At 37.4% G+C, this 144179-nt stretch overlaps 4 protein-coding genes across 5 annotated transcripts; all 4 read right to left on the bottom strand.

Annotated features, from left to right (window-relative positions):
* Positions 1–8922: 8922 nt before the first annotated feature.
* Positions 8923–30965, bottom strand: btf3l4 (basic transcription factor 3-like 4). Its single transcript, XM_028811454.2, has 6 exons — positions 30794–30965; positions 29425–29488; positions 22576–22689; positions 18184–18385; positions 17874–17933; positions 8923–9325 (listed from the first exon to the last, which is right to left on the bottom strand). Exons 2-6 carry the CDS (start codon positions 29476–29478, stop codon positions 9279–9281), a joined length of 477 nt encoding a protein of 158 aa, XP_028667287.1. The 5' UTR covers positions 29479–29488; positions 30794–30965; the 3' UTR covers positions 8923–9278.
* A 14297-nt stretch (positions 30966–45262) lies between these two features.
* dr1 (down-regulator of transcription 1) lies at positions 45263–61342 on the bottom strand. 2 transcript variants are annotated; one of them, XM_028811453.2, is made up of 4 exons: positions 61103–61342; positions 60713–60955; positions 55687–55850; positions 45263–47189 (listed from the first exon to the last, which is right to left on the bottom strand). In XM_028811453.2, exons 2-4 carry the CDS (start codon positions 60930–60932, stop codon positions 47043–47045), a joined length of 531 nt encoding a protein of 176 aa, XP_028667286.1. In that variant the 5' UTR covers positions 60933–60955; positions 61103–61342; the 3' UTR covers positions 45263–47042. The 2 variants fall into 2 exon arrangements, with proteins under 2 accessions (XP_028667286.1, XP_051788768.1); XM_051932808.1 differs by lacking the exon at positions 61103–61342 and having other exon boundaries at positions 60713–60968.
* Positions 61343–67272: 5930 nt separating this feature from the next.
* On the bottom strand, positions 67273–84760 carry zgc:109982 (uncharacterized protein LOC553564 homolog). Its single transcript, XM_028811452.2, has 6 exons — positions 84559–84760; positions 74002–74163; positions 72404–72583; positions 69315–69408; positions 68093–68276; positions 67273–67919 (listed from the first exon to the last, which is right to left on the bottom strand). The coding sequence occupies exons 1-6, from the start codon at positions 84743–84745 to the stop codon at positions 67698–67700; spliced, it is 1029 nt and encodes a 342-aa protein (XP_028667285.1). The 5' UTR covers positions 84746–84760; the 3' UTR covers positions 67273–67697.
* Positions 84761–85299: 539 nt separating this feature from the next.
* On the bottom strand, positions 85300–126578 carry LOC114659160 (scinderin-like). The gene is made up of 17 exons (XM_028811451.2): positions 126432–126578; positions 112511–112694; positions 110461–110615; positions 106183–106344; positions 105135–105284; positions 104964–105053; positions 104669–104801; positions 103895–103983; positions 103057–103272; positions 102477–102610; positions 99865–99955; positions 97971–98141; positions 96545–96719; positions 95480–95595; positions 95305–95382; positions 93891–93951; positions 85300–86191 (listed from the first exon to the last, which is right to left on the bottom strand). Exons 2-17 carry the CDS (start codon positions 112689–112691, stop codon positions 86031–86033), a joined length of 2163 nt encoding a protein of 720 aa, XP_028667284.2. The 5' UTR covers positions 112692–112694; positions 126432–126578; the 3' UTR covers positions 85300–86030.
* Between the last annotated feature and the right edge of the window lie 17601 nt (positions 126579–144179).

The following is a 144179-nucleotide window of genomic DNA, read 5'->3' as shown; positions in this document are numbered from 1 at the left end:
TTTATTACCCTAACCTGCTGCACATTTTCCCAGCTCGGTCCCACTGTCTTGCCAATCGGACAAGGTCCTTTTCTCCCTCCTTAGAGTCCAACCTCTTCTACAACTTATCATATGCTTTTTCTTTAACCTTCGCCACCTCTCTTCATCTTGCACCTAATCTCCTTGTACTCTTGTCTACTTTCTGCATCTCTCTGACTATCCCACTTCTTCTTTGCCATCCTCTTCCTCTGTATACTCTCCAGTACTTCTCCATTCCATCCTTCTCCTTTTCCCCCTTCCTCTGTCCAGTTGTCACGTCAAGCACCCTTCTTGCTGTCACCCTTACTACATCTGCGGTAATTTCCCAACTGTCTGGTAATTCTTCACTACCACCCAGTGCCTGTCTCACCTTCTCCCTAAACTCAACCTTGCAGTCTTCCTTTTTCAACTTCTACCATTTGATCCTTGGCTCTGCCCTCACTCGCTTCCTCTCCTTGATCTCCAATGTCATCCTACAGACCACCATCCTATGCTGCTTAACTACACTTTCCCCTGCCACTACTTTGCAGTCTTCAATCTCCTTCAGATTAACTCTTCTGCATAGGATGTAATCTACCTGTGTGCATCGTCCTCCACTCTTGTACGTCACCCTTTGTTCCTCCCTCTTCTTAAAATATGTATTCACCACAGCCATGTCCATCCTTTTGGCAAAATCCACTATCCTCTGACATTCTTCTTTCCTCTCCTTGACACCATACCTACCCATCACCTCCTCATCTCCTCTGTTCCCTTCACCAACATGTCCAGTGAAATCTGCTCCAATCACCACTTTCTGTCCCTTGGTTACACTGTTCATCACTCCATCCAACTTACTCCAAAAATCTTCTTTCTCATCCATTGCACACCCAACTTGCAGGGCATATGCACTAACAACATTCATCATCACACCTCCAATTTCCAGCTTCATAATCATTACTTTGTCTGACACTTTTTTCACCTCCAGGACACTCTTGACATACTGTGCCTTCATAATAACTCCTACTCCATTTCTCCTCCTTTCCACACCATGATAGAACAATTTGAATCTACCTCCAATCCACCTGGTCTTACACCCCTTCCATTTAGTCTCTTGCACGCACAATATATCAACCTTCCTTCTCTCCATCATATCGGCTAACTCTCTCCCCTTACCAGTCCTACTGCCAACATTCAAAGTTCCTACCCTCCGTTCCACTCTCTTTACCTTCCTCCTCTCCTCCTGCCTCCGGACATGTCTCCCCCCTCTTCTTCTCCTTCTGCCAACAGTAGCCCAATTTCTGCCAGCACCCTGTTGACTAACAGTATTGGTGGCGGTCATTGTTAACCCGGGGCTTGCCCGATCCGGTATGGATATTTGTATTGTCCACATATTGATTTGGCAAAATTTTACACCGGATGCCCTTCCTGACGTAATCTTCCCCATTTATCCATTTAAGCACCAGATAATATCAGTATATACTGTACATAGTTAATATAATAACTATGTATCATATCAACTGATATTATCTGGTGCTTAAATGCTAAAGACAAAGTTACAGATTCTGTCTGAAAACACTTATAATAAAGGTATGCCAATCCTGAGAAGCTTAGCTGGATATCTGCATTTGACCTGCTTAGACACTGAGCTTTTGTTTTGTCACTGTTTTTAATGACTAACTAATGCTTCTATTTAATATGTAGGAAAATTTGCCTTGATTTTTCCTGATTATTCAAAAATATTAATAATGGAATCATTTTTACTCTCTTAATTCAATAGAAATGCAGTTGTGAGATGGCTGTGTGAGCTCCATTCCAAGCGAAAGGCAGAGACAACTGGCAGTTAGGTGTCGGGTCCCCATGCGAGGATGGCCTGGGACTGCATGCGTGCTCAATTACAGCAATCCTCACCAAAGACACAAAAGAGACCACCAAATTAGCAGAAGTACTATCTGATAGGATTGGTGGTGCAGAACACACAAGTTCCAAGTGTCTTATACTGCATATGCAGTTAGCCATCTAAAGTCTATGTAAAGAGATAGGTAATGACAGATTATTCAAGACCGGAGGAATCATTTGAAATTCCTTTTGTGCAATAGTATACTCCGGCACAAAGGTAAAAATTTCATGGACTGTAAATTACATCTGTTTGTGTATTCAGTTTTAAATTAAATATAATTTGTTTTGTTTATGTGTCATCTGGGTGTGTATTGGTTTCATTGGACACAATCAGACAGCTCAGGGCCTGGTAAGTGTTTAGATTTCAATGAATAAAACTTTATTGGCAGAAAACGAAGCTGGCAGGATATTGTTCTGCTATCACATAAAACAGACAGCACTATATAGATGTCTCCTGCAATTTCCTTGCACCCAGTGCTGCTGGCTGAGTTTCACTATGCAGGTTTAAGATTTATTTTTTGTTTATTATGTTTTCTTTGAGATGGCAAAATTGTGCTCAACAATGTCGCAAAAAACTGTGATATTTTAAGTCATTAAAATAAACAAGGAAAATCTGACATATGGCAATCTTCTTACATTGTGGTTGTCAAGTAAGATGTACATTAGCTGTTTGCTCGCTGTGATGTGTGTTTAAAAGTTTCAGCAAGTAGTACTCATAAGTCAGGAAGCACCGGTTTAATGTGTCATTCATACATCATTATCAAAGGACAGACAAAGCGGACACTCACACACACAAAAGTGACTAGCGACCTTAAAAAAAAAATCAACTAACCAAAAAATGTGAGAATTTTTGAAGTCAGGATATTTGACCATGTGATATAGCATCTGGCAAAGGTTTTATTTAATCTACACTGCTCTTGGCTGACACAGTAGCTGGAGATGACCGATTTAACATCAGTACAATATTGTCACCCCCGTGATCCTGTGTTAGGATATAGCAGGTTGGACAATGACTGACAATACTGTATTGTCATATCCTTCAACAATATCATGAAATGTGATTGAGATGGACCAGAACTTAATAGCAGCAATGGTGGGTGCAGTCACACATATCATTCAGTAATATGGGTGCATTGTGACAACCAACATTTGAATGACGAGTTGTCAAAAAACCTCACATTTTTAAGAGTTCTATGAATTGATATTCTGCTCTCTAACTGCAGGGCAATATACAGTCACTGCCCAGCAGGATTTCACAAAGCTTCTCTCACGTGCCTTCACTACTGCACTGGTGAAAAAGGCACTTAAGGTCGCTCAAGGACTGGCAAATAAATAGGTCAGCAGAAAAATCTACCAATACTTATTTCTCTCATGAATATGTATGTTGTGGCAAGAAATTTTGTATATAAGTTGATAATATGTTGTGAGCTGATGTCAGTCAAAGCAAGTGTAGTGTTAAGTGTTTCAGGATTTCGTTGATGAGAACAGCAATGCTTTCGTGTCCAAATAACCAGCCCCTCCAAGTCTTTAGGACTGACTCAAGATGTCAATTTTATGGCAGGGTTGGGGGGAAATGCCTAAAACCAGTTTGGCAAGTGATTCTCTGCAGGACATACTCTCAACCAACCCCTGAAAGGAGACCAAACTACTTGGCTGGAAAGCTTCACCTCAACAAATGGTCTAGGGTGTGGAAAGGCAACGTGAGGGCTAAAGCATCAGACCAGCTTGGCAAGAGTGACTGTGTTTGGACTTCTAAGAGCCTATAAGCCAGTAAATGGGGGATGAGCTGTACTGGAATTCTATTGGTTTAAAGCTGGCTGGTTGGGATTTATTTTGAATCAGAGGCCATTCTGCACCACAAAGCCATATTAGTGTAAGGATTTGAACATAGAATCTATAAATTTGGTCACTTTATCCCTCTTTCTCACACCATGGCCATGAACAGAACACAAGCAGAAATCATAACTTGGCTGCCATATTGAAAAAGGCATTTGGCCTGTCCTAAAGAAAGCAGACTTGAAATGACTTAACTGGAAACATTTAAGTAACTACAAGTCTGTGTGCCGCCTGAAACTGCACATCTAGCATTTATCAGGTTGCCAATATTCATATGTACTTTGCTTACTGTTATTATTTTATGAATATTATCAATAATACATTATTTAAAGTTGTAATTTAACTCCTACTTGTCTTTTTACTCTACCTAATTGCCTGAGGTTATAGATGTAGATGGAAAAGTGGGGAGAAGTTATAAAATACAATATCTTATAAACAGTGGTAAGTCTATGGAATTTGAGGCATTCTGATAAAGTCTACACAATAAAGAATACAGAAGGGTAGAGTAGTATAGAAATCCACCAATACAGAACAATGCACCACTGGACACAACTTATTAACAGTGGGACAATACATTTACTGTGCAGGCTGGAGCAGGCGGGACTGAAGTTGGTTATGTGTGGGACTGGTAAGAAAACTTTTATAAATATGGCAGGAAAATTTTTAACAATTAAGTTCTAAGCAGGCCTCTAGCCCATATACAGTGCAAGATCACAAAAACATTATACAGCAGCCACAAATAACAATATATTACACATTATACAATGCAGAAAACTGTATGGTAATTTTTAGAATTGCACTTCTTTCTCATGTTGTTTAAGATGTAGTAAATAAGGATTCATGATGTTGTATGAGGGATTGGGGGATTCTGGGGATGACAATAGTAAATCAAAAATTTATATCTGACCAGGGTGACTGGTCAAAGGAACTATTGACAACCATTTCTTGTTGAGGGACATGTGTTTATTTTTGTAATATTAAGTAAAACAGAGATTATCCTAATAAGCATGGTGTTTCATCATATTGTTTGCTTGTTCACTGTCCTAAGGAGTATGTGGATTGTGTACAGACTGTCAGTTTCTGCTGTCAGAACACCTTTGTTTACAGTATATTCTGAATAAGATATTGCACTGCCAAAAAGGACTGTCATAGTGTAAGTAAGAATGCTTTCAATGACTGTCCTAGAAACCTGTACCAGCATTGATTAGGACAAATCAATTTATTAGTTGACAGAAGAAAGACATTTGTTATTGAGCTTCTTTATATGTCATGGTTTCATTGCAGACTAGACTGTAAGTAATAGTCATGCCTAGGAATTTCAATGATTCCATCCATTGACAACATGCACTGCAATGTAAAGGGATGTGTCTTCTAAAAACAACAAACATTTTGAACAATTTTATACTATTCAACTGCAGTTTGGCAAAGGACGCATTAACTGGCAGCCAATCTGTCTCACATCTGTCTATGGTCACACCAATGGGAGTGTTACTACCAGCAAATTTCAGCAATTTTACAGATGATTGGGCTGTCACGGAGGTAGAGAGAAACAAGACTGGAGACAGAATGATACCTCAAGGAGAACCTGTGCTAAGTACTGGTCAGATGCAAAAGCTGACATTAATTTCTCAGGAATTCATACACTTAAAGATATACAGTCAGGTCCACAAGTATTTGGACAGTGACACAATTTTCATAATTTTGGCTTTGTACACTACCACAATGGATTTGAAATAAAGCAATCATCATTTAATTGAAGACTAGACTTTCAACTTAATTTAAGGGGTTTACCAAAAATGTTGTACGAGCCATTTAGAAATGACAGACATTTTTATATAACCCCAATTCTAAAAAAGTTAGGATGCTATGTAAAAATGTAAACAAAAACAGAATGTAACGGTTTGTGAATCTCATAAACTCATTTTATTTATAATACAACATAGAAAACGTACTAACTGTTGAAAGTGAAACATTTTACTATTTCATGAATAATATTAATTTCTCAAAAAAAGTTGAGATGGGGACAGGAAATGGCTGAAAAAGTGGTACTAAAAAGAAACCGCTGGAGGAACATTTTGCAACTAATTAGATTAATTGGCCACAGGTCAGTAATATGATTGGGTATAAAAAGAGCATTTTAGAGAGTCAGAGTCTTGCAGAACTAAAGATGGGAAGAGGTTCACCTTTCTGCAAAAACCTGCGTATTCTAACTGTGGAACAATTTCACGATAAATGTTCCTCAAAGTACAAAGACTTTGAATATCTCATCATTTATAGTAATATCAAAAGATTGAGAATCTGAAGAAATTTCTGTGTGCAAGTGACAAGGCCAAAAATCAAGGCTGTGATCTTCAGGCGGCACTGCATTAAAAGCAAGCCCAATTCTGTCATGGAATAAACTGCATGGGCTCAGGGAACATTTCCAGAAATCATCATATGTGAAAACAGTTATCTGTGCCATCTACAAATGAAGGTTAAAGCTCTATCATACAAAGAAGCCGCCATATGTGAACATGATCCAAAAATGCCACTGCCTTGTCTGGGCCAAAGCTCATTTAAACTGTTCTGTGGTCAGACTAATCGAAAAATGAAATTCATTCTGGAAAACATGGACGCCACATCTTCCAGACTAAAGAGGAGACCATCCGACTTCTTATCAGCATTCAATTGAAAGCTTGCTTCTCTAATGGTATAGGGGTGCATGACCGCCTATGGAACTGGCAGCTTGCACATCTGGAAAGGCACCATCAATGCTGAAAGGTTTGTACAGGTTTTAGAGCAACATATGCTCCTATCCAGAAAATGCCTTTATCAGGGAAAGCCTTGCATATTTCAGCAAGACAAAGCTAAACCTCATACTGCATCTATTAAAACAGTATGGCTTCGTAGTAGAAGGGTCTGCATGTATGCAGTTCAGATCTTTCACCAATTGAAAACATTTGGCAGATCATGAAAAAAAAAATTGGACAAAGACGACCCCAGGACTGTTGAGTAGCTAGAATCCTATATCAGACAAGAATTGGATGACATTCCTCTCCTAAAACTCCAGCAACTGGTCTGCTCAGTTCCCAGATGTTTACAGAATGTTATTAAAAGAAATGGGGACGGTACACAGTGGTAAACCTTTTTGAGCCTTGTTGCTTCCATTAAATTCAAATTGCCCTTATTCTTTTCTTTAAAATTGCACATTTTATCAGTTTAAACATTGATCTTTTCTGTGTTCTATTGGGAATAAAATATGGGTTTATGAGATTTGCAAATCACTGCATTCTGTTTTTATTTATACTTCACACAATTTCCCAACTTTTTTTGGAATTAGGATTGTACGTGGTCCCCTTAGTTTCAGGGCTCTAAAGTACTGGGACATTTGACTGACAAGCTGTTCCATATCCAGGTGGGAGCAGTTCCCTCATTCTTTCATTAACAATTAAGCAGACAAAAGGTTAGGAATTGATTCCAAGTGTGGAATTTGCATTTGGAAGCTGTCATATTGAACTCTCAATACAAGGTCCATCATTAAGCTGTGAAAACAAAACAAACTCATCTCACAGACAGCAGAAACATGAGAAGTGGTCAAATCAACCATTTCGTACATTCTTAAGAAGGAGCACACTGGTGAATTCAACAACTCCAGATGGCCAGAACAATCATGGAAGACAACTGTATAGGATGATTGCTGAATTCTCTCATTGGTGAAGAAAACCCCTTCACAACATTCAGCCAAACCAAGAACACTCTTTGGGAGGTAGACCTATTATTGCCAAAGCCAACATTCAAGAGAAAACTTGATGAAAGTAAATATAGAGGGTTTACCAGATAATTGTCTTTGGACAAAGCAAACTAAGATCAATAAATGCCAGAATCCTGGAAAGAGAATAGTACGGAGAAGAGAAAAAAAAATGGATCACGATCCAATGAATACCATATCATCTGTGAAACAGTGTGACAGTAGTGTTATGGCATGATCATGCCTGACTGCCAATGAAGTCAGTCGCTAGCGTTTATTGATGATATGACTGGTGGCAGAAGGAGCAGAATGAATTCTAAAGTGTACAAGGCTGTACAATCTGCTGCGATTCAGCCAAATGCTGCAAAACTGAGAGGATGCCGCCTCACAGTACAGATGGACATTGCTTCTCTGAACACACTCGGTGTTGGGCCCATGCTATCCTGTAGTCTCTCCATAGCCTCATTAGTCCGCTTGCACACTGTATTAGTCTAGCAAAAGTGGTCCTGTACCTTTCAATAATGAAAAGGGACTAAAGATAGTAGTTGAGAACAGTCATAAATGAAAAGAGTAATTCTACATTGACCCTTCCTAAATCGTTGACAGTTACTGAAGCTGACTGATAGCTACCCCTTTGTTTAGATACAACAATGAGGGGGAAAAATACAAACTTACCCAGTATGACATAATAGAAAAGAAATCATGCCTGATAGTTACTACAGAGCAGAATCAGAATGTGAATATGCTACACAGAATTACAGTCTGGGTAGTTTAAAAAGTTGTTGTAATTGTGTTTTTCTTTTTCAAACCAATCAGCTCCACATACCCACATACACTAGAAACAAATGTTAAGAGGTCAAAGATGATTTTCTTGGGAAAATTTAACTAACCTCTCTCCTGCAAGCTGTAATATTTATACCTGAAGAATACAACAAACTCCTGCATTCGTGAGTAAAAACCAACTAAAAAGTTCCAAACTATGCATAGCAAAAATGTATCACGAGTTATTCTATTTGTTGGCATCTCGGAGATGCTTATGTTAGGCATATGAAGCACTGGATTAACTGTGTATGAATTACATACAGTAGTGTTACTTCCCTTTGACATTCTGCTGTCAATTAAGTAATAGTATAAAATAGCTGTCAGAATTTAATTACCTAAAAGCGAGCATCCTAAGAATCAGAATTTTATTATAACTACATTTTGTGCAAGGACACATTTTACATTAATGGTAGAGTGATGGCCGTTGCTGAATATAGGCTTGGTAGCTTCAGTTTCACTGCTGCAACTGTTACAATTAGCCAACAGATCAGGTATGACATACCCTGTACATATTAAGTAATGGTAGGATGCATCTTAAATCAAAAAAAGGTAAGTGTAAGAATGTTCGAGGAGATCTGCAAGAAAAATGTTTTGAATTAGACACAAGACAGTGTTAATGATGGAACACTAAAAAGTAACCAAAATATAATGTAACAAAAAGTTATTCAGTTTTATTTTTGTAATTCACAAGGGATTTTGTTTATTTTTTTTTTTTAAATATTTAAATAAGACCGACTTCCTTACTGTAACCACGGCCAAGATCAAGACTGCAAAGGACGTTATATGCCATATATTTCGTTCTCAACATCTTATTTTTGTAAGTGCACAAATCTATCCAAATGGAAGATGCTGATTACACAAGCCTGTTAAAATACAAAAAGTCTCTTCAATGTTGAAATAAATGATCTCCATGTTGCATTTTTCTAAAAGTTAAAACATCTGAACAAGCCACTCCTTCAACTGCAATCTTCATCACTCCTCCTCCGTACCATATGGCATTTTAGTTTGCTTCATTTTTTGATGCCTCATCAAAGTTCTCTACGAGGTCTGTGAAAAGACAGATTAAGAAAAAAAAAAAAAAAAATCAGACATATGAATAAGTACTCCACATACAGTACTATATATAAAAAACAGGTTTTAGAGTCAAAAATTAAGTTGTTTTGATTGATACTGGAATTTCAAGCTCTGCGACATAAAATATGCAAGTATTTTGCCATTAACATGGCTGACTGATAAACATGAATAAGAATTTCTAATATACAAAAAATTGAATTTTGGTTAAAAAACAATTACAAATATTGCAAACCTATAGTAAATATTACCCCCTTAGATGGCTACAATGAGCAATTCATTACACTGAGGCACAGTGAAACTGCGAACTACATAGTTTTTCAACAAGTCAGTTAGTTACTATCATATTGTATATTAGTGAATGTAATGCAGTCTCAGTTATGATTAATTGACTACAGGTAACCTCTGTAATTCTGGATTTGCACACATGCTAAGCAATAAAGACTGATCAGTCATGTGACACTTTTAGGCTTCATTCCAGCAACAGATCAGCTTTTATCAACATCTTCACACCTTGCTCAATCAATCCCTTTGTCTGTGAGTCCCTTTAAAACTCCAGCTTTTAAGCATTTCTGATCATCTTGGAATTACTTCTTGACCAAGACCAGTCTGTTTGTAGACCACATACACTGGTCTGATCACCAAGCAACAGCACCTCCTCCTCCTACCACCACCACTACTACTACTACTACTACAATCCCAGAGGGATTTTGTCTAGACGACAGCAATCCTCCTGTATAACACAAGGTTCCCAGTTGTAATAAAAAGTTGAAATACTATTACATTTCTCCTCAATTACAAATTCAGAAATAAAATGAAGATGGTGATTAAAACTATATGCTTACCATTCAAAATGAACTTAGAAAACTGAAAACCAGTGTGCAAGTATACTGTATGTTCTGCTTAATAGTGGACATGAGACAAAATCTTTGGACTGAATTTATGGATTTATGATTTTTATCTGCAAGTTATTATTCACAACTAGCTGTGTAAGCCCGTGCTGTAAAAAGCCCGGGGTCCTAGAAACTATTGAAATCGTCAGGAAAAAAAATTGAAATGTAGAGATGTCAGGTAATTGAAAGGGACTACTCTGGGCATCTCTCTCCTAGGAGGTTGTGTAGCTGACGTGCTCCCATCACTGGTGTATTAGCAGCTAAGCGACTTTTTCTTTGGAGGTTTCGTTTTGCCGACATGCTCCCCTCGCTTGTGTATTAGCGGCGGGAGGAAAAGTAAAAGATATTTTGTAGCTGTGCTTGCTTCTTTTCTGTATTAACGGTTAAGTAAGTGACTTTCTCCGAGGTTTCGTTTTGCCAACGTGCAGGCCTCATTTGCATATCCTCAGAGGTGGAGCCCTTACCCCGACTCCACCTTTCACATCCGGGCAGGACAGACACACACACACTTCCACGCGTAGACATTTATATACAAGATAGTGATCTACTACAGTACGTTTCTAATTCTTTCCTGAGCTAGGGTGTGGTTCAAAACATTTCCTAAACCAACCATGTGCACACTGATTTGAATTCCAAATGAAAACAGCATGCAACTAAAATAGAAGTCACATGCACTGTATGACGTGAGGCAACATAGGGGTGGCACCCAGAAAAGTGCAACAAATGGCAGTGATAGTGAAATGCATGGATGACTCAAATACTGCTTCAGAATAATTCTTTCAATAAATAATCATGAGACATTTATAGAGAGAGAGATAGAGATAGACAGAGATTGATAGATAGTAGGGTAGCATTTTCAATTATATATATATATATATATATATATATAAAAAAAAAAAAAAAAAAAACAAGTGCGTACCTAAAGAATTACACACAAATCCAGTACCACATTTATATACTGCCCTTTTCATTTAAAGATTTAACATTTTGTATTATGCGGTTCACAATGATACACCACATGACAATAAATAGCACTGGTGTTCATTTTCTTCATATATACAAACTGACATAGGTGCAGAAGGTAAAATTACTCGTCCCCCCCCCCCCCCAGTTTCAGATCAAATCAGTGTCATAAGTACTAAAGTTATCTTTGAGTGGCACTAAAACCAAAACATGTCTCTAGTACCTCTGTATTTAACTCGCCAGTTTGCAGTGCTGACTGTCCCAATTATAATGGCAAAATTCAATGAAAGTGTAATGATTACCCCAACCCATGATTCAAGTATATAGTACAGTATTTTTTGGACCATAAGGCGCACTTAAAATCCTTTAATTTTATCAAAAAATCGACAGTTCGCCTTATAATCCGGTGCGCCTTATGTATTAATTCTGGTTGTGCTTACTGACCTCGAACTGATTTTCTGTGGTACACAGTGCTCAAAAATCTGTCAAAATGTTTTAGAATGACTTTGGCAAGCTACAAAGCCGCACCGCTTGATGGATTGTTGGAGCATTACGGCTACCGTAGTCAGGGGCCTCGCGGAGTAATACGTACTGTACTTCAACATATGGTAATATTACGGTGTGTTTATTAGTACCCCCAAATGGCACCTGTTAAGAGACATGCTTACGAAGCGGATTTCAAACTCAAGGCTATCAGGCACGCAGTAGAACATGGGAATAGAGCAGCTGCGAGAGAATTCAACATTAATGAATCAATGGTGCGGAAGTGGAGGAAGCAAGAAGATGACCTGCGCCAAGTAAAGATGACCAAACAGAGTTTCCGAGGGAACAAAGCGAGATGGCCACAGTTAGAGGACAAACTTGAACAGTGGGTTATTGAACAGAGAACAGCAGGTAGAACTGTCTCTACAGTCTCTATTCGACTCAAGGCAACAGCGGTAGCACGTGACATGAAGATCACTGACTTTTGAGGAGGTCCTTCTTGGTGCTTCTGTTTTATGAAAAGACGTAATCTCTCCATCCACACAAGAACTACCATCACGCAGCAACTGCCAAATGATTACGAAGAAAAGCTGGCCATTTTCCGCACTTACTGCAAGAACAAGATCACTGAAAAGAAGATCCGGCCAGAACACATCACCAACATGGACAAGGTCCCTCTTACCTTTGACATCCCCGTGAACCGTACTGTCAAGAAAACAGGAACCAGTATGGTATCTATACACACCACAGGGAACGAGAAGTCATCCTTCACTGTAGTTCTCGGTTGCCAGGCTAATGGCCAGAAACTACCACCCATGGTCATTTTCAAGAGGAAGACTTTGCCAAAATAAAAGTTTCTGGCCGGCGTCATCATCAAAGCTAACCCAAAGGGCTGGATGGATGAGGAGAAGATGAGTGAGTGGCTGAGAGAAGTTTACGTCAGGAGACCAGATGGCTTTTTCCACAAATCTCCGTCTCTATTGATATGCAACTCCATGCGCACCCATCTCACCGATACTGTCAAAATCCAAGTGAAGCAAACTAATTCGGAGCTTGCCATCATTCCGGGTGGATTAACCAAAGAACTCCAACCGTTAGATATCGGCGTCAACAGGTCGTTCAAAGTTAAATTGCGAGCTGCGTGGGAGCATTGGATGACAGAAGGCGAACACACATTCACCAAGACAGGAAGGCAATGCCGGGCGAGTTACGCCTCTATCTGCCAATGGATCGTGGATGCCTGGGCTAAGGTATCAGTCTCAAGTATCGTCTCAGCTTTCACGAAGGGCGGAATCATCACTAAACAGCTAAGTAACAGCAATGAGACTGACTCGGATAATGACGAGAGAGATCCGGGCATGCTTGATGCTGAAATCGCCCAACTATTTACCTCACACACCGAGGATGAAGAATTTGATGGATTTGTGGAAGAGAAATGAACTGAAAAAGTGAGTGTATTGTTTTGTATTTTATGTTACAACTGAACAATGTTGAGTTATTGTGAATGACTTGAATAAAGTTTGACTTATCTGACTGCTTTGTTTCGCTGAATGCGCTTTATAATCCGATGCACCTTATGTATGAAAGTAGACTCATTCACTGATATTGTGCTTTATAATCCGGTGAGCCTTATGGTCCGAAAAATACTGTATCTTCGGTAATTTATGCAAAGAACAAAACATAACCATCCAAGTAATGTATGGTATCAGTTTTTAAGCGAGATACCAGCTACTGAGATTCTTTTAGCGTGCCATGAGTACAAGTGTAGTTAAAGCAGTGTTTTCCAATATTTTTTCTGTGGTGACACTTTTTGTTAACCCTAAAAAAATCCCAAAGTATACCACAATTCTACCAACCACAAAAGCATTTAATCTTTAAACGTGCTAAACTGTCCTAATGAGTGGGGGTGGATGATGTGCTAAGGGGTCTCTGGGAGGAGATATTGCAGACACATGCATTTTGGATGCGTTTCCCAGCTGCTTTGTGCCTTTGCCCACTTGTACAGGCAGTCCTCTCTCTGCCTCACTTAACAGACATGGGGTTAGAGGCAACTCATACACCCACTGTCCCTCTGCTGTGTGACAGTCTCTGGCAAAGCAAACATGCACCCAGGTAGATGGACCCCTGACATACCTCTTGGTCGCTAAAGTGCTCTCTAAGTGCTGTGGCTATAAAACGGTGATCATGGAGCTGTTGAGCCTGTAGTGTTCTGGATAACAGACTACCCCAGGGGTAGCGAACTCTAGGTCTCGAGTGTCGCAGTGGCTTCAGGTTTTCATTCTTACCATCTTCTTAATTAGTGACCAGTTTTTGCTGCTGATTACTTCTTTTAATTAACTTGACTCAGGCCCCATAGTTGTTTCTTTTTCTTTAATTAGCAGCCAAACAATAATGAGACACAAAACAAGCCACCACATGACCAGCTCCCCTGTGCCCATTACACAATATCTGAAATTAAAGAGAAGTGATGGTCTTGGTAAGGTTGATCTCTCAGGTCACCAAAACATTTTGACAGTGCTCTTAGAAAGAACAGAAAAACAACAGTTTTCGAATGAGAGCAGCAACAAGCCATGGAATTAAATAACGGGTTTAATTAACAGCAAGTATTGGCTTCTCATTAAGAAAGTGATTGGAGTGAAAATTGGTTGGAGTTTGAAGCCCCAGTTTAGCTGGTCATCTGTTAGCTCGTTTCACATCTCATTTCTGCTTGGCTGTCATTTAATGAAGAAAGGAATCAATTCAGAGGGCTGAACTCCTCTAACAGGGCTATTAAAGTGATGGGGAAAAAGTGAATTAGCAGTGAAAACTGGTCACTGATTAGGAAAAGGGTTAGAATGAAAACCTGTAACCACTGCGGCACTCTAGGCCTGGAGTTCACCACCCCTGGACTACCCTGTCAGGCAGACTGCAGTAACAGACTCAAAGACAACTGCATTTCTGATACAGATGTGAGCAACACTGGACCACCAGAAACAACAGTCCTGTCTCCTTTTCTCTTCATATTATTGACCTCCTACCATCAACAGAACACCAGGTTATGTCACTTGCAGAAATTGTCAGAAGATTCTGCGCTTTAGGGATGTACTGATTGGGTTTGGGGGTGTGGAGAGAGGGCACATGAGACAACAGCATAGGAGTCAGGTGGAGAACTTTTCTCGGTGTAAAGAGAACAATATTAACATCAGCAAAACAAGGTGACTTTTGCTGCACCAAAGAGCCTCCATGTCCGATCACTATTTACAGAGTGGATGCTTAGGTTGTGCACATCAACGACAGCAGGTTGGACCAGTCTCAGAACACAGTGGAACTATAGTATATAAGAAAGGGGGGGAGCAGGCTCTTTTTCCTTAAGAGACTGTGTTCTTTGAATGTGGGAAGTGACATCCTTCATATCATCTACAGCTCTGTGATGGCCAGTGCAATTTTCTACGCAGTGGTGTGCTGGTCCAGTAACATCACTTTGACAGAGGCCCACCACATTAACAAGCTGATTAAAAGGGGCAGGTCAGTTATGAGACACACTCTGGACCCCCTGGAGGTAGTAGCACACGAGAATTAAAACAACACTGAGTGGCATTATGAACAATGCTGGAATCCTCTCTCTGACACCCTAACACGGAGTACTATAAGGCAACAAATTATTCAGTAGAAGTCTGTCAGGAAGCACAACTAGGATTTCATTATAACCAAGAGCAAATTGCCTGCATAATACCTCAGTGTGACTGCCAAGTCAGAAGTTTTTTAATTTTCTTCCTTTTGTCATTCTGGTGTGTGCATACATATTTCTTTAAGAAAACCAGTAAAACACAAAATCTTCCCCTGGTGACAAAAACTATCAAACATCTAAACATTCCTGCAATAGATCAATTTCTTCTTTTCCTAGTGATGTAGCGTTGTTGATGGACATTGCAAAACAATTTTACAAGAAAATAATCCTTCAAAATCCTTTTGAATTGAAATGGGTAATCGGTAAAAATAATAAATACCATATATATTATTTTCACAGATTTGTACATCGTTTTTCATTACTTGTATGTTCAAACTTGTATTTTTGTTCCACAGCCATAGAAAGAAAGTGCTAACACTGAATCTGAATATTACAATGGAGTAGCTTGTGGTGGACCCATTTGTGGTGCAGTGGGTCCACAGCTCAAGTCAAAAAGGCCACTTTTTAAATAAATAATTGCCGCCTTCGCGGCTTAGAGAGGGGGTGTGGTGGTGTGGCAGGAGTGGTTCCCGGGTGAAATTGTGATGCGGGCGGTCCACGCTTAAGTGCACAGGTGAGGAGTCATCCGCATCCGTAATTAATGCCGGGAGCTGCAAATTGCCACACCTGATCCACGTCCCCATGATAAATAGAAGTGCAAGGCAGCTAGGGGAGAGGACAGAAAACAAACAGAAGGAAAAAAGACAAACGGAGGTTAATGGAAAAGGAAGCAAGAAGGAGAAAGCTGGTGCAGGAGAGCGAGAGCAGGCTCACGTTGATTGCAGGCAGCGGGGAGAGGCGAGCCCGAGTGGGGTGTTTGGCCAGCACCTGAGGACCGACGGTAGTGGTCGCTCCTGCTGAACACTTGTTTGGAGCAGGTGTGACTGGGAGAAGGTTGGCTCGCCACAGCGAAGGCAGCGGGAGTCAGGACTTGGGAAATTAACCCCCCCCCAGCGTGAGCATCCTGGTCGCTGGGGAGCCCAAGTCACGGTCTGGTGAAGCCAACCGGAGCCAGGGATCGGAAAGGCGAACAGACCAGCAGTAGAAGGCACAAAAAAAGGGCAGCTGCAGGTAGCTTGGCTACCCTGCTGCATAGCCTGGACGGGAGAAGCAGGGGAGTCATCAGTAGAAAGTAGGCACCAGGCTTTGTTTTTAAAAGGACGGCTTCCAGCCATTATTTTAACCTCGGGTTTTTAAAGGATTTTTTTCAATTTTGTTTTTAACCTCCACTGTTCACTCATTTTTATTGGATTTATTTATGGAACTTTGATGCACTGCACTATTTATTTGAACACTGTTTTGATTTTGTTGACTTAAAATAAAAGCACTTTTACACTTTTTGCACCATCCCCTTGCTACATGGTTGTGCCTCACTGTCCAGCTCATCGGTGACATTACCGACAGTGTCAGGTTCAGAGCACCCAGAAGCAAGATGGGAGCTTGGAGCTGAACCTGCATCGTCACACCATTTTATTTAAACTTACATCATCTGTCCTTGTCTTGGATTGGTGGAGGCCACTTCTGTTCCTTCTCTCTCTCACCCCCCAAAGAAGCAACACCATAACTCACAAACACAACACCTGAACTGGAGGGTTATAGCCACTGATCTTCACACCCTCCTTAAGCTTCACCAAACTCTTTCCATTTCACACCTCACTGTACACAGCAAACAATCATGTCGTTTTTTTTGTCCAGGACACTGCCTATTCTCCAAACATTCATCCACCCTACTGTTCAGTTGCATCCTTTATTTGTACGTTGCACTTAAAGCATGGAGCATGCATTTATTAGAATCATTTTTATTAAACAGATAAAAAAAGGCTAATTTTCTTTTTTCTATAAAATCACCAAATTTCAATCAAATCAGTCAAAGCATTTCAGATTTTAGGGTATTTAGTTTTTATATTTTAAGGAGGGAGTTTAATCCCTAAAGAATATATCAAAAAGACCTTTTAGTTGATGCCTACTGCAGTACATGTACAATTCTGTCAAATTTCAAGTTTTTAACTAAATGGAGAATAGTATTTTGTTGATTAGCGAGTTAACTTTACATATGCACCATCTACTGTAATGTGTTTTGTAATGCATGTAGTAACAAAATGCATAGCAGGTTACTCCAACAATTGGCTCACCACAAGCATCTGTCATAACATGTGCTGCCCCTTTCCTTTAGTGCCCCAAGCACATACTTATTTTGCCTAATAGTTAATACAGGGCTACCTTACTGTTATCATCATAGAGTGTGAAAAGTATCTGTATGCAAACAAATCACATCATAGTTTATTATCTGTTGGCAGCATACATTATTATTTCCATTTCCTAATTTTCACATCTTGCATCACATTATCTTTACCTGCTCAGTTATTTAACATTTGTAAAATGTATGCGAGCATTCTACAGAAAGTGCTCTGATACAGTGGTAACATTTCAAGTTTAAAAAATCAATAAAATTTTTGGGGAAAAAAAAAAGCTTAGTTACCTGGAACATCATCATCTTCTTCATCAATGTCCTGTGCTTTGGGCGCTTTGTTATCCAGGACTATAATAAAAAATATATTTCAATTAATCCACCCACTATTATGTCAGTGTTCATATGCTTTAGTTAAAAAGGTTTTACTAAAAGCTCTGATTTTTAATTGTGACAAAAGTTATCTATTCTTGTAAAGAAAATCATTTTGTTCTTTCTTCATGCACTTTGTACTGAATAATTCCCAGAGTGGAAAAATTGTAGAAATGGGACATTCAGAAAAACATTAAAAAAAAAAAAAAAAATTTGAAGACATCCAAACCTTGTCTAGGGAACTGTTCTGCGAGTTTACGGAGGCTTGTCAAGCTGTCAGCTCCTAGCTGGCTTAGAATGCCTGGGAGCATCTCTGTAAGTTGTTTAGTCTCTGCATGACCAGTGATTGCAAACGTGTTGGCAGACAAGGACGCTTGCACTTTGGGATTATTGAAGTGAATCACTGTTCCATCATCCTTTATCATGTTCACCTATAACAAAAAAGCCAGACTTGTGTAAATTAAAACATTTCAAACAAATCTTATTTAAATAAATAATACCTCTCTCTAGATTTCCAACACCAGTACCTAAATGGCCAAGGTATAAAATGTGATCATGTCCACAATGATAACAGGACGAGTAAAAGTGGCCTAGAGCCAATGAAATTATTATTGTTCGGCAATAGGCTAGAAAAGAATGTACGTTAACTATGGCTATATGTAATAGCTAGGTAAGAATGTAAAGCAGTATGATGGCCAGTTATGTCTGTTAGCTAAGTTTTGTTCAAGAAAATAACCACAGAAAATAAAATGAAGTCAGCTTGAGAACGCCTGAGCCCCTTTCACGTTTTGTTAATCACACAAACACACACCCCTACCTCAAACAACTTAGGAAATTTTTATCTGTTATTATTGATTTACGCCTTAGTTTTGGGCTTTATGTATACCTTTCTTACTTTGTGATATATTATGTTTGTATTTATTTGCTTTTGAGTTTCAGAAAATATGTTTTCTTTAAAACCCAGATCATAATATGGCACTTAAATGCACTAAAAGGTTTACTTTTGACAAATAATTTTATTGCACGCAATTTAAGAAATAAAAATTTAGGTTTTTCTAAAAAGGAAATCAAGTAGCTGTTAATTTTGAGAGATGTCTTATTTTCTTTTTTGTACAGTAATCCCTCCTCCATCGCGGGGGTTGCATTCCAGAGCCACCCGCGAAATAAGAAAATCCGCGAAGTAGAAACCATGTTTATATGGTTATTTTTATATTGTCATGCTTGGGTCACAGATTTGCGCAGAAACACAGGAGGTTGTAGAGCCGGGGTACACAATAGGCGGACTCCGGTCCGCATCCGGACCCAAATACGGTTAAATCTGGACCGACGCCAAAACAAACATGCAAATTTAATCATAATCCAAATGAGTTCTCAATGAAGTGCGCAATTGTGATTCCGCGCGATATATCTTTGAGGTTTCTACTCGGTTTGGTTGCTTCATCTATGTCCAATCACACCAGTTGTAACAGTTTCGTTCCCACTACTCCCCGCCTCCCCCCCAATACTCGCTCGCTCGCTCATTCACGGCAGCCAGATTTATGTACCGGTCACGTGCTCTGGGTCAGGCCGGTGAACAGGCAGTCTCATCACTCGCAGGCAGTGCAAATTTCGATAACTGAATTTTTTTTTGCTGACTGAAAGTGAAGATGGCTAGCTCAAGACAGTACATTGGTAAGAAAAGAAAAGTTGATTTTGAAAACCGCGAATTTAAGAGTGAGTGGATAGAAAAATATGCGTCCGTGCTCCCCGTGGGAAGCAGAAAACCAATGTGTTTAATCTGCAACGAGACGGTAGCAATAATCAAAAGTGGTAATGTGAAACGCCATTATGAAACCAAGCATGCACATTTCGAACAAAATTACCCTCAGAACTCAGAGGTAAGGACCATAAAAATAAACCAGCTGAAATCATCATATGAAGCTACAAGCAGTGTAATAGTTAGATCAGCCACACAACAGGAGCGGGCAACAGAAGCCTCACTTAGAGTAGCATGGGTCCTGGGAAAAAACAAGAAACCCTTCTCTGATGCTGAAGTAGTCAAAGAGTGTATGAGTGAAGTGGTGACTGCTCTGTTTGAAGGGACTCAAAAGGAAGAAATAATCCAGAAAATAAACCAAATACCCTGTTCTGATTCCACTGCTGCAAGACGAGCTGAAATACTCGCTGATGATTTGCTTGAACAACTTAGTTCTGCTATAAAAAAAAGCCAAATTCATTTCATTGGCTGTGGATGAATCCACAGATATCACGGACAATGCACAACTCATGGTCTTTGTCAGATTTTTTGATGAAGAAAAGGGAGAATTTCATGAAGATGTTTTGGGTCTCACAAACCTCCATGGACACACAAGGGGGGATGATATCTATGAAGCAGTGACACAGATGCTTAGAGACAGAGCGATAGACCTGAAGCATGTTGTTTCCATTGCTACTGATGGCGCACCATGTATGATTGGAAAGAGAGGGGATTAGTGTCACGCTTGAGAACTCACCACCCTGACCTCATGGCATACCACTGCATAATTCACCAGATGGTTTTGTGTGCCAGCCTTGGAGAAAGGTACTCAGAAGTCATGACAACAGTCATGAAACTAGTCAATTATCTGAGAGCATCCTCTGCTTTGCAACATCGTTTATTGCGCTCATTTCTAATAGAGGTGAATGCAACATTTGATGATTTGCTCCTTCACAACAATGTCCGGTGGCTTAGTAAAGGCAAGGTACTGGAGCGTTTTTGGGCACTGCGGAAAGAGCTGGAGACATTTCTGTTGGATCAGAAGAGTGCAAAAGCCAAACCGTTTGTGGATTTCATGAAGAATGACGAGAAAATGGAAATTGTTGCTTTCTAACGGACATTACTTCCCATCTTAATGACCTTAATATGAAGCTCCAAGGCAAAAACAGCACAGTGTGTGACCTCATGTTAGCTGTCCGTGCTTTCCAGAGGAAGCTGGAGGTGTTCAAATGTGACTTACAGCAGGACCTGCTTCACTTCCCAAGACTTTTGGATCAGACTGCAGGAAAACATCACCATCACAATTATGCTGAATTCCTGGACAAGCTGATTAAAAATTTCCAAACTCGCTTTGAAGATTTCCCTTTGGGAAAACAAGTCTTGCTGTGCATCGAAAATCCATTTCTTGTCAAAAATATTGCAGAATTCTCAAATGAAGCCACAAAAGTCTTCCAATGGGCCAGTGCTGCTTCTCTGCAAACAGAGTTAATTGAGCTACAAGAAAACCTAGCACTGCAGGAATCTCACTGTGACCTTGTCACCTTCTGGACAAAGATGGTTACTGCGGCAGGTGTTCCTCTCCTGCAGAAGATGGCCCTTCAAATTCTTACAATGTTTTCCTCAACGTACTGCTGTGAATCTGCCTTTTCCACTATGAACATGGTGAAAAACACATACCGCAACACCCTCACCAATGAACATTTACATCAGTGCCTCCGCCTTGCCCTCACACCTTTTATGCCCAAGTTCAAACAACTGATGGCACAAAGAAGGTGTCACCTTTCACACTAAAAGGCCTACCATGTCATTTTTTTGTGTATAGTTCTAAAGTTTGGGGATTGCCTTTTTTTGGAGTTCTCTATTTGGAATTTGACCGTCACTTTTCCGGACCTCAGACTGAATGGAAATTTAGTAAGTGGACCTTTCAAATTTATATTTGAGTAGCCCTGTTGTAGAGAGACAGGAATGTTATTCAAACACTGCAAACAAACATTTGTCTCTTTTTCAAAAGTTTAAACTGTGCTCCATGACAAGACAGAGATGACAGTTCCGTCTCACAATTAAAAGAATGCAAACATATCTTCTTTTTCAAAGGAGTGCGTGTCAGGAGCACAGAATGTCACATAGATAGAGAAAACAATCTCTGGCAAACAAATCAATAGGGCTGTTTGGCTTAAGTATGTGAAGCACCGCGGCACAAAGCAGTTGCAATGAAGGCAGCAGCTCACACCCCCTCCGTCAGGAGCAGACAAAGAGAGAGAGAGAGAGAGAGATAGAGAGAGACAGAGTTTGTTTGTCAAGCTAAAATCAATACGTGCCCTTCGAGCTTTTAAGTATGCGAAGCACCGTGCAGCTGCACAAAAGATAGCAACGTGAAGATAATCTTTCAGCATTTTTAGACGAGCGTCCATATTGTCTAGGTGTGCGAACAGTCCCCCTGCTCAATCCCCCTACGTCAGGATCACAGAAAGTCAGCGCAAGAGAAACAGAAAAGTAAGCTGGGTAGCTTCTCAGCCATCTGCCAATAGCGTCCCTTGTATGAAATCAACTGGGCAAACCAACTGAGGAAGCATGTACCAGAAATTAAAAGACCCATTGTCCGCAGAAACCCGCGAAGCAGCGAAAAATCCGCGATATATATTTAAATATGCTTACATATAAAATCCCGCGATGGAGTGAAGCCGCGAAAGGCGAAGCGCGATATAGTGAGGGGATTACTGTATATTCATTATTGCTTTTAAATGAAGTAAAATATTTCCAAACTTATTATTTGATTAATCGATTTAAATGATCGATTGCTGCAGCCCTAATGCTACTACACTTAAATGCACTAGATCACTAAACATTTAATTACTACTGTAAGTTCACCTGTCATACGTTACCCACCTCTTCAATACCAGCAATATTGTTAACAGCAAGTTTCTTTAAGGAACTCTGAAGTTTCTTGTCATCGGCTGTTGCGGTTCTATGTACAACCTTCTTCTTTCTCCGAGCTGAACCCTAAGGATGAAAGAATTGTTTAGTTGCATAAAAGTCTGGAATTCGATAATTTAAAAAGCAAAGCAAAACATGGGTGGAAATACCTGTGTCAGAATTAAAAGTCAAAATAAATAAGCTCAATGGCTTAATATACAAAAATGGGTAAATACATCAAAATTATATCTTGCCAATAAATAGAAGTAATTACCTAGAATAACTTGCATTTCCTTCTTTATGTAACTTTTTTTTCTTGACAGTATGTAAATGCATACAATGCACCAACACGCAAAAGACTCATTTCCTTATTTTTTTAAAACCTAAAAAATGCAAGTACATTTACTAGGACAACAGTTAAATTCCTGCCTATGACTGATGGTTCAAGCCTAAACAAGTCACTTAAATGCACTGCTATGCTAGTTTTAACAAGTACCAGTAAAAAGTTGACTTATATGGCTACAAAAAATGGATCATAATTACACAAAACACACAGACACAAAGATGAGAATAACCATGACTTGGGGATCAGTCCACTACAGACCATACTGTTCCACATACCCACAATGAAACTGCCAGGAAACTTAACCAGCACAGCTTTGAAGATGTAAGAGAAATACTGATGTACTCAGAAGAAACTAGCAGTAGGATTAAAACACAGAATGCTGAACGTGTGAGATGCCAGCACTATTCTCTCCGCCTACCCTTACTGTTTTAAAAATTTGCTTTCCAGGATTTTTCCATAGGGATAAGTATAGCACAGTACATTCAAGTCAGATCAAGTCCAACAGCTCAACATTACTGCTTTAGAAGGGAACAATGATAACAAACTAAGGGCATCCAGACAACATAAAAAAACACACACAATACAAAACAGCAGGACATAGTAGCACCTTGGCATTCCCGTTTTACAAAAATGGAAGACTCAACAAGCTAACAGCATACATTCCAGGGTGGGTGGTTGGGGAGGGAGAGAGAACACCCATTTATTTTCTCTCCCTGACTTTTGATGTTCGCAGGTCATCAAAAATACTGCTTCAATACTACTCAAAATTAAACTTTCCAGCAACACATTTCTTTCACTACCTCCAAATCAGAAACTTTGCTAAACAAAACCTGCCCAATTTTCCTCTCCTCCCACCTACTTCTATTCCGGGAAAAAAACTGATCAGTCTTGAGGACTCAAACAGCATTTCTGTAATACATAAAAACATTTTAAAGTCCCTCCCTTTCAAAGATCCCAGAGTACAGTGGGAAGAGGATCTCTCACTGCACATTTCAGAAAAGTAGGGAAAGTAGCAATGCACAGAATTCACTTGAGCTCCATATGTGCAAAGCATACAATTATTCAACTTAAAATCAACTATAGAGCACATCTGTCTCGTTTAAAAACTGTCCAAAATAGTTCCAGGGAAAGATCCAACTGCGAACATTGCATTCAATTTCCAGCCTCATTGGGTCATATGTTTTGGGCGTGCATCAAATTAACATCATTTTGGGCCAAACTCTTTAAATACCATTCAGACAGTCTTGGTGTCACAATCTGTCCTAATACACTAACAGCTGTGTTTGGTGCACTTCCAGATGGGCTTAAATTGGAGAAGAACAAACTTCAACTTTACTTCACTATTGGCACGTAGACTTAGCTTGCTCAACTGGAAGAATCCTAACTGACCTCTTAAGTCAGTGGGTAACTGATGTTATATATTATTTGAAATTGGGAAAAAATCAAATTCTCGCTTAGAGGATCTGTACAAAACTTTTTAAAAACCTGGCAGGGTCTAATCAACAACATTTTAGCATAAGCAATTAAATTGAGGAAGAGGATTCTCTCCCCTTCTATTTATTTAATAGTAGAAAAAAAAAAAAGTAAATAATAAAGTTTTGCTCTATTGGCCTAGCTCTTTTTCTCATGGGTGGGAGTTGCTTTGACTCACACCTAGTTTTGTAAAATTTGACTTGCTTGTATGGAATGTTACTTGATTTTTAAAAATTCAATAAAATGTAAAAAATAAAATACTGCTTCAGAGAGGTCTCAAACTTTCAAATACCCTAAGTTCTTGTCTATAAGCCGGACTCATGTATTAGCCGGAGACCAAAAATCATACGAATTTTTAAAATAAAATCGTATCATAGATAAGCCGGACTCATGGATAAGCCGAACGTACTATAACCTATAACTAATAGAAGGGAGGGAGGTCAGTGGTCTCACTCGCGCCCATTTAATTTCTTTAAGTGGGGAGAGAGTGTGAGATATTGGTGTCTCTCTCACTCCCTGCATGGCGCGGTTAATTGGAGCGGCCGGAGCGCGTTCTTTCTGCTCTGGGCGTCAACACGCGCGCGCAGCGGTCATTTAAATTGTGATTTTGTTAAATTTGTTAAAATGGATAATGTAAAGAAGACTCGAAAATCTTATCCCAGTCATCGAAAACTTGAAGCGGTGAGCTATGCCGAAAAGTATGGCAATGCGGCGGCAGCTAAAGAGTTCAGAACAGACGAGTCAAACATCCGGTGATGGAAAAAACAAAAGCCTGTTATAAAAGCAATGCATCCGAAGAAGCGCTGCCGTCGGTCCCGAAAAGAGTTTTGGCCGGAATTGGAGTCACAATTGAAGACATGGATTATCTCCAGACGCAATGAAAATAGAAGAGTGTCGACCACTGGAATTCGTTTGAAAGCGAAAGAATTGGCAAAACATTTAAAAATCAATGACTTCAAAGGCAAGCAAATGTTGGTGTGTTTTCTGTTCATGAAAAAGACACAACTTATCTGTAAGAGCCATTACATCTATTGGACAGAAGTTACCACAGGATTGGGAAGAGAAAATTGCTGTCTTTGGGGTTTTTGTCAAAAATGCGATCAATGGAGTCAATTTCGAACACATCGGGAATATGGATGAGGTCTCCATCAGTTTCGATATGCCCAGTGGTTTCACAGTTGAGACAAAGGGATCAACTCATGTCAGAATCACTACCACTGGCAATGAAAAGTGCAATTTTACTGTTGTCTTGTGTGCTACAGCCGATGGTGGAAAATGCAAACCTTTAGTGATTTTCAAACGAAAAACTATTCCTAAAGATGTCTTCCCTAAAGGTGTTGTTGTCACAGCAAATGAAAAGGGATGGGTTGACGCGGATATGGTCAGCTATTGGTTAGAAAACATTTGGCGTAAACGCAAGAATTCATTTTTTTTGCCAGAAATCAGTTTTAATATACGATTCGGCTCGACCTCACATCACAGAAGAAGTCAAAGAAAAAGGGTGAAAAAGTATTCACAATTGGCTGTTATTCCTGGAGGACTGACATCTAAATTACAGCCACTGGATCTAAGCGTTAATAAATCTTTTAAAATCAAAATGCGTGAGAAATGGGAGGACTGGATGGTCAATGGTTACCATTCATTCACTAAGTCTGGATCAATGAAAAGGGCCTCTTATGCTGAAGTATGTCAATGGATCGACGAATGTTGGAGTGATGTAACCGCGGATTGCATTAAAAAATGGATTTAAAGCCGCGAATATCTGCGAATATCCAACCGAAGTGCTAACAGCTGTGATATCTCGTGCCACTGATAGTGAAGAAGAATCTGAAGAATCCGAAGATCAAATCGAATCTGAAATTCCAGAATCTTTTAACGAGCTGTTTGATCTCTTTAATACTGAATCTGATGAAGAATTTGATGGCTTTGATTAATAAAAATTAATTTTTAAAAATGTATAACTGTTTTTAATAAATTGATTTTGTGTACGCGCTTCGCCTTTTGCGGATTTTATATGTAAGCATATTTAAATATATATAGCGGATTTTTGCGGACAATGGGTCTTTTAATTTCTGGTACATGCTTCCTCAGTTGGTTTGCCCAGTTGATTTCATACAAGGGACACTATTGGCAGATGGCTGAGAAGCTAGATTGCTTACTTTTCTCTCTCTGTTGCGCTGCCTATCTGTGATCCTGACGTATGGGAATTGAGCAGGGGGTCTCTCTCTCTCTCTCCTGACGGAGGGGGTGTGAGCTGCCGCCTTCAACAGCTTTGTGCCGCGGTGCTTTGCATACTTAGAAGCCAAACAGCACCATTGAATTGTTTGCTCCTTTGAAGAGGAAGATATGTTTGCATTCTTTTAATTGTGAGACGGAACTGTCATCTCTGTCTTGTCATGGAGCACAGTTTAAACTTTTGAAAAAGAGACAAATGTTTGTTTGCAGTGTTTGAATAACGTTCCTGTCTCTCTACAACCTCCTGTGTTTCTGCGCAAATCTGTGACCCAAGCATGACAATATAAAAATAACCATATAAACATATGGTTTCTACTTCGCGGATATTCTTATTTCGTGGGTGGCTCTGGAACGCAACCCCCGCGATGGATGTATAAGCCGGACTTATGTATAAGCCGATATTCTATTTTTTCATTTTCACAACTTTTTTCCTTAGATAAGCCGCGGCTTATTGACAAGAACTTAGGGTACAAAGAATTATCCCCTCTCACTTCTTCCCAGATTCCAGCCAGACCACTTGTGGCTAAACAAAAGACTTTTAGTCTTGCTGTAAAGATAGCAAAAGAAGCTAGACAAACTTTCAGTCTACATTAGGTACTGTATCTCTTAAATTCCAGGTTTATTATTGAAATCAACAAGTACTGCCATACTGTCAAGATTTTCAGTTCTTAGACATGTTTCATGCTCTGTACGGTGCCACTTATTCTGGTCTAGTCACTCGGATCCTATTAAGAAATAGTTTGAAGTAATACTTCCATAATTTGTATAAGATTTTCTTGTTAGACTTACTTTTCCATGCTATTTTTAGTTCTCATTTATAAAATAGATGTTAATGTATATAGCTTTTATGAGAAGTTGTTTTAACATTTTCATGTTGTGCCTGAATTCATTGGTGGTATATTAATCTAATAACCAACCAGTGCAATACATGTGGACAGTCACTGCAAAGGTTTAAGCACATGAACATGTGAATACCAGTATCACTTTTTTTATAATAAAAAAAAAGAAAAAAAGGAGATGCATGTTAGGGTGAAAAATGTGATAAATTTTACTCTCTTGATTTTATGAAGGGGCCATGATGATGCTAGGCCAAACAATGCGAATCAGTAATTGAGTATCAATGATATTCAACATTTATACCTCACTGCATGGCACCGAAGAGTGATGACATGTTGGTTGGACATGCAAGCAAGAATCACTGTACCCTGCACATATGACAATATTAATAGTACAACCACTATAGCATTATATATTACAGAAAATAATTCCTCTGCAAGTGGCCATCGTTTTCATGATGTTTAAATAATGGTTTCTGTATCAGAATATATACATGAGTTAAGGAACCTTATTACCAGAGTAAATTTTTATATGAACCATCAATACATATTCATTGACTTGCAATGACATGGAGCTAGTTCCAGCAGCAACAATAATGAAGATATGGATGGGATACTAGTCCATCACTGGACAGGCATACTTACATGGGTCAATTTAGATTTGCCAAAGAAGCACATCCTTGGTATGTGGAAGGAAACTGTCGTACCTGGTAAAAATCCTTGCAGAACAGAGACAATGTTCATCCTCCACAAAGACTGGGCTGGGCTGAGAATCAACCCCAAGTCTTTTAAGAAATAAGGCTCAAGTACTAATCACAGCCACCCTTTATATGAACCTGACAATGCAAATAATTCTGTGTAACCATATTCCTACCTTCTTAATTTACAGAAAAAAAATTCTTTTTTAAGTACAGGGGAATTTCTGCAAAACAAAGAAAGCTGTATTTTGGCTCAAAATATACTTGTTTGCAATGTAACAGTTAGAATGTACAGTGATGTGAAAAAGTAATCCCCATGTTGAATCTTTCAACATGCAGTATTTGAACAGGCAAACAATTCTTTATGCATACAGTGCCTACAGATAAAGGTGATAACACTGAACAAACAAAACATAAAACTGACATGGTACTTTCATTCTCATAATCTAAAAAAAAAAATAAAAATGAAGATTTGTCCCGTGAACAAAGCAAGGACAGTTCTACATGTATCACTACTTCAAATCCATAAAATTAGAATAAGAAGCTCCAGATAAGGTGCCAATGATTTGAACCTTGTTAGAAAGTATGCAGGTTGAACCCAATTTTTTTAAATATTTTTTTTTATCTAGGGTCTGGTGTGAAAATGTTATGGTTTGGGTTGCTTTGCTGCCTCAGCGCTTAAGCAGCTTGCACTCAGCATCAGCTATGAATTCTGCAACAAATTAAATTTGTAAAATATAAGGTCACCTGTCCAAAAGTTGAAGTTGAATTGAAAATGGACCTGGAAACTCTTACATCTGAAGAAATACTGCATGGAGGAGTAGTCACAAAATTTCACCAAGATGACAACTGAGACTGGTGGGCAGTTATGCAAAATGCCTACAAGTAGTATTTTCTCCTGAAGCGAGCAATTGCAGCTTCTAAGGCTATGGGTGAATACTTTTCCCCATTAAACCTATTGATATTTTGTTGAATAAGTAATTGAAAAGGAAATTTTCCACATGTTTTTATTCAAGTATATCATCTGTAGGCATGGTTTGTATAAAGATCTATTGTTTGCCTTTTCAAATATGCTGAAAAAGTCAATTTCCATCACGTTTACTTTTTCCATAATTGTGCATGTTATATGAGAATAAAACAGACTTCCCAAGTTACAAATACGTTAAAAATATGAACAAGAACACACATTAAATTCTGCCATAATTTACCCCTCAAGGCTTATAAAACATCATACCTTTCCACCTATTCGGACCTGTGCTTGAAGCTTTGCTAGCTTTTCTTGATTCATGCTGAAGTGTCTGGAAAAAAAACGACAATTCATACAAATTAGTATTTTGCTTAGTTTTCTTTCATTATGTGTAAAAAATCGTATCAACAGAATAATTAATATGCAAATAATCACAAATATTCCATGCACTAAGAGACAGCAGTTTTGTCAACACGACTGCTCAGTAGATCCAAGGAGATACTGTATATCTACATGGGCCCTTCACAATGTTCCCATTTTAGTGTGAATTTTTCTCCAGCTGATTTAGTTTTGTCCCAAAACCGAAAGACATGCTGGTCGGGGTCTCAGTTTAGCACAGAGATGAGCTGGAGTTTTATGCACGGTTGCTTCCAGCTGCCACCAACTGCTACTGCAGGACGTTCCAGCTATCCTGTGGCTCTAAAACATGAAATATGAAGGGTATTAAAATGGCTAAATAATTTTTCTAGTTAACGATTTTGAAATCTTCATAATTATCAGCTTGATCTTACAGCAGTCACCTTGTTTCGAGTCCTCCCTCCTGCCTTCAAAGCTACAGTCAGGCTTGATAAACTAATGAACTTCTAGCACTGTGTTAAATGTACAAAATCAGCTTCCACCGATTTTCACACAGAACGATGTGCGATTAAAAGGCGACGTGGTTAAACTAGTCTACGCTCAAAACGTAATTTCAAGTTTCTCCAAAGCGTTGTGTATTAGACAGTGCATTAACAATAGGCATATGCATTTGAAAGTACGTCACCTTATATGGCTAAATATGAGTGCAGCAGTGATTCGTATTATCAAATATGTTACCATGTTTCCCTACAATCACCTTAGTTAATATACACCGTTGTAATCATTAACACACCTAAGTGTGCTTATCAGGAAGAACCGAAGACTTGCCAAGACAGAATCAATGGGTAACTTTTTAAGAGTACGAACTAGTACTGGAACAGGCGGTGCAGTCAAATGTCAGATAATAAAGCTGTTCCAATTTCCCTCATGTTCGGCATTCAGTACAAGTTCAGGCTGCCTAATCCCCCCCCCCCCCCCATTTAGCACAAGGCAGGCCTGTGCTGATCAGCACTATCACCATCAGTTTCAATTCAAAACTTAAATTAACTAACACTCTTGCTTTGTCATGCTACAAACCAAAATTCTCAAGTAATCCAAAAACAATTCTAGCGCGTCTGGATAATGAGCTGCATTCAATGACACAGTTCTCTGGACGAATGTCTCGTCCTTTAACCCAAATGTTACATTTATAAGGCCCATTTACAGGCGTTTACACATAAACAGCACCACATAATTTGTGCTTTTACACAAACTAAACCTCGTCTCCGTTGTCGCATACCTGATATTTTCTAAAGTCGCAGTCTTCTGGCGCAGGACTACACAGCTGTTGCTCGAATAATACAACGAGATAGAGAAGAAAACTCGTGCAACCTCACGCACAGACTCTCCCACAGCACTTCAGCACGCGGCGAGTAAAGATGGCGGGCCTGGGAGAGAACAAACGTCACACGTCACGTGACCCCCGACGTTCGTTTAGGGCTGCATTCTTACCAAGTCTGGGCGGGCTGGCGAGAAGCAAACGGAATTCCCTCCTGTCCAAACACAAGCGCAGCGTTGTGGTGATTGGGCTATTTTTGTGCCTTTGCCGCGGGAAACAAATGCGTCTACACATCCCTCCCGTCCTTCGTGTTGCAACTGAACAGGAAAGGTCAGAAGGGAACTGGTTGCTTTTACACTGCTAAATGTTTAGATTCTTTGTGCACTAGTGTACTGTACTTGGGTTTATGTACATGTCGTTTCTGTGAGGAATACGCCTGTGCCGTTTGGTTTAGATAAAATAAGACTACCTGTATATAGAGATGTGATTCGGAAATAAAAAAAATAACATGGATCTCTGTTGATTTTTTTTGCATTTGACGGCGCATGAAGTTGATCAGCACAACACGTTATTGGATGAGACAGCAGACGAAAACTCGATTGTCACCTTTGGACCTAATCCGCGGGATAGATACAGTATACTTTGCTGAAATGGATCGACATTATTTTATTTTTTTGCTGTGGTATCCAACTTGTTTTATATTTTGCTAGTAATCCAGAGTGTTTACTTGCCACGTTTTCAAAGTGCAATCTTGTGTTGATTCATCGTGGATGCACCGCCCAACTTCGGCCTCTGGTAGTACTGTTAGTCCATGACTGCCGATTATAAATTCACGTTTTATTGTAAATGATTCGGGAATTTATTGTGCTGCAGACTCCTGGCGCAGCAGTCGATCACCTGATAGGAAAATACCACAACAGTTAAAACTATGTTCGCGGTATTACCCAGCATATATAAAGGCATAGAAATCGGTAACTCATTTTCTATTTTGTATTCATTTTATTTACCTGTGGTTCTCACGCTTCAAATATTTTAACTGCATACCAAATTATAATGGCAAAAACACAAGAGAATGTAATTTTTTATGTGAGATACAGTAGTATTGTGTAAAATTCTATTAATATTATTGACCAATTATAGACAAATTTGTTATGTAAGAAAAATTCTTCGCCATTCTTTGATTAACTAAAGAGTAGAAAATATAATGAGAGTGTAATAGATATCTCGCCAGCTCCTGCTCCTATTTCCAACCCAAAGACCAAATTCAACTTTCTGGTAAGTGCTAAAAATAAATCTCTAAAAGTAGGCTGGCCAGTGTCTAAGATGACCTTATTTAATAGGCAGTACTGTAGTGATAAAACACTGCACATAATAAATAATCACTCTAAGGAAATAATCCTTCACTTTTTGGAAACATACAATGCTTTTACTCATAAAATTAAATAAACAGTAATGAGTTGACGGTGAAACTAATTAGTTAAGTGTTCTTTATAATGAATGCAATAAATTGATAATGGATTAAATCCAAAAGTTCTTCTATACATGGTTATTAACTGAAGATTATATCATGGAAAATTACAGAATTTAACAGTAAACAACTAAACTTAACTTTAAATATGTTCTTATTTTAAGAAATTTAATTAAGAATCACATCCAGTAAAACATTTACATGTGACATCCAGCTCATTGGTTAGTAAAGGAAAGACATGTAAGTATTGATGGTGTGTATTTAATCTTCACACTAGAATCACACATTTCTCCAGGTCTTAATGACCGACAAACTTTTTAAAATCTCCCTTCATCATTCCAAAAGGCATTGTGGGGTTGTTGGTCTTCTAGGATGTCATTGCATTTCACTGAGGACTATAAATATCATTTACAATTAAATAAACTAACTTTTCCAAAGGCTTCTGGCAGTCAAGAGGGTATGACACAACTCTACTTCATATACCATTGCATAACTGCAGTTAGTCAGCAGTGATCTTAGTGACACTAACCTATACTAGTAGTGAAACCAGAGTACATCAAAGACTACAGTGTATTCCATTGTCCAGTATTTGGCACACTATTCTACTGGAAGTTTCCATTTGAAAAATGGCAGACTACAGCCATAAAGCCATTGTCAGCAGCAATGTTTAGGTACACTGTGACATTCAAGTGATGCTCAATCAGCTTTTTAAGAGACCTAATGTGTGTCAAGAAAATATTCTCACATCATTAAACTATCACCACTAGCCTGTACCACTGACACAATTCAGGATGGATATATGGGTTCATGCTGTTTATGTTCTGACCCAACTATTTATATGTTGATATTTTTCAATGTCAAAGGACAATCTTTAATTCTTCACTAGTCCAGTTTTGGTGATCCAATACCCATAGGAAACCTTACTTTCCCATTCTTAGCTGAAAGGATTAGAATCCAGAGTAGTCTTCTGCTACTGTTATCAATTTACTGCAAGGTCCAATGTGTTGTGCTTTCAGTGGTGCCTCCCTTAGGAGCTGTGAGTATTTATTTATGTTTACTCTCTTAGCATGAATGAGTCTGGCCATTCTTCTGAAAACATTTTTTTTTCCATCAGTAAGATGTTTTCAGTCTCAGAATTACAGTACACTGGATTTGATTTCATTGCCCCATATTATGTAAATTCTAGAGAGAGATGTATGAAACTCCAGGTGGATAACTGTGTTTTAGATGCTGGAACCAACATGTCTAACCCCAGCAGTCATGTCAACATCACATCATAGGAGCCGGCTATTTGTGTTGATTACCAGATGTATTTAATAAAGAGACCACTGAGTGTAAAATGTTTTTTTCAGTAATACATTTCTTAAAGAATCAATCATTCTAGTCCCAGATTATAAACTTCCTAGGTCATCCAACTCTACGGTTTATTGTAGTAGAAGTAGACATTGATGATTCTAGAATATAAGACCTACTTCAACTGTAACCATAGGACACAGGGTAGAGAAAAAGCTAGAAAAGGGCTAAATAAGCATTAATAAAAACATTAAAAAACAGAATACTGGTAGTAAAAACAAAAGTGCACTATGCTATAATAATTTATTTTCAGCCTTAATTTAATTGTTGAGACCAGCAGAGCTTGTCTAACACTGGATGGTGGATCATTACAGTGTTGGGTGCTGTCATATCCTGATTGTAATATCTGGGTCAGAATTACTTACACATTTGCAGTTGTGATTTTACCATGGTGTGATATATCTTAAACATAATCTCTCTAGACTTGTATGTGCAATGTTACCTAACATTCTATAATTTTTATTTTTCTAGTAAGGTTTATTAAGAATAAAGACATTACAATATGTAAAACACAATCCAATCAAAAAATACAACCAGATAGATAGATAATAAATAAATGCAATACAACTTCCTAAAATAAAGAAAGAAAAACACATTAAATCATAATAAACACTTATGTGAATAGTTATGTGAAGAAAAGACCCATTATAAGATACTTTCACACATACAGCAACATTCATAAATTTCTGTCAACACTCCGTAGAAAGATTTCATCATTTCATGCAAAGAAAATTAGATTGTGTTCTGCTTTTAGATAATGGAAGACATCACTATCCCATTGAATTATAAAAGGTTGGATTCTTTCAATTCAGCAAAATAAGTCAACATATGAGCAATACAGTGTAAGAAATAACAATATATTTAGCAATATCTAATCATATTCCACCTGTTGTAAGTTTTAGCCATTCCATTAAAGTATTAGAAATAATTGTGAATTCCATACCAGGTGACAGATAAAAAAATATTTTCTCTCAAAATGGTGTTCAATTTAGCACAGTCCCAAAGTGCCCTATGAAGGACATTACTTGATGACATCATTCACCATTACGATTCAATCACTCATATATTTGGGATAATTTCCACAGACTGACAAACAGTGGATGTTATGTATGATGGAACTTGTTATCCGAGGTATTGTTAAAACTTTCACTGTCATTTCTGCTTAAGATTGTTTTTATTATATCGTGAAAATTTTTTTGTAGCTCCTGTTTTGAAGGAATTTGCCCTTGCATTTAGTGATATATGAAAACACATATGTTATCATTAGCTTCTATAAGTATTCATAGATAAATGGCCTTGCCTGGACAACATCTATTTATTTGCAATCGTCTTTAACTTTAGTTCCATTTTGGTCTTGGTAACAGACAAATCCATCTTAGTAAAAGGATGTGTGCCTGTGTGGGTGTCTCTGCATCAGTGTGACCATCCAATTGGTATATGTCTGTCATATGCCATTTAGTATGGAATTTGTAAAAGCAGTGCTGCTGTTTGTTGAGCGACATTGGTTGCAATGGAAAATGCAAAGCATTTTATTACTACATGCATTAAAAGAATACATTCCAATAAATGGTGCACTGCAAATGTTAACACTGAATACATCCAACAGAGAATAACTGCCAGTCAGACAGAAATCAACTTATTAGATTTCAACCCATCTCAGACGGGTAACAGTTAGTTGTTTAGTATTTTTTAATATTTTTAAAATAGTTTGTGTTTTTGACCTCCTCAATGATTAGTACTTTAGAAAACATGAAATAAGAGAATCTACAATTTTCTCTTCTGTGTGTTTTATTTCTTCTTTGTATCTCTTACTGCACTTTACTGTTATTGTGTTATTATGAAAAGCTGTGTTCTTCTCAAGATGGTTTTTGGTATTTCTTATTTTCTACTAAACTGATTTTCCTCGTGTATTCGTAAGCACTATGGTTAGCATTTAACTTAATTTCTCCAAATACATCCACATTTAAAAACTGTACCAATTTATTTCTTTTCAAAATGTTCGCATTTATCCAAACTATACCATACTGAACTTAAATTCGATGTTTAATTTTTGCTGATTCATTCAACAAAAATATTTTGAAACTTGTTATGTACGTGTCATGATCATACTGAAAATAATGATCATATTGAAATTATCATGAAAAAAATTAGAGCTCATCAGAGGGAACTGATGTGTGACAATCAGAGAAATGGCAATGGAAACTGGAATAGGATTGTCTAGTTCTATAATATTCAGTATCGAGCTTCTGGAACAGTGGCAAAAATGCATCAATTATTATTGGGATTTATAGAGAAGTAATCAAAGGTATGTACATTTGATTGACATGTAATGATTTCTTATTCATTTCCTTATTGATTTGTAAAATGAATATGCTCTTTACATTTGGTACTTATGGTATAGTTACATAACGCATGGAGCCCTGAATGGAAACCTATAACATATCCCCAGAACTGAGAGAGTGAAGGCATGAAGGAACTATCTGGTGACAGCAGATGCTTCCTATTTAGACTATTTGGCGCTGTATTGCACATCTAAACAAGGACACATGCCTTCCAAGGACACCTAGGGCTTATGATTGCAGTTCTCCCAGGTGCCACTAGATGCTACTATGAGGAACCGCCTATAGAGTTGTACAGACACAAAGTGATTCCACAGTTTGTTGGACCAAAACTAACCCTGAGTTAAACAGCCAAAATTTGACGTATATCAAGTGAGCTTAAGAGTCAAATGGAAGGAAGGCCAACATCAATACAGTGGAATAGAGAGAGAGAGTGATAGAGAGGTAGAAGATGAGAAGGTGAAGTGTTTTCCCTTACTTAGTAATTAGGAAAGACAGCCAAAGTATTTTTTTTTTAATTTTGTTACTTTGCAGTCTCTGTTGTTATTTGAACTGGTTTGTGTTTTGTTAAGAGGTGCAACGGAAGTAAAACAAGACCTTACTTGATCATAGGGTTTGGTCATTTGTCACTGCTGCTGGAATCCATATTTCTCAGAATTGTTAGATATGGTCCTATAGAATAAAATGCATATTTTTCTTGTCATCTTTATTTGTCTAATTGGGAAAATTCTGGTAGACCAACATGAAAGTAAAAGTGGGTAGTTGTTACTAGGAAAAGTGAATGAACAAATTGTTTACAGGTCTTATACTAGAGCAGGGGTGCCCAATTCCCATCCTGGTGGGCTACAGTGGCTACAGGTTTTCATTCTAAATGTTTTCCTAATTAGTGACCAGTCTTTGTGCTAATTAATTTCATTTAATTGATTTGTTATTTAAGATGCAGACACTTTAAATCACTGTGGTGGGCTGGCGCCCTGCCCGGGATTTGTTCCTGCCTTGCACCCTGTGCTGGCTGGGATTGGCTCCAGCAGACCCCCATGACCGTGTTAGGATATAGCAGGTTGGAAAATGACTGACTGACACTTTAAATCAGGGGTGAGCAACATTGGTCCTGGACGGCTACAGTGGCTGCAACCCAAGTGTAAAGGCTTTCAATCATTCCAAAGGGAGAAATAAATAGCATAGCATTTGCATGTTTTAGTTTTTCTGATAATTGTGGAACAGTGATCATATATCTTGGCACACAAGGATCATGTTCAATAACGTAATTTGGGTTTCTTTATTAGAATTTAATTTAATGCATTTAAAATGTAATGCATTTCCTTCTTAATGATGTCCATTTCACAAAAGTGCTAATTCATTTTCCATTCATCATAAAAATACAGTAAATGGTTACTTTAAAAAGTCTTTAGAATGGACCAGAGAGCAAAATCGTGACACAAAAGTTCAAAGGAATGAAAATGCCTGTACATCAAATTCATTCCAGTTTCTTTAGTTTATTTCTTAAGGAAATACTGTATGGTGCTGTGAGAAATGACGTACACCTCTTGACAAATGTATCTTTATTTATGTTTAAATATTAAAGTCTAATCATCATTGGGTTTTTTTTTAACCAGATTATCTAGTTGAGGGTATGGACAGCCAAAATCTATCCTAGCTGGCTGCAATGAACATGGGAATCGTCTCTTTATGATGTGCCAGTCCATTGCAGGGTACCCTTCTACATATACTCCTAAAGAGCCGATTAAGATTACTAAATATAACAAATAACACTAAGAGATGGTGCAGCTCTAGATTTTAACAAAGGGAATGAGATCACAAGCACTGAAAATGAGGTCCCTACAATCTTAAAAATGCTGGCTGTTTTATCTCACTCTATGGTTCTTTACTGGGTTGTGTGGTTCCTCATAGAAGCATTGCTTGACAAAGAGCCATTTAATTCTGGGGCAGGTTCTTTGGGATTTGAAAAACATTCTAATATATAGAAAAAAAATGAAATCTTTAATGTGTGATCGGCTACCTAGCAGGCCACTAAACAGGATAAGAAAACCTGAACTTAGCCTTTGCTATTTTATGCAGCGTGAGTCCTTTTAAAAAACTGGAACCCATGGTATTTCACAAATGTGTCACCATCTATACGTGGTAATTTACTATTTGGAGCCTGTTATGGACCTAAGTAAATGAAGGTTCTTTTTGGAATCTTCATGGGGATGGGTGTCTTTTGGAAATCAGAAATGGTTCCCCTATGGCATTGCTCTGAAGCAGCACTCTGGCACCTTTATTTTTAAATGTGAATGCGGGATTCGTGAGCTCAGTCTCCTTCACAGGATAGGGAATTCCACAATACAGGAGAACTTTAGAGCAGAACTGCTGCTTTTACAAGCTAATGGAAAACAGCTGAAGTGGTCTAGACATGTTGTGCAGATGCCCAACAGCAGTTAACACTGGGTGAAGGCCAAGGAGCAGATTCAGGACATGCTACGGCAATTATGTCTTGCAGTTACACTGTGTATGACTACAAATTTTAGTGATTGTTTACATACTGCATATAAAAAACATTAATTTTTATTGATGAAGACATCCAATTTTAACCAAAATTGAAGTGAAAGCACCATGCCACTCTTTAGCAGAAATGTGCATTCAGAAATGCATGTGTAGTATAGTCCCAAATTATTTTTTCATCTTATCCATTTTTGGAACTCGTCTGTTTCATTTCATGATTGCAGCGAGACGAACACAGAAGTAGCAAGAGAAGGCAGGAGTTAATACTGGATGAAATGCCAGTACATAGCAAGGTGACTTTATCAAAACTCAGAAATATTTATTAATTTAACTAGCATATATGTCTTTAGCATGTGAAAAGAAACCAGAGTGCAGGAACAACATACATATCCAGACAGATTGTGATTTGGCCAAAAATCAAACTCAGATCCTTGATCTATGAAGTAGCACTACTAAGCACTGCATCACTTTGCCGCTTTAAATCTTGTGCAAATGAGTATTTTATTTTCCTCATTTTAACACATCTGTGGGAGTGTGGAAGCACTGAGATACACAGAACCACACTGACCAAAGCAAACAATACAAATAACAGTGCTTTACTACTGATCTCCGACACTGACTGTTTTTGGAGATAAGAGTCAGAATGTAAATGCAAGCATATTGCATAAGGCGGCAACTAGTTTTGAATATGCAATTACAGAATTAAGTAAATGATCTTCATAATTGCCATCTCAACATGCTTTTGTCTGTCACTTTGTTACTGCTGTCCTATAGTCCTTGTAGCTTCATGGTACTGGTAGTCAAGGTCACTTTTTATGCATGATTCAGTAATTTATGGTAGAAGGTTTTCTTGGGGGAAACAAACTAATGTAATTAGTTTAAATTTTGACTTACTATCTCATAATTTCATATAAGCCACCCATTAGGCGTGAGACTGAACCAGTAAAAAGGAAGGATCCACCTCCCTTAAGTGTATTTTGTGCACACACTTCAACTGTTCGTTTTTCTTTGTCTCCGTTTCAGACATGCCTTTGTCATTCACGTGCACGCAGTGCAGTAAGAATAAAAAAGTTTGGACTTAGAATAAGCCATTTAGTCTGCACTAGCTGATCAGACTCTACTTTCTTAACCCTTTCAAAAAAAGTTGAGGTTTGAAAGTAGCAAAGTACAACTATACATTATACTGCACTGCTTTATGACACATTCTATGTTTTTATTATTCTGTGCGCATTTCAATTCCAGCATCTTGGGAAAAAGGGTAAAATACAACCCGTCTACTACTACTACTGGCACTGCTGAGTAGATGCTCTCAGAATTCTACAAACAGCAGCTAATTGCAATGAAAAGCACATTACAAATCTGCTGTCAACGTACACAAAACCAGCTTAAATACTTAGTGAACAAAAGTTTTTTGCTGGTGGTACTTCAGCTAATGCTGATTTGCTGCCCTTAAGTTTCCATTTAATGTGTGATAGATGTGGATAATTCAGGCTTTAGCTTTGGGAATCTACCAGGTATTTATGATGTAGGGCTCACTATTAAGCAATGCTCAGGATCAACACCACTACTTCCTGCACAGGCCTGTTATCCCTGTTAATATTACATAAACATCAATTCAATGTAATCATTTTTAATAAAATGTACTCAAACATTTTTTGTTCCAGATTTTGAATTTTAAATATTTTTTGGGTTAACAATGTTGTCAAATAGATGAAACAAGTTAAAAGAAGAAAAAAAAAAACAAACACTTTCAACAGTTTGCACAACTTGGAAAAATGGAAGTCATTTTATTGAAGAAGTATCACTAGGAATTGCCTTTATAGTTATTTTGTAGGACAGATATGTTCTGTACATACGTAGGTGTCACAGTGGTTAACACTACTCCCTCACAGATCTTGTACCAAACCGCACACCCTGTCATGGTCTGTATTGAGACTGTACATTCTCCAAACACTGTGGTGTTTTTTTTTTTTTTTTTTTTTTTTAAACAAGCCCTATGATGACATGCTTCTCAGCCAGGGTTACTTCCTGCTATTACGCGATGTCTGCCACAATAGGCTTGGACCCATACAGCTCCAAATTGTCGATTTAAATTAATGTGCACCTTTCTAGTTATAATGTAACACTTTGAACTTGCCAATACTGACCTGTTTTTTTGAACGTTGTTCTGTTTTTTTTTTTTTTTTTTTAAAAACAAGTTTCTGTGTAGTATATCCCCTTATTTATGGCATTTGCAACCTTTCTGTTTACATACTACTGTATATCTGACTTTGTATCATTAACATACGCTAGAAGGCATATCAGCTCTAGAGCATATGCCGAGGGAATCTACTGCTGATTAATCCTATGTGGAGCATGCCCCTCTTATCTGTCCACTAAGAAACTTTCAATACCATTTTATGACCAACAAGAATGTTTCCACTAAAAAGAGCATTGCGTTGGTAGTTACTTCATGGATGGCTGGTGTTTGAGTACAAAACAATGAATACATATTGTAATTCTAAGATAGGCAAAGGCCAATCAATCGGAAGAACTGTGTTATACTGGACAAAATCTAAAATTATGGATTAGATTAGGAAGTAAAGAATTATTAAAGTAAATCATTTGCTTGAATTCTTTTAGATTGCGATAATCTTTTATTTTTGTGTAAAGTACACACAGGAGGAAACCCCTGTGCCAAACTCATAAATAAGGTATCATCATGTCATAAGCTGATGCATGCGCAAAGGAAACCCACAGCAGTAAGTGTGTCTATAGAGCCAAACCTTAACACAGAATGACATCAATAAATACAAAAAAAAAATGCCAAAATGTTTCCAAAAAACCAATGCATGAAATATTCATCTTCTCTCATCAGAAATGAAAACTGAAGTCATCGTTCAGAGTAGTTGTTCATAAATAACATTTGTTTCAGTGCCTTCTTCTCAGGGGTGTTTCATAGTTTTCAGTTTGTATACTGTATTTGTGTAAATTTATCTATAGTTGACTCTTCTGTTTTTAAATTGATAAACTGTAAGCTTTCCTTATACTTGAAGCATTCCGTTTACTTTTTCCTTAGCAGAAAGTCATGTGAAATATTTATTTTGTTAATTTACGACTTTGAGCCATTGTCATAGTGGATAGACTCTAGCTCCCCAAAAGTCTTTCAGTTCAGGGAAAAAAAAAAAAAAAAAAAAAAAAAGGATGCATGGATGTCTGGAGCAAACAGAACACATACCAGTGTCACGCATGGTGCAGAACCATAGCATTATAGGGTGCATTTTCTAGGGTCTTGTGATGGTCAAGTCTGAATACAAGAAATGCTTCTTGAAAAGATTTGCAATGCTGGGAGGCCTGTTTGGGAACAAAAATGCACAAGTAAGAGATAAAATGAGAGAGTGAGGAGTAAAATTCTACAGTCAGACTAATGTTTTACAAATTGGGACATACTAAGTTTTATACCTGTGGAAAACATGAATGCATCAAAATACAAGTGTCACTGAGTAGTCTATAAAGGTCTGTGGCTCCTGCATAATTTCCTGTTCAACAGAGTGATGACCCAAAGCACAAAGTCAGAGCCACACTAGAGGAGCTTAACTAGTGGAAAGTGAATATTTCTGAGTGGCCAGTTGAAGGTGTTGCTTTAAATTCAATACACATTCAGTGGCACCTGCTACCATCAATGATAACCACCTAGTATATTGGCAAAAGGAATTGACTAAAAGTGTTTTTTAGTGACATACTTGCTCACAAAACAGGGATTAACTAATGATTCAGAGAACACTCCCAAACCAGGAAGCAACAGTTGCACTGAAATTTAACTACAGCATGTTCAAGTAAGCGTTTTAGTATGAGAAAGTTTTTCTAACCAGTAGCTCATAGGAGTTAGCGGTAAAAACTGAAACTGTAGTCTTTTCACTTTCCAGTCCACCTACTTCTTAACTCACCGGATACCCTTGTGAAGAGAAAGTTTCACATCTCACAATGTCAGAGTAGTTGGTGTAATGAAGCTAACAGATCAACAAGCCCTCCTTTTAACTGTAAACAAATTACATATGTTCTCTCGTGTTGATAAATAATTATTGTGTCTAGATTACATTTAAATAATGTTTCACAGCAGATGCTAACAAAACATTTCTCTATAACATGATGCATATCTATGAAGAAAGACCGAAGGAATTTACATTTTAGGCAAATTGAGATTAAGACTTGTCACAAAGAATTTGTATTAAATTGTAAAAAAAAAAAAAAAAAACAGATTCTAAACAGTGTAACAGCTGTTATTTTACATTCTTCAACAAGAAGAGTGGAACATAGCTGGAAACTTAAGAGCAAATTTCATAAAAAGTATTGCAATTTTTTCTTTATACCACAACAGAATGGAATAAATAAAACAAAAGAATAGCGATTGCAGCTAAACTCTCCATACCTGGAAAGCATTCGTTCAGCCACTGGAATGGTCAGGCAGCTCATTATTTGCTGGTCAAAATGAGGGGAGCTTGCAATGTGTTGAGACTTGAGAGGCAGTCTTGTAATCTGTCATCATAGACAATTCCTCAAATCTGATGTCCTTAAAAACTGACAGGATCCAGCAACTTCAGTCATCAAGTCTGACATGCTTAGAAGTCATGTAGGGTGCTGTCAGCGTACAAGGCCTTCATTCTCGATTTCCACACAGCGCAAGTGTGTGTAATGTATCCTCTACAAGTGAACAATAACGGATTCATTTTAAGTAACTAACAGCCAAAGAATGAGTACACAGGGTCATGACGAGACAAAAGGTGTATATCAAAACAATATAAAAAGTGGCAAACAAAGATGGCAACAAATCAGAAAAAAACAAAGCACAAAATTAGATAACAATGACAAAAATCTGACAGTTCTGTAAAACAGAAGTACAAATTCAAAAAAAAAAAAAAAGAAAATACAGAATCAAAGAAACACAAGAAACAAGAATCACAGTGATACAAACATCTAAGGCGATGGTTATTAATCTGTTATTTAACACTAAATAAACTCTGGAGGCTTCAGACGTCTCACTGTTCCAAAAGTGGTCTGCAACTCACAGCCAAGTTCTCATTTAAGACTAGGTTTATTGTCATGTGTACATAGTACAATGAAATTCTTACTTGCAGGACTCCTCAGAACAGTTGAGAATAACTCAATACTAACAAAGACAAATATACACAAAGTATACATAGCATGCAATATACACACACACACACAAACACACACGTACTACAAAAAAAAACAAAACCTCATAACCTGCAGATAAAAACTGTCCCTGAATCTACTGGTGCAAGTGCCAATGATCCTGTACTGTTTGCCAGAAAGAAGAAGTAAGAAATGAAAGTGTGCAGAATGGCCGAGGACTTTTAATTATACTATTTGCCTCTCTAAGGCAGCCAGGAGCAGGTAATACTCTGTCACCTTCACTGCCCTCTGTAGGGAGTTGCAACTTTGAGCGGAGCAAATGCCATACCAGCACATGATGCAACCAGTAAGGACTTCTCATTTAGTCTCAGGCTAAATGCTTCAGGTTGGGCATAAATGTCTATTAATGGTCACAATTAAATCTTGTTTAAAAGCCCACCTTTTTTCTTCTTGCATTTAATTAGCTATACCTGTAACTATGTTCTCTAAATCCGATTATTTTGTACCAAAGTAGTAATGAAGCAAAATTAGGATCAGAAACACATACGTCTTGCCAAGTCTATCTGCTAGTGTTTTACGGTCTTATGAAAAGTCAAGTGTTGTCTAGTTGATTTGAAGTTTATTCTTGTTTGCTTTGAAAAGTGATTGTGTAATGTGAAGTGTGCGACACAGCTAGCCACATAATATTTTCTGCCTATAAAATCTAATTGTGCTGTGTGGAAAAACATACCAGGGTCACCTTATTTTGGCAGTCAATCAACATGGAGCACCCCAGAAATTTTTATTTTTCCATTGTGTTGTGGTAAGACAAATATGAAACATATCTGTACTGACATCATCATTCAATGAGCCTCTCCACCATTTGCCCAAAACATTTGCTTACCTTATAGTCACCAATTATCTTTACTATTACTAGGTACTGTATACATCGTACTTCCACCTTGAGTACTTGTTGGCTATTAAATCTCATACACAAGAATCCAGCCCTATGACTATCAACATCAAAGCCAGAGAATTTTAATTTTTTCCTAGTGAGCTACAGAGTTGTGGGAGCTGTTAAGTTGGTTAGGACTGAGTCGACAATAACAGGTGCATGGTGTGACTGCCAACATCTCACTTTGATTTTCTTAAGATTATGCAAAGTTATGACTGAATATAATAGGAACAGTCATGTAATGCAGGACAAGCCTGATCAGCAATCAGACTAAAACCACATCTACTTAACCCACAGACAGAGTTACGACTATGATCCACTACAGCGAGTTTCTTAAATGACATATAAAGCGCCACAGAATCTGTCAACTCATAATGTATTAAGAATTATGGCACTACCTGTGCTTAAAAAACAAATCGCAGAGGCAGAAATTATGTAATACTATTATGCTCCTAGGGCTCAAAACCAAGATAATATAGAAATAAAACAAAACATATAAGAAAAAAAGTGCCTGGCCACATGGCAGAAAACCTGAATCAACTGGTATTTTGTATATGACAACAACTGTATAACATAACAAAATAATAGTACAAGTAGCAATGTTTCAGTCAAAACTAAACAAATACCAAATTGTTAGCACAAAGAGATAATGGTGATGGGAGGAAGGTCCAAGAAGGCAAAATCGGCCACAATATATATATATTTTTTAAAAAAGTCAGAATTTTATTGCTTAGAGAATACAGCTTGTGAAAAAAAGCATGAAACAGGTACCACCATGAAAAGCCACATTGAACCACTTGTTATTTCTCTATACATTCATGATGCAGATTTTTATGTTATTCCTGAAAAATCTGCATCCTTAAGGACTAAATGAAAAGGTAAATAAGATGTACTACTAAACCTTTTTGCTATGCTAAACATTCTATTCATTTTATTCCTATTGCAAAAGGTATACCTATGATATCCTCAAACATCTTACGTTTAAATATACCTTTGTAGACACAGTTTTAATAATCTGTCACTGCTAGCTAGGGCTGTTGTCTCCTTCTTTGGTACAAACAAGAGTAACACCTTTTTTCTCTTTCCTTTAATAAATTTCATACAAAATACTGTAAATTTTGGCAAAATAAATTTACCATAATACAACCACCAAGTTGGAAATTCAAAATTGTTTCCAGACTACTAAGAACGTCTGTCATACTTAAGGGAAAAGTGTTTGCATCATGTGATATACATATGAAGTAGAAAAATACCTCCAAGGGAAAAGACTGGTATGATTTTAAGCAATCTTCATTTCTGCAGAGCAAAGGAACCAATTAGGAGTTTAGCTCAATAAAACTTGAGGGGTCTGGCCAAAAGGTACATTGCATAGCTTGCACTTTTAACATGTAACTGACATTTTTAGCCCTTTCACATCAATTTTTTCCCCTCTAAGCTCATTAACTGCCAGAGAAGCATTCCTCTGCTCACCGACTATAGAAGTTCCCTATTTATACGAACAGATCACAGTTTTAGCACAATCTCAATAAACATAACATCAGGTCGTTTGCACCTGGACAATCACTCAAAATATTAATTCATTTGCACTACAAAGCATTGAGATTTTTTGTTAACTTGATACATCAAAACACAGACTATCCCTATATGCAGATTTTCAGCTGGTACAATGATGCTATAAAACAACTTTCCCACTAAGGAGGAGTTTTCTTGTAAACTAATGGTTTTAGAAAATGTTATACCTATTAAGCAGATATACTGAAATTACTACATTAGAGACCATGTAGCCTAGATGTAATAACACTTAGTTTTGCTTTAAAAAAAAAAAAAAAAAAAAAAATTAAATTGTGCATTTTTCTCTCTGTTCAATTGTGTGTAGTATTCTCTTGACAGATTTTAGTTAAAGTGGGTTAACAATTTGTACCTGTCTAATAATTCTTGAAGAAAAATATAAACGTATCATCAGAAATTACGATGCTCAGATATGTTTAATATATAAAATCACTTTAGCTGAATTTCTACATTTACTCAATGACACCAGCAGCCATATTAAGATTCTCTTTCAAACCTTAAAAAAAAAAAAAAAAAATTTATACACAGTTAATACAGTTAAAAGTTTACCCATATAGGCTTGTATTCTTACATTTACACACTCGAAAAAAAAAAAACATCTTTCTTGGATTTCATGAAAAAAGTGTAAAAACACCAAGCGAATCTATTTCTTTAGGATACCTTAACCACCCACCCATCTCCTCCCCTGACCCCCCACCCCAAGAAAACTGGCTTAAAAAAAAAAAAAAAAAAAAAAAAAAAAAAAAAAAAAAAAAAACAGGTTAAGGGTGTAACTGGAAACTGGACATCCTTTATAAGCACCAGCAAGCACAGCCATTCTTGCTTGTGATTCCAATGCCTCTGTCCACCAAAATTAATACAAAATTAAAAAGTGTCCTCCGTTTCCAATGCTTGCAACAACACAAGCAAAGTTCAAATGTCATCCTCATCATCTTCATCTTGAGAGGAACCAGCCTGATGGGGCCCACTGGCAGAAGCGGCCTCTAGCTGTGCTTGCTGGGCTGCCTGTTGCATCTGTAGCCATTCCTGCTGGGCAAGTTCTGCTTGCTGCTGCCTCGCCTGCAAGGAAACAAGTACACATATTTGAAATATATTAACATTTAATATTAAAAGACTTGCAAAATTTGATGTGCTAGTATTACTAATATGGGAATTACTATAATCAGAATTTTCACTTGTATAGTCTGATCAGGGGTCATAATAGCAACATGCTACACTGGACAGATCAGGCCACCATTCTCTAGTAACTTAAAAATCTTCAGTGTAATTCCCATACCTTCCCAAATCAACTGAAAAATGTAATTTTCAACATGTTATGAGTAGGTCCTGGGTCTTCTCCCAGTAGGCCTTGCCTTGTACACCTTCCATGAGAGGTCCCATTGGTAGCATTTGAACTACATGCCTAATCCTCCTAAACTGGCTCCTCTTGATTTAAAGAAGAAGCAATTCTACTCAGAGGTCCTCCTGTATTATGTACAATATCATCATTTCTTCCACCTGTACTAACAAATCAATCTTATCCATTTGGTTACTACCCAAAGGTTGTGACAACATGTAGAAATAAAGCTGTACTCTAACAGGAAAACAAAACTTCACCTGAGGACTCAACTCTCACTTTACCAACCCCTTCCTGATAAACTATCTGCAGAAATGCTTCAGCTGCACCAATTCTTTGGTCAACTAGACAATCAACCTTTCCCTCACATTTGAGCAAGACTCCAAGATACTTGAACTACTCCACTTAGGTTATCTGCTTACCCCTTCCCTGATTAAAATTAGTCACTTTTTCTAGGAAAGGACCACAACCTCAAACTGCCAATTCTCTTCCAATCTTCATCACATTAGGCTACCAACTATTCTAGTATGCCCATAGATCAGTCGAGTGAGGCCAAGATAACAGCACGATCAGCCATGAACAACAGGCATACAGTAAGGCAACTCCAGAGTAACAGGGAGACACTATTTCTGCCTAATCCAAAATGACAGGAACCAGAAGTACTTCAGATTTTTTATATTTTGGAAAATTTGAAAATACACAATGAGATATCATGGGGATGGGACCCAAGTCTAAACACAAAATTTATTTACTTTTCATATACAACTTGTATACATAGCCTGAAGGTAATTTTATACAATATTTTTAATAATTTTATGCACAAAACAAAGTTGGTGCACAGCAGCATCAGCAGAATACCTGTATCAGCTGTTAGACAGCAACAAAAAACAGACTTTCAGTCTTCACCTATAATGCTATGTTTTGATTAAAAGGTTACTGTACAGATAGAATAAACCAAAAAACACAGTGAGAAATGCATGTTGGCCTAGCAGTGACAATAACTGATAAACTGGCACCAACGTAGCATCAGAGGTTAAGCAGTGCAAGACCTTTTTTTTCCCCCCAGTGTGCTGTGCAGGTGCTACCATGCAGCTCACTACCCTCCACAAGCAGCAGTTTGGAAGTGCTACAAAACCCCTCTCCTCCACTTATTATTCGTGTGTTGTGCTTCGTGGCACTCAATACTTTACAAAGGATCATCGCCCCAGTTGTGTGGTGGTGCTTCATGCCATTTGCAATTCAAAGGGGAATCAACTTTAAGTGGTAAGTACCAGCTCATGCGTTATTCACAATTTCTCATCACTTTTGAAAAGAAAAAAGAAAAAAAAACAAAAGCTTGTGGAAACATTGGTCAAAGTGCCACATTGCCAACTGAGGTCAAGTGTGGAATTTTCAACTTGTGGCATCATGTCAACACTTAAAGTTTCAGATTTTGGAGCATTTCAGGTTTTCGGCTAAGGGATGCTCAGCCTGTACTACAAATAAGCTGTAGTTAACATACCTACTACTGTATCTTGTCCTAATCATCACCATTGTTAACATTTCATACAGAGTACTGTATAACTATGAGTGAAGCACAACCTTCTTCAGTTCACTTCCATGTATAGTATTTTTTCTGTATAAGCCACTGAATGCACAATTATACCATACAGGAAAAATGACTTATTAAAAAGTAAATCAAACTCTTGAACTATACAACTACTGGGATGTGTCTGGGCAGACCGGCATTTGGAGTATACACTTGGACATATAACATAACTGCAAAAAAAACAAATAAGGGGGGAAAACATGCATTTCCAAGTTTGTGCCACAGTTTCAACTGTCTTTAAATTAGAATAAATAAATTTGTAACAACTAAACAGAGCATACATTAAAATACACTAGCACATTTCCTTCAATGGTCACATCATTCATAAAACTGGGTAGAGAAGTTTCAAGTACTAAATATGGAGATCTGGTTATAGTTTTTATTATAAACAAGCATCATTCATAAAACTGGGTAGGGAAGTTTCAAGTACTAAATATGGTGATCTGGTTATTAAAAAAAAAAAAAAGAAAAAAAAAAAAAAAGAAGAGCGACAGGCTCCACAAAAATAGATTTAGCCTCAACACAATCATTAATATGTTGTGCACTTTGTCCAATACAAAAACTAGCCAACTTAAAGAAAGAAATTTTTTTTTTTTTTAAATTGCAAATGTGTTAATTGATTTTAAAGTCATGGAAGTTCTAGAGCCAATTAGGTTGACACAGTCAAGTGATACAAAGCACATATACAGACTAAAAGATGAGAAGTTAGCAAGACAATGGATTTTAATACTTCACAGACAATTAGTAACTGAAGTGCATGTAGTGGTGGTATTTCTGTTCTTTCAGCTTATTCATCCTCCTCCTACATAATATTCTAGACACAATGCAGATATTACAAATTCTTTAGAGACCTGGGTAGGGGTCTGAGGGCATGTTAATATACAGAAACTATTTCGTTGAGGGTTTGCCCCATTTTTGTGTCTGAAAGTGGATGACATATAGAAACAATTTTGGAGAACAGAGGGTCAGTGTCTTCCTTAGAAATGTGGATTTTTCCCCCCCAAATATGGGTTGGTATTGGGGTAGGAGTTGTAAGAAGTTCCAGCACACACAGGTAGCGTACATTAACTGCCAGTACTCCTAATGGCAGAATGGGAAGTAACCCTCCTTTTTTGTCCCAACTTTAAAGCTTCATGGGTGAAAGCAAACTTGACAGTTTTGCAGTAATACAGTACAGTATTTAAGGACTCCTGTAAAACAGCCTTTGTGTTGTTTTCAAGGTTTTTACATGAGTTATTAGGATTGGTTTTCATCAACATAGCATTCAAATATAGACATATATGCTTTCAGGTATAGGTTATATTAAGGAACAATAGTTTTTCCACAAGAAACCAAATTAATGACATAATTTAGTGTGCATACATTTGTGTTCAGTAATGAAGTATGCCTTTTTTCCCCATATTTACCAACTGTGTGCGTCTTAGGTGTGTGCGATATACATCGTTTACGATTATATCTTAATTGCTGTTTTAACAATGTGCAAGATTAAATTATCGAGTATGTAACTCGCTTTGCAAAAAAAAGAAACAGAGTTCATTCACTAATGCAACAGTATAGACCACTGCACGTGTGCAAAGCGAGTTGCGTAGGCGTGCACGTCCAGCAAGCCACAAGTTAGCGTTGCTCCCTGCCTCAAAATGAGTGAACAAACAGTGCCAAATGATAAAAAACAGCCTCGCCATCTACGTCGTCAGAGTTAATTACCAGACGTGGTTCATTCTCACTCGCATGGCAGTGGTTTGGTTTTGAAAAGACTGATGTTGCTCAAAAGACGGCAATCTGCAAACTATGTGGTAAATCGGTTGCCGTAAAGGACATCTCGACAACTAACTTGTTTCACCATTTGCGAACTAAACACCGCACAGAATACAAAGAATATGAAAAGCTTAATGAGTCAACTGTCCAGCACAAGTCTAAAGTAACCAAGGTACAAGCACACAAACACACTCAGCAAACTTTAGCGGACTCATTCTGCAAAAAAGTGCCTTACGACAAGAAAAGCAACAGATGGCATGACATAACAAACGCCATCACCAATTACATCACAAAAGATATGGTGCCAATTCAAGTGGTTGAGAGAGATGGTTTTAAACAACTATATATTTCAGTGAAACAGCTCTGCCTAAGTTGTATCATTCGTGTTGCCAAACTCTGATGCATAAACTGCAAAGGTTTCACATTTTGCCACAACAACGGATTTATGGGCAAGCCGAACATCTGAGCCATACTTCTCCCTGACGGTGCATTTCATTGACGAAAACTGGCAACTGCAAAGCTTCTGTTTGCAAATATCCTACTTCCCACAAGATCACACTGGCGACATATTTACGCAAGGTCTGAAAGATGCACTGGCATCATGGTCACTGTAAGAAGACCGCATGGTTTGCATGACAACAGACAGCAGGGCTAATGTTGTCAGTGCACTACGGATTAATAACTGGAAGAGGCTACCTTGTTTTGGGCATAGGCTTCATATTGTGATTGGCGAGTAATTTGGGGTTAAAATGCAGTTGAGGTTAAATTGATCTCATTTATTATGATGTTTAAAAATACAAAAAGACCTGATAAGTAAAGCTATAGATGATAAAAATATAATTCAATATAATTTCAAATACATTACATTATCTTGGAATTATCGTTATCGTCAAAGTCCTAGAAAATTGAGATAATCCCCCCCCCCCACCCCCAGTATCGCACACCCCTAGTGTGTCTACAATTATGCATTTCTGTTAATGCAGTACAAGACCTGCTACTCTGCTGGGCCCTTGAGCAAGGCCCTTAACCTTCAATTGCTCCAGGGGCGCTATACAATGGCTGACCCTGTGCTCTGACCCCAAGGGCTATGCGAAAACCATGTAATTTTCTTCGGGATTAATAAAGTGTAATAATAAAAAAAAAAAAGGGATATGTCCCTATTGCTACCAAGCATTAAAATACTAAAGAAATGTTATTTTAGTATTGACAAATGAAACACCTAATTTCATTGCCGGTGTACAGAAGCCAAACAGCTACTTCGTTTGAATCACTTCGATTTATACTTGCTACAACCTGTAAATACTGCCAGTCCTTCCACATAACCAGTCCATATGCATAATTCTGGATGTGTTTCCCTAGTGACCCAGAACTCTATACACCGATTAGAAAACGGACAAATGCTTGGAAAGACAGACATCTGTAGAAGTGCATTCATCTGTACATGCAGCATCAGAGAATGAATGAAAAAGCTTCCATTTCTTTATCAGGAATGTGCAGGACACAGCTGAACAGTGATTAATCTTGTCATTTTCCCATCTCCTTTTACAAATTCCTGACTCTACAAGATAAATAATTACACTTCATCTGATCAATCACTTTATTTTGAATTCATTTTACAATGCCAAAATGTACCTGCCTCCAAATCAAAGCACTTCCCAATATGGGTTCTGCTGTATTTTTCTTTGACATGTGAATTTTTATATGAAGTGTTGACTCCCTTTTTATCATGTATTATTGTGCTGTCCGAAGTAATTAGTGTACTTGCAGTTAAGCATAAGAGGAGTGCAGTACAGACTTTCACTCTTTGCTACTTATACTGAAGAGAAGAAGAAAAAAAAAAAAAAAAAGCCAGCACCTTTATGTTTTTGGGATTTTGGTGTTGCTTATGTACTGAAGTATTGGTTCTTGTGACATCCCTACTACTGGCGTATGTAAAGTGACTTGAATCATATACCTCACCATGAATGCAAGAAGTGTGAGGTGAAGCGAGTTGAAGAGGACGGTTTGTATTCGGCAAGAGAGACCCGTAAGAAGTAATGACCAAAACAGAAAAACATACATGTGTTTAGATTCTTAGTTCTTTTGTGCATACTTAATCTCAAAAGTTTGTTCTAGTTTTGGTAAATTCATGGCAGTGGTAGCAAAAACAATGTATACACATCTTTCTTTCTGACTCCTAAAGCAGCGATTCTCAAAGTGTGCTCAGTGAACCACCAGTGGCCTAGAAGCTGACCATTATAAGGGTAAAGTGACTTTTAAATCGCTCAGATACATTAGCCAGTTGTGTACTGAATTATGCATTTATTTGTTATCAAATCAAGGCTGCCAGCTGAAATCAGCCCTATTAAAATCAATATACTTTGATACATCAGAAATAGTTCTAAGCTACCACCATGGAGTACATCTAACTTTCTCTGTATGGTAACAACTTTTGCTTTTACCACACACCTTCCTGCTCAGCTCCCATCTGCTTATTGTGGTCACCCCATATCACTTTGTGTGTCTCTTACATTCAAGACCTTTTCAAACTCAGCCTCTCCAGCCTAGTCGATCTCAGTCAGTACACAAGATTTTCTTCTAAACTCACTTTGATGTCAGCCTGGAGACCCCATGTCTACTCAAGGCAGTCCTTTCACTTCATGCTCCTGTGATGCATGCATTTGTACTGTCAAGCTCCCTGTTGGTAACTGATCTCTTTGGTTAAGGATTATTAATGATCACTGACCGAAATGTGGGACTTTGAAATGCAAATATAGCAAAGTTGGATTTCTTTTCATTTTTTACATAAATAAATTTTCCCAAATTTTTTTCACAAAAGGCAACACAAAATTATGCCCATGGGCAAATCAGACTCAAGTGGTCCACTGTGAGATTTGACTTTAGCCAAGTGATCTATGGTGCAAAACAATTTGAGTACAACTGTTCTAAAGTAACCTTCCCCCCCGGAGTACATGTTAAGGACATAGGAGGAAGCATCTACAATATTCTCAAAGGCAAACGGTGGTTATTCTACCTTGAAATTGTGTTTGATTCCATTTTAAAACGGAAGTTTTTCCAAGTAATTCAAGAGATCAGTGGGCTACCAAAGGCCCAGAACTATGTATTTTGTGAGTTTGTAATATCAATAGGGAGAGTAGGAGAGAAATGTAGCACTTGTGCCACGAATGGTTTAATCACAAACACAAACAGTAATGTAAAATATATTTCCAGTGTTGCTATTTAATGGAAAGGTAACAGGGACCAACCTCTCTAGCCAAAGGTGCTACAATGTGGGGGGGGGAAAAAACAACAAAAAAACAAAAAACACCAAATCAGATATTAGATCATTATTTTCACTTTGTGGAGAAACCTGGCCAACCAAGACCAACTCCTACCACAAACATATTACTTAGCAGCAATGAAAAAACTAAAAATTCTTGTTTGATAGCTAACTAGCCATTGAACGAATTAGAAACAAGCCATCTACACAAAAATAATAGAATTCTGTACTGGATTGCTTTTACATAATTGTTTATTTAAAATGCCCAAGTATTGATAATTATATATGGGCCTATTGTGGGTTCTGTGCCTGCATTGTCTCTATCAACAAACTATATTATACATTTTAGAAAAATTATTTAAAAGAAACTACTTTTTCCAAGGACTCCAATTAGATTAGAACTTCAGAAATTAGAATTTCTATTGAAAATGTGATTATTTGGTCAAAGAAAAGCAGAAACAAATGTTAATCTGTTAAAAACTTTTAGGTTGAATATTGAGAAACCAGTAGCTAAAATCAGTGGTTAATTTTTTTCTTTCTAATTTGAACAGTTTTTTGCAAAAACAGTTTCTTGAAAAATTGTGCTTTGGAGTTTGGCAATCACAAGCACCAGCAGTCAATTCTTTGAAGATAATATTATGGGTGTAAAGTTACAAAAAATATACTACATTGTAATGCATATATTTATAAAATTATGCTGACAAGTACAGTATTATAAAGGCAAAACTACCAACTGGAATTGTTAATTGAATTACCTTCTACAAAAACAAAACAGGAACAGCCTACCATTTCTACAACACACAAATACTGGATGAACACAGATGCAAAGATTGTACATCTTCCTTAAAAATAAAAAAAGTGACGCCTTATACTTTGCAGAGAACACCTCTACCTACGTTACTGCTTTGAGAACACATATATTTTGGTGGTCTTGTAAATTTGTCATAGGGATTTCTGTAAAACCATGGGAAAAAGACAACGGAAAAAAAAAAAAAAAACAATCTGATCACACTAGATTTATGAAACAGAGTTCCCAAACCTGCTTCACTTCTGGCTACCTAGTTACTATTTTTACCTTTCTGTTTAACAAAACAGGAAATGTGAACACAAATAGAGTCATTTCTTAGAAAGGTCAGAGGTAATGTACAACATGGACATGGTGTAAATGGAAAAAAAGCACCAGCCCAACACTTTGCAATTTTGCAGCATAATGGAACAAGTCTAAATTGAAAACATCTGTGCAAACTGGACTTTAACTGCCTAACTTATTAATTAAGCATTACATAGCGTGGCTCTATGGATTTATAGGAATGTTCTTCTATTGTACACAAACAGGTACACTTGCCTTTACTATGCTTCATTATATGCTAAAAGCTACCACAATCTATACTGTAAAACTAATACTTTTCAACCATAGAAGACTTTATTTTCCAATTTTGGCAAAATCTAGTTTTTATTTACATTCAGTACGCTGTGTCATCCATCTAGCAGTATAATGTTTTAACTGTTCTGTATGAACATACAATTTTATATCATGTTTTGAAAGAAAAAAAAATCTGTACATCTAATTTGTGTGAATACCTCAAAAACTTTGTTCTATTATTCTTAAGCTACTTACTTTTGCAAACAGCTCCTGCTGTTGCCTTAATAGTTCCTCTTCAGGAATACCAAGGTTTTCAAGTCGAGAACTTGCCTTCCGTCTTTTAAGTGCTACAGTTTTACATTCTTGTAAAACATCTTTTACCTCAGTAATGTAAGAAGCAAACCCAAGACTCTCAAGTGCTGAAACAAACAAACAAACAAAAGAACAATTAAGGTGCTGACGAACGTTGACCACTGACATAAGCATTAACATTCAAGGCTTCTGTAGGCATTGACACATTGTATCTCTCGTTTTTTTTCTTGCTATTCTGATTCTGCAACAAGTTGAGCAAAAATACAGAACTTTAGTTTTTAACACCCCCAAATAATGTTACAGTAACTGAGTAACCAACCTGACTACATAAAAAAGTCAAAAGTAAGACTTATATGCCCATAATACCTTTATTTGTTGATCTCCAATACAAAACTCTTTGTAACATAAAAAGTGCCGTCCCCCCTTTCAGGTAAACACCACAAATACTACCCTACAAAATATTATGACGGAGTGCCATCGAAGTAGTTTAACAAAAAAAAAATCTTCCTTTTCCACCAAATGTCTACAGACATGTGTTTTCTCATTGCTTACTTTATTGTACATATTTATAACAATCAAAAAGCCCATAGGTCTTATTTAGATCAATGTCACTTTACATGTGCTATCAGATCCAAAACAAATATTAACATATACCCGACTATTAGCTTTATATTGTTCTAATAATGTTTATGATGGAATTGGTGCATCCCAAACACAGAGATATACTGTGAAGTAACGAATGCGCAAAAGCATATGTGCACCGGACCGATACATCTTTTTAAAATGCCTCATTAAGAATGTACAGAGTATTATCAGAACCATACAATAATACAAGTACTACAACTGTTGTACAATTCATTAATATTAATGATTATTCATTGTTTTCGTTTCAAGGTGCATTTATGCAACAATGTTTGATATGAAACAGTTACTACAATCAGCATCTAACCAGACAAAAATCTTACAATTTATCCAAAGGAAGTATGGTGCAATTCTAAAAATATCTGGATGCAACAGCAGTTTTTTTAATCTGCTTGAGAGCATAATATTAATAGTTAACAGAGGAAAGTACTGCTTCACGCAATCACTCAGTTTATTTTTAATTCTAAAAAATGTGTTTACATGTTGTTTATTTTAGCAAGGGAATACTCATTGTACAAGTCATGCACACAGCAACATAGGAGTTTAAAAATGTTAGTCACTTGTATCACAAATTTTCTGATGATACCAAATATAAATTAATAAATAATTGGAGTCCTCTATTTAAAATAAACCAAGCACAGTGGTGCCAAGCTGCATGAACAAGATTCAAACAAGCAGTGGTTTGATGGTGCTCTCATCACTGGCTCCGAGCACCGCTATCTTGTTCTTATTTGTAACAGAGCAGGCGGCCATCCATCACATAGGTCCTACAAAGACCACTTCACAATCCAATTAGTCCTAAAGCTATTAGAGCTATATTAAATACCACAATGAAAACAATCAGAAAAAAAGTGTTACAAAGAAAACAAAAATGTCTATAAAAGCCCTCAAGACACAACCCTCGACCAATGAATGAGGAGTAAAATGTGAATTTCCCCTTGGGGTTAATAATCTATCTAAAAAGAGAGACAGGTCTTCAATTCAAAACCTAAATCCTCTGTGAATGGACTTGTTGTCTGCAGATTAAATTTTATTTTCCAGAGGTATTTATTTAACAATACTTTAGCAAAATATGAAAGTGTGACACATTGCGAGCATATAACTAGACATCTTCATATGTAGGTTATGTGACACATGTAATGTGAGATTTTTTTCATTACATTTTGTATACTGTTGGACAGATAGATTCTCATTCTATTAGAAACACCGTTATCTCTGTTCAGCACCAAAATACTGTATGAGATTATTCTGGGCCATTACTTCAAACCATATAGGGTAGTAGCATAAAAAAAAAAATTCAGTTAGGTGCTAAAGAAACACTTCACCCAAACTAACTTTCTGAAAAAGGAAAATTATTTCAAAATGTTCAAAAACACATGTGACATTTCAACAGTGGTCTGATTAACCGCAATAATCATATTTATACCAGAATGGCACTTGCATGAAAAAACTTTCAACAACCATAGCAGGTCTCATCTCAGCACTGGCTATAATCTTTGTATTTAATTACATTTAGTCTCGTTGAAGCCAGATGTATAACATATGTCTAGAGACTACCATAAATGAATTTTCCTTAAAAGCGAGTGTCACTTTTCTAAACCAATCCAATGCAACATGAAGGCGGCACTCAAAGTAGGGGGTGCTAATTTTTAAACTGCACAGATCAGAGATCCTCTTGTTAACCTGGTCCTACAGAAGAGAAAGCTTTGGTTTACAATGAACTGTCCACTGTTGAAAAAGTCTCATAATAGAACCTTATTAGACATATAAACATGGGTGGCAGGTGCGCATTGCAGGTTTTAAAAATAAACCTAACCTGATGCAAGGAAAAAAACTTTCTGTAACATCAGATTATACGTTGGCATTCAAAGACATGCATCAATAGGTGTGTGACAAACATGAAAGATACATCGTCGCAGGTGCTGTGTGTGTTGTTTGTTGTTCATTATGACAATAGTGTAGGAGTAGATACAAGTTCGAAGGAATTGTCAGCTATGCTTGTGAAAATATGAACTATAAAATATGCATTTGAAATTAATAGTGCCACATTCTGTCAAATAGACTGCCATTAAGAGAGCTGATAACAAAGAGCCACAAAAGATGCAGATTTCAGTACACAACATGAGAATCAACAAATCTGCCTAATGACACCAGTAAAGCACATACATGTCTGCACAGAAATCACCTTCTTTAGTTATTCATTTAGACATGCTGTCAGAAGTTAATATTAAATGTTTAGTTGGAAAAGCAAAACTGCCATGACAAAACACCAACTGTTTTTAACATGTAACACTGTTTTTATGCCAGACTGACAGAAAGATATTGTAGCAAACAGACGTACTTCTCAGGCACACCTATGGTCTACCTATATGTGTGTTTCTGTTGCCTCAGTCATTACAGTGTACAAATTAATTATTAAGCTTTAGTTGCCTTGTGCTACTGAGCCCCTGAATGTATAACAGCAGCTTTAGCTTTTTCTTTCCTTTCAGCATCAAGTGTTTTATTCAGTTTCTTTTGCTTGCTTGCTCTCCCTCTCTGAACCCCAACGGTTTAATTTAGCGCACAATCTGATGGAATTAGGGGTGGAAGTTTTAGGAAGAAGACCTGAGGGTTTAGCCTTTACAGTGCTGGATTTCACCGCTATTCACTACACATTTTTTAAACAGGTTGTCCCCAGACGTGTACTATTGTTTGACAATCGCATCTAGCTGAGCAAGACTAAATTACATTCAAATATATTCAACTTTGGCATGTCTATCTGTTCAGCTGTTTGGACAGGATGAGACCTGACAGGAAAAAATGAAGACAGACAAAGAGGTTTTAAATTAAGATAAAAGTATTCAGCTTAAGTATGAATGCTAGTGAAGAGTGCATTAAGTTTGCTGGACTGAATTAACCCTTAATGAAAGAAAAAACACTTAACAAATGTGATAAAGAAAAGCATGCAAGAGACTGATGAGAATTGGTATTGAACTTACGTATTTTTGTAGATCTTTAGTAACAGATCTAACAAAGCTGGCAGAAAATGACAAAGCCTTGTTGCATTACAAACAAAGTACCATAATTTGTCAATGCATGGGAAAGTGCAGTATATGTGCCATACTTAGAATGCAGCACATCAAATAAAGGTTTACACCTTTATTATATCTAACAAGTGTTGGCCACCTTTACTGTAAAATGTATTTGACTAATCTTGTTACACAAAACATGACACATTTGCTGTAAGATAACCATGCAGCCAGCCGATTCCTGCTTTACTGCCATGAAAGCGTGTGATGATATTAATGTCACTATCAGCTGAGAACTCCTCTTTTGAGTTGAACAATAAGGGCAGGACTTAAGTGGATTTAATGTTGCTCAAAAGCATAAATTATAAACATATTTAAATAAAAAATCCAAAAACATTGTTTATAAGCTAAAAAAATTGATATCAAAACTATGTAACACTAACAGTCTTTCAGAGCTGACTTTGAAGCTAGGGACTGGATTTGTACAAAACTATGTGCAAGTACAAGTGCAAACACATAATATGGAAAATGTATAGATTTGACTGTGCTCACATCAGATCATCTCACATATCTTAAAGAAATAATGAGTTCACGTCTAAATGCAAGTAAGAAAATATTTAAATATCCCCATCACTTTTCCATCTATGAGACTTTCTACATTAGGGTCAAACGAAACACCCAAAGAAAAAAAAAACATTTTTAGATGATCATGTTTTTAATTCAGGAGTCCCTTTGTGGGTTTACTTCCAGTCATCAAGAAGACAATCTTGCCCTCTGTCACGGAATCATCAATGTGACAGCCTGCACTTGTCACGGTTTTCAAAAAGGGAGTTGCCAAATTTGAATGCAAAGATATTAGTTTTGCATTAAAATGATAAGAGATACCTGAATCGCTACAATATCCAGAGATAAATTACGAAAAAGAAAAAAAAAATTAAATGAGGGATCGCCACTTATGCTGAATGTAGATATGAATTACGTGTTTTTTTTTTAAATTGGAAACCGAGGCATACAGCATGTTATGATGAACATGCTTAATGCGGCACACGAAAAAAAATGAAGTGTCATACTTTTCTTTTTGTCGAGGAAACACTTGAGCCAATATGCAAATTACAAGATTTTGAATAAATGAACAGCTCTTTATGCAACTTTCTTTCCAATGTTCAAATGCATGCTTTAACTTTCAGTTTTGAATTATGACACAATCAGATCAGATCTCGTAGCATTTTGAATAATTTGTATTTAAGACAAGTACAATATGAATATAGCAAGCAATTATGCTAGCAAAGCGCAATGTAAACGAGCAAGGTTGTCTGTACCGTGGATGACGTGCTCCGGGGATATGGTTTTCTTCTCGGACTTATTGCAGATCTCGTTTGCCTCTGACGATATGAGGTGAATAAACTCGGTACAGCAGTTAACCACTAATTCCCGGGCATCATTTGCAACACGCACGTTGGGTAGTGTCTCTTTGATCATTTTATTAATCGCTGCTCGAGGAATAGTAAGATCATCGTCGTTACCCGAAGATGAAGCCATTGCTTGTCTATGTTGAAAGACGTCTGGAAGAACAAACACATAAGTAAGAAGAACATGCAAATAAAATTAACGATCATGCCATGGTTTCTTCACCAATATAGGAGTATCCCGAAGAAGTCAACATTTTTGTTAAAACCTCATCATATATTAGTGTTCGAAAAAATCCTTACCTTATGTGAAGAGTGGTCTCTGACGCTCACAGTGGGAATTTTAAGTCTAGTCTTAAAAACAAAAGGTTTTCCACACTTTTGCTTGTAATTAACCTTTCAAAAGCATGTCCCTCTGCTTCCTAAGAAATAGTAATAAACGAAATAATTAACAAAAAATAAGAATCGATACACGAAACTCTTCTTAATTCATTCTTGAGTCTCATGCACTCGCACAAGGCGGCTGCGCCTCTTTCATCTTAAACGGAAACTATCCCAGAATGCTTCGTTGCGTCGCTACCGAATTTCCGGAAGTGGGCGGTGCCTTCACAAAATCTCGCGGGCTGTTAACGTAAACGTAAAATGTTGCTAGATCGGTGGTTATGATTGCTAAAACTTTTCGTTTTTGTTTGGCGTTCGTGCTGCGTAGCTGGTTTTCTTCCCACATTCTATATATGTACAGGTTAGGCTGCTTGGCGGCTTTAAATTTTATCAGTCTGAGTGGTCTACCTCGGGAGCATGTTAGGAACCGACTCTTAATACGACGTTAATCTTAATGTTCAAATGAACCCAAGGCTGACAGGATAGGCAGCCGCAGTGCTGCACTAACATTGGAATAAACACAGCTCAGCGTGACCATACGTTTATGTGAGTGTGTATGATCATAAGAATAATTTAAGAACGGCTTGAAATGTTTCATCTTTTTGTCCGGTTCCTCCTCACTCACCTCCACGTGTAATACACCGTTTGACTCGTCTTGATGTCTATAGTTATGCAGGATAGCGAGTTGTTTGGTATTCCCAGTATATTTAGATAGATAGATACTTTCCCAAGGGGAAATTCACATACTCCAGCAGCAGCATACGGATACAAAAAACAATATTAAATTAAAGAGTAATAAAAATGCAGGTAAAAACAGACAAAAACTTTGAATAATGTTAACGTTTACCCCCCAACCCCCCCCCCCCCCCCCCCCCCCGGGTGGAATTGAAGAGTCGCATAGTTTGGGGGAGGAACGATCTCCTCAGTCTGTCAGTGGAGCAGGACAGTGACAGCAGTCTGTCGCTGAAGCTGCTCCTCTGTCTTGAGATGACAGTTTAGTGAATGCAGTGGATTCTCCATAATTGATAGGAGCCTGCTAAGCGCCCGTCGCTCTGCCAATTTTGACCCTCCAGACCCGAAAAACACCCTTATTTTTTGGACCATATTTTGTGCAAAAAAATTATGCCCGTATGATGATGAGTAAACGAAAAACTGGCTTAAGGAAAAATGATAAGGAGTTGAAGTGCATCAAACGACCCCAGGGGTTTACCACCAAATGGGATAAGAGGGTTCAGTTACTTCATTTCAAAAAACTTATAAAATGGGGATTGTTAATATTGGCAAGTGGGGTTTCGTTTTATGTTATTTCAAAGTTGCTGATTATGCATATATTTTTGGTATCTGATTGGCCCTAGCCTTCCAAGAACCACTCCCAGAAGGTTAAAAATGACAAATTTCAAAAATAAACATGTGGGGTTTATACTATTTCAGAGTAGAAATATGGAGCAGTTCATCACAGGGCACATTTATATGGCCACTAACACAAACTAATTAAGAGCTAATCTAACATGTTAGTCTTATGTAAGTGAAAATATGAACTTTCCACACTGACATTGCTCAGGATTCCGCACAGGGAATGGGAGCCTAACATGGTGGCACCATGCCAAGGCAGGAAACATACCTGAAGGGGACAATGGTCTTGGCGTTCTCTACTCAGGCGCATGTCCATGCCGGCCCAGTTAACCTTAACTGGCATGTTTTTCCACTCAGACAAGCAGAGATCATGCCGACTCTTCATACAAGAGGCCTCATTGGCGATATTCGTGAATCAGCAAAAGTAACATTGTTGTATTCTTATTGACAAACGTCCACGTAATCTACAGTGTAAAGGTAATACATTTTTATTTTAAACCCTTAATGTCATCTCATATCAATGCAAAATAAGGTTCAATACAAAGTACCTCAAATATCTGACAAATTACAAGGAAATAAACTCTAGTCAATAACCTACACAAATGAAATGAATGATCGCAGATGAAGAACAAACAGAAAATTATATAATCGTATACAATATAACTATGTTGTAACTATAGTTTTTGACGTGTGTTAAAAATACCATTTAGCATGTACACAAAACTGTTGATTAATTTAAACAAGAGATGCATTGTGTGTAAATGTTGCTTGCAAAAATATTCTATTTATGAATAGGAACCAACCCTATGCAGTTTCTTGTTAATTTCATGGTGATTTTTTGCTACTTGTAATAAATGCTAAAACACTGTTTTGTCATTTTTTTTACTCCTGACTACATAAATTACATTTAAAAAATCCATAAAGTAACCTTTAAAAATATTTAGAAGTTACATTGGCCATAAAAATGCCTAACATACAAAAATGTAACTGGAAAATGATGTAATTTCATTTAGAATTTTGCTTTGTCACTTTTAACAAATTATGACTTTTAGTGTTCCAGTATTATTAAATAATCATTTGGCAGTGTGTCGATATTTTTATTTACTGTATATATATATTTATATTTATAAAATATATTGTAACCACAAGGGGGCGTCACAGAATCCCAACCCTGACACAGTATCACCCAATACAACGGATTCAAATAAAGAATTTTTATATATTGCCAACAACTTATCCAGTTACCACAGCTGAAAACATACTCAGTTTTAAATCAAATGCTCATTTCTCTCCTTCCACCCTTCTGGTGAGTTTTGCCTGATGCATTTCATCTCTGGCTCCACGAGGTCAGGCTGCAGGCTTCTTTTTAAATGGACTGGGACTGCTTCTGGTGTCTTGGCATTGAGCATGTCCAGAGCACATCCAGGATTGTGTAGAGACTAGGGCAGTCCCCCTGGAGCTCCCTCTGGTGGCACTCAAGGATTCCAACATGGTTGTGCTTCTGGACTCCAATTCCCATGTCACCCTTCAGATGTCCTAACTGAGTTCAGCCCAGAGTAACACTGCCACCTGCTGTGACGGGGAATGAACTGCTCCTGTCATATGCCTTTCCCAAATCCATCCAATATTCTTCATTCCCAGCTAAGACTAAGATTGTAAAGCATCCTTGCTGGGTTACGTCTTCAGTCTTGCCGTCCTGTACTGTATACTGTATATATACTAGCTGTCCCCCGTGGCTCCACCCACGTAGTAATGAAACAGGACGAACTTTAAAAGAAAAATGTAATAATTTGTATAGAGAAGAATTTATATTGATAGCTTTCGTATCCGAGGGCCTCTTGATATACAGTATTTTTGGTTTTGCTATCAGGGGCGTGAATGTTGCTGTGATCAAAAATGTAAAAAATTGGCAAGGTATCTCTGGCCAAGCGGAAGGTAGGTGCGCTCCAACATCAAACATTGCCACTGTATCTGATTGTGTTCAGCTCTGATGGGAGAGAGTCCTCCGCATGGGGAGAAGACCACGTGGCCGTAATATCTCTGCCAATGAGCAGGTACCCTCTAAAACACACGTAGCTGTGATCTCTCTCAAAAACATCAAATGTTACTCTTTAACAATCTCTGGATGATAATGTCTGCTGAACAAATGGGTATTGCTAGCTAAGCGAAGGCAAGGTACGCTTCAACACATGGCGAGAGGTAGAGCGACTCGAACAGAGGCTGGCACGTGAGTGAAGATGGCCCCGCCCGGCATAGTACTCCTGAGGTCCTGCCTCCCGCCCCCCTGTCTCTTGGATTCGTGCAAATAAATTGGTGCTATGACCTAACTATAAAACTTAGCGTGATGAGAATAGTTGCAAAATCAACCGGAATGTTCAAGCAAATTATGGAAAAAAACCTGATTTAAATCTTTTAAGTAGTTCTCTCGTGAAAAGCAGACAGACAGACAGATGTTGTTGATGGAGATATATAGTTACATTATTCAAATAATGTACTATATTCAGTAGCCTGGGGTTCTACAGATAGGAACTGACTACCATATGTAACCACAGCAACATTCGATTATGTATAAGGTGGAATAACGTTAGGTTATGTAGACTTTTATTATTTCACAGGGAAATTTGTTTGCAGCAGGACAGTACAAAACATCAGGCATTGTTGTACAGATGCAAGAAAAATAAGCCATGACACAACAATTAATAGTCAGTTTTACCCTATATACACACAGAGTCAGGATTAGTACAAAAAAGAATAATTAAACAATAATACAAAATAATAAGTCAGACGTCATCAGCATCCCTGAGCATGAAAAAGGTGATATATATAAATAAAAATTATTATTATAAGTAACACAATTAAAAATGCTTGATCTGTGGGAATAAAAACAGTTCTTAAATCTGTTGCTCTTTACCCTCAGGAACCAAAATCTGCAGCCTGATGGCAGCAACTGAACTTTGGGAAAGGGAAAAAAGAGGATGGCTACTGTGCGACTGAACGGAGTTGGACTTCTTTCTAACTTGTCTGTAATACAGCTCAGTGGCAGAGGTCTGTTGCAAACCAATCATTTTACTGCTTTGTTTTACAATGATGTTTTATATTCTTAATGCAGAGGTTGCCAAACCAACACATAAAAGCAAATGTTACAATAGATTCTATAAAAGAGTTATAGAAAAATGCCATTATGGTTTTGTTCACTTCAAAACAAGTGATTTTCCTAAAATATTAAGGCAGTGTCTGCCTATTCACAGACATTCATTCTGTGTTAAGATCAACATTTGGTGTGTTATTAATGACTGCCCATAGATATTTGTAGTGCTCCACTTTGTCGCCATTAACTGATGTTGACAGAGTGGGAAGAAGAGAGCACCGAAAATCTACAACCACATTCTTTGTCTTAAGAGATATTTAGGTGTAAAAAGGAACGTTCACATCACACCATTTAACAGGTCCATGGCCGTCCTTCTTATCTAGCAGAAGACTCATATTGACAAAGCCATCTGCAGATTTCAGGAACTCCTGCAGTCATTTGTGTATAAGATGAACAAAAGAGATGACAGATACTATAGCAGCCTTAAGGTGATCCCACAGATAAATCAAATCTACCAGAGAAACAGCCATTAACACTCTGTCTTTTTGTTCTATTAGTTCACCCCAGGAATTTAGGGTCCAAAAAGAATTTATCAATCAGTTTGTCAACTAAAATGTGTGGTTGGTTTGTATTAAAAGCTAATGAAAAGTTTATAAACAGTAATCCTGTGTGATGTTTTAATCTTTCCAAAACTCTCGTTCAGTCTCGTTGCTGTGGCATCCTCCTCCTCACTCTTTGGTCTTTGCTTTGTGTCTCTTAAATTCCCAAAGGATTTCATAATATAATAAGTTAGGAACACCAGTGTTAAAAGTCACTTAATTCTTTTGGGTGTGTAGTTTTAGCTAATGCGATAACAGTTGCCTGTTTCTATAGACTGGGCACCTGCTGTAAATCCACAGACATCTCAGATATGGAGTGTAAGATTGGAGAGAGTTGTTCTGCACAGCAGTGAACCAGACACCCACTTATTCACCTGTCCATGTTGCACCAAATGCTGCCTCCTTGTAGCACTTTAGCATCAGTTAAATTGTTGCTTCATATTGTTTTCTATGCAGATATGGCATTTTATCCTTCTGTTGAAATGATTACATCTGTGAATTCTAGTATTTTTCAACAGCCCAAAAAAAATTTTTATCGGAACTAATGACTAAGTGTTTTTGTTTGTATACCTAGCAATGTATTGACATTCTTTAATATTGAATTCCTGCCTCATAGCCTGTTGCTACCACAATACAGTTTAGTTTCACATACATTTGAGTAGGATAAGCAGAACAGAAAATTAATGGATGTCTTCCAAAAACCTCCAGAAAGATGTAGTATTCTTCTTGTATTCAAGTTTAAAATTGAGTATTAAAATACATACAGTACATGCAATTAGTTCACATAATATCCAGATGTATAAAATCAAGTCAAATCCAGAAGACTAAACTCACCATGTCCAGTAAAAGATTTCAGATCCAGATGTGAAATGAATTGGCTATTTTCAAATGTTGACATATGCATCAAGAGCACGCATTAAGAAAATGTCAATCGAGGAGAAGTAAAAGGTTTAGTTTGATTTTTAGCAAAGAAGAGTAGATATTGGTAACATTCAACATAGCGATAGTAAAAAAAAATACATGTCATAGATTAATAGATACAGTATATGTTTTATTCCAATATTGCTTTTTAAATTAGCTTTAGATTGTTGCCAACAATGTTAAGATTTACTTTCTAACTTTGCGTAATTTATTGGGAACCACGTTTGTGTATTTACTTTAGGATACCTAAAAAATATTTTTAGTTTTAAAGCAATTACTGTCTTTTTAACCAAAGTTGCTATTTCCCCAGTAATACATTTTTGAGAGATTCTATATCTGTTCTAAACATCAGCTGTAAATTTATTAACATATTAATCTGTCTAATCTGAATATTCATTTCTTTAAATTTCTTCCCAAATGGTTGCAATAAGGATTTAGAAAATAGCCTGTTTCCTGATTTATCCTAGAACCACTATTGCACAGTACAGCTCCTAAATATATGTCCATCTTCCTTATGTGCAGTTTGATAAATTGTGCACGGGGCTCATTGACTTGGTTAGTCCAGAGTGAAGCTTTTTCTGCTCCTCCATCTAAGTAACTTGAGGAAGTTCAGACTGGCAGTAAAAATTTTATCATACTTAAAAACAGACTTGTAAAAGACATCAACAGAAAGGTCTCCGGTTGGATCAGCATACTTGAGTGTTGTCACTGGAGTATAGAGACTGTTGGTTTGATGTCTGAATGGTGGATTATCAAGTGTAATTATCTTAAGTGTGTGCTGTTAATAAAAATATAAGAAAGTATGTTAAAACAAGCATCACCCAAAAAACATATTATGTCTAATTTGACAGAACAGGAATTTACAACTGCACTGAACCTTTAAAAACATTTTAATCCTGCATAGATAATGTCCTATTTAGATTATGTATTATTGCTTATATATGTTGTTACCTCTGCTATTTCTTCAGGTAACTGCCCAAGACTTTGAAAGATCTCTTTATAATGTTTCATATAAACATTCAGGTATATATTTGCAGTTTCTTCATCTGCTGCAGAAAGATCCATTTTCAAGGATTCTTCATAAACCTTAGATTCAAATTCTGTGATCACTGGACCAGGTTCAATGAGGCTAAGGCTGTAAGAGAACATAATATTTCAGACCCTCATTTCAGGAGTTAATGGGACAATGTGGAATAAAATCGTAGCCTAACATAAAAGCTGTCACAATTCACCTTGCAGCCTTAACACAAATTGTTAATAGTTGTCATGGATGGACTGGCATCCAAGCCAAGAAGAACACTGTATTCTTACCTGGCTGGTAAGCCAGCATAATGGATGGTCTGAAATGGAGATGTGACATTTCCTGTCTCAGACAGGAGGCTGGCATGGAGGAGCTTGATAGGAGATAGCATTACACTGGAACTGGCATTGCAGCAGCAATGATTAGAAATCTTTTACCTGGCTGGGAGACCAACATAGTGGATGGACGACTGGAATGGAGGCACATCCCAACCAGGATAGCTAATGGCTTCTTTCCTGGTTGGGAGGCCAGAAGAAATGAGGGACAGTTGAAGGCTCCCTACCATGCTCGGGTTGTCTCCCCATTCACTGAGTGGCAGCATCCCTTGAAGTGAGCCCTTGTATGGATGTCCACAGGGCAGCATGGGAATTGTGGGTCCATAGAGCTGCCTTGCTGGGTTCTGTTGGGTGTTGCCAGGAGGGGTTGACAGGAGATGAATTCCCTGTTCCATGGTATTTCTGCCTAGCCTGGAAGTGCTATCTGAAGACAATAGTTTTGGCACTGGAAGTACTCCTGGGTTGGGTTTAAAAGGGAGCCTTCCACTTTGCCCAAGAAGTTGGAGAAAGACAAAAGGAAGGAAGGAAGGAAGCGAAAGGGAAGAAAAAACTTGTGCGTAGGATTGTGTAGATTGAGAGAAAGAAACCTGTAAAGAGGTACTTTTGTTCAATAAAATAAGTTCATTTGAATCCAGGACTGTCTCTGGTCTAGTTGTGCTTGATGTTTTGGGCTCTGCTATGCCCCCAACTGGCCACATAGTGTAATATATATATTTGTCATTGAATATTAATTAACAGTTCTTGTAACATGGTAGTATTATATAAAATTTGACAGCCGACAGTAGTTAAAAGATTTGTTAAGCACATTATTACTTACTGTAGATTAAATCTCAAAGCCTGAACAGCTAGACTCTCACAAAACCCCTCCACAGCAAATTTAGATGCGGCATATATATCATTAAACATAATTCCTATAGGAGAAAAAGCAAAGGATATGACATCATATTAGAACATATTTCAGCAGGTTTTTTTTTTTTTAGCAGTACCCAGAAGGACATGACTTGAAAAAACAGCAGGGCCTCCTACTGGTTCCTCACATAACAGTCTGTAAATCATTTGATCTGCTGTTCGTGAGTGTGGACCTTTAGTTATGTTGTCTTAACAGCATCATAGGCCCCCAGGCAAAGCAGAAACATACATGGGTATCAGAAACATTGTGGGCCCCTATGCTCCTGGCCAGTGTCCATTGTGCCCATATGTTACGACAGCCCTGTGACATGTAAAGTGGCATACCATGGTGCTTGCTGTTAATGGATTGGACTGACTCAAACATTTTTGTGATGTTCTTCAGGTCACTAAAACTGGTTGTAACACAAAAATCTATTTCTGCTGCTTTAACAGGCTGACTGCAGCAAATCTGATACTTGTAAATTATTGGAATTAAAAGGCCTATAGATTTGGAAAGTAATATTTATATTGAGAGATTATCTTTAAATGTATTGGGTGATAACTATCATTGTGAAAAAATATGTTGATGTCTCTTGAAATAACTTACAAGTTACAAAATATCCAAGAGGTGTTTTCTTGATATCTCAGCATCACTTACTGTTCAAATGCATTGACAGTACAATGAGATTTTCTAATTCTTGTTACATCATGACAAAACTTCACAACATTTCACTTTCTGTTCATTTTTTCAGGTGGGGACCAACATGGTAACATTCATATCTGAGCAAAATTTCCATGTGTTCCCAAGCAAGTCAGGAAATAAAATCAATCCAGTGTGTCATGGGCATGCTCTTGGGTCTTCTTCTGTTGAGTTGTGCCTGGTACATCTAGAGTGTGAGTTACCCAACAGTTCTCCTACCTACATGCCCAAACCAATTAACTGGCTCCTCTTGATTTAGAGAAACAATAGTTCTGTTCTAAGTTCTTCCTGTATTACGGAGCTGCTTACTCTGTAACAGAGGAAATTCCCAGTACATCTACACGGCAACCTAATTCTTTCTATCTCAACCCAGAGCTAATAAGAGCTGTGGTGAAAATGGGGCTGAAAGAGACAAATGGCCATATAAAAACTTTCATCTGAGGACTTAGCTCTTGTGTCACCACCAGAGTCCATTACATCATTTACACCTGCCTTTGGTAGTTCAATGGAAGAATTCTTGCCTCCCGGGATTGATTCCCAGCCATTATGGCTGCCCTTTTCAAAAAAGCAACATGGCTGATTCCTTTAGGGTGGAGTGGTGGCCCTGAGGCTAAGGATCTGCATTGGTATCCAGCAAGTTGCCAGTTTGAATCCCATTACTGCCAGAAGGGATTCTACTTGCCCTTGAGCAAGGTTCTTAACCTGCAATTGCTCCAATATCTGACCCTGCACTCTGACTCTAAGGGCTATCCGATATCTGCATTTTTGTTGTACCTGTACAATGAAGCTCAGAGTGGTGGCTCTGAGGCTAGGGATTTGCAGTGGCAATCATAAGGTTGCTGGTTCAAATCCTGTAAATGTCAAAAGTGACTCTACTTCGCTGGGCCCTTGAGGAAGGCCCTTAATCTGCAATTGCTCTGTCCTGGGTATGAGATTAATCTGCATCCAGCCCTCCAATCTTCAGGGAAAAACTTGGGGGTTGGTAGCAGAATTGGCACTCCAGCCACCACAAAAACCTCACAGTGTTCCACTCCATCTGAACTAGTGTGATGCTGAGGTGTCACCCATCGCATGGCTGCACTCAGGTCCTAATCTGGGATCCTGAGTTGGTTTGTCATGTGGTGGGTGCGGCAATGAGCTGTGTCAGTGTGTGCTCCACCAATTTGTTGGTCAGTCTTACAATCACATTCACCCTAATATGTGAACTTTTCCATGTAAAGCATCTTACATGAGGGAGCTACAGTTATTTATTGAAAGGACCATGATGTCTGATTTAGAGGTGCTAATTCTCATTCACCTATAAAACTTTCCAGTGCACACTGGAGATCACATTCTGACTAGTCCAAAAGGACAGTATTATCTGCAAACTGATTTATTTTAAAGCCAATTTATGCAACCCACTGGCCCTGCCACTACCACTTTTTTAATTACCTCAATGACTTCAGCCATAGAAATGGACCCAATCTTTGCTATTTCTGGCACTGCCTCTTATGAGGAAGGTGATTCCACCAGTATCAGGTGTTCCTCAAAGTGCTCCTTTCATCTGTCTATGAAGTGCCGGATGAGGTCCACTGTCCCCACCCTTACTTGGAAAAGCCAGGGATATGTCCTGTTCACTTTCCCTGAGTTGTTGAAAGGTTAGAGCCTCTTCAAACCTGTATTAAAGTCATTTTCCATGATGTTACCAAACCCCAACCACACATAGGCCTTAACTTTTACCAGTGCTATAGATGCTGCCTTCTTTGTCCGCTAGTAGCTCTTATTCAGTTTGTAAGACCCTCCCGCCTCCTTTGCGCTGCATTTTACTTGACACCTTTCCATATTGCCAGTGATTACTGCAGCTGCCTCCATGACAGGCATGAACCATGTTTTGACCACAGCTCCTTGCAGATGCCTCCATTATTAAGCTCTTGCATTGGAGCTACTCAGACTCCAATTCTCTGGATTCACCTGAGTTAACAAATCTTAAATTGTAAAATTTTGCTTGCCACATTTAATATTCTAGGATCTTATGCAACTTAATATTACTTTAAAGTTGGTGTAGGTACCTTTCAATAATAAAATGATATAACTAATGTTTTTGTATGTTTACAGTTCAGTTTAAGAATGTCTTTCTTCATATGTTGTTCAGCTACTGTATGTCATTCAGAATGAGCTAACAAAAATGAATTTTTACTATCTAATTTAAAATGACTTAAGAAATGTAGTTGTGCAAAGCCTGTGTGGTATATTCAGGCTTACAGGGAATGGCCCTACAGCCACCACAAGACCATAAATAACAGTTCTATAAACTCAACAGTTAAATAAACTCTACATGCCTTGGATTCCCATAACGCTGCTTATCACAACAATGTGTCCCTTTTTTCTCCTCTTCATATCAGGAAGGACCACTTTAAGAAGTCGAACAAGACCAAAAAAGTTTGTGTCCATCACTTTTTTCATCTCCTCTATGGTCTGGCATTCAATTGGCCCAATTAGACCTACTCCAGCATTGCTGACTGAAATATATGAAAGGTGCAAGCAAGACTTTTAATAAATATGAAACACTGGTAGAAAAAAATAACAAAAAAAAATACAAAAATGCAAATTATGTAGCTTGTTTTAAACCAACTAACACAAGTCCTGTCAGGCTAATCACACCATACTGCTGAATTGGAATATATATCATACCTTTAAGTCTGATTAAAACCAGAAACTATGGTCTTTCTACCTAGGTTTGGCTGTTTTCAGTGTGAAGGAACCTGCTCTCGATTCTTCATATTTACTTACAAATGTTTCAATGTCTTAATGATAATAATCACAGTTACTTTAATAGGTACTTCAAGCTGACTTTCATCTTTCATATTTTCACTTGTTGATAAGGAACCTCAAAATGCAAGGTGCTGAAAAACTGAAAGTACTCAAGTCTAGTGATCTAATGAACAAACAAAATCCAGACTGATATGTGTAAGAATATTAAATCCTACAGCTTGTTGTATTTGGATAAATAAACAGGAAAATAATGAGGCGGGTTAGGTGACAGGTTCAAGTAGACCTGAAGTTTTGTTTCTTAAGAATATAATTAGACAACGCTGAGACAGACAGCGCATATTAAGGAAATCTCAAGCCAAGTGCCAAATTAAGGAAAACTTTTGCTTGTTAAGAAAAGAGGGCTGTCCTATCTAACGTAACAAAGAGATCTTCTGATAGATGGTCACTAGCAGCCATTTTAAGATAGCCAATAGGAAGATACTCTTTTTAAAAGACAGCAAGCTGCATCATTAGGAGCTAAATAGGAGCATGAGGAGTACAGAACTGAACACTGGCAGGTGTACCAACACCTGCTCAAATGTGGACCAGGGCCTCATGTATAAATGGTACGTACGCACAAAAATGTTGCGTACACCCGTTTCCACGCTCACATCGTGATGTATAAAAACTAAACTTGCCGTAAAGCCACACACATTCTCACGCCAGGTCAAACCATTGCATGTGCACGTTTTTGGCTCAGTTTTGCAAACTGGCGGCACCCAGCATCAAAGTAGTGCTGCTGTTCCTGTGTAGTTTCCCTTTATTTATTAGATTCACATCCCTGACGTGGCATTATTAAATACACTTAAATTCACTGCATATCGTTTTTTAGTTTAAGGCATCTGATTATAACCAACCTGTAACAATATAATGATGCACGGAATGGCCAAACTATAAAACATAGCTGCTTTAGCGTTGTTACTCTCAGTGCACCACTCTTAGTAGTTTAACCCGCTGTATCTGAGTGTGGAATCACAGCTGTACAGCAGCTAATTGGAAAGCTCTATAGCAGATTGAGCACCCACAATCTGCAATCTACAATTTTGTACACCATAATTACTAACTGTGATCCTATCCTAATTTGCCTTTAAAATAATGTGACAAAAGAAAACTGGAAAATCCGCACTAAGTATGTCGACTTTCTTCTCTGGAATGCTGTCCACACAACTTCTTATAGAGTCTTCATCACAAACATCCAGCTCCTTTATTTCCAGTGTTCTCCCAAGTGTCTTCCCTGCTGCCTCCACCAGATGTGTGCTCTTTTTTAAATTTCGCATGGTTGCATACACTAAAAAGAATGAAATTAATTTAATAATTAAAGTCAAGTAAAATGTGACAGATTAAAACCAATTATAATGTTTAGGCTGCACATTAAAGACACCTGAATATAGTATTAGTTGATGTGACTTCTTTGGAAAAACTCTGCAATAAACATAACACCCTCAAGCCCTCAGGATCCAATTTGTGGTTGTAGCACCTTTACTTGGCAGCACTTTGTTAAAGACTGGAACTAAGTCTGGACATTGTGCCCATAAGTAACACCCATAAGTAACAGAAATGTAAAATTAAGACAAAATCAAAATAAGAATCAAAAAGGTTGAAGCCTTAAGAAGGTATACTCCATACTTAAGGACTACATCATTTCTATTAATTACTTGTTTATCTGTGTTATGCAAGTTTATATTTATTTTTTTTTTTTTATCAATTTTTTTATTTGATTTCAAAAATAAGAAGTGGATAACATATCAAAAGAAAAATACTTTTAAATATATAAACATGAACCCCCCTAGTTCCCTTCCCAAACCACCTCACCCTGGAGCGATGTAAAGGATTCTTCTTTAATTTAAATTAATAAATAACAGAAATCACTGACAAGTCCTGGAGGGCCACACATCTTGCTGAGCAAATGGAAATTCTGAATTTATATCAGGTTGGCTCATGACATAATCATCCATCCATCCATTATCCAACCCGCTGAATCCGAACACAGGGTCACGGGGGTCTGCTGGAGCCAATCCCAGCCAACACAGGGCACAAGGCAGGAACCAATCCCGGGCAGGGTGCCAACCCACCACAGGACACACACAAACACACCAAGCACACACTAGGGCCAATTTAGAATCGCCAATCCACCTAACCTGCATGTCTTTGGACTGTGGGAGGAAACCGGAGCGCCCGGAGGAAACCCATGCAGACACGGGAAGAACATGCAAACTCCACGCAGGGAGGACCTGGGAAGCGAACCCAGGTCCCCAGGTCTCCCAACTGCGAGGCAGCAGCGCTACCCACTGCGCCACCGTGCCGCCCTGACATAATCATGCAAATAGTAATTATTGATATTATGAGGAGATACTCCATTGATCTGTGCAGCACATAACAAGGTTGTAAAAAGAGGACTTCCATATTGAGAACAAGTAACAAGTTCAAGGCCCTTCCACTGAGACACAGTAAGAGTTTTGGCTTCTATTGCGTCTAATGAAATAATGCAATGGTGATGAACAGAGAGAGAAGGAGCAGAGTAATCGGAGAGCAAGAAACAGAGATAGATATGATGGAGAAGAGTGCAAAAGCAACTGACACCAAAAGAACAGCAACAGTGGGGCATTCCCAGAACATGTGGAGAAAACTGCCCTGAACATTAAGGGAACATTGGTGACAGAGTGCAGCAGGAGCCAAACCCATCAGAACACGTGTTCCAGGATAGTGATAAACTCTATGGATCATTTTATATTGGATGTGTTGATGATTAGAATTTTGAGAAGAATTTTTTTATGTTTTTAAAAATTGTGCTCCAACTCAATAGCATTGATAGGGATAGATTGGAGATCTATTTCTGAGTGACTATGGAATCATGAAGATGGGCATACAAAAAGGAAATGCAATTAATGGAAAATGAAGTCTGGAAATAAATTCTGATGCGAGTGTCAGTAGGCTTTGCGCCTTAGGAACCAAGTTACCCGAACTATTCCATAACATTTCAGTAAATATTTACCGCTCTGATGCTGATCTTTCTGATCATAAAATAGGTCATTACGATAGCAGTTGATTAGAAGAATTCGTAATTAATTGCAAAATTACAGTATTTGAGGGTTCCTCTAGATTGCCTCTTTCTCTTGCATGATTTGGCTCAAAAACTAATTAGCACATCGTCATTTCATAATAGGCTTAAGTTTTTCGTTTTAACTCTAGACTGTCCTCAAGAAACTGTGACACACAGACACACACACACACCTATCATTGAGATATCAATGTTTTCAGGGGACCAGAGATTTAAATTTTTGACGAAGCTAAAGCTTTCGCTCGTCCATCATAGACGATAGGTTATGGTGGGGAAGGGTGCAAAGCAAAAATAGTCAAATAATCAATGGTTGGGAACAGGGGCAGAAAAACTCATTCCACACATCCTGAGAGTGGATTTAATCTGTAAATAGAAAAAGAAAGAAGAGGAAGGCATTGCAAAGTTGTCTTTCAAAAAACTGGAAAGAGGCAAGCCCAGATTCATCCAACAAATCACCAAGTGTGCTGATACTTCATGAAGCCCATGTTAGATGGGAGGTGGGTTGCCCATCAATGTTCAGAGAGCTATTGTGAAACAGTGGTGTGAGGGAGTGCCAGCATGCAATGGAGCCAAGGTGTATCAAGGTGATCGGGCTTTTTCAGTTGCAGCCCCAAAACTCTGGAACGATTTGCCATTGCACGTTAGGCAGGCTCCTTCACTAGCTGTCTTTAAATCTTATTTAACAACACACTTTTACTCTCTGGCTTTTAACCCAGTATGATATGTTGGCTATATGTGTACATTTTATTATGAATCTCTTCAGCTCTTATGTGTTTATGTATTTCTGTTTCTTTTACCCTTTGGTTATTGTGTGTCTGATATGCTGGATTTTTATTGTACAGCGCTTTGGTCAGCCTTGATGTTGTTTTTAAAGTACTTTATAAATAAATAAATATTTCTACCTTGTGCCAAACACAAAAACATAATTTATAAGAGGATTAAATGCATCTACTCCTTTTTTTGCTTTAAACCTGTTAAATGGTAACGGCTCCAGAGAGTGAGGGGAGAATAGGTTGGTTTCTATAAGTAGCCAGAACAGCAGGGAAAGTGGAGGGTTAACCACAGGGAGACTGGAAGAAGGACGTATGCCCAATGGTATGGTTCAAAATCAGGAAGTGCAACACCTCTGGGCCGAATCAAAGTGGAGTGTTTCATAGCAGGTGTGTGACCACATTTTTCAGTTTTTTATTATTTGTTTTTTTTTTCTAACTTAACAGAGTACTTTGAACTACACATTTTGAAAATGTGATATAGAAATAAATGTTATTTTATTTAGTTCAAATCTGGCTTCCCCTTTGGAGCGTGCAGTGAGTCACACAAGGAAAGACCAAAGAGACTCTCTGAAGGACTTTTAGTAAGCTATTAGTGCAGAGGTGGGAACAATTCAAAGGTTTTAATTTGAACAAAAATGGCATGGCTGTGGTGACAGTTCTCTTTCCAGTGGTTGGAGACCACTGTGGACTCCGGACAAAGTAAGCAGAAAAATAAGAAACAGTGAAAAGCAGCTCAAGAGCAGTCTAAGGGGACAAGTGACAGAGTGGAGCAGAGCCGAGTCGAGGCCGCAGGCGTGGTCTGTTTGTTGTATTCACAGAATATCCCGGAAAGTCAAACATCTGGCTGATCTGCAATAGGAAAGAAGAGAAAGTGCAGCAGAAAGAAGAGGGTCCGGTCTCCTGAAAAGATTTACTGCTGGGTAGTTTGTGGTTCCTTCAAAAGCCGCTACAATTCATTACAGATGTCTTTGCTTATTTAAGCAATCTCTACCCGACCTTACAAGAGAAATGCATTTCTGTATTCCATATTCAAGAAAAAATAACGCCATCATTGCAAACATTGTAACTATGGCACAAATGTCTTGCTAGGAGTTAATTAAGTCCCTTTTCAGTTAATACACTTCATAATGATGTGCTGCAAGCTATGACGCCTCATTTAGAGGGTCTGCAGAAAGAGTTTTGTTTCTGTAACTCAGACAGCACCTTTATATGAACAAAAAAAGACTATCATTATCAGTGTTCAAACATTGACCAAATAAGCACTCAGAAGAATGGCTCTCTTTACTGCCTTCAGACAGCCCCCTGGACACAAAATGTCAGTATTTTATCCCTCATATTAAGCAGTTTACTATTGAAAAGTTCAATATATATTAGTGTATTTTGATTTTTTAACAATGCCTTTCTGTGACTTTGGCAGCCAAATTAGACGTTTTCTTTTTTTTTTTTTTTTACTTTTCTTGCTTTTTGGTCATTCTGATGTGTGTTCGGACCAGTCAGAGTGTATGTATCTATTATATAGTGCCTTTCATATCTATCTATCTATCTATCTATCTATCTATCTATCTATCTATCTATCTATCTATCTATCTATCTATCTATCTATCTAGATATGATGTACATGGTGCATAATGTGTTAAGGAACAAATAGTGCTTTATTTTAAATACAATCCTCTTTAATAAAATCCCTTTGTGCGTCCAGGTGTCCGTGTGTGTGTCTTCTGTGCACGGTACACGGTGCGATGCGCGATATTACTGTCAGAGAAAGTTAGAGGCGTTTTGCGGAAATACAAACCAGTATTACTGCGAGAGGAAATTAAAGGTACACAATACAGTGACTCATATTATAGCCACATACAAGCCAGTATTACTGTCAGAGGAGATTAAAGGCATATTACCGACGCGCACGCCTGTATTACCGCAAGAGAAAATTAAAGGTATATCATGGACGTACAAGCCAACGGACGTACAAGACAGTATTACTGTCACAGAAAATTAAAGACACACAATACACGGCGGCAGCCCACGAAGAACGGTCAGCTCAGCAAGTAAACATCAACAAAAGAGAGGCTGAAAGAAAGAGAAATACGACCAACAAAAAGAATGAGGTCAAAGTCCCTTGCCATTTAATACAGACTGTTCCTACTAATGTTTATGCACTACTGTTCTAGCGCCCGTTATTGTAACGGGCTAAATGACTAGTTGTATTATAATCACCACTGCCAAACTAACTTTCCTGAAAAGGGTTATGCCAGTAACACTAAAATCCCAAATGAGGTGCGCGATTATTGAAAGTTTGAGGTAATTTTACTGGCATTGACAAGGTTCTCATCATCCTATTTTTTTATTTTTATTTTAATAAATACGATATATAGAGCATTACAGAGTTCACACATTGAAGCTATTATCTCCTGGCATTAATCCTTTAGTGGACTGACTGAAAAGAAACTTTGATTTTATTGGTACTCAACCTGGGGCTCTCGAGCCCCATCTGGTGCTTCACAGGCCAGGTGTGGCTCTTTAAGTCCTACTTAAGAAAACAAATCTTTAAAACATAATAAAAAAGCAACATTATTAGAAGATTTCATTTCATTCTCATTCACGCACATTAATCTCTTCCTGTGTATGTACACACCCTCTGAGCTCGACACCCCGCCCCCTGAGCTCTGTCTCCGCCCCATCCTGCAGCGACGGCTACTTGGAGACAATCACAATGTACCTCAGGTCTTGTGCTAGGAAAACTAGCATCGACACTGGGAAACTAGCATTTGTAGCAGCCCCAGGTTCTCTTAAATTAAGACACAGAGAGTCCCAGACTGGTGCTTTATCTTTATTTACTTCCAAAACTTTATATTCATTTATTATAGTTACACTGTTACGGGCACCATGAAAACTAAGCAAAAGAAAATATAAAAATCCATTTTTAACATTTTACACACACAAAGAGAAGAGAAACAGGAAAAATGAAACAGCATGTAATCAAATTTGCATACCAAGGGTGCAACAATTTTAAAGATTTGTCTGTTTCACAGAGCCGTCTTAACGTATGGGCAACAAGGGCACTTGCTGGGGGCCCCAGGAACATACGGGGCCCACGATGTTTCTGATGCCTATGTATGTTTCAAAACAGGGGCCCCGACACATTACTTTGCATGGGGACCTATGATGCTGTTAAGATGGCCCTGAGATCAGCGTTTACCTTCTGTTATCTTCTCACTTTCAGTCGATACAGCGAAGATGCCAAAAAAGCAAGTAAACTAACTTGTACATCAAACTAAAAATAGTGAGTATACAGCTTGAGGCAACATTTGCTTCAGGTCTAATTTGCAGTGCCATCATAAAGCTAAACTCCCATTTTCACCCATGAATTTCCAAAGGCTGGACAGCTACGGGCCAAAAAACTGGCTAGACTCAAACAGAACCGAACTGCACAGAAAAACATCTTCCATACTAATACTAGTGAGAGGCTGTTATGATCAGCAATGCTGTTTGCTAAGCTGTTACAGGCTGTGAAAAACAGCAATGCTCAGTTGTTTCTGACTGTCTGATGATGATTTTAATATTGCATTCTATCCACTGTATAACCCAGCAACAGGGGATGCACAGATCAGTGTGTTTTTTCGTGCCGGTCCCAAGCCTGGATACATGGGGAGGGTTATGTCAGGAAGGGCATCCAGTGTAAGACTTTATCAGATCAATATGCGGACAACAATACAGATTTCCATACCGGATCGGTCGAGCCCCGGGTTAACAACGACCACCACCAGTACTGTTAGCCAACAGGGTGCTGGTGGAAATAGGGCTACTGTTGGCTGAAGAAGGGGGTTGGACGTGTCTGGAGGCAGGAGGAGAGGAGGAAGGTAAAGAGAGTGGAACTGAGGGTAGGAACTTTTAATGTTGGCAGTATGACTGGTAAGGGGAGAGAGTTAGCAGATATGATGGACAGAAGGAAGGTTGATATATTGTGCGTGCAAGAGACTAAATGGAAGGGGAGTAAGGCCAAGTGGATCAGAGGTGGGTTCAAGTTGTTATATCATGGTGTGGAAAGGAGGAGAAATGGAGTAGGAGTTATTCTGAGGGAGCAGTATGTCAAGAGTGTTTTGGAGGTGAAAAGAGTGTCAGACAGAGTAATGATTATGAAGCTGGAAATTGGAGGTGTAATGATGAATGTTGTTAGTGCATATGCCCCGCAAGTTGGGTGTGCAATGGAGGAAAAAGAAGGTTTCTGGAGTGAGTTGGATGAAGTGATGAACAGTGTACCCAAGGGACAGAAAGTGGTGATTGGAGTGAATTTCAATGGATATGTTCGTGAAGGAAACAGAGGAGATGAGGAGATGATGGGTAGGTATGGTGTCAAGGAGAGGAATGAAGAAGGTCAGATGATAGTGGATTTTGCAAAAAGGATGGACATAACTGTGGTGAATACGTATTTTAAGAAGAGGGAGGAACATAGGGTGACGTACAAGAGTGGAGGAAGATGCACACAGGTAGATTATATCCTATGCAGAAGAGTTGATCTGAAGAAGATTGAAGACTGCAAAGTGGTGGCAGGGGAAAATGTAGTTAGACAGCATAGGATGGTGGTCTGTAGGATGACGTTGGAGATCAAGAAGAAGAGGAGGAGAGGGAGGACAGAGCCAAGGATCAAATGGTGGAAGTTGAAAAAGGTAGACTGCAAGGTTGGCATTACATCTGGACAGAGGAAGGAGGAAAAGGAAACCTGGTGGTGGAATGGGGAAGTACAGGAGAGTATACAGAGGAAGAGCATGGCGAAGAAGAAGTGGGATATTCAGACAGATGCAGAAAGTAGACAAGAGTACAAGGAGATAAGGCGGAAGGTGAAGAGAGAGGTGGCAAAGGCTAAAGAAAAGGCGTATGATGAGTTGTATGAGAGATTGGACATTAAGGAGGGAGAAAAGGACCTGTACCGATTGGCTTGACAGAGGGACCGAGCTGAGAAAGATGTGCAGCAGGTTAGGGTGATAAAGGATAAAGATGGAAACATACTCACAAGCGAAGAGAGTGTGTTGAGCAAATGGAAAGAGTACTTTGAGAGGCTGATGAATGAAGAGAATGAGAGAGAGAAGGTTGAATGATGTGGAAATAGTGAATCAGGATGTGCAATGGATTAGCAAGGAGGAAGTAAGGACAGCTATGTATACTGTAGAATGAAGAATGGAAAAGCCGTTGGTCCAGATGACATACCTGTGGAAGCATGGAGATGTTTAGGAGAGATGGCAGTGGAGTTTTTAACCAGATTGTTTAATGGAATCTTGGAAAGTTAGAGGATGCCTGAGAAGTGGAGAAGAAGTGTACTGGTGCTGATATTTAAGAATAAGGTGGATGTGCAGAGCTGTAGTAACTACAGGGGGATAAAACTGATGAGCCACAGCAAGAAGTTATGGGAAAGAATAATGGAAGCTAGGTTAAGAAGTGAGGTGATGAATAGTGAGCAGCAGTATGGCATCATGCCAAAAAAGAGCACCACATGTAATGTTTGCTCTGAGGATGTTGATGAAGTATAGAGAAGGCCAGAAGGAGTTGCATTGTATCTTTGTGGACCTGGAAAAAGCATATTACAGGGTGCCTCGAGATGAGTTGTGGTATTGTATGAGGAAGTCGAGAGTGGCAGAGAAGTTTGTAAGAGTTGTACAGGATATGTACGAGGGAAGTGTGGCAGTGGTGAGATCTGCGGTAGGGGTGACGGATTCATTCAAAGTGGAGGTTTGATTACATCAGGGATTGGCTCTGAGCCCTTTCTTATTTGCAATGTTGATGGACAGGTTGACAAACGAGATTAGACAGAAGTACCCTTGGATGTTTGCTGATGACATTGTGATCTGTAGCGTTAGTAGGGAGCAGGTTGAGGAGACCCTGGAGAGTTGGAGATATTTTTTGGAGAGGAGAGAAATGAAGGTCAGTAGGAACAAGACAGAATACGTGTGTAAATGAGGCCAGTGGAATGGTGAGGATGCAGGGAGTAGAGTTGACAAAGGTGGATGAGTTTAAATACTTGAGATCAACAGTACAGAGTAATGGGGATTGTGGAAGAGAGGTGAAAAAGAGAGCAGGCAGGGTGGAATGAGTGGAGAAGAGTGTCAGGAGTAATTTGTGAAAGATGGTTATCAGCAAGAGTGAAAGGGAAGGTCTACAGGACGGTAGTGAGACCAGCTATGTTATATGGGTTGGAGATGGTAGCACTGACCAGAAAGCAGGAGACAGAGGTGAAGGTAGCAGAGTTCAAGATGCTAAGATTTGCACTGGGTGTGACGAGGATGGACAGGATTAGAAATGAGTACATTAGAGGGTCAGCTCAAGTTGGAAAGTTGGGAGACAGTCAGAAAGGTGAGATTGCGTTAATTTGGACATGTGCAGAGGAGAGATGCTGGGTGTATTGGGAGAAGGATGCTAAGGATAGAGCTGCCAGGGAAGACGGAATGAGGAAGGCCTAAGAAAAGATTTATGTATGTGGTGAGACAGGACATGCAGGTGGTGGATGTAACAGAACAAGATGCAGAGGACATAAAGATATGGAAATAGATGATCTGCTCTGGCAACCCCTAATGGGAGCAGCTGAAGGAAAAAGAAGATTCTACCCACTGTGCAATCTTCTCAGACATTAACAACATTAACATAATAAACTTTTCAATGGAAAGAGATTTATCTCAAAAAAAGGTGATGGATGAAAATCATTACTTTTTGCAAGTTATATCGCTAATTAACAAAGCAGACACTTGACAATCTTCTTTGGATGAACAGCCACGTCTGATGTGTTTTGCTTTGCCCATTTTAGTGTGACGTCTAGTCAGTGGACATGTGCACCTCTGTCCATGTTCTGATGGAATTAACTCATTAATCAGTTTAGCCTTTTGATAAAAATTGTGCCACTTTCTTAATTTTATTATTAAAATTTTTATTATTATTATTAGTATTATTTGATAAATAATATACAAAAGCCACAGCCTTTAAACCCAAACTTTAACAAGTTAGGGTGCTAAAGAGTAGCCTGATGATTCATGCTGGCAGTGCTTTTTATTTTGTATGTTGTGTTTCCTCAATCCACAGTCAGTATGTTAGTCTAATTAGAAATACAGGAGTTGGAGTTAGCGGTACCAGAAATTGAGGGGTCCGAGTCGGTGTTGAAGTTTTTGTGTACCAGCTCCCCAGCCCTGCTGCTCCAAGTCATTTTGCCTGTAATTTCTTTACTTAAGGGTCTACCCGCTGCATTCTTGAGTAGAATTCAGCCTTCTAATTTTGTCCTGGACTGCCGAGTATGTCCTTTATCATCTACATTACCATTAACATTTCTCTCTTCTGACCCAAGACTATCACACTACTCATATTGTACTGTAGCTCCTGTGCATCTTCAATGTCTTTTTTTCATTCATCTTGTTGACTCGTATTCTTTCTAAAGAGCTCACTAGTAAGGATGTTAAAAAAAATAAGATTTAAAAAGGATTACAAGAGGTAATAATACAGCATTACTACAGAAAGACAGCCACTGCATCCACTCCAACTAGACATGTTAGCCCCAGTCTTGGCCGACTTGATGTTTTTGTTGTTGTTTGAATATCAGAATATGAAGGATGGTACAGTGGATTGTTCTGATATGTCACAGGTTACTAGAATCACATCACAGCTTAGAGGTCCACAGTGAGAGGTTTACCGGACTTCCCATGGTTCTCTCTGATTTCCTTCCATGCTTAAGCTATGCTGAACAGTTGCTGCACGTGCCATTGCCTGAGTATGTACTTGCATTCGAAGTCAGTGATGTGCCAGACTGTGTTAATTCATACCTCAAGCAATGTGACTCAAAGTCCAAAACTTTTGCACCCCATACTAACAAGACACTCACCTTTGAACCTTTTCTTGTCATCTTTTGCCAGCTTGACTGCTAGTGCCAGACCTATTCCTGATGAGCAGCCCGTGATGAGGACCGTTTTTGGCTCCATGCCTCCAACTGCAATGGAATGCAATCCACTGTATTCCTTGAGGCAGAACTCTGAAACCCTTGAGAGATATCCCTGGCATGGCACTGCCATCCCTTATTTATTCACATGCTGACTCAGCAGTCACAAAACTGCATACATCGACCCTACATGGATTATCAAGATCAGTGCCCAGTATATCTCTTAATACACTGTCATTATTCCACCTGGATTAAATTTAGAATTATGTCAGAGAATTTAGTATTGGCTGCTACCCACAGTGAAATGCCTAGTAGACTATATTAGGATTAGCGTGCGTTCACGTTACAATTTAGCGTTCTTGAGTGCTTACATTAGATTCCAAGGCTGCCCTGCTCAAGGTAGTTAAGTAATGGTAAGACTGCAGTAAATTCAAATGAACTCTCTACTATTATAGATGCTAAATACGCTTGCGGTTAATTCCATTAAAGCTATGCTCATGTTTTCATCATAGCAAAGCCTTATTCAGATATGTGTTGTAACAGGAATAAAAGTACTGACACAATCGTAATAGATTATTGTGTTCTGAATAATCACAGACATTTCCCCTTATACTGTTTTATTTGCAGAGATGAATGCAGATAGCAGAAAAAAGTTGACAGACTTCATTCTTTGAATAAAAGACATTCCAAAAAAGAAAACTGTCTTTTATTAAAGCCAACCATGGCTACAATCGTGAGTCACAATAAATCTGTAATGCATTATTGTTAAACCTTTATTTGGCTAATGGCATTAAGAGAGTCTGCATATTACTGCTCTTGAAAATGAATGAAGCTGCACACCAGAGGATGGAGAAATCTTGAATTCTCCATGAGCTTTTAAAGCAGACACGTCCTACCTGTACAGAGTGTACTTTGTTTTTTTTTTTCTTCTAAATTTGAAAATGTGCAAAAACAAATGTGGGCACAAGTTTTGTTTTTAATTGCTTTGAATTAAAATGAACAAATGTATCAGGTAGTGGATCAATTATAATTAACTGGCATTTATTGTGCATTGTATTTTGCTCAAAATATAAAATATAGTGGTAAACTAAAATCTTTGTCATAAAAATACTTAAGATTTTTAATCTAAAGAAGAAAAATCCACATTTAATTTAAAAACAAAATGTCATTATATATTTTTAACAGCAAATATTTTAGAGTGACACTTACTTTCATTAAAGGTCGGACTATGTCCGCACACCATTCTACTGCTTATTTTATAATTCACTCCATCTCATCCACTTGGTAGGTTGAAAAACTTGGCACTTGATTATATTATTTGTCTAGCTACCTATTACAAGCTGTCTAAAAAAAAGCCCATTGTAATAATACACTCGTACATTTTCTGCTGTGGAGAAAAACACATTTTTGCACAACATTTAAAATGAGGCCTTCACTTTCTCAAGGTGATCCACATTGAACAATTGGGGGTCCCAAGCCATAAACCAGCCAGTGAAAGTTGGAGGCTCATGTGCTTGCCGGATTGTGACAATTGGGGTTCCTTTTCTTCCAGAAGGGTCTGAATCAATGTAACCCTTGGCTAAAGTAAAAAGAAAAGAAGAAACAATAAATGCAGAAATTAATAGCAGGAACAGAAAGTGTATTCCATTGTCAAATTGGTAGGTGGCTACAACTAACTGCTGTCCACACATTATTAAGTAATTTGTCTTCCCCTTAAACCAGACTTAAAGTACTATAAAAATTAAAATGCCATCTGAAAAAATTAGGTTATAGTATTTACCTGGCTTGGGCTTGATGTCAAAAAATATGTACACAAATACTGTGATGGGTACAAAAAATATATTGTGCAATATGCTACAATATTAATGACTATTAGTTAAAAAGAGGCAGAAGTGATCAAGTTTAACGTGTTAATTACTGGCACTCAAAATTTCTGGCTTGAACATGTGTGACATGCCGATGAAAAAAAGATGAAGCATGGAGCTGAGTGCTCATGTCTAGTCAAGTGACAATAAATAGGAAATACATTTAAAAATGTTATTAAATCTTTCATGTAAAAGCTCAAAAACAGGGAAAGACTTCCAAAAAAACCATAAAAGGCTAGACTTGCCCTCATTTCATGTCAGGACCCTCCTGGATTGTCCTCACCCCAGGCAGCCAAGGCCCAAACTCAAAAGGGAGTATTTAAGTCTGCACAGGTCCAAAATGGGGCTAAAACTCTTAAATTTAAAAATGTCTCAAAATGTCCACAAAAACAGAGAAGAGGAAAAACATAAAAACTTGTGATCCAAACAAAACCCTCCAAGTGTATATCTAAAGATTTATTAAGAAGTTTCCACAGGATCACAATAACTGAAGGCAAGGCAAAAAGGAGCAGCGTTCAAATTTCTTTTTTATGTCTTTCTTGCTCATGTATGATTCATCTATTTGTATTAATATTATCATTTATTTTAATTAATTGCATTATACTTTGATTTTTATTATTTTTGTGTATTATTTCATTTCTAACTGTCCACGCTTGTTCTGTTGTGTTCCATGTATTATGTGGGTGGTCTCCCAAGAGGCAAGGACAGCTGCCCACCTCCATCAAGCGATTGCCCTCAACCCTACAAAGGCTGAGGGAACACACAGTTTCCTGCAGTACATTGTATGAGATGGGTGTTGGTGAGTTCTTTGTGATTATTACTGAGATTTGTTTCTCTGCCTCTTTTGGAACTTCTTCACCAGTAAAGTGCCTATTGTGCTACAGCAACTCCTCCTGGTCCTTCTGTGCTCCTTGGAGCTTTTTGTATTGCAAAACATTTTTGACAATAAATCTTATATTTTCTAAAACATCTTTGTTTGCCCTTTTGTCATACAAGCTGGCTGATGGATATTTACATTTGTGGGGCTTTTTTGCAACACTTTTTTGGAACTTTGTTTGAAGGAACTCCCAAGTTCACGACAAGCAGAAATTGGATTTTACCCAAAAGCCAAAGCCTAAGGCAACCAAATCCAATACAACATCCAGTTCTCAGTACCTTAAAGCAAAAGCAGGGATCAAAAGTCAAAAGATCTAAATGAGTACAAAAAAGTAAGAATCAAGAACAAACCACAAACACAACATTTATGCTTGTTGTGATGAGAGATTCTGCATATAAGTTGAGAAATATTTTGTATGTCTTTATTTGTAATTTAAGCAAAGCAATGTAATTTAGTGTTACATTAGTGAGAAGCATTCATGTCCCCCCCCCCCTTTAGGACGACAGAGTTGGGGGAAGTGCTTGAAACAAATGTTTCTCTGCTAGAGTCTCTCTCTCATTCCCCACACAAAGCCAGGTTGCCTAACTGCCAAGCTTTACCTCAACAAATGGTTTTGGGGGCATGGCAAGTGTTAAGATGTTCTATTCCCCCATTGGTCTGAAGTATGGCTGTTTGGAATTGGCTTGTATCAAAAGCTTTTAAGTACCATGACGTCCTATTGGCTCTAGGGGTTGGACAGAAAATCTATAAATTTACTTGCTTAACCTCACACTCTCTCTCTTACTAACATCTGATGAAGAAGCATCTCTTACCAAACTGATGAACTGAAAGGACAACACAATGGAGAGCACAGCTCGGCAGCCATATTGAACAGACATGTGGCTGAAAGCTGACCACAAATGAACTAGAGACATTTTAAGTAACTAATAAGTCTGTGTTCTGCCTGAAACTACACATCACCATTTAATCAGGTTGTATGGTTGCCAATATTCAAATGTACTTTGCATATTGTTATTATTTATGAATATTACCAATACTACATTGTTTAAATTGTAATTTAACTCTTGCTTGTCTTTTACTACACCTAATTGCCTAAGGTTTTAGATGTAGAAGGGAAGGTGTGAAGAAGTTGTATACTATAATACCTTATAAACAGTGGAAAGTCTGTGAGATTTGAGGTGTTCTGACAAAGGCTACATATTAATAATACAATAGGGGAAAGTAGAGTAATATAGTACTCTATCAAGACAAAACAAGGCTGAACATCTTAATACTCAAAAGTTTTGCCTTAAGTACAGCTGTGCCCATAACCCCAGCTTCACATTTAGGTGGCCATACCTCCTTGGGATCTACATAAAGGAAACAGGACATATCACAAACAACACTCCACAGAAACACAGAAGCAAAACAAATGTTAAAATTACAAAAATATAAAGACAAAACTAAAACCAGAATTAAAACCAGAATATACCCAATAATGGATTCAGCGGGTTGGAAAATGGATGGATGGATGGATGTATAAACAATAACAAAAATTAAATAGACAACAAATAAACTTGACAACCCTGGCTCAACAGTACTAAAAAAAGTCTTGAATCTGTCTGTGAAGATTGTAGGCACTATCAGAGATTATTGCCTTGAATTTCTAATAAGGAATTATAAAAAAACAAAACAAAAACAAAACAAAACAAAAAAAAACAAAGTCCATAGGGTATTTTAGTATGAAGCAAATAAACTATTGGACTGGAAGCAGCATTGATAATGAAATTCCTGGTAACCTGGAACAATAAAGATTTAACTGATCTGTTCATCTGTTTATTTGAGGAAAAATGTTTTAGTCTCTCTACACTGACTAACACTAGCTAAAACATCACCAATGATGGCTGGACCAGTAACTTTCCAAACCAACTGCTAAATTAAGCATACCAAAGAATAAAGAAGAAAATCTGTAACAACTCAGGTTAATCTGTCTTCAAAACCAATTTGAAGCTGAAATGTAAAAAAAACCCAAAAAACTCTTGATAAGAAAAATAGCATTCAAAAGTAAAAAAATGTTAATCGAATACTCAAAGAAAATGGGATCATATCACATAGTTAAAAGCCACAACTTGTCTGTGTAGAATATAGCATGTTATGCATTTTACATGATGCAGATTACAAATGTTGAAACAATAATTGGCAATAATATTAAATAAAAAATGTAATATAAAAACTGCCGGTGGCACAGTGGTTAAGAGATACTGCCTCACAGCTCTTGCGTTTAGATTCCAGGTCACTGCCTGTGTACAATTTGCACATCCTCCCTACATCTTCATCAGTTTTCAAGCTACATCCCAGTAATGTTTATGTTGTTCTGCAGCTGGGAAATGCACATTGTATAGAATAGTCACTTCCAAGTTCAGTCCTAGGAGACCTCTGTGGCTGCAGGTTTTTATTCTAACAAATCTCACGATCAGTGTATCATTCTTAGTTTTAACTGATCCCACTGTTTTGTGACCTGCCCTTTTTATTTTCTTATTCTAAGAAAAGATGAAATATTTTTATTTTTGGCAAAATTTGAAATGCTCAAATCTCTTTTGCCATTTTCTTCTGTATCCAAACACTGACAAAGCTAAAAAGAGCAATTGCTTCAATGCCATACTTATTTCTTTGTTTCTCTGTAGGAAGTGTTTCTTGAAGAGCAGACAAGTTAACACAGCAGTGTACTAATTGTTCCCCATTAACATTCAATATCGTTTGCACCTCTGTCTGCATTTCTCATTGCTAATCATCGGTATGTGGATACAATTAAGAAAGCAAACTTTACTGAAAAGGGTAAATTAAAAAGTAAGCACTTAAAGCTATGGCAAATAATACAAATATTCACAAATTTCCTAGAAATACACATAGGCAAGATAACTAAACAATGAGATGAATTAAAAGTAAGAAAAAATGCCCTGATTGTAAAATTGACTGGAACAAAATCCTGCAGTCATGGGCAGTTTCTCAGCACCGAACCTGAAAACAACTGGTATAGGCTATTGTAAGTATGACAACCTGCGTTGCTTCTTTTCCTGAAGGCATATGTCTTTAAGAAATATGACATCCTGTTGGCACACAGCAAATAAAGCCACTAACTAACTAAGATGCATATTAAGTTATCTTTTTCTTCTTTTTTCAGCTGCTCCCATCTTTTACCATATCTTCCTATCCTCTGCATCTTGCTCTGTCACACCCATCATCTGCATGTCCTCTCTCACCACATCCATAGATCTTCTCTTTGGCCTTCTTCTTTCCCTCTTGCCTGGTAGCTCTATCTTTAACATCCTTTTCTCAATATACCCAGCATCTCTCAGCTGCACATGTCCAAACCAACAAAATCTCGCCTCTCTGACTTTGTCTCCCAACCATCCAACCTGAGCTGACCGTCTAATGTCCTCATTTCTAATCCTGTCCATCCTCGTCATGCCCAATGCAAATCTTAGCATCTTTAACTCTGCCACCTCCACCTCTGTCTCCTGCTTTCTGGTCAGTGCCACCGTCTCCAACCCATATAACATATCTGGTCTCACTACCGTCCCGTAGACCTTCCCTTTCACTCTTGCTGATACCCGTCTGTCACAAATTACACCTGACAATCTTCTCCACCCATTCCACCCTGCCTGCACTCTCTTCTTCACCTCTCTTCCACAATCCCCATTACTCTGTACTGTTGATCCCAAGTATTTAAACTCATCCATCTTCACAAACTCTACTCCCTGCATCCTCACTATTCCACTGACCTCCTCTCATTTACACACATGTATTCTGTCTTGTTCCTACTGACCTTCATTCCTCTCCTCTCCAGAGCATATCTCCACCTCTCCAGGGTCTCCTCAACCTGCTCCCTACTCTCGCTACAGATCACAATGTCATCAGCAAACATCATAGTCCACGGGGACTCCTGTCTAATCTCGTCTGTCAACCTGTCGATGAAAACTGCAAATAAGAAAGGGCTCAGAGCCGATCCCTGATGTAATCCCACTTTCACGTTGACTGCATCCATCACTCCTACTGCAATCCTCATCACTGTCACACTTCCCTCGTACATATCCTGTACAACTCTTATGTACTTCTCTGCCACTCCCAACTTCCTCATACAATACCACAACTCCTGTCGAGGCACCCTGTCATATGCTTTGTCCAGGTCCACAAAGACACAATGCAACTCCTTCTGGCCTTCTCTATACTTCTCCATCAACACCCTCAGAGAAAATATTGCATATGTTGTAATTGCATCTGGCATATCTAAATAAGCCTTGTGTGAATGAGTGTGGGTGCACATGTGAATGTATCCTGTGATGGATTTGTACCCCATCTAGGTTTGGTTTCCACCTTTAGTCCAGTGTTGTCATAGGCATGCTCTTCCCCTGTCTTTGAATTATACCACCTGTTAGAAAATTGATGGATGGACATAAAAAGTACTTGAGCAAGTGGACCACAATGTAAAAGAAAATACTTACATGAGTAATTTATTTTCTTCCATGGCAGTTTTAAAATCATTTCATAATCCAATTTATAAAAAGGATAGGTATGTAAAAAGCACATTGAAATGTAGGCATTCAGTTTAAAAGGCGCATGAATAACATCTGAAAAATTATTCATGCCTTTAAGAAAAGAGAATACATCAATTTAAAAGCACTATGATCTTTTTTGGACTTTAAACAGTTGGCTTATGATATTATTTACACAGACATCCATCCTTTATGAGTACTTTTTTCCATAGTGGCAGACATGCAGAAATAAAGCCAAAGCTTCCAAAACAGGAAAAAAAAACAACTGTTTGTCAAAGTTGTGGAATTTATTTGTTGAATTAAAACAGAACAAGTAGAATATATTGGCAACAGAGGGTCATTACCTAGCACGCTTGTCAAGGTACTGAGGCACAGCTGAGGATAGCATAATAAAAAACACATGGAAACGATCTGTTTCTTAGTGCTGTAATGGAAACAATAATCTTCGTTGGGTTTTTAGTCGTCCAGTTTGTCTGATTAGCAATCTAAAATTACTCCTATATGCATGGCTCTGGATAGACTCTCTACTAAAATAACTAGATGCTGTGATCTTCTGGTTTTCAGTGACTGTAGCTTCAGATGTGCAGGTGGTTATGTTCAACCTGCCACATCAATCACAAATTAAAACTGGCTAACATTGTGAAAGACACCATGAACACCTTCATGTCTGTCTTACAGATGTTCTGCAAATGTTCTGTGTACACGTTTCTAGGACTCTTATCATTATCAATGGATACCTCTCTTTTATGAGGCTGTTGGCTGCAGTTTGCGTAGGATAAGAAATTATACATAAAACACTTTGATAAGTCAAAACATACTATGTAAAATTTAGATCAGATGTCATCTGTGGTTTTAATTTGTAATATGACATATAGATTCATCATAAAAATGTGGAAAAGTTATTATTTCTTCCTTTAGAAACTTGGGAATGGAGCAGAAGCTACCTTACTTGAACTCTACCCCCCTGTACAGCTGGCAGAAAAATTGAATTAATTCATGTAAAGTAATGTTTAAATTGTTATTCAGAAGTACTGTGAAAAGAGCAGAAAAAGTATACTTGTACTTATAAATATAAAAATCCATCTTATTTATGTGTATGACTGCCAACAGGAAGAACTACAGAGTTGAATATGAAGCTTTTTCTAGAATATGTTATTATATTGCATGTGACATTTATTCTTCTTGTCTTTACTTATGCAGATATCTAAAACATTCATGCAATATATAAACTTCAGCATTGGTCATCAGTTGACGGAGTTAAGACTTTGATCAGGAGATACTCAGAAAAATGAATACTTCTGGTATAACAGTTTTTTAGTCCTGCATGTACGGTACAAGATGTCACACATTACACTGTAACTTTTATATGAAAATAGTTATTGTGGTGTCATTTGTTAAACTCCACACATGAACCTATGTTGATCAGTATATTGAAAAAAGTGTAGATAGTATCAGATGTTGCTGAGGCACCTTTTCAGGAGATTTAGCATGGTCAGTGAGCCAGGTAATCACTGTAAGACCCATCCATCCATCCATTTTCCAACCCGCTGAATCCAAACACAGGGTCACGGGGGTCTGCTGGAGCCAATCCCAGCCAACACAGGGCACAAGGCAGGAACCAATCCTGGGCAGGGTGCCAACCCACCGCAGGACCTGTAAGACCCAATCTATTTAAAAATGGTTTCATATGAAAATGCACAGAGGGCTAATTGCTGATTTAGGATTATCTTAGGGCGAATGAATGTTGTTGCTGTGTGACCAAGCCCTGCAATGGACCAATGCCCTATCCAGTTAAACCCTGTGTTGAAATGCTCTGCCTTCACCTGAATGGAACTTTTTTCACGATTTGTTGCTGTATAAAATTGTCAGGGAGACATACCAAATTCTGTAAGACAGCAAATCTTCCTTCCACAAATATTGACAAGAATAAATTGAACCCTAAAAATCATTGGATCTCTGGTAGAAGTATGAAGTGTATGAAGTGTAAGCTCTGAAGTGAATTACCTATATTTGGTGCTCCAGTTTTCTCAACATCATTAGCATCATCACCAATCCACAAGAAGATCTGAAAAATATAGTTCCAGTCAAAAATGATAACTATCATCTGAAATAAGATCTTTCATGTTAAGCTTTTTAAACAAGAGTCATTTTTCAAAGAAATAATCAAAAATATGACTCATGCTATGGTACACCAATAAAAGAAAAAGATTTCTTTGAATTTGTCCTTAAACATTAACCTTTTCAGGTCCGTCACCGTTATAATGTGTCTGACTAATTTCTTCTTTTGTTGTAGTAAGGTGTTTAAAGCCTCTTTCACTAAGACTTGCAAGATTTTTTGTTTTTTTTACAATACCATCTTGCTATTTTGATCTATTCTTCTTCCTCCACATGCAAATTTTAAACGCCTCTACCCTTGTACTTTCTTCTTTCCCAAAAGTTCAGGTCTCTGAACTGTATAATGCTAGGCTCCAGAACACAATCTTAAAAATCATTAACTTTACCTTGAATAATGTGTATTACTTAGTTAACAGCTCTTTTATGGTTATCTTTAAATACTCAACTGTCAAGAATGAACAAATTTAAATGACAAAACAAACCATTTTTATACTAACCCAGAATGGGATTAAGAGGGCCTGAAAATGTCATGTCATTTTATATTGTTTATTTTCTCAACTGTACCTCTGTCTACTGAGAAGTTTAATATATTTCTTCTTTCATTTTTACTTCTTTTTCTACAAAATTTCCTAAAATGGTGGTATGTACATCCGAATCTGACTGCAAGGAAGTATTTCTTGGGCTCTACCAGGAAAAATACTGATAAAGTTGTTTCTTTCCAGAAAAAATCTATCAGGGGTGGAGGTGAAGCACCTAGTGAGACACTCATTTCGACTGGCTTTCTGCTCTGAGACAACTGTCAACTGTGGGACCTTATATAGACAGATATGTGCCTTTACTGTATTTATCATCTGCAATCAATTGAATTGATGGTGGACTCCAAACAAAGTGTGGAATCCTCTCAGTGATGATCAGTAGAATGGGATTTACCCAAGCCAGATTTCAATGGTCCAAGCAAAGGGTCTGAATACATGCATCAATGTGATTTTTCAACGTTTCATTTTTAATAAATTTGCAAAAATTTCCAAAATCATTTTTTTTGCTTTGTCATTATGGGGTATTAAATGTTGCTTGATGAGGGAAGAATTTTATTAAAATAATTTTAGCATAAGGTGACCATGTAACCAAATATGAATAAAGTAAAGGGGTCTGAATACTTTCTGAATTCACTTAATAATAGGTCTGCACTTTTCTATATCAAAAACCTTTCAAAATACTACAGACATATCCAACTGGCAAGAGATCATCTACTGTAGTACAAAGGCATCACCAGATTGGCACAATTCCAAAACCAAATACACACCTGGTCTCCAGTATCGAGCAACATTACATCATCAGTGGCCAGGTCCGACTGCGTAAAATCTCCAGGAACTTCTTCTGCCTATTGGGAAAGTTGAAAACTTTAATACACCTGTAGCTGAAGACAGAACAAACAAATGCAGAAATGCTCATCTTTGAACAGTAATGGTATAACTCACAATCAAACGGCCAGTTTTGTTTGAGCAGCCAAAGAGACGAGGTGGCTTAATTACTTTCTGGAGACTCTTTGAAGTCTGGTACTCTTTTTTGCCACCCACTGCAGCCCAGAATCCAGCTGTAAAGCCGAACATACAAATGAACAAAAAATCACAACTTGTTCTCATTTTAAAACTATGCAAGTACTCAGATATTATTAAATTCTCAAGAAAATAATGCAGGTCACATTGATAATTTAATGTGCATTGGTGTCTTCTGAAATGTCACTGCTTAAAGCAGTAATCAGTAAATTGTGTGTGTTTGTGTGTTGATTTTAACCATGTATTAGTTACTATAAATCTGGGCACAAGAACCAATTTTATTGTTTTGAAAAGTAGATCTACCTTTTTTATGAGTTTTATGTTTCACATGTTTTGCCTTTTGTGTTCTGAACCTGCTCTATGCAGAACAGGGAGCAAGAATTTATGTAGGTATAAGGCAAGAATGACTTGTATGTATATTTAGACACTGATAATCACACCCACAAATGCAATGTTTGGTGAGAAGAAAACTGTTCAAGAAGAAGCCCAGACAAACACAGGGAGAATATACAAACCCATTCAGAGAACATGCCAAGCCAGTATCAAACAAAGATTAAAGAATTGTGAATAAAGAGGTGGCAACAATTCCAACTGATTTGTGTATATTTGTGAGTGGTGGGAATGCCGGCATTGTTGAGGGCATATTTAGAGAAAATGTCACCATACAGGTACGACATCAGATTTTTAAAATTATTTAAACAACTGCAATATTTGCTTTAATAAATACTAAAGTGTCCAAACATTTTGTTTAACACCAATCTTTGTTGAAGTCTGTTTTGTGTCTGCTTGTATGTCTACACTATGTCAAAAAATAGCCTGAGAAAATGAACAAATATAAATATTAGGTTGAAAGCTAAGATACAATGGCATAAAATGCAGATATTAATACTAACACAGGGAAACAAACATGATAAAACTCAGCCTTAGAGCAGAGGAATTACAATAATCAAGTTTCAAGCAGTCATCCAACCAAACGGCCAATCCTACCAGGTTCTTTTCCCTCACTGACATCTGTGACTTTTCCTCCCAATACGCTGACCACATGTTTTGCAGCAGCCATTTCTTCATCTGATGCTCCAACTCCCTTCCACACATATGTACCCTCAGGTGCTTTCAGCACAAATACATCATTGGTGTTCAAGGAACAAGCAGAGGCAGACACCTTGAAAACAGTAATAGGCTGCATATGAGAAACCTGAACACTTAACAGGCAACACTTAGCACTACTGAGCTTCATTGTAAAACACTACAGTGTCAGTTTGAAATTTGTCTATTTAATTTAGTTCATTGTATTCTTTTATGATGTTCCCACTAGACAGGCTCAAATCTGTGTTTACACATTTAATACAATTAAAATTAAAAGTACTATGTAATATACAGTATATCTAAAAATATACCTATTTAAATATACACACACACTTCTAAAAATGGTAATGTAGGTAAATTGTATTGCACTGTAAAGTAATGTAAAATAAGGTAAACTAAAATATACTAAGTTCACAATGGGGAAGGAAAAACATTTTATATTGATCTTAGAGAGAAAATACATCTCAGAGGGCCAGACACTTCATTTCTTCTGCAGTCTACTAGATTATAAGGCAATGTATATAAGAACACTAGAAATTTGACAAACAAGAGGAGACATTAAGTCCATCAAGCATGTTTGTTTAGCTAATAGCTAAGATGTCCCAATATCCCATCTAGATACTACTTAAAGAAGGCAGACAAGATAAATAGATCTACGTGTATGATTTTAATGGAGTCACACAATGGTCTGACACTAGGTTTGTCATTAGAGATACAATTTACATGCAGATGTGAGATCATTTAATTGTGCTGGGGAAGTGGGGACTTCTGGAACGTGAGCAGGTTCGGGGTCACTTGTTAACGTTAGACACATTCATATTGACCACTTCTTTTGTCTGCTATAGGAGAAGGTAGAGAATGTGGATTAACCATTCCCATTCAAAAGGGTCTTTTTATTGTGGAATTTGACCACTTCATTCCAGGAAACTCTGGGCATCCTCAAATGAAACAAAGATTCAGTATGTTAGTGTCCCCTGTGACATTCAACTTACACATATCTGTTCTTGTACATTCTAATTTGTTTTTATAGTATTTTTTATATTTTTTTATGTATTTTCTAAATCCTTGCTTGTTTCATCTTATAAAAAGTTAAGTGTTTTCTAAAACATGCTGTGATACTTGCCACTATGAAAGGTGTTAAATTAAAAAGATGTACAGTATCTTGTTAAACATTTCAAATTCAGGATATACAATGCACAAAGGTGGACGCTTTGTGTCACTGTAATTAAACCACATCTACTAAAGTAGTGGCTTTAGCTTTTGGGTGTAACATTTCTTAAGTTATGATCACACACGTACTGTACGTAACTGAAGCATCTTCACTTACTTCTACTGCCCTGGTAGCTTTCGAAGAGCTTTGCCTTATGTGGAAGAGACGAGTTCTTGCTGAAGGACTTTGACCCCCTTTACGGGATGTTCCACCAGAATGAATTATCATTGGCTTTCCCTTGAACAAGCTCATGAGATGGGGTGGCTCCTGTCCCTGAGTCACTCGTACCTGTAATTAGAATTCACATTTAAATGCAAAAGAGACTGATGTGAAGTACAAAAAAAGCAGAGGGACAATTCTTTTTTAACGTTGATCAATAAATTACGCAAATCTACCTGCAAGAAACCACAGTGATGGCTCATTTAACACAACTATTTCTCATTACTTTAATGCTACCTTGCTTCATTTAAAGCATGTAAAATGAATGGAGATGTAACCCTTCTTGTAGTTCATACAGATAAATATGAAAAATCAACTTTTGTTCTGCAAGTTATCCAACAGGGGGCACTTCTTCATTATAAAATAAGCCGTTGAACACATTTTAGCATCTACATCAGATGATTTAGATAAATAAATGGAAAAACTCAAAAGCTTTAAAACTCACTTGCCCCTGCTTTTCTTTAAATAAGATAATAGCATCGATAAATATCAATTAGTTTATTTATTTTAAACTGTGGGATTTGAAATGTGTGTTCATGACAACTGGTTAGTAAGATAATAATACCATAAAGAGACATAGACTGCTGCACAGCCAACAGAAAAAAAATAGCTACAGCATATCTTTGGCTCAATTAAATTTCTCTTTATTACACAACTACAGTTGCAATGCTTTCTTATTTGATCTGTATGTTTGCATGGCATTTTTTTCTACAAAACTTAAACATACCACAATACAGGTACTGTAAATCCATGTAAAAGCACAATCAAAAAGTGGTATCCAAAGAAGTGCAAGTGTTACATATTAACTCTTAGATAATGACGCTAGCTATGTTAGTAAAAACATATTTGCAAAAAAACATATGGCACTCAGAAGATCCTTTGTATTTAGCAACCCTTATTAAACCATGCATATGGCACACTGGTAAACATGTCTGGCATGATAAATTATTTTCTTCAGTGAATGGAACAGGATTCAAGATTAAAATAAGCAAAGTAAGGCCTGTTTCACAAACACAATCTTCCATCATAATTATATTATTTTATGTTCTTCCAGGAACATGAAGAGTGGAGAAAAAAAAATCTGGGCCACTGAGTAACCTAGATAAACGCAGGAAATGGCCATTAAACCAGTGATGATGACGGTGATGATGATGATCTTGCTCTGTCCCTAAGGTCTACATAAGCTTTTTAATTCCATTAAAATATTTTAAGCAAGTTATGCATTTTATCTGCAGAGTAAAATTTATTATATTGTCATAAAAATAAAATACCCACAATATAGAAATAAAATAAACACCTGGCTACTCCTCTGCATTCACACTTTAAGGTCTTTCTTAATTTCTTCCACACATTCCCAACTACACATATCATACTAAAAGTATCTTCTTTTCACTCACCTTTCAGTTATACACACTATATCTTCCTCTCTATTTCTAGACCTTTCTGCCAGGAAACCTTGGTTTAAGTTCACCTTCCAACTTCAGATTTTCTACTCCTCTGGCCAGGGGAAGTCTTTAAAGTTCATCCTGAAATCCCTTCTAGATCTCGCCTGGTAATCATTTTGAGGGTCAGGGGTGGCCCTATTTAGATACAGTGCTGCCAGTTGCACATACCGTCCATGCACCCCCTGTGCATGGTTTAGCCTTTAAAAGGGGATGCAAGACAGTTTCATGGTGTCTGTTTTATAACAGGATTAATAAAGTCCAATCTGTTGTACCTAGGGACAGAGTGCTAAAAGAGAAAAAGCAGCTTCCAGATGTAAAAAGGAAAAGAATAAACTGAAAAGAATTACCTGCACAGGAGCCCCTCCCATGCTGTCATCCAGCTTTACTGTGAGAAATGCAGATGCTGCTAGTTCATCTTTAGTGGCCTTTAGTCCCTGCCTAAAGATAACATGAAGGGTATATACTGTAGATTATTTATTTACTATTTACTCATATGCATTTAATGGTATTGTAAGGTAATCAATTAAATGTTCTCTTTTATCTAAACTTTCAAAAAATATTAATCAGTACTTTTTAATGAGTGGTGCACTGGCAAAATAGTCACTGTCAGCATGGAGTTTGCAAATGAATCCCTTTGTCTCCATCCATTCCAGTTTTTCTCTTAAAGTCCTAAATTATGCATGATACTAACTGATGAATTCTAATTGGAGAGGTGTGAGTGAGCGTGAGTGTGTGTATGTGTGTGTGTGTTAATATGCACGTGAATATGACCTGCAATGGACTGAAGCACTGTCCTGGGTTTGCCCCTGCCCTTGGACTAATGCTTGTGGAGGTGAATCTGACACAAAACAAACCTATAGAATTATGTGTGTTTTAAAATGGATGGATTTTTCTGCATAGTTTTAAGTGTAAATCCTTTTACTGTTATTTATACAGATATAAAGATTTTGTAAAAATATCAGTTACTTTTCCCAGAACAGGCTCTTCAACAGTACACTTGATCTGACTGTCACCTTAAAAAACCAGGATTAGACAGCGGCTAAGTGGAATAAACCGCACTGAAAAATTCTATTGCCCTTACATTGTAACCATAGAGTTAGGAGTTCTGAAGAGCAGTACTAACTGTCCATGAAATGCTAATAGGAACAAACGGGTTTAGACAAATTAAACAATCTGTAATGATGAATGCTTTAGATAATTTGTTGTAAAGTTGTGAGAGGAGTGTAACAAAAATTTTCAATGCATTCCTGGAACAACAAAAGAAATGTTTGTATGAAGGGGGATAATTTTTTTCTTACATAAAACTCCTCTTTTACTTTAGTAAATGTTCGGCTAATACTTTTTTTAACTTATACTTGAGTTGTTTCAACCTGCGTACTTTATATATGGTAAATTTTCACTTAATGAACAATACCTGTATTTGAATATAATTTTTCAGTACTCTTCCCACTACTACTATTTTAACATCCTTCCTGATAATATATGTGCATATACAGTGGAGACTGATAAGAACACATGCATATTAATTTTAAATTATATAATTTTAAAGATTTAACCACAATGATTTATTGTAGTATTTATTTTATACTCACAAAGAAACTCACAGCGAATTAATACTGAGTAACTGTCCTCATTCATTCTGTTCTTCTTATGCAGGTTACAGCATTTTTGTATACAGTACTGTACACACACTCATACCTTATTTTGAATATGGTGAAATCTTCAACCATGTACCATTTTAACTTTTATAAAATATTGCACGGAATGGTTGCTGGAATCCACAGATCTATTTTTTAGTGAGTGTGAGTGTGAAGTGTGTGTAAGTGTCCGGTGGATGGCTTAGTGTCTGGGTGCTGGGTCCTGCCTTGTTCCTGATGCTGTGCGGATGAGTTGCAGCCTTACATAACCCTTAAATGGAATAAGCAGTTTAATAATTTTATGTTATTGTGTGTTTGTGTTCCTTTGAGGCTACTTGATCCTTTTATTTTAGTAGACCTGAATAACATGGTGGCTTAGTAGCTACAGTAATCCAAAAGATTGGCCTATGTTTGAACAGTAAACCACGAGAACCAGTTGGAGTCTAATAAAGGAATACCTATGTTTTTTTTACATCAGCCAATTAGACCCCAGAAAAATACTTCAATATAAATGCCACCAATTACTTAAATGTTTTCAAAAGCAAACACATACTGTTTTTGAATAAAGTTTAGGCTGTGGTTTAGTCACAAAACTTAACAGTATTTCATTATGTTTACATAGCTTTTGTAAAGGCACACATTAGCATGTGGCAATTTATTGAGATTATTGATGACTGGCTATTGTGCAGCAAATAAAATACTGATTTATTAACATATTACATTTTATATTAAGAAAAATGGTAAAGGATGAGTTTTAATGACAGGTAGAAACCACAGAGTTAAAAAAGGGAAATTCTAATTTTTTTCTCTGGAATTTCAGGAACTGTGATCCATTTGGTCATACAGCATATATAAGAATATATTAAGATTCAGAATATGTTAATGAAGTTAGTTCATATTTTCATTTCAGAAATTACTGTTTTCACTTTTACAATTAGTAATTCAAGAGGCACTTAAAAGGCCTGAGTATTTGTCAAGACAAATGAATGAGAAAACAGAGAATGAAATATATTAATCCATGACTAAATTACCAAGTTACCTTATATCACTGACAGTAGTACAATTAGTGTTGATTACTAGTGTTTACTGTACAAGACCTTCACTTATGCTCAAACAGCAAACAATTAGCAAATTATGAAAAATGGCAATGTTGAAGATGGATAGGATAATGTAGTCATTCTTGTATCAGGTAACATGCAAAATTAACAAAAACATGTCTCTTACATCTCTTAAGGTAATGCAGCAAAATGAATGAAGTCTCAAGAATTCTATCCTTAGTACACACCAAAAGTATAGTAAAGTAATTCTGTAAATAAGCTCACCAAGTATAAATGATGTGTTGCTCTCTACCACCAGTTTTGTAACTGTACAGGATCAAGTAGCAGTCTCCACCATAGAATTGTCCATAAGATGAGGGTTCAATGTGAACTTTGTCTCCTCCCTCAACTCTCCATATCTAAACAAAAAATAAGTTTGTTTGATAATTTCTTAATTATAACACAATTGTATTCTTTACATTGGCAAGACTGCGGTGGGTTGGCACCCTGCCCAGGATTGGTTCCTGCCTTGTGCCCTGTGTTGGCTGGGATTGGCTCCAGCAGACCCCCATGACCCTGTGTTCAGATTCAGCGGGTTGGAAAATGGATGGATGGATGGATGGATACATTGGCAAGAGCTTCCTTAAGAAATACACAAAACATAGTTTTTTCTGGATTTGTCACTGAAATTTTCTTCAATTAAAGGTCAGATTGGGACAAGTTTTTAGGGCTGCTGCCTTAAGAGGTCTGTAGCTAGAGGCCTGATCAAGAGGCCTGTAACTATTAATTTGTTTCATGGAGTAAGCATATTTTAAAAACATCAGCAAGATAAAAAAAATGAAAGAAAAATTAATAATGTTCTCACCTCCACTTTGCCAGAGCCATCATCTACCATACCATGCTGGGCTGCCATACAGTGATTTGAGTGAAGAGTGGAGGCGTCAAATGGAACTTGTTTGATTTTTGCAATTTTATTCATTGTGTAAGCCTCACTGGGGCCCTCTGTTTCAAATCTGTCCTTCCAGTTGGAGAAGAACTGCTTGAAGAGCGTAGTCTCACCACTTTCAGGCAACAGTTGGATCTATATGTGAGAAGTTGAGTACAGATATCACTCAAAATTGGATTTGAATTGTCATGAGGAGAAAACTCAACTGTATAACATTTTTTGCAACATTACTGGCATAAGAAAGCTGCAGACTACCATTGACCAATTTAAAATGTTATAGATTAAAATCAATAAAGTTATGATTTCAAATAAATGGTGGTAAATGAAGAATATAAACAGAATGAGCAAATGTAGATATGCAGTAAGTGAGGAAAATATGGATTCAGAAAGCTGACTTGTACAGAGACCGAATAAATAATGTATGTCATAAAAGACGGTGTTTCTTAAATGGGTCAGGTACATTATTGGAGATAATGGAACTGTACAAGCTTTGAGTGGAAAATTAATTAAAATTATTATAATTGTGGATTTTCATAATTAAAAAATATGTAGGTGTGAAATACACCTGCATACTACATGCATAAGTAATAAAACCTTAATTTAGTGATTTATTCATAATTACACGATAATGGAATTATGTGCTAATGTTAAACCTACTTCGGACCCAAATACCTTGCCCAAATGAAAAACAAACTTAAAAAATGAATGCATGCAAAATTTCAAATTAACTTAGAAGATGTCAGAATGAAAATACCACCTGTGTGGAACGTGGGTAATTTTTCGATTTCAAAAACTCTTCAGCTGCTTTGTGAGCTGACTTCCGTTCTTCATTGTTTGCACCTGCTCCTGAAATGTAAAATATATATTTTTGTAAAGCACTCTTCATGGAGTATAGTTTTACGGCACTTAGACATATTTACAACAATAATAACCATCAGTTAAATTATTAAACCATAAATGTGTATACAGTACATAAACAAAGAACATTAAACACACAGAATGATTGAATATTCTTATTGATTAAAATAAAACAAGTTAGACAAACTGAGTCAGATTTTGTGCTACTAGTTATTTGGTCTCTAATTAAAATTAAAAATATTCCCAAGATCCTGTACTGGTAGAAGAAGACTGAGGAAACAAATTACAGCCCATAAACAACCAGCTCATCTATTATCAGACTCATAGCTATTATACTGAACTTAGAAAGAAATTATAAACTTTGTAATGCAAGGATGTTTAGTGAACATCTATTTTAAATAATGATGATGACAATAACTCACAGTCAGACTTTTTTATAGCCTCGTTTTCTTTTACACCAGGTGTGTTAATATAACAGTTTTAAACTTTGTGAGGTTACTTGAGCCCAACTGCATGCACTAGTCTCCCCCAAGCTGTAAATACACTGAACTCTATTAAAAAGTAATCTAATTTTTACTCAGAAATCCTCTAAATGCTAACCTAATGCAAGATACTACTGATTTTGTGTTTGAGCCATTGTTACATTTATTTTTCACCATAGAACATGCTGTACCTTTCCACAGAAATATTCTGCCATCTGCACCATTGTCGAGAATGTAACATTCACTGGTTGAAAGCATTTCTTTCTTGAAAGGGCTTGCATCTGCTATAAGGCTAGTCTTCATTGATCCAGAGGCATCAGACACCTATATCATTAAGACACCACAGACAAACGTGAAACTTAGATCTATGGTATTTAAAAAAACCAAGCATTAATTCTTACTAATTCAAAAATATGAAAAATTACTAAACGAGGGTAATGCTGCACATGAGAAACAGGATGAAAGTTTCACGTAAGAGTAACTTACCATCCAAAGGCTAGCTTTGCTTTTATTAGCAGTATCAACTAGCACATCATCATCAGTAGCTGGTGCAATCTCTGGCTTTGGTCCCAGGGCCTAAATTTAGTAAAAATGTATTTTTCAAGTAAGATCAAGCAAATATGTAACTGCAGAAAAATTCAGCTGGTGTTTTCTTACAGCAATTATTTCAGGGGGTTCTGCTCCATCTTCTACCATTGTTATCTTTCCTCTGCCATTGCGTTCATTGTCACGGATGGAAATGGCTACTTGTGAAGCTTTGAGACGCTCAAACCGGTTACATTCACTTCCACACCACTGGTATATGTCCTGCCAAAGAAGATAAAGACAATACAATAGGGTTAACCTTAACAGCTGCTAGGTCTTTTTTTTAAAACCTCTACATTGCCATATACATTTATACTCAACTGAAAGAAATCAGTGTTCAGAGGCTTGTGTGCTCCTGTTATACCTGAGATAGAACAGGCAACCTCTAATGCAGGATTTAACATGGTAGAGAGATAAAAGAACTAATGAAGTTGGAAATAAGTAGGGGTCACTGCCAGATGATGATAATAAATGGCAAAACGTCTAAGCCCAAAACGAATTCCAAAAATCAAAAGTAACAAAAAAAGCACAAGAACCCTCATAACTATAACACTTTTACTCTCATTATTCTAACCCTCCAATGCCTTTGCTTAAATTATCCAAAACGTTGGATGCCAGCAGTAGAGCACTGCCATCTTAAATACAAGCAGCACAATGTCATGCATAATGTTAAAGCTGGTCAAGTGGTAGTAGTGGGTGCTACGTCTAGCCATGGCCACACGAAAAAAAGCTGCTCTTGAACAAAAACAATAAAATGGTGAAAATAATGTTAAAAAATTATAACCACAGCAAAATAAAAATATAAATTACCAGCCAAAATTGTTTTCTGCATGGAGCAACACCTTAAATTCATGTTAGCATCAATAGCATTTAATTGTCCCATGCATTGCAGGTCACAAGACAAGCATCTTCAGTGCAGATCCCACAGATTTGAAAATATCATGAAAAATGTACTTAATACTCCATTTAACAATGTATTTGAAATAGTTAACATTTATTATTCATGTACACACTACAAAAATATTTTGCATTAGGTATGTAAAGCACAATTAATGATGTTTAACACTAAAGATTACAAACAATCAGCAAATGATCTGGCATGGTTAATGATAAAGCACACCTTTCCAAGATCAATAATGAAGCAGTCTCCCTTATTGAACTTCTTCCATGAAAAGTCGACTTCTGTAGCCCTTATGATTCTCCTTCCTTTGATGTGCAGCAAGTGCTTTACATTCATATCATTGGTGACAACATGATGAAATCCAGAAGCAACACCACCCTTCTGTCTCAGGGAGAAAAAAAACCATATTAGAGTAAGGCAATCATTTCATATGTTTAATACATATTTCAAGTTTCAGGTTATCAGAATTGGGCCTTGAAAGATCCATCCATCTGTTTTATGAACTCTGCATCAAGGGTTGTGAGGAACCCAAGTTAGAGGCTCAGGCTCGAGGTTGAACCCAATCCTGGTATTGTTTCTTAATACAGATTGCTCTTCTAAATTACACAATAATACTGTGGTCGTCTTTTGTTTGTACGTAATGAATGTCACTGTGCCTATGAAGAAGGTGCCAAGGACTTCCATATTAGTATCAGTGTCTTGACAAAACAATTAAAACAATCCCCTGTCAAAAGTGAATACTAACCTCTTGGATAAAGCATTTTATGATGCGTATGCTAGTCTTGCATAACAAAATATACATTGTACATGTACATATAAATCTTCTTACTAACACAAGCATCAAAAACTTCTCTAATGTCAAAGATTTAGTTCATATTTTTAAAATAGCATTTCTGTTCACTGTTCACTAAAGTGAAGTATGTAGAAATCTCTTTATTATAAAAAAAAATCCTGGGAAGGAAAAGCAGGGCGACGAGACGTGATCTTCTCGGAAGTTCTTGGAAGACACTTAAAAGACCTGCGAGACAAAAGAGACTGGCCACGGAGCATCTCGCGGGGACAGTAAACATGAGACTTGGTGCCAAGAGATTGTCCCTGGGCCATCTCGTGGGGACATGGAACATGAGATTCTTGCAAGACACGGCCTACTTACAAACAATATCAAAGAGCACGGCCAGCAAAACACTCAGTCTTGTAAAGGCATGTAGCACACACAGATCCTGTGCTCTCAGCACATATAAAGCGTATAAGGACAGTATGTTCTAAATGAAATGTCAACGACTAAGCAAAGAAGAAAGAGCAGCGCAGAGAAAAGAGACCCAAAAGCGTTGGAGAGAAAAAAAGGCAGATAAGAGATTATGAAAGCAGTGGAATTCGAAAGGCTCAAACAAACGATGGCGCGATACACATGCAGAGAAAGGTACAGAATATGAAAGCAGTAAAATTTGAAAGTATTGTAGCGTCCCAGTCAGGTTGAAGCCTATGTTGTTTTAAGTGACTGTTAGGTCCAATTGAGAGAGGGCGGAGTACAGCACAGAAGACTGATAGCGGGGTATTGATTGATGCGGTAAGGGGGGGCCAGACCCGGGGGAAGAGGGGTTGGAGAGGGTGCTAGAAAGTTGTGTTTGGGGTTACGAAGTCGGCGATTGTTCAAGTTGAACTTTTGTGACACTTTATTACGTCAGTCAATACAGTATCAAAAAAAAGATAGTAAAGATCGCATTAGCGCAAACAAAAGGTAATTAATCATCAGAACCAGGTGTAATTGAAAAAACAGCAGGACAAATTGAGGTCAGAAATAAAAGGCAAAGAGTGGAAAGCAAAGTCTATTTGCCTTCGCATCATTCAATGCACAAAATGTGGATTTACACAATAATGGACCATACGCTATGAAAATCTGTGGTCCCGCAACAGTTTAAGCAACGACAAGTTTAATTTCAAAGAATACACAATTCGGTCAGGTGTATATTTAAGATCATGGAGAAGTGATGTAAATTTTAACAGGCAACAAGAAAGGTAATGTATATATTCCGCGAATAACGTTAGACACCAAAGGAGATCGTGATATGCCATTTGTATTAAAATGTGTACAGTTTACCGTGAGAATAGCTTTTGCTATGACGATTAACAAATCACAGGGACAAACATTAGAAAAAGTCAGATTATTTATTAGAGAAACAGAAACAATATTCACTCATGGGCAGTTATACATTGTGTTGTCATAATGTGTCTCCAAAAACGGAATCAAAATTCAATGTGATCTTAAAGAAAAGGTAATTCCAAATATTGTTTTTAATGAAGCTTTAAAGTAAAAGTGCAAATAATGAAATTGAAACAATTCCAAAGAAAAAAACAACTTTTAAAATTGTATATTCGATTAACCAAACACAGGGGTTGGTGAGCGAAGCGAGCAGAGCCCCTAGTCTCTTATATATATTTCTCTTCTGGTTTGTCCTACTTCCACTTCAAAACCGGTCCCATCCACACGCAGCCGACACGGCATTTCTCGATTCCTATTCGTCCTCTTCCATGTCATGCACTATACTGGCCTGCTGAGCATAATACATCCAACAAGTACTTGAGGTGCTGCCACAACGGTAAAGTAGCTTTACCACTTTTGCGGGAACCACCTGTGTCTTTACAACAGCTTCTTACACAGCAAACATCAGAAGCTAAAAATTATTGTGAACACATTCGAGAATACAACTCTTCTCTAGCGTTTGCTTCCATGGGTGCACAGATAACTCAACCTCCTGGCCACGGACCATACTGTTTTAAAATTCACGGGCAAATGTATCACCAAATCTCTCCACTATACGCTAACACTTCTACCTCTCCAGGATATGGACAGTTGTATGTTTTTGACACAGCGCAAGCTACTTAAGTACACTTACAAAATAAAGCAAACTCTGCATGCAGCGAAAATTTACTTCTCCAGCTAGATCCCATGCTCAGAACCATCAACCCCTTCGCTAAATCATACAAACACATGCATGAAATCGCTCAGTTCAATCCAACAGCATCTGTACGAATGGTTTTCAAGGGCAGGTTTTCTGGGCAGGATTTACGGTGATACAATGCCCCGACATTGCAGCGATTTTCGTCGGAGAAGATGTCAAAACGCCTGTCGAAAGGGACATTTGCATCTATCCCATAGGCAACTCCTGTAAACAGATTTCCACGCTCAACATGAATTGCGATCCTATGGTTTACCCACTTTTATTCCCTTACGGAGACATTGGCTGGCACAAAGATTTACAACATGTTCCCGATAAAAGAAACGCCAAGTGAATAAGGCGTACTCAATGCCAATTTTACGCGTACAGATTAGCAATGAGGAATACATTTAGTATTTTGCACTCCAGCGGCAAACTATTCCAACAGTACATCGTAGATGCGTATGTTAAAACAGAGGGCGCACATCTCAACTATCTCAGATTACATCTACAAGATCTGCGCATGGAACTATCACGCATTGCAAGCAAACGCTGAAAATAACAACATACGTGTAGGCAAAATGATCATATTACCGTCCATATTTCCAGGAAGTCCAAGATACATGCAACAAAACTATCAGGATGCCATGGCCATAGTACGTAAATTCGGAAAGCCTGATTTATTTATCACTTTCACATGTAATCCTGCTTGGCTGGAAATTCTACATGCACACTGCGTCTTTCAAGAAGTATTTATTTCTTCTTGATTTCTGAATTCCTTTCTCACCGTTTTCCGTTCCTATTCTTGCACCGCCGTATGCTACAGCAGGCGTCGGCTAGTATAATATAATACAATCTGGTGTGCAAAGCTACAATAATCTTGATGCCATTTTTGGGCGTCTGTAACTGCTTTGGATTTTAGAAAACATCCGGATATTGTGTCTGGCCTTTGATCACAGTATAATTAAGTATATTTCTTTTTCTGTTGGGCTTTTTTAAAGGAACAAACTTGTTAATATAACAATGTTTGGAAATATGATACCATTTCATCCACATACTTAGCTTTGAGTTATTTTATCCATGTAGCTCACACATTTTTACTATAAAAGATGGTTTCTCAGTTAAAAAAAGGTTTTCAGTCAATGTGTAGTTTGTGTAAAATGCAAGCCCCTTACTCTGTGAAGTATTTTCTTTCTTATAGGCACTAATTTATTATCACCCTGAAATAAAGCCTTTTCTTTTTTCACAGGCATTACCCCACCACACTTTATTTTACATACATGCCCAGTAACAATAACATTTCTTATTTATGTGTGATAATACATTTTTCTGAACTAATCACAAGAATTATTAAAATCATCTCTAAACTGCACCTTCTCTGCATTTTCTATTTAGTTCTTTTAAAAGCCCATGAAGCAGAAAAAATCTTTTTGGCTTTTGCATTTTTCTATGATTTTTGGTAATTTTTCTCTCAGATACATATTGTTGTACTAACTCATTACAAGGAGCAAATCCTAGTCAGCTGCTCTAAGCCAATTACGTGTAGTTTATCTAGATTTACCTGGTATTTAATACCGGCTTTAAAATAACCAGCAAAAGCAATCGATTCATTCCCTTGCACCTCACGATACTGCACTGGCTTCCCACCAAGATAATCATCCAGCTGGGTGGCAAATATTGCAGCAGCACCACTTTCATCCTGAGAACATTCCTGCCCTGAAAAATAAAATGAGTAATTATAAAATCAAAAGGGATAAAAATGCTATAGTAGAGTGGAAACAGGTGTAACAAAGTGCTACACATATTTAATAGAGAACATGTATATTTCTATTAGATGTAACCACAGATTACCCAGAAAAACAGAAATTTAATTTGGTTTATAAGAAGTAGCTGTCAATGGTGCCTTTCATTTATTGATGACACTGCATAAACCTTACCTATGGTCTCTCTTAAAAATTTCACTCTATGCCTTCAGAAACTATTTAACTAAGATTTTATTACAAGAAACCAATTTACATGTAATTTGTACAAAACGTCTTATAGACCTTATATAAAAACTTGACATAAAAAGTGCAATGCAATTTCAGTGACTACAGCTATAGTCCATGATGCATTTTGTTGATAAGTGCAAGCTTTGGCTTTATTAGAAAAAAGTTTCACCATTAAATACATTTCACTAGACAAAATACACTATAAGTCAATAAACATCAAGCTCCACAAATACATTTCTGTACAGTATATATTCATAGTTGAATACAAAACATATTTTTTCACAAATGCCAAAGGTTACTTCAAATTTGTCACAATGCGTCAGTGCATTCCCTTCTTAAGAGATGTATTAGGCTAACAAAACTGATTCAAAATGGTTCTCCAATGTTTGCTTATATGAGGAACTGTGGAGTGTCCTGACAAACTGTATCACTGTGTGGTTTGGGAACAGCAAAGCCCATGAGCACAAGACTCTGCAACACATAGTGAGGACGGCTGGCAGGATCATATGGGTCACCCTTCTCCTTGCTCCAGGACATTTTTCAGACACACTGTCTGAGCAGAGCCTCCGTCATTGTGGAAGACGTCTCTCACCTGTTTTATACATAATTAATGACCTCCTGCCGTCAGGTAAGAGATACTGCAGCATTAGGACCAGAACAGCCTGGTCATACAACAGCTTTGTATTCCAAGCTATCAGACTTCTGAACTCCTACATGTCACCCAGTACCATATTTCTATAACATTCCCCCAATTATGTATTGTCACTTTACACTCTGCACATTACTATGGATATTGAACATTGTTTGAGCTTTATAGTCTTGTGTCTTTTGTTTTGTTACATTGTATTGTTAACCTGGTTGCAGTAATTTCATGGTATATATTAAATGTATGTTGTATTGCCTGAGGACCGGGGACTGTAAGGAACGAAATTTCGTTCAACTGCATACTATGTACAGTATGTGGATGAATGACAATAAAATCTGAGTTGAGTTGATTACAGGGCATTACATGATACAGAAATATCCATCCATCTTATGACAACAATAGTTTACAAACATCCCACAAATAAATTTACTAAGACCACTGGTGGATCATCAAGTACCACACTACCATTTTAGTAGTATCTTTTTAAATGGATTGTGTGGAACTTCCCAGGTTAGGGTTAACTTCTATTGTTAACAGAGATGGTTAAAACTATGGCAGCTACAAACCTCCTTCAGGTTTGATGCATCAAACATCTCCTCATATTTATGCCTGTAAAGCTCTCTCAGATCCTATATTCAAATTCAGTGCAAACTCACCATTTATCTACTACATTGAGACTGAGAGATTTATATATGTAATTTCTGACACTAAACTCTCTCGATCTTAGTCATCTCTGTATCTGCCCAATGATATTGGTAAATTTTGACTCTTATGTACATTTAGTATATTGTTTTTATATAACCTGTTAACAACTCAATTGCCCTCTAACAGTGTGTGAAATTGTATGCTGTAAAATGTAATATATAATATAATCTGAATTAGTTAGTTGAAGGATTAAAATAGCCCCATGGTTTTCTGATAGCACTGTGGAATTAATAATGACAATGTTAGGAATTTTTTATTTAGCATCTTACCCAGCCACATGTGGAGACTATATGAAGGAGCAGCGGTAGTGTAAAGGACTAGGTATGCATCTCCCGTGAAGAAGTTGCCATACAGGTTTTTGGGAATTGGCTTCAAGTCCATGTTCTCAATTCTCCAGATCTGCAGCCCAGGTGCTTTCCCAGCAGTTTTGAATTCTTCGTGGGCCACCATTGCCTATAAATAAATATATATATTAACTTACAAGTATAACATACATGATATTCCGAATCAGAAACCATAGTAAAAGGTCCATATTTTCAGTTTATTAAGCAGTACTGTCGATTAACCACAGAAGTAAGAACTGATCCAATGAATCAGTTTAGGGTAAAAAAATCCCCAAAAAAGCTCTTTAATGTAATATATCATATAAAATAAAAATAATTTTGGTGGCATTACTAAAATATTTGCAGAAGCGATCAACATTACCCTCCAATACAAGCATTCACATATGATTTGCAAGGTCCAACCAACCTGCATAAAACATTTTTTATTTGATCAGTGTGCAGTTGTAAAGAGACCAATATTAGCACTCAGGAATTAACTCTCACTTAACTCTCAGTGGGCCAACAGTCCACAGAAGAACGCTGTCATGCATGCTAGGCCAATTTGAAACTGACAATCAAGCTGACATTCTCTAGGATGTGTAAAAAATGCAGCTGCTGTAGTACAGCTACATATACACTACGTGGACTTGCAAAATACAATAAAGAGCCAATAACCTGTATTCAGAGGCAGCAAAAGTAAGGCTTTAGGCAGCATTAGAAGTACATATTTTGAATGCACTGTGGCACATTACAGAATGCCCATGATAGATTGATTGATTGTTGAGCTAGGCAAGTGTTGACAGAAAGTGTGTTTCTCTGCCCTGTTGCAAGCTACTCTCAACTTTATCAATATTTAATTGCTTTGAAAGCCTAATAAAAATCTATTAACGCAGGAATATGTCTGAGTGCAAAATAAATGTCTTTTTTAGTTTAGCCACATGTTTGTGTGTTGTTGCATGATATTTTGTGTGTTACTTTAACCATGCTATTTTTTTTAACACAATTCTGCCATAGTCACGTTCTGTATGGAATCTGAATATTCTCCCAAGTCTGGGAGTTTTCCTCCCATTTCCCTAATAAACAAGTTTATAGGCGTGTCTGCTAGGTTAAAAAAGCTCAGTGTGTGCGTCTGAATGTGAATGCATCAATTGATTGACTGGTGGTTCCCCAATCCAAGAATGACTCCAGCTATCAAAAATTGGAGTAAACTTGAATAGATTTATAAATGTCTTCAGCTTTCCACACTTGTAAATAGAAGTGTGCTAATACAAAAAAAAATGGTTAAAGATTAGTTCCACATGGAAATAAGGTTAAAGGAACAATGTTTTGGCTAAACAGCCTTCAAGAACCTATATAGCTGAAACACTGTGCATTTAACCTTCAAATGGAAATAACCTTTAACCCTTTTTAAGTGTATTTGCTTATAATGCATAAAGCACCTATTGTGATAGCCCTCTCTCTTTGTCTGTATGAAACAACTCTGGCCCCTGTGGACCAATTTAGTTGAAATGTAGCAGACTTATTCATCAAGGAAGTTTGTCAACACGGCTGAAGTTTCATGGAAATAAGTTGAACAGATCGCAGTGTACAATGTTTTGAAATTTTAAACTTTCCCATTGAAAAGCATTGGCAAGTTTTTAAATTTGCTAAATTTTTCTTAAAATTGAAAAACGTTCTGTATGATTTCAGCTATGAATGAGTTTACCCTTTCAGTTTTACATTGAGAGTGGCTGCTTGAATTTATATAGTTTATGTAATTCTCTTTTACTCATCTGACAGCCACTTGCATGCCCAATGCAAGTGAGTCCTACACCGGGCAGATCACAAGCACAAACACCTCACAAAGCAGTACCCTTCTCCTGCTACTTTAGGTCTACTTTAGGTAAGGAAACCAATAAGAGCACAAAAAAGGAAATTCTCTGGAAATACTGTAAATGGAAAGGGATAGCAAGTATGTAAGCATATATAAGACTGAATTGATTGAAGTAATATTACCTGCAGATAATAACTTAGTAGCTAAACAGTGTTTGAACAAGTTAATTACATGGGAAAGGTCCAGCTTCTCTACCTAATATAAAACATAGGGTGGGTTTACAAATAGAACTGAAGTTGATCTGCAGGCAGACGATTGAAGCCGCTGGTCCTCCAACAATGACCATGCTGGCTGCTAATAGCGAAGGCAGGGCAGGATTACAGTTTGTGCTGTGCTGATTACTTAATGGTTTAGCATACAGCAGACTGACCGTGTTTTAGAGTTTATCCATACCTGAAGAGCCGATTTTGCTTTCATGGATTCACAGACTGGAATCAAAAGTTTTAAGATAACTATCACCTTTTGTATTCCTGTTATTAAACAACAAATCAGTTCTTTTTCAAGATCTTACTTATATAATTTTAATGAATTACTATTTTTAGTTAATATTAATAGCTAGATGGGGAAGTTATTTCAGCTAATTTTCTCCTTTAATAGGGTAATATCGATACCGATTTTCTGCTAGTATTGGTCATTTTGTATTAGTAGATATTTTTCATTTGTTAAATATTGAGTGCTACTCTACTGGGTATACTTTGAAAAATGTTCTGTTTAAGAAAACTGAACAACAATCGCCCTACTAATAAACAACATCTAGCACTGACCAAGTCATTTGCTTCTCTGGCTTTTCGTATTTAATTATTTTAAAATTTGACTAAATTATTGGTAAAGTTGTTTATATCAATGCTTGCTGAAAGATACTAGATAGAGTAAAATGAAGATATTCAGTCACTATATATCAGGGGTGACCAACTAGATCCTAGAGAGATGCAGTGGCTGCAGGTTTTTCTTCTAATTCAGTTGCTTAATTAGAAACCAATTCTCACCAATAACAGATCTTATTTCATTTCATATCTTGTTAATGTTTTAACTCCACCATGTCAGTTCATTTTTAAATCATAAGATTTTTTTTTTTCCTTTCTAATGATACATGTATCATCCAAATGACTTGAACAATTTTCCGTTCTTCACTTTCTCTTCAGTTTCCTTCTGAGTGAATGATGAATACACACAGGTGGAAATGGAGACACGCTAGATGTACTGTAGAACTGCTGGTTCCTTTCTTGTTTGCATCTGATTGCTAATAAGGAGCAGTTAAAACAATTAATGCAGCTGTTTAAGGTTAAAATAAGCAATTAAGGGTTCAAAATCTTAACAAGCGAGACGACGATACTGAAGTAGAAAAATGTCATGTGAGTAATAATTGCTGCATTAGCAATGAATGATTTCTCATGAAGTGATTGGGTTGGAACAAAAACCTGAAGCCACCGACATTGCTCAGCCCTAATTTTAAGGGTCTGATTCTTAAATAGTAAATAAATGAAATGAAGTTAAGTAGTAGCAAAAACTAGTCACTAATTAAGAAAATAGAAAGAAACCCTGTAGCCACTGTGGCTCTCCAGGATCGGAGTTGGGCACCCCTGCTATATATAATGGTACTGGCACAGGCACAACACTTCAAACAACTACCATCCACTACATAAAGGTGCAGTGTAACAGTATTCATCAAGATATTCCATCTGGATCTGAAAAAGGAAATAACAAATCTGTTTCATACGAAATAGAAAATGGAGATATTTTTTGTCTGCTTAATGAGCAGCAAAGATAAACCAGTAATAATCCACTGATTGAATTAAATTATGAGTAAGAAATTATTGATGGAATGCACAGAATTATCTAGACAACTATAAATGATACATTTAAAAGGGGAACTACATAATTGGTATTAAAACACCAAAACAATACTTACAAGTTATATCTGTTATCATCTCTTCACATAATGTTTATTTAGTTGGTTATTGTACCTCTTCTGCTTATTAGACTATCGGATGAACTGATCTAAAACAACCTTTAACAATACCATTTCCTCTTTTTTGACATTTTGTTTTCTGCCATTTCAAGTCCAGGTAGTCGATAACAGATATAATATGTATATATATTTAAATATATATTTAAAAGACAAGAATTATATGTTAACTTCATATTGCTTAATAAACTCCAGGCTGAAGAATTTTCAGTTATTTGATCCTACTGATGCTTATGCAGGGTCATGGTGGGGTAAATAGAAACTGTCTTTCCACTCATATCTTGGAAACACTTTTTCCATTACAGTCTCAGTGAGCCCGAGCTGATATTTTCAACATCAGACACAAGGCTGAAACCTCTGATATCTGAAAGGAACCTCATCATTTACTATTAGGTTCACTCAGGCATGTATTCAACCATATTCACTTACACCGGATCAGTTTAGTGTTAGCTACCAGTTAGGCTAACCTGCATGTGTTTGAGGTGTGGAGGTACCCTGAAAAAAAAGCGATTAAGGAGGAGCTTGCAAACTTCATAAAGGAAAAACTACACAAACATTAATAAATGTAGGATTTTACATTGCTAAATAAGGGATTAATCTACAGTTGTCAAGGAAATACACATTTATAGATTTATTAACTTGCCATTACGTGGCATATCATTCAAAGGCTTCAGCTGGCCATCATGTCTGGCCTTATAGAGCGACCAAGTGTTCGTAAACTTCATCAACTGTGCCTCAAGTGAGGGCTTCTGCAGATATTTGTGAAGAACTGCTGTTATTTTATAAAGGTATAAAACATACCTTTTTTTACATATTTATTGCCACCTTTGTTTGGTGGAATCTTGACAGACTTTTTAATGCAAAGAAATAACATATGTATGGGTAAGCTTGACAAAGGACAATTTATAATTCTGGCTCAGCTAAACCCTGCAATATCTTCTTTTTTTCACGTTGTCATTTTGACAGTACCTCTGCAGTTTGGTGGGTGATGGTTCTTAATCTAGGCTGGTTAAGCTTAACCAGATCAAGCATTACCAGTAAGATTGTCCAAGCTATTGAAATTATAACACATTTTTACATGGTTGTCACTTCTTTTGAAGTAGAGTGGCTCAGAAGACGCAAAGCTTTTGGGATTTAAGTTTGCACTGAGAATGGAATATTCAGATAAGAGTCTGCACGTTCTCTTTGTGTATGGGTTACATTTCCTTGATGTATTTATCTTTCTAAGTCTCTTCAGTAGGTACTATATAACATAAAGAATGACCAATTTACTTTCTTCCTTTCTCCAGCAGCTATCACGTTATTTGGTCATTCTGAAACCTTCTACAAATAAGTGTGATTGTAAGCCTTGTATCTACACCTACAGGGACTGGCTCTGACTCTACCGTAACCTCATAGTAAGTACCTGGAACTTCTTTACATTATTAATGTTTCTATGCAGTGTTTTAAGAATTTCCAGCATGATAACTGTAAAGGACATGGGCCTAATGTATAAAGTATTTTTTTTGTTTACTTACTTTTTGAGTAAGTCAAAAATAGTCATGTCTCCCACTATAACTGGTTATAAACACCAAGGTCATTTGTGTGTTCTTCATTGCAAATGTTTATGGCCAACAGAACCATTATATAGTCACTGTTGTAAAATTAAAAAATGACAAATGTGCTCCTTTTCCCCCTTTAAATTAAAATGTAGATAAAATGAGTTAGGATGAGAGGTAATTCACCAACACGAACTAGAGAGAAGTAGGGTGTGGAGCACTAGGAATCTGGAAAAGCCGGTTATGTTTATTCATACAGAATGTGTCTTCTGTCTTATTAAACTACCAAAACTGTTTCTGAAGATTAGCAATTTTAATTGCTATTGAAGTCTTTTAAATCCACATTTAGGAAAGCAGGCAAACAAATTATTAGTCTGCAGGTACCTCCAAAAGACAAACATTGTCTTTGAGATCAACCAGGTTTATTTTAAGAAATGCAGAAACATTCAAATTTAAGGACTGTACACATCCAGACCTGAACTTATTCTGTACGATTTGAGTTCTTTGCACGGATGTATAAAATGCAAAGATAATGATAAAAAGTAATGATTAGACCTAATGGTTTAGCCTAGCTTATCATTTTAGATATAGAGATTTCTTAGCTATATGATGTGGTCTATAGAATATAGTGAATTCTGCAGGCTGCTACATATTTCTGCAAAACGGTATATGAAGGCTTCCCGCAAATGTTATCTATGATTAAGCTGAACTAACGCTTAGTTTTGTTGATAGTATCCATTCAGCAATAATGAAACAGGTTAAAGAATGAGAATTCATTCCTGTATATAACACTCATGCATATTTGCTAAATTACCTCAAGAAAGTTAAACAAACTTTTGGACATACTAATAGCATTTCCAGATCTGCAGAGTAATGCCAAAACAGAAATTGGCATTTACTGAAGTTTAGAACAGGAATTAATAGTAGATAAAGAAAGTAGTTGCAACAAATATGATGCCCCCGAGTCGGCTATTCTGCACTCTATCATGATGGTCTAATACAAATGAAATAGTAAATGTGCTAATGTACATACTGAAGTCAAAGTTACAGGGTTCACATACAAGCAATTTCTTTATCCTGGGCAGAAAACAGAGCTCTGTCTTTCTGTGAATTTAGAAGGTAAAATCATTTGGTTTAGTGCTGCCATTGCCTAGAAGATTTTGTGCACATACAAATAATTATTTTTATTTATTGCTTACAATCTTGGCATAGAAATTACTTAATGAAATAAAGAGAAAGGATAGACACAAACTATACCACACCTGTTGTATACCAATCCTTTACCTTAGTCCTTGAAAACAACGTTAACGGTGACCTACTCTGAGCAAGTAAGCAAACCTATATGTGCTCTGATTTTGGAAATATGTTAACTGTTTTCATTTGATTTCTAAGTCAGTGGGAGTGAAGATGTCTATCTATTCAAAGTCTTTCTTAGCATGTTGATTCCAAAAAGAGAGTCAAGGGGATCTAGAACTCAGCCTATTAACAATTATTAATAAATGTATATTAATAAAAAAGCGTTTTCAAGCTAGAATTTCCACTACTGAAACGTAAGGTAAAAAATTCTAACTAACAAGAAACCAGTGGTAGCTCACAATAACCTATTATTCAAGAAATAAATGACCTATGTCTTGCTACGGTATACAGTAAAAATAGTAAAGGTCACACAAATTCATTGGAAGGAGGTTTGGACATGACTACCATTGAATGGGACACTGAAAAAGGTATAAGTGTGTCTGTTTAGTTTTTAATTAATCAATTTATTTTTTGCAAGCTCTCTTTAAGTATACTTTTAGTCATATTCTGGCAAATATATTCTGTAACCAGTAAAGAATGCAATGTCTACCTCAGGGGTATCAAACTCCGACAGTGGCTGCAGGCTTTTGTTCCAGCCACTTTCTTAAATGGTAACCAGTTACTGTTAGCTGTATAAATGACTTTTTTCTCTTAATTTTCTTTGACTTGCTTTTGAAATTCATGGTCTTTAATTATTCCTTTTTTTCCTTAATAATTCCTTTTTTCCTGAATCAGTAGTCAAACAGTAATGAGATCCTGAGAAGCCAAAGGATGACCAGCCAACTCTGAGGTGTCATGCCCAGTTCACAAAGGGCCACAATTTTTCATTCCAATTTCTTAATTAGAAGTAATTATTTAAAAAAAAAAAAAAAAAAAAAAAATATATATATATATATATATATGACTTCTTGGGGAACTCCTTCTGCCACAAGAGATGTTTCAAAAACTGCAGAATTTGTTTTTTTCTGGCAGCACACTCCAAATATTTTTCAGGTCAGAGCAGATTAATATTTCCCAGACCTTCACTGTTTTATTTTCAAATACTGTATTGTATTGAAAAGGTACTTTATAATGGACATTAAAGTACAAATGGGATCAAGTTAATTATTTATCTGGTGGCTCGCTTTGGGTGCTGTTTAAGGAAAAAAAGAAACAAGGATCCTGAACCACATAAGTCAAGCCAATGAAAACTAAAACAAGACGTATGTTCCAGTAGCAGCAGTACTGGCAATTTGTTACCCATTAAGAAAGCAGCTGGTATGAAAATCTGCATCCTCCCAGATCCAAGTTTGACATCCCTAGTTCAGCATATTCGAGGGTGTTAACACTCTTACATAAATTAATTCTCCATAGTATCCTAAACTAGTTTTCACAGTTCTAGTAATGAGGAAGCACTACTGGCTGCTGAATTTCAGTCTGAACAATTTCTTAGTAAAAGACATTTTCTGGGATGCAGTGGCTAGTTTTAATCTATTGCAATGGATTGGCCCTGTGCCTCATGCAATCAACATATGTGTCTTGCTCCAAAACCCTTTTGTTTGAATAAGCAAGTTCAGAAAAAGAATTAACTCATTTTATATTTAAATACAGAAATTTTCAAGTAAAGATTTGATGTCTATTATTTTTCTAAGAGATTTTTAAAATGGTGTATCGCTACTACAGTTTGTAGGAGTCTTTTTGTTACCATTCTGCTTAATGAATTTCAGCACCGTTTAAGTTACAAATGAAACAAATTAAGACTACGACCCATTACAGCATTATCTGACCCCATGTACAACATGTGCCTTTCATAAATTATTTTCAGAAATATTAAGGAGGAGATTAAGAAGTAAGGCTTAATTTACGTACAAAACATGCCTTAAAGGTGAAATACACACATTTTGGCATTTATGAACTGAAATACTATAGGAAGAAAAGGAAAATAAAAGAATATCCGCTTATTAATAAACAGGCTGGGCAATAAAAGCAGAGGCCCTTGTGATCACCTAGGAATACTGCAAACTGTATTTTTATAACTTCGCCTTGTCAACTGTTACAAGGGAAATTGTGATGTTGCCTTTCATGTAAATACAAAGATAAACCCTGCAGATGAGGCAAAGTATACAACTGAAGTTACGGACTTTGTCAAGTATAGTCCAAGAAAACAACCTCCAACCTATTTAACAACCTAAGTAGAGCAATTAAAAATATTTCCTTAATTCTACATTGTAACCAGCTCTTTGTTAGATTTTTACCATTTGTCAAAGTGGAACTGACCAAACACATTTAAAAGTTGTTTTTTCTATATATAGCACACCTCTAAGACAAGAATGAAACTATTAGTGTCTGAACCCACTCCATTTAGCAATTTAAAATATCTGTTCCACTTAGCCTGCGACCTCTATGCGGAACTAAAAGGTTGTCGTCATGTAGTTTAGTCAGTTTTCGAGGGAAAACACAGACAGGAAGTCTTACACTGCAAATAAAAATAAAAAAACACAAACATAGGTTGAGGCTTATTTTACTAACCATGTATTTTGCATTCTGAAGTGTATCATACCTTTTGCTTTCATCTTGAGCCATTAAGCACAACCTAAATGACTGCCAGCACAGAGCTCTTTTAAGACTGTATATTGTGTATCATGTAAGACACAGAAGGTCCATCTATGGTAAACAAGCTACCCTTTGTATAATTATACACTTTAACAGGATTAACTAGCTTCTTTCACTGTTTTTTTCAGGAACATCTATGATTTATTTTGTTTTCTCTTTCACCTGTAATTTTCAGCTTGTTTGATTTCTAGCCCTGGGGTTTGTAAATACCAGACAGACGACTCACAAAACAACAGAAATCTCTTACCCCACTCCACTTATTGCTCATAAAAATATAAACCAGATCATTATTGCGCTACAAAATCCTGCACCGTGAAACAGTGACAAATAAACCTCTCAACAAAGGCCTTCTTTAAGCAGGCACAACAGTCCCAGTTTCTACCACACCTTCTAGGCACACACGAGTAGGTGCTGAGTTGACTGCTGTAGCCCACCCATTCATTACAGGATCACCTTCATGCAGAGTTTACTAACTTGTAAAGTACAAAGGTCCAGAGCTCTGAAGGTTCCTGTCTGTGCTTGCCCTTTCACACCTTTGAGTTATTCACAAGTTTAAAACCACAAGGGCAAAATTCTGAGTATTAGGGTCTATGAGCATTCTCAGCACTGTTTCAGTTTTGATAATACTCTACAAGATCCTCTCTCTGGTTATCTGTCTGGGAGCAACATTTCATTTCATGTGGCTGTGGTAACTGATTAATACTTGTCCTGTTCTAGGTAGGTCCCTTATGTTTCAACTCAAATATTATCTGCGACTTGCTCTAGGTTTCAGCCTTTTTTTTTTTGTGGGCAGTGCCATTGTACAATAAGTGCTACATCTAGTTAAAGATCGTGTCTCAATAAGTTCCACAATTCCAACATTGCCTTCAAATGCCATTTCTTAACATACTTATTCAGGTTAGGGATCCAGAAGCTGTGGGATATCCCAGCAGCAGTAGTTTGGAGGTAGAAACTAAACCACCAGATGGAGCACCAGTTCAGCGCTATATACACACACACTCATGTCAAAGATTAAAATAATTTTCTTTTTTTTTAATGTGTAACAGAACAAGAGTGAAACATCTTACACATTTTGCAAAAAAAAATCCAAGACAGCAGTGGCATATGTTAGAGATTATTTTTTAAATATGCATTAACCTTACAACATGTGGCTAAATTACTAATCTCAGTTAAGTAAACCATAAGAAATTAATCAATATCTTCTCTGCCTGTTGAAGGAAATGTTCAGTGACACTTTGATGCAAAAATAACTCTAAAAAAGCCTTAATGCCTTTTATACTACATGAATGCCAAAATAAACTTCACATAAGGTGATGATGATGATTGTTGCTGGTACTAGTACTGAAGTACTGGGATCGACTCACAAAAAGTGAAAAAGGGAATTTTACACAATACTTTTAGGGTATGACTTGCTGCATCAGTTTCAATTGATGAAGGTTTATAACCATCAGTATATTATAATCTGTCTGTATCAACTAGATTTAATGAATCACTAGTGTGCCTACTGCATCTGTAAGACTCCTGCATTATGGTTTCAATTTAGAACACAGTTAAATTCATAATCAAGATTTAAATGCTTCACATCTTTCATGGTGACTGAGAAAGCCACTGACAGAACTACCATCGGCCGAGCTTTGAATTCTCTAAATTAAAATAAATGTAAAGCCTTTAAGCATGCACACCACTTCTGCAAAGCTCAATAAGACAGAAAATAGCACAGCTGTAGCCACTTCCACCTTCCATAATAAGCCTTCTGATCGAAAGATCTGACCACTTTTACCATTTCTTCAATGCATGTACTAGTCTAGAGAAGCGATGTGGTTTAAAAATGCTGCTGTTAAAGCATTTAGTTCAATCAACAGCAACTCGCAGTTAATGTTATTTGATAAAGCACCTCAAATGATTCAAATTTCAGTAAACACCAAATCCATACATACAGAAAGTGGAAAATTTCAATCAACTAATTTTTAAAAGATCGGATAGTGCCTTCCACACTTAGCAATAGTGTCTATGTAGTGTGCATCATAACGCATCTTCCAACTTACAATCTGCACAAATATATACTAACCTGTAACAATTATTACCATGTATTATAGTGTACTTTTAATTTACAGCTAGAACCACATATTGGCTTGCAGAAATGCTTGCACTATAGGAGTCAGGAAGTGGTTATTGAACAATTTTTTTTATAACAGAGGAAACATCTGATTTATATGAGAGTAGCTGTTCTTTGTTACAGGATTATCATCATTTACAAAAGTTGCTTTTTAAACCTCACATTTTGCTAATTTTAATTAATTTCTTAAAATGATAACTAAACAAACACAATAAAGTTGCCACAGCGTAACGTACATAATTTTCAGAATGTGTACCATATGTTAAGAAAATATGCCATCCTGTTCAGCATGAAGCAGCTAAAGCTCAGTACTGTATAATGATTTTCATGTAATCTGCACACACAAACTGTTCCCTCAATGTGCTTGGACCCCAGTTTGATTTCCAAGTAGATGTCTTGAATGATGATACAATGTACTCATTGATCTCTGCACAACAACTAGTCATGTTAGAAAAGAGTCAAGTTCTCATTGACAACATACTGGATAAGAGCATCAAAAGAAAATGAACGTATATGTTGTTTCACACCCAAGAAAATGAGTAGAACAGTGTGGCGGTGGTTAGCAATTCTATCTTACACTTCAGATTCCTGTGTTTGAACTGCAGGCTAATTATCTTTTGCCTTGATTTTTGCTACATGCTAAAGATTTCCCCAGACACACCAAAGACATTTATATAGTGTTAAACCCACTTAATAAAATTCAGTTTATGCCTGGCAGCGCAGGGTGCAAGGCAGGAAACAATCCTGGATGGGATGTTGGATGTGTGGTCCCCGCAAATAGTAATGATCACTTAACTTAGATCTTCCAGTTAAGCTAATTCAAGTATTTTTGGTGGTATGGGAGAAAAAACAGAGTACTAAGAGAAAAGGCTATGCAGACTTGAGCAGAATCTACAAACTCCACCCAGACAGCGGCCAGGCACAGGATTCAGAACACAATGTTCGATTTGTGAGGCAGAGGCACTAACTAGTATACCTTCCCAAAAACATACAGCTTAGGTTTTTAATTTTCATCCAGTGTGGGTGTGTGCATCATCACCAATGAAGGTGCAGCCTGTTCAGGATGTGTTTCAAACTTGCTCTTGATATTATCCAGATAAGTTTTGGTTTCCCAGGGTCCTGAACTAGATTAATGCAGTTTAAAAACTGAGTTTATGGAGGGATGTAACAAACACATCAGTAAGCAGTTTAATTATTTTTATTGTTATGTGTCAACACAGAATTATGCAAGCTGCTGCCTATTTTAACACAAAAGGCTTCTTGAGCTGCAGTTTAAAAACTGAGTTTATGGAGGGATGTAACAAACACATCAGTAAGCAGTTTAATTATTTTTATTGTTATGTGTCAACACAGAATTATGCAAGCTGCTGCCTATTTTAACACAAAAGGCTTCTTGAGCTGTAAAAAGTATCCAGTCAAATGGCTGAGTTTTGATGTTTCTAATGACGACATGATGTTCAAAACAAAATTCTAACCTGGAGCAGTTTGCTGAAACTTTTGAGGTCTAACATACAATTTTAAAGTAGAAAACAGAGTTGATAAAAAGGACCATGCAAGAGCTGCTAAAAAGTAAAGGCTTAAAATAATTTGGATTGTACTTATAATCAATTAATACTATCAATAAGCTTGAGTATAGCGCCTTTCGAACTGCACGCAATAATAGGAAGCTTTACAAAAGAAGCAATATAATTCAGTTTGAAAAGTCCTCTCAATCGGTTACACAGGCAATTGTGTTTCTTCAGTTTCTGATCCACATCTGTTCGGCGGCTTTTTACTGAACTGGCAGCTCTTATTCGTTTAAGAATGTCAAATTAAAACCTTATTTTACCTACTTCACATTTCCTGATTGTCAAAAAAATGTTATATTCATGTTATTCTTATTGGCTACTTGAAAGGTTCTGCTGCTGTTTAGTAAACTGGGTGAGATTAAATTTTAGAGACGTCATCTTAAATCTATACGCACCATGAACGGCGAAAAAAAAATACAAATAAAGAAAACGATAAGTTTTCTCATTGTGCAAGACCCTTCTCTTTAAGACTAACCTCATCACTGTTGGAGGCCTCTTTAATAAGAGAACATCAGAGACGTTAGCGGACGATTCAGATTAAAAGGATGAAGGTTTTATCGTTGCGACCATCATCGTTGACTTCTTAGCAAAAGCAGTCGGTATCTATAATTGTGTTACAAAGATGCACATGCGAAAAAGGACAAGCAACAAATGTACCCGGAATTATGCGTGCAGAAATCATAGGGTTAAGCGCTCAAGACCTGGCACTCGCCTGTTCCCAGAGGAGCCCTTAGTAGCACAAAGAAGTAGAAACTGAATAATGTGAAGCGCTGAAAAGCTGTGTCCCTGAAGCTGCCAAATATGCAGGACTTTTCCAAACAGACCAACTTTTACTATCAGTACAGACTAAAGCGGCCTGAAGAAGATGCCCAAACCCCCCTACCCCCGGCGGGCCCCTCGCACTGCGCGCGTACTTACTGCTGCGGTCTCTGGCGAACACAGTAAAGGATAGATGTGAAATGCTGCGCTTGAGTCCGGACTCTGCGAAGCTCCGACTCCGACCAAGCGACTTCTTCAGAGGGTGCGTCCCGTGCTCAACACTGATTGGCCTATCAGCTCATACACACACACACACACACACAAAAACGCACACCAGGAAACAGCTGCACGGACTGCTATCCCTCTTGTGCAGCGAACGACTCTTGGGGTCTGCCTCACAGCCATCGAGCTCAGGCGGACCCGTTTGCGGAGGTCGGCGTCTTTTACGTTTTGAGACTTACGGGTGCTTAAAGCTAATGCTTTAACAGTCCCATTTTTAAGGACCCAAAGAGGTAACAAATTGCAGAGGTAGAACATTGAGATAAAACTTTAACGGGGTGGAGGCAAACTGAGTTATACGAAAGATACTGTATTTCTTTTGTATTTGGCACATTTTACAACTTTTTAACACCGGAAAGAAGACAATACCAAACTCACACACGTAAGAAGAGTATACCATTAAAGAAGTCCGTTTGGATCAAAATAGTCAGAAATAATCACAACAAGTCTAACGATTGCATACTAAGTTCGGTACTGCTACATTTCTCTATACGGGTAGCATGCTGATGCAGCCAGGAGAACTGTCACCTCATTGTGTTTGCATTTAAAAAGAGGCAGGATGAAGTTGATCACCGTCTGTGCGGAGGTTATAAGCACTTCATGTGCTAGTTTAGAGTTTTTCTTTACTGTCCAAAGACAGACTGGTAAGTTAGTTAATATTGTGGGAGTGTTTATTGTGATGCCACTAAGTAACCTTGGCTAGCACCGATTTCACATTTTTCTGCTCCCCTTTCTTAGGGCAGCTTTTGTCATCTTAGAACTATAGCCAAGTTAAAGCCAGTTACTGTATATCTCATAAAGACCTGGAAATAGTTATCCATGCTTTTACCATCTTTCGGCTTGACTAGGCCTACTGTAATTCCCTGTATATGGGACAGTCCCGTTCCACACTTTCTAGACTTCAAATGATTCAAAATGTTGCCGCTAGACTTTCAGTTGGAACATAGAAAAGACAGCATATCACTCCTGTTGTAGCTCAGTTGCTTTTAAAATTTTGCTATGTTTTTAAAACACTCAACGGATTAGCCCCCCAACACATTTCAGATGTGCTATTTCCGTATTCAGCCCCCCAGTCACTTAGGTCATCCTCACAACATCTCCCCTCAGTTCCTCATTTAAGTCTCAAAACCAAAGGCGGCTGGGCTTTCTCTGTAGCTGCCCCAGACGTTGGAATAGTCTCCCTTCAAACATTAAGTCCTGCCGAACTATTCATGAGTTTAAATTGAAGTTCCAGACCTACCTTTTCTCTTTTGCATTCATTTCAGTTTGAGGTTCTGCCAGGGTTTTTGTCAAGTCCATTACAGTAATATGTTACTTTAAATCTCATTTTAATAACTCACCCTCATCCTCTTAATCAGTTGTTTGTTGCATAAAGCATATTACATTTGCTTTAATTTGTATTTTAATTTTATTCTTGTATGCACATTTTCAGTTTATTTATATATTTTATACTATGTTATGTATGTTATTTTTTAAATATTTTACTATGTATGTAGTATTTGTTGTTCAATTCTTTTTAACTGGAAAGCACTTTGGGTCAATTCCTGTTGTTTTAAAATGTGCAATGTAAATAAATGACTTATATTGAAGAAAGATTATTCAGAAAATGGATGGAAATATAATGTAAAGTGTGTGCCTCCTGGTAGCAAAATATGATAGTTTATCAGTTTACAGGAATTAAACTTCCATTTTGCTTTGATAGTAATGACACCATTGTACTGATCCCTAACTTCGATGGCTATTTTTTGAGAGCTCTGCTCAGAATGTGAATATTTTTCCTGTAACTTTATCTTTTTTGCAAAATGTACCTTGAAGAAATTAAATGCTGGATGAAACACAATATTTTCAAGTTAAACTGCAACAATTCTGCAACTGCAGTATTCATGCCAACTGGCCCCAAAGCTTAGATAATAAACAAATGAACTCCTTAATCATACATTCTAGGCAATGATTCAATCATACTTTCATCTTTTAGAAGGTATCTTGGTGTCTTTCTTGATTCGATACTTTCTTACAAAACTCAGATAGAAATCATTTAAAAGTAGCATCCCTTTGCATAACCCCTTGTCTGCTGGTTTTGTTCTATGCTTCCATCAGATCACACATTGACTTATGTAACTTTCTATTGGCAGGTGCCTCTTCTAACCTGTTATCTCGGCTCCAGCTGCTGCTGCTACTCGTGCAGTAGTCCTCTCTTAGACTGCAGTCATCATTTAATGTTTATTCTGTTCCGTCTTCACTGTCTCCTTGTGTCTTGAATACAAAATCCTGTGAACTTTAAAGCTTTAAACAGTCTTACATTAGACTACATCAGTACGTCCTTCAACACTACAGTCTTGTTTGCCCATTTCAGTCCACTGATGCTGGCAATCTTGTCATATAAGCTGTGATCTATGGGTGACAGAGCTTTCAGCCCAAACTGACCTCTTAAAGTAATTAACTCAATTCAACATAGAAAACCATTTATTCAAGTTAATTTTTTTTTTCAAACATTCATCCTATCTCTTTCTGATATATAGCAGTGCTGTATTTGTATTATTTGTATTTGCTGTTTATTAATTTTTATTATAATGATCAGTTTATAATTTATGATACTGTATTGAAGGTTGTTTGGTCTGTACACCATACATTGTTAAAAGCATTATATAAAAGGTTAATCGATTGCTGCTCTTGCTGGAGCCAGGTTGTCTTTCTGAGCTGGACAAAGCATTCCCTTACAATGTTTAATGTTAAAGTGGAAGTCTAAATGTTTCTAATTGTACTTTTTTTGATAGTCCCCAGGGTGGCCAATCTTGAGCAATTGTCAGGTTTAAAAACTGAACCCTTATATCTGTTGCCATATTTTTTATGTAATAAAATGGCTAGGGAAGTTGTATAATGAATCTCTCACTGATAAAAAAACCCACTTATCCAGGACAGAGAAGCAGGCAGATGAATGGCTGAGACAGATTGATATTTCCGGCTTTCCAGGAAACTTTTAAGGCCTGGCTCTTCCAGCATGATCCGATACCTAGGCTCATATGGGTGCTGGCAATTAACAAAGTGCCCATGACATCAGTGGAAGGATTTGATTTGCACATAAACAAACACCTCTGCAGGTGGCTTGGAATTCTGCCAAGCTTCACATCAGTAGAACTGTACATTAGGTCTGGTCAGTTACAACTATCTTTATCATCAATGGTGGAGGAGTTTAAGATGACAAAGTACAGGGCCATGATGTACAGAGATTCCACTGATGAAAGGTTTAGACGGGTGTCACCATAAGGTCTGGATGTAAGTGGGTGGCTGACACAGCAGTGGCACAGGGCAGAAAGCATGTTCAAGTTGAAGGATATCATTGGAAACTCATGCACAGGGAGACAAGAACACTTTACCACCCATCTTTCATCAATGGGGCATAGAAAACCAAAAACAGAAAAGAGATATGATCCTAGTTGAGGTCTGACACCTGGATGAGGAATAGTGAAGGTCCAAAGCTGTAGGATTTAGATTACAAGAAGCTTGGACAAAGTAAGACCTACCAAAGAGGAAGCTCACATCACCTGTACTTTGTAGGCTGGAGCGCTTTCACATTTCCTTTCTGCTCAGATCAGTGCAAGATACCTCTCCAACACCAGCAAACCTGCATAAATCTGCAATAAGATGCTGCAGATGTTCTATCAGACGGTTGTGGCGAGCGCCCTATTCTATGCAGTGGTGTGCTGGGGAAGCAGCATAAAGAAGAGGGACGCCTCACACCTGGACAAACTGGTGAGGAAGGCAGGCTCTATTGTAGGCATGAAGCTGTACAGTTTGACATCCGTGGCAGAGCGACGGGCTCTGAGCAGGGTCCTGTCAATAATGGAGAATCCACTGCATCCACTGAACAGTATCATCTCCAGACAGAGGAGCAGCTGTAGTAACAGACTGCTGTCAATGTCCTGCTCCACTGACAGACTGAGAAGATCATTCCTCCCCCACACTATGCGACTCTTCAATTCCACCTGGGGGCGTAAACGTTAAAATTATACAAAGTTATTGTCTGTCTGTATACCTGCATTGTTATCACTCTTTAATTTAATATTGTTCTTTATCAGTATGCTGCTGCTAGAGTATGTGAATTTCCCCTTGGGATTAATAAAGTATCTATCTATCTATCTATCTATCTATCTATCTATCTATCTATCTATCTATCTATCTATCTATCTATCTATCTATCTATCTATCTATCTATCTATCTATCTATCTATCTATCTAATGGGGAGTTAGGGAGGACCCACTGTTCAAGTTATGAAGAGGAAGAGGCACATTGGCGGAACATACTGACAGGTACAAGACTACACTTACCCAGGAAAGATACAGATGGTGCATTATTAAGATCCCCAAAGCATTGGTGGCAATCTTAGAGCAAGAGAGAAAGAAAAAGCAGCAGGCACATAGGAGACCTGTCTTATCCATCCAGTTCATCAGGGATGGGAAGAAGCCACCACTCTCGAAGGAAACCAAGAAGAGCTCCCTGCAGATGGCACCATCATGGGAGAGGAGGTTGAACGTGGGTAGGAAATTATTTTTTCGAATGGTCATCTAGCATCCCTGAGGCCCAACGTGATTATATGACCTGAGGTGGGAAAGAGGATTATCCTGATTGAACTAGCAGTCCCATGGTAAGACAGTTGCCAAGAGGCCTCAGAAAGAAAAGCCACCAAAACCTGATCCAAAAATATAGGGACCAAGGGTGGCAGGCCTGATTATTCCTCATTGAGGTTGACTGCAGAGATATGCCACCTAATCAGTGTGGAAAATGCTTACCATTCTGGGACTAGTAGAAACAGAAAGGAAACAGCTGTTCACAAGATGGTGGAAGCCTCTTGTTGGCTTAGAAACAGGGTCAAGGTCCAAACATCCAAAGAAAGTTGGAAGCCATCTGATGACATCTTCTTCTGTTAGAAAGCTTCTGCCATGATGGAGTAACAGACAGTATCAGCATGCAGATGTATGCAGTAATGATGAGCTTAAGTGAAACAAACCCATGGCAAAGAAAAGACACCATGGATTTGAGAAGCATTATTGGGCACTTGATATGAAGGAGTTCTTCTTTGTATCAACTGGCTGGGATGGTTGCTTTCTGTGTTGGATGTGGACCCAAGTTTGGCTCTTGGAAGCTCATCAGGATAGTTTGTGGTGGGTTTGTCATTTTGTCACTGTACAAAGAAAATATGGTTACTTAGTTGACTGTTACAAACTTAGAATACAGACTGGATAATTAAAATTGTCATTGCATGGATCCATGTATAAGCATGGATTATTTTTCTCTTTAAACAGTGTTCGCAATGTTCTTCAAGGGTTTCAAGGCTGAGGAGAACTGAGGTCTCCCCTAAAGTTAACAGTTGTAAGGGTCTCCTATTGAGCAAATTTATTCCTGCCCTCCATTCATTCATTGCCTAGTTTTGCTTTGCCCAAAATCTATCCCAAAATGTACCGGTTGTAAACTAGAATAACATTTCCAAAGAGGTAATAATTTTAATAGTGTATTAAAGTGTACCCTAAGAGGTTGAGTAAAATTGTCATTTCAGCAAAAAAGACCCAACAGGCAACAGCAGTGCATGTATGCTCTGTCCAGACAATATGTCAGCTGTATTCATTGAGTGTTATACTAACAGGATGAACTCATCTATTTGGTTCCTATCCCCTAATCCTATTCAAATCAGCCTAAATTCCTCATTTATTCATTGGGTGGTGAGAATGTGCCAGTGTTTAAAGGGACAGTCATGCAGAAATTAAAAAATTCTGTGGCTCTGGCCCCAATTACCAATTGTTTAGGAAATAGAAGAGAGAGGAAAAACAATTACAACTGTAAAAGTAACAATGAAAAAGGAAAGAAGAAACAAGTAAAGTAAAGGAAGGCATAACAAGAGGCAAATAGCTGGTTTAACATGACTCAAAATAAAGTGAGCCTGGCAGCCAAAATCTGTTTCCTGAATAAATAAGTTCTCCTGTAGGCTGATTGTCAAACAAGTTTACTATTTGATCTTTGTGTGACGGCAAAAGCCAAGTTAAAGTATACAAGAGGGAAGTGTATTACAGCAACATCAGCCATGTTAAGCAAGTAGCAAATACAAAACCCAGGTAGAAAATACTAAATGTTTTAGAATAACTCCTGTGTAATGATAAGTATTTTCCAAAGATGAATGAAGACAGATGAGTGTGAAAAGGATATTCCTGATAAATTGTAAATTCATTACCAATATTTCCATTGCTTTGGCAAAGCAGCTTCAGGACTCACCACTGTTCAGCAATTAGCATATACAGAAATCGCTTATACATAGTACTTACCAATACAGATAAAACACAGAACAGCTGTGAGAAGAATCAGAGTGCTGGAAGCAGTGTTTAATTATTAACGCCTTTATTAGTGTACTATTTAGATCAAACAAACAAGACTGCACCACACTCCTTAGCTTCTTAATAATGTCTCACTGCAATTTGATTAGTGTACGCTTAGGCCTGGAAGTCATTTCTCAAGATATTTCAAAGTTTTTCTCACTCAAGAATATCTTAGGCTTTCTGCTTCAACTAAGTGACATTAGTCATGTACATATTATTTCATAATTTCTGTGGTTTAACTGAGTTCTGCATGGTTTGAAATGAACAGAAACATGTAACCATAGGCCTGTTTTTCTGTTCCTTTTAGATGGTTGTAGCTTATTATTATCTTGATGTGTCTAATAAGGACACATAATGAGGGGAGTAATGGATAGTGGTGCTGCTGGCCCGCACTTGCAGTGAGCCAGGAGTTGAACTGAACTTTAATAATATCGATTCCCAGCTGGGACACCTTCTGTGTGGAGTTTGCATGTTTTTCCTGCTTTCTAGTGAGTTAACTCTATAACTTCACTTTCTTCCTTCTGCTCTAAATGGACTTGGTGTAGATATGTGGAAGTGTGCCCTGGAAAAGATTATTTCTGTTTATTATTTTTTATTCAAACCTTCAAGTTTGTGTTTATGGTATTTAGCTTTTATTTGGTGTTTAATTCTTTATCCAGTGTTATTTGCTGAACTTTTAAATGCTTCTATTCGTAACTAAATCTTTTTGAACATATATATGTATAGCACTATGAACACAGAAAAGGTGCTAGGTAAGCATCATTATTATGATCCAATGTTGGGTAGGCTGCTGTCTTGAACCTGGTTCCCATAAGATTGTAACAGACAAAAGTGGAATCGGAAGGAGGATAAGTAGTATCCAGTATCCAGTAGTATAGCTGAATGGTGGAAAGCCATTTTCAAATTATTATTAAGACAATGAAGGATAATACAAAGGAGATGAACAAACATTACGAGAACATGAGTGGAAATAAAATCACACAGACTGTACATTTGGGCAAGCCAATGCAAAATGTGTAAGATTTCATGTAAATATGTCAGTTTCAGGATCTTCACCGTGATTACTGAGAATGTAGAAGCCTTGCAGACAGACTGAGGGAGTTACTTCAAGAGAATGGGCAACTTTACACTACATAAAAAGCAAGATGAATGACCTCAGAAGATTAAACAGGTACAGTAAGCTCTGCAACTAAGTCTACCAGGTTGTTTGAAGTCACACATGCATTTCTATTTAAGACACTGGATGTAAATGTAAGAAATCCATTGTGTTTGGAATATGTAAGCACTTTGCTTTTAACTAGCTGTCCCCGGCAGCTCCACCCGTGTAGTAGTGAAATAGGACAAACCTTAAAAATCAAATAAAAAAAAAAAAATTGTATTGAGAAGAAGTTATATTGATAGCTTTCATATCTGAGGGCCTCTTGATATACAATATTTTTGGTTTTGCTATTTGCTATCAGGGGCGAGAATGTAGCTGTGATCTCTTTGCCAAAAATGTAAAAAGGTGGCAAAAAGTTGCCACTATATCTGATCGTGTTTAACTCTGATGGGAGAGTGTCCCCCATGTGGGGAGTAGAGCACATGGCCGTGATATCTCTGCCAATGAGCAGGTATCCTCTAAAACACACGTAGCTGTGATCTCTCTCTCTCTCTCTCTCTCTCTCAAAAGCGTCAAACGTTACTTTTTAACAATCTTTAGATGATAATGTCTGCTGAACAAACGGGTATTGCTATCTAAGCAGAGGCAAGGTACGCTGAAACACATGGCGAGAGGTAGAGCAACTGGAACGGAGGCTGGCATGTGAGTGAGGATAGCTCCACCCAGCTCCCTACTCCTGAGGTCCCACCTCCCCCTCTCCTTAGCCCACAGCCTGTCTCTTGGATTGGTGCGAATAAATTAGTGCCGCAACCAAACTATGATGCTTAGCGTGATGAGAGAAGTCGCAAAATGAACTGGAATTTTAAAGCAAATTATTAAAGAAAAACCTGATCTAAATCTGTTAAGTAGCTCTCTTTTGAAAGCGGAAAGACATACAGACAGATGTTGGATTTTTTTAATTTATATATATATATATATATATATATATATATATATATATATATATATATATATATATATATAATATATACACTATATATATATATATATATATATATATATATATATATATATATATATATATCTTTATATATAATCTTCATTTGGATCTTGATCTTTGTTTGTCCGCGAATTCCACGTATGCGTAGACCACCTTCCAGTTTAGTACGTTGTTGTTACTCATGGATGTCAACAATGTGCCGGAATAACGAAAGGGGTGGTGGACAGTGTTACGCTGTTTAGCTCCTGAGGCCTGGTTAGAGAATGAGATTGCCGAAGATAAAAGGTACGTGCCTATATAACATATGAATGAAAGAAAGACAGTGGGTAAAATGAATGACAACGTAACAGCATGTTCCGGAAATTATTATTGTTATGTTGTAGCCAGCGAGTGCTGCGCGTCTCACAGTTGTACCCTGGCTTGCTCACATGTCAGTGAAGTGATCCCTATTTATGCTTTAAAGAGCCTGGATACCTATGTGTCCCCCTTTTATAACCATTGCTCCGTGTATATTTCCTTACTCTTTGGATTGCCACAAAGCAACCTGCGAGATTGGAGAAAGGTTGAGAAGAGATCGTGAGAGGAAACGACAGCGTTGTGAAAACGAGATGGACGGTGAATGGAGAGAAGCAGAAATGCTCCTACACCACCACATAATTACTATTCGGACAGTGATTCCGAGTAGGCCATTCCTATCGAATCAATGTCCAAGAGTTTTGTTTTGTAATTTTGTTTCCCTTATAAAAAATCACAATGCTGTGCGACGAAGGGCCCAGTTCACGACTGGCAGCCGCATTTAAACAGGGAGCCCTTCACAGACAACTTTAACACGCGCAACGTAGTTGGGCGCACATGGCTAGTATATATATATATATATATATATATATATATATATATATATATATATATATATATATATATATATATATATATATATATAATAGAGATAGATGGAAGACCACTGAGCTGATATACTAGGTGCTGTTGTTTGTTTATTCTGGCACAGTTTCCTAAATCAAATGCTAAAAACAAGGGCATGTACTTTTTAGCTTCCTTTTGAATTTTTAATTAAGCATAGTCATGCTTTATTCCCTGTTTTTCCAATTAAGAGTTGTGTGTTGCCGAAACACATCCCAGAGGAAGTGATGCCACAGGGTATCTCACATCAGAGTGAGCTCACACATGTGTAACAGTATGTTTTTGATTTGTTAGAGGAAGATGGAATTCTTGGAGAAAACCCAGGTTAACAATGAGAGAAGATGCAAAACCTACAAATAAGACACCCTAGGAAACAGAATTAGGGTGCAAGTAGAGAGAGTATGAGACCCATGAAAACATGGATGGGGATGTAGAAACTACACACAAGACAATCCAGAGCTGAACCATAGCTCAGGTACTGTGATTAAGCAACACTGCCTGTTGTGCCACCATATGACCCTTCAGACATTTTTCACCCAATTCTTGAATCTTCCTGATACAGTACAGGGTAATTGGGACCTGCAGCCTTTCTCGAAAGTTCCCAGTCCAATGCAGTGAACAAATCTGAAGGAAATGCAAGTGCATTGTAGGTGTCGTAGTCCAGGAATATGCATTGTGGTATTACAGATAAGCACCACCCGTTGGCCTCAAACTGAAAGGCTTTTCCATTGCAAAGATGCTCTTTTGGTGAGCAATACTGGGTATATCCTCCAGCCCTGTGGTTGGAGTGGCTCTTAAACTGCAGTGGAACAATTTCATTTGTGTCATGTCAGTCTGTCTCTCATCCAGTCTCCCACTTTTGTAGATGCCTGGACTGTTACAGCAGAACATTTATTCACATGCACTTTCTTAAACTAGGCCCTTTTGGAATTGCTGATTCATTATATCTTGTTTATCTTTAGGATGTGGGAAGAAATTGAAATACTAAAAGTAAAAGGAAGAAGAACCTACAAGCTCATTCAGTGGGTTCCTGAGATAGGAATTAGGGTCCAAGCACTTTAACATGACTGCACTCCCTGCTGTGTTGCTGTGCTACCTTGCATCAACTTTAATAATAGTTGTTTCAAAGCATTATACATGAATAGTCCAACAAAACTGGACAGACAAGACAGCACAAATGCAAATTAAATAGTGAGAGGGCAAGAATATTGGGCAAAATCCACAGAGCAGATCCCAGAATCAGATGTTTCACCATCCTGAACTAGCTAAGAGCAAAAGGAGTGCATTTGTTTGGCACTGCCCCCTTATCATGCCCTTTTGTTGGTGGCCCATTTTGTATTTTCCAGAATATAACCTATAAAATCACATATGTTAACTTTTTTCTCTTTTTTTAATATTCTAACTCCACTTTGACAACAAGTGATACTTCAATTTAAAGAACCAGTCAGATTTCCTTTCGTTTAACATAATGGAAGGTGCTATGCTATTTGACAAAAAACACTTCTTACAGAAAAAGAAGCTCAGATTTAAATCTTACAAAGGCACTGTGTGTCAGAAAAATGTTTTATGCACCATTACAGAATGCAGATTGCCATCGATGAAATACTGTCCTGATCTGCCCTCTTTAATTTAACTAGAAGTCATTGTACTAAAGTTAAATCTTAATTATTAACAATTTTTAAGCTCGTTGGCCCTGAAGGATAAGGTGCAACCCTTCCATCTCTTATTACAAATCTGATAATTACAATAGGTTTATTGAAGATCTGGCAGTCATTTGTGCTTGCTAGGACTTGTGGCATCTGAACAATTTAAATAAAAGTACTTAAGCCCATGCCTATTGCTAGTTATTTAAAGCTGTTGGGCAAGCGGCAGGTAGCACTGTGTTTAGAACAAGGAAAGGCAGGGTCAAAAATAGCTCCCTGCCTGAAATTTATATCCTAATATATCAAAAGTACAGTACCTTTTCATTGAACTACATGCATGATCCACTTGCTTTGGTAAAGTTATGTCAGGCAGAAGTTACTTTAGCATGCATTTTACACTAATCAAAAATACGCCCTGAATGTTAAAATTTGAATATACAGTACATGACTTGAACATGCGCAATTACCAAACAGCATTTGTTGGGTGTAAATAGTATAGATTTTTATCAGACTAATATATACACAATCCAAGAACAGAGTGAACTGTGCTAATAAAAAACACCTTCAAAAGCCCCCTGGCCTGAAACTATTCATCAGTGTTTTTTAAACACCTCTGGTGGACTGTGATCTTCTATGCATAATTACACAAGCAAATGCTGCAACATGCCAGACATTATAATTACACAACCCTGAGGTTTATTTGTTGTTAGCTGAACCAGTCTATCTAGACACGCCTAGTTATTTATTTATTTATTTTACATGTTGTGAATAAAGAAGAATAATATATTATTATTGCAATTCCTAGCATAGTTTCCTCCTCTGTATACCCTGAAACAAAGATGGTAAACTTTTTTTTTTTTTTTTAATTTTACATCACCCCTGAAAGATCCACATCAAGCTTATTTTCTTCTTTGTCTCTCATTTTTTAGTTTCTTTAATTTTTCCTTTAAAACAACTAAGATGCTGAAGGACCAGATTGTTGCCTGATGAATCTTGTGTAGCAGATAACTCCCAAGGGGCGAGTAATTAGTATGGAGAAACAGGTTCACTGGAGTGGAAAGGCAGGCACGATAGCTGGAAGTGTCAAGTAAGTTCATACTCCCTGATTATATGGGAGAGGATTCCACGTGATCAGTCAAAAGCAACAGATTCTAAACTTCTCATCCCTTTCACAAAATAATGGAAAATAAAGAAAAAGTGCACTCTGCCTTTGTCATGCAAATGACATTACAAAGATTTATTTTTTTCGTTAAAACTTTAGAAACATTTAGATAAGAACAGGTTGTTTAGCCCAACAAAGCTTGCCAGTCCTATGCTCCTAAATCCCCCAAAATAACATCAAGTCGAATTTTGAAGGCCCCTAAGGTCATACTGTTTACTACACTACTTTGTAATTTATTCCACGTGTCTATGGTTCTCTGTGTTAAGAAAAAGTTCCTAATGTTTGTTCAAAATTAACCCTTAACAAGTTTCCAACTGTATACCTGCATTCTTGTAGAACTAGTTGTTAAAGTAACAGTCTGGAGCCACTGGATTAATTCCCTTCATAATTTCAAACATGTTAATCATGTCACCTCTCCTTTTGCTGGAATTAGCTCTTTTAATGTTTCCTCATAACTCATCCCCTTCAGTCCTGGAATCAGCCTGGTCGTTCTTCTCTGGACCATTTCTAGCACTTCTTTGTCTTTTTTTGTAGCCTGGAGACTAAAACTGCAACCAGTACTCAAGATGAGGCCTCACCAGTGCATTATAAAGCTTGAGCAGAACCTCCTTGGATTTGTACTCCACACATCATGCTATATAACCTAACATTCTGTTAGCCTTCTTAATGGCTTCTGAACACTGTCGGGAAGTCGAGAGCTTAGAGTCCACTATGACTCCTAAATCCTTCTTATAAGTTATACTTTCAAGTTTCAGACCTCCCATTGTGTATTCAAGTATATTTACTTGCTATGTGTAATACTTTCACATTTACTTACATTAAATTTCATCTGTCACACATCTGCCCATGTCTGAATGCTGTCCAAGTCCCTCTTATGATTCAACAGATTCTAGATCATCTGCCAGTCCACCAAGCTTGGTAGGTTGCTCTTTTACAGAATATAAGATGCTTTAGACTGTAAATTGTCCAAGAACACAATATGAGACAAGACAATCATGGATAATACATGATAAATCACAGGAAAATATTTAGAAATTTTAAAGAATCCTATTAGCTAGCCTCCAGTGAGAATAACTAAGATTTAACTTGTACGTACACAAGAGTCAACCAAAGAATAAGAAACAATGGATGATTATTACAAAACAAGCTCAGTCATAAAAGAAGTAAATGCAGGGAGCAGATGGAATCTGCAAAAGAGAAAAATGGTTTCAGAAGAAAATTCAACTGTATTGTATGATTAATAAATGTAGTACTAGGGTGTTGTACCGTGTTAGCCATTATGAATGTAGAGAAAAGACAAGCAAAATGACACCTTTTATTGGCTAACAAAAAAGATTACTATATGCAAGCTTTCGAGGCAACTCAGGCTCCTTCTTCAGGCAAGATGTAATCAATTAATATTAAGATAATAATTAATATTAAGATTACATCTTAATATTAAGATGTAATCATTAATAAATGAGAATTAACGGAAACACCTGGGAAGAAAATTCCAAAAAGCTGCAGACAGAAATATGAACATGTATGTAAAGGGACTTGCATTGTCTAGATTTGGAATAGCAAAATGGCCTCTGACACTAGATTTCAGGAATATAACAACATAGACGTGGCAACACAGATGTTTCTGTAGCAGCCCACTTCAACAGCCATGGACACTGTGAGAGGGACTTTAAAGTCACAGTGCTTAAGGGCAACATCAGAACACAGCAAGAGAGAAAAGAATGGGAAGTCAAACTCATGCTAAAATTTAACACATTGCAACATGGTTTGAATAGAGACAAGAGTTTTATGGCCAGGTTTGAGGATTGTTGCATCACTGACCCAGACAACCTGTCTACAGACCCACAATGTATGGAAAAACTCATCACAAACTTCAAAAGACTTTGTTGGACAGTTATCTTATGCAAAGATCTTGACCACAGATTGTTCTTCTCTCTTGTTAAATGAATCTTAGCCCGAAGAGGTCTATTAATTTTTTACATTTAAGATGTCTTACTTAAAGATTTTCCAATGTTGTTATTTGTCCTAGTGTGTATATAAACACAGGGAACTCCAGTTTCTGTATTACATCTTGCCTGAAGAAGGGGCCTGAGTTGCCTCAAAAGCCTGCATATTGTAATCTTTTTAGTTAGCCAATAAAAGGTGTCATTTTGCTTGACTTCTCACTACATTCATAATGGCTAACGCGGTAGTACTACAGGAATATAACAAGTAAGGAGTGATGACAAGTATTCAAAGGTGCTGGAATGTATAGCCTTCTCAGTTAACATCAAGGTTTTGAAAATAATTTTTCATTAGGCAGGACGCCAGTTTAGCCAAACCAGCTGAGAGGTGGTGTGATTGTCTGAGTCAGCACTCTAACAGAACCTGTTTTGGCCTTTCTGTGCTGCATACAGGTAGTAATTATGTTATGTAAGTGAATAATAATTGCATACTGGGTAAGAAATAACTTTAAGGGTCAGTTTTTGCTTTCATCAACTGTAATCCAGGGGCATTTTACACACAAACACATACATTTCACAAAATAATGTATACAACATCATAATTTCCTCATCAGAATAGTGAAAATGAATTATTTAATCTTAAGAATAGTATAGAAGTTACAAATGAATAGGGTATATTTTCAATTTCCTTTCCCCCAGTATATAATATGTTGATCCAATTAAAAGAAAATATTTTTCATAAAAATCAGTAGCGGTCAAAGTGTTTCAGACACGGGACCATTTTGCAGTGATCTACCTATGGCTAACAGTCAATTTAGGGTGATAGGGTAATTTAGAATTAAAATGTCCACATTTATTTTACTAAAGATATTTATGTGAAAAATACCAAATTCTAATCCTGTGTTGCTAGATTTGCATTTCAAATCCATGGATTTTAGCCGGAGATCCTTAATAACCATAAAGATAGTATAATAACAGATAGCCTGACTGGATAGAGGCAGTAGAAATGGTGAATGTGTCCAGCTGAATGAAAACAAAGGATTGCAATGGCTAGAGGTGGCTCTCCAGACTGAAGTAAAGGTGAATTTAAAAGACTGACCCATGTAATAACTGGAAAAAGACTGCTATTGCAGAAGTGTCGAGCACATGAAGGAAAGCGTGGTGATCACAACAAGCCAACTGCAGTGGGGCACGAAGGAACAGCGCCAAAGTAAAAGTCGTTACTGTATTGTACGGTAGTAGTATATGTTTTTTTAAAAGAACTTTCATTTTCCAGTGGTTGGTAAATAGACTTGTTAAACAGCTATGGCACTATGCTTGCAGTGGAGTTTTTGTTCTTGTTTTGCAGCAGCTGTTTATACAACAAAAGAGTCAATTTTATGAATGAAAGCAATTACATAGTCAGCTTTGGCACCTATGCATAAAAATGAGTACCAGGTGGCAAAGGAGTAAAAATTTAACATTGGATCTGGAATAGGAATGTCAAAACAGAGTTTTAGTACTGTGCAATAGTGACAGTCTTACCTATTAAATTACTAGTAATATTACGGTACATATTTTGGGGGCTTTTTTGCACTATCCCTTGTGTTTTAAGGGACAGCATGCTTTAATCTGGCTGCATTTTTCCACTTTTGCCTTATTTCCAAGGCTGATTGCATACAAAACTGTAAATGTAAATAACTAGACATATGATGAAAATACTAAATCTGTTACCACTGAATTAATAGCCTCATAGCCAACTGTTTACGAGGCAGTGAGGAGAAAGGTAATATATGCAATATAAAAGTGTTAAACATCCACTGTTCAAATCATATATCATATGTGTACTCAGGACATGACTGGGATTAAAATTCAGGCTGGGAATCTCACACCCACCCAGGCCACACCATACATTCAGAATCAGAATTCACTTTATTGACCAGGTAATCAAGTGTGTGCTAGGAATTTGTCTTGGTAGTATTGGTGCAACATACAACGATAACACAGAATACAAAGTATAAATATAAAAAAAGATAATGGGTAGGCACACTAAAACCCATATTGTCAGATGGATAGCCCTATTTGAATTATAATAATAATATTTATAATAATAATTTTATATATGTGGTACATTTCAAGCACAAGTACAAAGTGCTTTCCAGATTTCAAACAGTAACAAGATAACAAAATCAGACATCACTACAATCCCATACAAGGCACCCCTTGAATTTGAAAGGAATAAACCCACATGCTCAGATACACCAAAATCATAACTATGTGTTGATGAATTTGTTGATTTTGCAAGACAGCAAAGTTTCACATGCATGCTAACCTCTAAATTCTGACATTATCTGAAAGGGCAGGTTGTACTCTACAGTAAGATATAAACTGCACCTCTGCTCTCATCACTGTTTCTTTCAGACTTTCCTGTTGCTGTGTTGTTAAGAAAAAAGGTGACATGTCCTTACAGAGAAGATATTGATTTTCGGTATAGTCCCAGAGCTTCTGGGAGACTTGGGATTTCTGATCACTTACATTTGACGACATCGCACATTTAAATAAATCTGTGATTTTGCTGTGTTTAGCAACTTTCACAGGCAGGGCTTTGTTCATTTTTTCTGTCTTTCACATCCTGGCCATTTTCACTCCATGGCCTGCTGTCCTCCTGTGTCTATTAATGTTCTGTGTTGTGTTGAGGCTGGCACAGGCCAAACCTGTTAGTCGCCCTCCGTTTTATCTTAGGTTTGAATTACATTTAATCTGTCTTGCTATCTTGTGTTGCTTTGTATTCAAGTCTTGTTTGCTTTGTAAAGTCCTTTGTGAAGTTGATCGAGTTGATCACTATGAATGTCATTATGTAAAATGATAAACAATAATTGATCAAAGTGGCAAGATTAAGACAATGGGAGAAATTAAATGTAGAACATTCTCAAAGTCACTTTATCCAATTTAGGACTGAGAGACGCCTGTCCTGACAGCAGTGGGTGCAAGACAGGAATCAGCTCTTTATAGGAGACACATCTATCAAGGGGTCCACTTACGGATACACCCACACAGGGCCAATTTGGAATCACCAATCAGCCAAACTACTACACTTTTAGGAATGTATCAGGAAACTGGAGTACCCAGAGAGAAATCCATACAGACACAGGGACAACATGCAAACTCCACAAGGACACCAACTGGACATGGGATTCAAACCAAGGTCATTGGATTTGTGAGGCAGAAAAGCTACTCAATGTGCCACCATTCCCTGTTATACACTAAACACAAGTATGTTACATTCAGAATGTAATGAAAAATTCAAAAGTGCACTCAGAAACCTTTTTTTGGTTAACAGACTTCTTCAGAATATCCAGGTAATAATGACCATGCTTGTGGTGATACAATCTTCCCTGCAAAACAATAAGTAATTTTCACAAATTTTCGATTAGTTAATTGCTGAGTAGCAATAAACTGCTTCACTTCCACATTATGTGTTATCTGTATAATAGAGTAACACCTGTAAATTTGTTAAAGGT

This window comes from Erpetoichthys calabaricus, chromosome 10 (assembly GCF_900747795.2).
Source record: "Erpetoichthys calabaricus chromosome 10, fErpCal1.3, whole genome shotgun sequence".
Lineage (NCBI taxonomy): Eukaryota > Metazoa > Chordata > Cladistia > Polypteriformes > Polypteridae > Erpetoichthys > Erpetoichthys calabaricus.
Note: the sequence above shows the minus strand (reverse complement) of the source record. Positions and strands in the feature narration are given on the sequence as shown.

Coding starts and splice junctions, on each gene's coding strand:
- LOC114659160 (XM_028811451.2), bottom strand. CDS start 112,691: ATGGTGGCCCACGAAGAATTCAAAACTGCTGGGAAAGCACCTGGGCTG. Junction 105,285..106,182: donor TCATTATTGATCTTGGAAAG/GTGTGCTTTATC, acceptor CTTCTTTGGCAG/GACATATACCAGTGGTGTGG. Junction 103,273..103,894: donor ATTACCCACGTTCCACACAG/GTGGTATTTTCA, acceptor TCTCACATATAG/ATCCAACTGTTGCCTGAAAG.
- btf3l4 (XM_028811454.2), bottom strand. CDS start 29,478: ATGAATCAAGAAAAGCTAGCAAAGCTTCAAGCACAGGTCCGAATAGGT. Junction 18,386..22,575: donor ATATTGCTGGTATTGAAGAG/GTGGGTAACGTA, acceptor TTTTTGTTATAG/GTGAACATGATAAAGGATGA. Junction 17,934..18,183: donor AGAACAGTTCCCTAGACAAG/GTTTGGATGTCT, acceptor TTTTTATTATAG/TCCTGGATAACAAAGCGCCC.
- dr1 (XM_028811453.2), bottom strand. CDS start 60,932: ATGGCTTCATCTTCGGGTAACGACGATGATCTTACTATTCCTCGAGCA. Junction 55,851..60,712: donor CCCGGAGCACGTCATCCACG/GTACAGACAACC, acceptor TGTTTGTTTCAG/CACTTGAGAGTCTTGGGTTT. Junction 47,190..55,686: donor AGCAGGAGCTGTTTGCAAAA/GTAAGTAGCTTA, acceptor GTTTCCTTGCAG/GCGAGGCAGCAGCAAGCAGA.
- zgc:109982 (XM_028811452.2), bottom strand. CDS start 84,745: ATGGCAGTGCCATGCCAGGGATATCTCTCAAGGGTTTCAGAGTTCTGC. Junction 72,584..74,001: donor GAAGAAAGTCGACATACTTA/GTGCGGATTTTC, acceptor CATATATTTCAG/TCAGCAATGCTGGAGTAGGT. Junction 69,409..72,403: donor CAGCGTTATGGGAATCCAAG/GCATGTAGAGTT, acceptor TTTCTCCTATAG/GAATTATGTTTAATGATATA.